Here is a 144179-nt window from a genome sequence, read left to right on the forward strand (position 1 = left end):
GCAAATATTCCAGTATGCCCCTTCTCCCAAGGAAATCAACCATTCCAATGCTTGGCAGCAGAGAATCACAAGTTAAAGGCCATCCTGTTTGGGTGGGTGTCAAACATGTAGTTTAACCCTTAATCCCATTGGCTATAAATAGTGTGAGTTAGAAACCACTGTGGATGTTTTCACAATCATCAGTTTACATCCCTCTTAACTGTATATTCTTGTATATAGATTTCTCTAACAAAGTTTTGATTGACTGATAATTCAGATTGCAATGCTACCAAAACAGAGCTCCTATAAAAGAAATGTTGCTTAATTGTAAATCCTTGTTTTAAATTTCTGAACTTTTCAAACTGTAACTGCTTTCTCATGTGTTTTTTTTTAAACTTTACCTGGGTACATTTTCATGGGAGTAACACCTTATTGCAAAGGTACTCCATGGCATGGGAGTAAAACTTCTCAGTCCAAGTCCTTTTAACAATGTAATCTGCTAGCAGGAACTATTTCTCAACAACACCCATAATCAAGTTGCTAAAGTCACTTGGATGTCCCAAAATAAACACAAGCGTAAACACCTTTAAGACTTGAGACCATCCAGTCTGTCCTACTTAAAATGCTTCCTTCCCTTTGCTAATAATCAATACTCTTTTCCGGAAAGCAGTCTTTTATGTAAAAAGCAGTCTTTTATGTAAAAAGTAGGCACAAATTGAGAATCTTAGGGAGAAATCTTATTAAAGTATTCTATTATATAGAAGAAGTATAAAAAACAAAGCATTAAAAAAGAGAAAAAATAAATGAGTATATTGGTGAATGTCTTGCTTCACTGCCTAAGACAGAGTTATCCAGCAAGCTCCCCAAGTCCTGGAGCAGCCCATCTGTCTTCTAAGGAGAGAGAGAGAGAGAGAGAGAGAGAGAGAGAGAGAGAGAGAGAGAGAGAGCAAGCGCTATCAGTCTTACCTATTTTCAAAACTATAATGTACCACCTGGGTACATATAGGGACAACCTTCTATGAGGCGGGGTGAGGCAATCCCTTCAGGCTTGGGTGTGAGGAGGGGCACCAAGGAAGATAAGCACTGTCCCTTCCCACAGAGGGAAGGCATCATATTGTGCTTCACATCAGTGAAATGACTTAGGCCACCCCTGGGTACATACAGTATCTCTATGCTTCCAGGCCCCTGGGCCAATTAGATACAGCATTTCATGAATGACATATTTTTGATAGGCAGCGATATGGCAAATAAAATTTATTAGCATTTAAATTGAGACTCTCAGGAGAGAACAGCAGCAGTTATCTTCCTAGGAGATGCTGGTGGTGGAATGGGTGTGACAAGCCATTCACTGTGCATGACAAAGGATTAAAGACAGTCAGTTCAACCATCAAACATCTTTAGTAGGAATGTCTTTGATTAAATGGCTTGCTGTGATGAAGCTTTGGCTTTTAAAAATGTAAGCCAGTCATGTCAAGTTGGCCACATCTTTCTTTCTTTCTTTCTTTCTTTCTTTCTTTCTTTCTTTCTTTCTTTCTTTCTTTCTTTCTTTCTATTGCACTCCTCTAAGGAAGAGGGAGATATTCTTGATCCCTTTAGCCTACAAGGCCTGCCATTTAAAAAGTCAAACAAAAGTTAAACACTTAGGATTGTTTATATACTACAGCATATGGAAACTGTTTTATATCACTCCACATAGTTCTATAACCAATCGTTCAACTTATGGATCACGGAGTTTTCTATGGAACTCCTTGCCCCATTTCCCCTTCCTCCCTTTGAGCATTGAGAGAAATTCCCAATTCCATCTGTAAATCACTGCACCCAAATAGCTCACCACAGCTGCCATGTGAAACAACATAAAAGCCACCTCTCCACATGGCAGTCCGAGCAGGTAACTGGCCTTCTACCTATCAGGAAAACATTCTCAGCCAGGCAAAGCTCCAAGGCCCTTTCCCTTATTTCCCACCAACTGACTTCAGCAGCCAAAGCTATTCTGCAAATCCAGAAGTGCTGGGGGGAAATGACACCCTGGACACATCCCTTTACTTTGGCAATGTCAAGATAATTTTTGAAGCACTGGAACTGTGGCAGAGTTAGTCATGGGTCATGGTGCACAGAATTTTGAGTTCCCTTGCCTGTGCTAGACTTCTTTGCTTAACATGCCCTCCCATTCATTACAGACTCCGCCTGATTAGACTCAGACAAAGGTATTAGTGATAGGTACCAGATTTTTATTTATTTTTTAAATGAAGTTTTGCCAGTGTCATCTGGATGCTTAGTGTATCATGACAGATGTCAGCAGGGCTGGGTGTATGGACAGACTGATGTAGTCATAGGACCTTTATGGAATTAGATTTGGCACACATGGTTGGTTATTTGCTTTCATAATAGTATCAAGCCAATAGTTGTAATATGTGGTGTACTACTGAACTTTGGTTCTTCTCTCTCTGTGATTCTTTTTTTTTAAAGCACTCAAAAGCAGTTACTACCATGAAAGCCACAGTCATTTCACATCTAGTACCATCCCCATACAGGATCCCTTGGTTATATTGTGTAGCTATTAGAAAGCTTTAGAACAAAGCTTTGATTGAACAGGAGCAGAACCTTTAAAAATATTATTTCTATAGCTGGTGTTTGTTGGTTTGTTTCCCCCCAGTTTCAAAGGTGCTCCAGGGTTCTCATCTCATTTCTCTTCATGATCAGTTGGGGGGTAAATTCGGCTGGGAGTTGAACCACTTCTTGGCTGCATGGTAGTCCCAAAGTGAATGCCCCATTTCCAAAATTCCAGCAACTCTCTGTGCACTTGCAATGATATTAAATTGGCTTGCCTGATTTTGCCACTGCTGGCACTCCTGGTGGCGGAAGCACTCCTCCTGCTGGCTGTTGACCAACAACCAAAAACTCCCCCACGACTCGAAAAACCAGTGGGCTGCTTCAGATGATGCCAGCCTGACCCCATGGGCTGAAGAGATCTGTGTCCTGAGCATGGTGCACATCCTTCCCACCTCCAAGCGTGCAGAGTCACCACTTGTTAATTGAATAAGAGATGATTCATTCTAACCACCCCTCTACATGTGGCCTCAAATATTTGAGCCTCAAATACTTATTTAAACTGGCATTTGGGCTATGTGTAGAGGAGAGATTCAGACAAACCACTCCCCCTGTGGTTAATGAATGGAGCTCCTGCGTGGTGGGGTGGGGAGTGCACTCTCAAGGTGCTCACATATCCTTATCTCATGGAGTTGGGCCAGTGAACAAAGTATCACCCATGCTGCCCCGGTGTCATTCCAAGGAGGATACTGAGGGAAAATGGCTGCAACCATTTCAAATCCCCATTTTGCCACCGTTAAGAGCCACAATAACTTCTGTCACTTGTGAATGGAGCAGTGAAGTGAGGGAGAACATTTTGCATCAGCCCTACTTGTAATTGTTGGACCAAAAACAGGGGAGGCTTTCTCTGGCCCTGCACTGCATCATACCAGAACATTTTCCAGTGTGGTTTTTCCAAGATATTGAAGGTAGGGTTGGGATCAAAAATGCTCCACATAACCTTTTATAATAAAGGGCATCTCGGCTGTTTGGCAAGTTTGGGCCTGGGCACTTTCCAGGTTACACCCTACAATGGGGTCATGGCAGATTGTGAAGTCTGTTTCCACACTTCCTGCATTGTGACAATGCAGTCACTATGCTGACTGCAGGGTGCCATTCACATTTCCGATGGTTTGTTTCAAATTTAATTGCTGCGATATAGAGCTAGGACGTCGTATATCCGGTGTAAGAAAGTTGCTGTTTTTTCGGGTTGTTAGTTTCCGTGAGACTGCTCCCTCTGCTGTTTACGTTTTGAATGTGACTTGCCTGAATGGAGGCATTTTGCTGCTGTTGAGCAGCTAGGCTGGAAAGTGTCCTGTTCTGTGAGTTGGGGTACAAGCAAGCAAGAGGGCCCATTAGTCGTTTGGCTGTGTTGAAGCCAGTGTAACACACTCAGATAGAGTACTTAAAGTAAGTGCTACATTATCAAGAAGTAGCAATAGCAATAGCACTTACATTTATATACCGCTCTATAGCCGGAGCTCTCTAAGCGGTTTACAATGATTTAGCATATTGCCCCCAACATTTCAGGGTACTCATTTTACCGACCTCGGAAGGATGGAAGGCTGAGTCAACCTTGAGCCCCTGGTCAGGATCGAACTTGTAACCTTCTGGTTACAGGGCGGCAGTTTTACCACTGTGCCACCAGGGGCTCCTTACATCATAGAGTACATACATTTTAAAATAAGTCCTACGTCATCTTCTGGACTGATCTTTGTTAGATGGAAAAACTTTGTCAGAAGTCCCCTTTCCATCCCCATCAGCTGATAAGAGTTTGAGGGCCTGGTCCAGCTGATGCAGGAAATGCACCTCATGGGATTGCTGCTCTTCTAAGTCTGTTTCTGCTGGCTCCAGATCTGATCAGATCTACATAGTTATTCTACACTGTATGTTCAGATTGATAGTGATTTTGTATATCACCCTCCACTCCTCCCTTGCACTACTTAGGTTCTGGTTTCCCTTGGAGGAGAGGGCTCTGGAGGCTTATGGTGGCTTTGTGATATTGAGTTATGCACAAATATACCTGCTGAACATTAGATGAAGCTGAAACAGCAGAGCACTTCTATAAACCAGCAACAGGATATAACAGTTCCCAGGGAGTAGACCCTGCACCCAAGTTGTTTCAGCTTTCCTGCAGAGCTGCTTCATCCCAGGTTCTCCAAAGTTATCTTTTTGTCTAACTCCTAGCCAGTCAGCTATATCCCTTTCACTTCACTACACACTGGTAGGGTTGCCAACATTTTATTGCCAAAATGAGGGACAAAAATTTGGGGTTGTAGGGTGGAGCCAGGGGTGAGGCCAGGATGTGTATGCAATGGTAACCAAGAGCCTCAGTATCAGTGATATATATTATTGAATCTCTCTCTCTCTCTCTCTCTCTCTCTCTCTCTGGCTCCTTGGAGGAAGATTGGAGTATAAATGCAAAAATATTCCATAATGCCAGCATTGTTATTATTTAGGACATAATTATATTATACCACTTTTCAACCAAAAAGTTCTCAAAATAGTTTACATAGCAAAATGAATAAAATGCCCCCCCCCCCCCGGGCAAGTATTTTACACTTCATGGTGGATGTTTATTTGTAAGCTGTTCTGGTTGCTGTTGCAGATACACATGGGGAGTGGGGAGTGGAGTAGATGGTCAAGTTCTTAAAACAAAATAGATCATGTTAAAAAGAAAGGTGGGAATCAAAACTGTGCATCACCCAGAAACCTACAAACAAATCCCTCTCTACCTTTTGCTCACCCTAACTATTCCCCAGAGCAAGGATAGCCAACCTGGGAGTTTCTAGCTGCTGTTGGACTATCATTCCCCTCATCCTGAGCCACAACAGCTGGGAAGGATGGGAGCAATAGTCCACCAGCAATGGCAAAAGAGCCCCAAGTTGGCCACTCCACAGTCAATGACTTGCAGGAGCTCTTTTCACCTCCAGAAGTAATTACACCCACAGGAAGCTCCAGCTGAGTTAGCAGCAGAGGAACTCTCAGTCTCCATGCTCCGGCTGCACTCTGGAGACAAAGCCGCAAGACTTCCCCACCTTGCCAGAAGCATCTCCTTTTGGGTGCAAAAGAACAGGGGGAAAGAAATAACTTTAAGAAATCTTTTTTCCCCTGCCTCCATTCCTTGTTTAGGTTGTTGCAGTGAGAAGAAGAATTCTGGCAAAATAAATTCAATACAGGAGCCAGAGAGAGAAAGAGCTCAGCCATTCAAAAGCTACACACAATAAATATGCGCATTTCTAATTCTTCTAAGGTACTACAAGAGTCTTAGCAAAGCAGGTTAAGTTCACTCTGCTATTGAAAAGACAGTGGGGGGGGGGGGCGGGGGGAGACCACATGGATAATGCATGCATGCTTCCTTTCTTCTCTGCCTGCCTTTTCCCTTTCCACACATGCCTCCCCTTTCCAATTCCTCCCACCCCTTTGCCAGCCTGGACAACCTCCCAACCTCCGCAACTTAAATTTTATTATTAGATTATTGCTGTTGTGTGTGTGTGTGCGCGCACGCATGCGCACAACTGAGGGGGAAAAGAGAGCGAGGAGCTACTAGCTGCTGTAGGAGTTTGCAGAGGACTGAGCAGCTCCTGTGCAAACACCGCCCACCCGCCTAACAGCTGATTGGCGGGTGGGCCCCCGCAGCAGCTCAGCTCAAAGCAGCAGCAGAAGCCTACAGGCTGAAAGCCAGCAAGGAAAGAGCTCTATAGAGCACTGGCTGGCTGCTAGCTTGCCTCTGCCCAGCCCCAGCCACCAAAATGCAGGAGAAATGCAGTCCCGAACAGGATGGTCATGAATCCCACAAGAGTACAATCTTATTAAGATAAAGAATTATCTTAGAGAGCACCTTCTTTGGTACAATCCCCACCGCACATTCAGGTCATCTGAGGAGGTCCGTCTTCAGTTGCCACCAACACATCTTTTCTGTGGCTGCTCCTGGGCTGTGTAATGCACCCCCAGCAGAAATCTGTAATCCGAGTTCATTATTGGCCTTCCAGAGAACCCTTAAGACCTATCTGTTTGGCCTGGCCGTCCAGGGCTTTTAAACTGTTTTTTAAACCGTAAAGGTCTGTCCTGGTTTTCCAGAGTTTTAAAAACTGTTGTATATGTTTTAATAATGGTTTTATGTGGGGTGTGTACACACACACACACACACACACACACACACACACACACACATACAGTTAATTGATTTTAGTGTTTTAATGTAAACCACCCTGAGCCATTTTTGGAAGGGCAGTATAGTATAGATAGATAGATAGATAGATAGATAGATAGATAGATAGATAGATAGATAGATAGATAGATGCCAAACAACAATGCCTCCAAACAGGCAGAATGAAAACTTAAGAGGACAGCCTTCTCCATGGTCTTTTACAAAATAAAGTGAGCTTATTCCTCTCCCCATAAGTTCAATATATGTGAGTATGGGAAAAGGCTCATCTCTATGTGCATGTAAAGTATGGAAAGTCTTGAACATAACAGAGTGTGTGTCGCACTTTACTTCAGGAATAGCTTCTAAACATAATCTTTGTGTCTATCTGTGGGCTAATGTCAGTAACAAAATTAAGTTCAAGTGGGCCTTTATTTGGAGATGGCACATTAAGCTTCCTTTGAGTCAGACCATTAGTCCTTATAGCCCACTATTGTCTCTTCTGAGTTGTATCTCTGGCAAAGATCTTTCTCAGTTCTGTAGTCTGTGATTATTTAGTTAGAGATGCCAGGGATTGAACCTATGACTCTGTGTGTGCAAAGTATGCACTATTCCTCTGAGCTCTGGACTCTCTTCTTATAGCAGGCAGAGATAAATCACCATCAAACCCAAACGTCTGAACAAAAGTTATTGATGCCTTTCACATTTTTCTGCCTAAAAGGCAGATTTGTGTGTTTGATCTGACCCATATATTACAGAGCTATGGAGGATATCTTGGGAAATGCATCACCCCTATTGAGTGTCATGGCCTTACAAAATGAAGACCCTGGTAAAAAAAGGACTTTGTGATCATAAATTATCAGATCTCAGGGTTAGCAATGGCACATGGAACAGGAGACCTCATCTAGTCTGAACAATGAAAGTGCCCATTGTCCCAATAACAAAGAATGGGCAAATTCCCTTGGCGATCTTTTTCCTGAACCTTAGTCACTGAAACATTTTTTTTACTTCCAATTACAAGAGAATTTTACCTTTTTGTATTTGCAGTGCTATGAAAAGCAACATAAACCTCAAGTTACTTGATTATATTGTGTTTGACCAACTGTGAAGGAAGCAGAAAAAGCTCACCCAGGATGAAAATTATTGATTATAATCCAAGCTAAACCATTACAAGCAATTTTCACCCATGAGCAGCGGGCGAGGGGGGGCGGAATCTTAAAACAGAAATATACATCTATTTTAAGGGCTCTAATAATTCAAATCACATGGTAGGGAGTGGTTCAGATAAGCAACCTTCCCTCCATGATTATTAAAATGGAAGGAGAAGCAGAATATGCATGTCCCTATTGCATGTGGATCAACACAACTCAGACACAGCAACCAAACCAGCCTCCTATTATGTGGCTGGTTGAACGGTACCGAGTTAAGCTCCTACGGAATAATGGAAGGTATATTAGCTGGAAAATGTCAAGCAGACCTCCATCTGGACCAAAACAGCAGAATCATACAACCTGGGCCAGTGCAAACAGCCGGGAGAGGCAAAGCAAAGCACCCCAGTTACTTGGTTCATAATGAAGCTGAGTTTCCATGTGGATCAAACTGTTGGAATTTTACTGTGTAACTGTCTCTCTTCTTCCCTAATTCATACTTACCTCTGTATGTATGTGCCTATGTTGGATCCTTGGGGCGGAGTCAGTCTTCCGTTCTGTTGATTGGTTGTTTTATCGGTCTAGTTGGTTTTGCTCTCCCCCTCTTACAGAAGTGACTGTTACTAGGGATGTTCATAAACATCGGTTCATGTGGTGAGTCACATCTAAACCAGTTTGCAGTTTGGCAAACCGGTTTGTTCCAGTTTGGCCCGACTTCAAAATGGTTCAGTGATTCAAGGGTGGTTTGGCGGGGGGCAGCAACCGGCACCTGTAAATGTGAGTAAAGCAGGCCTTAACTGCATGACTGCCACTCCATGCAGCTTCCTGTTGCAGGCAGTGCTCCCCCCAGCAGCCTGTATATGGCGGGGGGCACAGCAGAGGCACGCACATGGCCTCTGCGCATGTACAGAAAGCTGCATGGAGTGTAAGGCCTGCTTCACTCACATTTAAAGTTGCTGCTCACCCCTCTCCCCCCGCCCCCACACACACCCAGTGCCAGCCTCAGACCTCTGAACCGGTTTGTGGCTGGGCCAAGCCAGGACGAACTGAGGTTCATGCACATCCTTAACTGTTATCTTGTTAGCTAGGGTCAAGAAATAAATAATTAAGATGTTGTTTCTGCAACTACTCCTACTACAAATATTTATATACAACTAAAGTTAAGCCTCTTGTTTAATTCCTCATAAATCAAGGAATCACTCTGCAGCACAAGCAGGAGGTCTTTAGACAAAAGATAAACTCTGAGAAACTGATCAACTGCGCCCTACAATACAATCACGGCAAAAGCTCTAAGACAGTTAATTAGATTTTGTGTACTAGTGCCATTTTATCTGGACAATCCATCTAGATGGCAGCCTCCCCACCCACTGGATAAACTGAAGGTTACACCTTGCTAGCCTCAGTCCAGCTAAGTAAGAATCTTTCAGTGAAGCCAGGGCACCATTTACCTGTTTTACTTCTGTGGGTTTTTACTGGCTTCTGGAATGTTTTTAAAGGGAAATGGCAGCTAATAATAAGGAAAAGGAAAGCAGATTAACCGAGAATTAACAAATCAAGAGCTGTGCTTGTTGCTTGAGCTAGTATAATATGTGAGTCAATTCACTACGCCTTCGGCTGTTAATCTATTTCAGCCAGCAGATGGTGCAAAGCAAATAGCAGACGCCAAATAAACTACAGGTGCCATTTCTGCATAGCTAAATTATATAATTTGGGTGATTTTTTAAAAAAAAAAATCATTCAAATGAGTTTGTGTCACTGGATTTTGGAAATCAACAACATTGGAAGCCATGTAGCTTATGTACAGTTGAGGGCGGCTCTTTGAAATGAATTTGAACTGTGAAGCAGATGTTAAATGTTCTTTCTGTATACCTTATGTGAAGACAGATCTATGAACATATCAAATTACTCAAGATCTATGAACATGTCAAATTATTCACAAAGGTGCATGAGCTATTAAGAGACATAGCACACTAGGGCTGTTTTATAGCCGCTTCCCTCATACACACAAGGCAATCTTAAATAGATTTAACTAAAGGTTATTCAGCAACAACTCTACTTTGTCCTCCTCCTTTTCTCTCCCTTTTCCTCTTGACTCCTCCCCCACACTCTCTACAGGATCTCCCTTGGGACAAATATCGAAACAAACCAATAAACTGCAAAAGATTACAGAATAGAATACAAGTGCTAAATCTGAAAACATAGGAATTGAGATAATGTATTTACAAGACCCTCATCTTGCTAGAATCTATCCTAGACACTTTTGCTCCTGTGGCTAGTAGCAAATCCTTATTCAGTGTGCACAGCATGCTGACACCCAACATTTTGGATTTGGAAAAGGGCAAAAAGAGATCAATGTGCTTGCATTCAGTGGGCACAATTTTATACATAAGGAGCAGAAGCATTAGGAGACGTGGGAGAGAGAACTGCAGGGGGCTGTTCCTCCTGGCAACTGATTCCAAACTTAATGAAAAAAATGAGGATTGGGCTGCACTGATTAAAGAAGTCAAGTGAGAAAAATGAGGATTTTCCTGAGGAAAAAAGAGGCCAGAGCAGAGGGGAATTTAACTGGGAGGCTCTGGATAAGAATGAATGAGAGAAGGATCTGAAGCAGCCAAACAATGTTTTTGTGCAACCCCTCCACCACAGAAAAAACCTGCTTCCTCCAAAGAAAAAATATATTCTCTTTTTTTAATGCCTTTCTGCAGGAAAGGGAATAATCCCCAGCACAGAGTGTGTTTTGTAGTTATTTTAAATAATAAAATAAATACTACACATCCTCAAAAGATGTGTTTTTCCTCTAAGTCATTAATTATTTTTCATTTAATTCCATGTTTTTTTCTTAAAGTGATTAATTATTGTTTTGTTGCTCTTTTGAAAGCATGCAGTCTCCAGAAAGAAAACATGCAAGAATCATATATTCCAACATTATTAGCTTTTAAAAAAAATAATTGTGCAAATTTGGAGCACCAAAATTTGAAAATAAATTTTCTAGGGGACAATTCTGTAAATACCCCTGTTTTGAACATGGGAGACAAGAATGATACCCCTGAGTGGATATGGATAGAATAAGCTGGAAGACCTCTGGGCAGGTTTAGCTGTGGAGAGATTTCATGGGCTTGGAACAACACTCTCTCTTTCTGAAGGCATTATACACTGCTGCCAAGGACTAAGAAATAGAGGATTCTGGGTTCTTCTGGCCTGCTAATTGATTCATGTGGAAACCAGTAGGCAGAGCAAATGCTGCTGTTCCTTCAGTCCCTGTTATAATCAAAATACTAGGGATGTGCATGAATTGATGATTTTTTTTTGCGTTGATTTGTACCCAAATCAAAACACCCCCTGATTTGTTTTGGGTCCATATCTGAACCCCACCCCCTCCGAATCACCCCAGATTCAATTTGTACCCAAAAAAATTTGGAATCCAAATCAATTGGTATTTTAAAAAAGGGTCCTGCGGCCAAAAGAGTGGGAGGGGGGTATTGCCCAATGGGTGGAAGCTACCACCCACATTTCAAAGAAATTGGGCAAAGGGGTGGTTTTTAAGGAATTTATGAAGTTTACACATTTTAAGTTTTTCTCCCATAGGGAATCATGGGGATTTCAACAACCTTATAGCTCCACGTGGGGGGAAACAGGGTGGACCAGAGTGGGTTGTGGTGGGTGGTAGTGCCCAATGGGTGCAAGGAAGCTACCACCCATATTTCAAAGAAATTGGGTAAAGGGGTTGTTTATAAATGATTTTGGAAGTTTACGTGTCTTTAAGCTTTTCCCCATAGGGAATAATCAGGATTTCAGCAGCCTTAGTTATAACTCTCGGGGGGAGGCACAGAGCGAGTTGTGGTGGGTGGTAGTGTCCCAATGGGCGCAAGGAAGCTACCACCCAGATTTCAAAGAAACTGGGCAAAGGGATGATTTTAAAATGATTTTTGAAGTTGGCATGTCTTTGGGACAGATTCAGGGCAGAAAGGGAGTTTCAGGGGCAGAAGAGTGGGTCAGGTGGTAGTGCCATTCTCATTTGCTACCAGAGAATCTACTCTCAGAACACCTCAGAAATAACAAATCTCAGTGCCGCATGGGCTTGTGGGTTTGGGGATGGATGGCACCCTATGTGCCCTACACAGCAACTCACTCTGGGCCACCCTGGTGCTCTCCAAGTTGAGTTATGGAGCTGCTGAAATCCCCTTTATTCCCTATGGGGGGAAACTTAAAGATGTGCAAATTTCAGAAATTCTTTAAAAGTCAACCCATTCACCAATTTATTTGGAATCTGGATGGTAGAAGGCACCCATTGGGGCACTCCCACATGACCCACTCTTCTGCCCCCCCAAACCCCTTTCTGCCTTGAATCTACCCCCAAAGACATGCCAACTTCAAAAATCATTTAAAAATCACCCCTTTGCCCAATTTCTTTGAAATTTGGGTGGTAGCTTCCACCCATTGGGCACTACCACCCAACCCACTTTGGCCACAAAATGGAGGTCCAAATCTCCAAATTTTTCAGATCTGAATCAGGGGTGATTTGTTTTGTACCCAAATCTGGGCAATTGAGGACAGGGGTTATTTGTTTTATCTACAAATCACCCGAATCAGCCAGATTTGGGTACAAATCATTTTGTACCTGAATCGTTTCACACATCCCTACAAAATAAGACCTTAGTTAAATGCTGATGGCTACTCAGGGACATAGTAGTCCTAAGATGTGTGTACGAACCTGGAATTTTAGGAATTCCACCCGGTAGCTTTCATACAATCGCAGCTACTTCTTCTGTCCACAGGTTATTTCTTCCAGTAACAAGATGCAAAGTTTGTTCTCCAATGTATTCTAATTTAAAAGAATTTCCCCTAGAGCAATTTATCTGGACATCCTGTGCTGCTATTAATGTAATTAATTTTGAAAACATTTCAGCTGATGCCTGTAAATGAAATTACTGTCTCTCCAAATTATGCACCTATCTTCCTCAGAACAGATCCTGAATCCACATATCTGCTTGAACAAAAAAAAAGAAATAATACACAGATCATTAAAACTGGGCTACTTAATAGAGACATGATGGTTTGACTGCCTTTAAAAAAAGAGAATTGGGGAAATTTGAGATGTGAAGAACTCCTATAGCTCGCTTTCATGGAAGTCTTTATTCATGTAAGATAAGCAGAATATTGATGTGAAGCTCTGCCATGAAAAATTGAAGAGCTTTTGCCCTAGGAAAAACTGGAGTGCATTTTTTCCTCCTCTAAGAGTCCTACTATTTTCAGTCATTTTAAAAGATAAACTCTTGGAGGAATAAACAAATAGCGCATATATATATATATATAATTTATTTATTTATTTATTTATTTATATAGTGTGTGTGTGTGTAATTTATTTATAATAATATGTATAATAAAGGATAATACAGGTTTAACAGAATGAAGTAAAATAAAATTACAAATTAACTATCAAAAAGGAAGTTTAAGACAGGTGCAAATCAGAAATATATAATTTTGCTTTTGATTTTCACCAGTGTTCTCCTCAACTCCAGTGATATTTCCAGGCAGAGAGACCCCAGGCCATTTCAACACTTCAAAAAGCTTTCATTTGTATGTATTTGGGACACAGAGCTATAGCACAAATCCATATGTTCCTAAGTAAAAAGCAAATATCTCATTAGCATTAATGCAGGCTGAGGAAAGGTTTAATGAGTTGCAACACATCTGCCTGGCAGCTACCTGTACTCTCAATAGGATACTGTAGAACACAACCAGAAATAGTATACTGAGCAGTCTTTGTGGTGGATCTGGGTTTGTTTGGATGATACACTTGACTGGCTCCACCCACATTAAAGTAGAATTATCACATCCCAGATAAGCCGTACCCCACGTCATTACAAAGGTGGGATGGCACACAGCTTGAGGGTGCAGGACATGCATGCTGACCTCCTTGATCTTGTGGTGGGTGGGGTGAGTCAGATGTATTGTCCAAACTGACACCCTAATACCTTCACATCCTGTAATCACTCTCATTAGTGGTGGATTGGCAATGTGGGAATGGCTCAAGAAATGGTTTGGCCATAGGGCAGAGTTGGGATTAATTACCATTCTTGGAGGTTGCGGAAATGTGATTCTGTTTTATTGTCCTAGATCTCCCAGTGTCTCTTGAAGTGGTAGATAATCACATTCTGTTTGTATGACTTTAGGATTTGGCGGCAGCAAAAGGTACTTTGGTTCTGGCTCAGCTCCTTCCACTGGGTGGCTTCTGTCAGGACCCCCAACAGTGACCACTCAGACTGGTCCTCAGACTGGACCTCCAACGATGAGCTGTGGGCAGGGGAGCCTGCAGTCCGTGCCAGCTGCTGCAGAAACCACAGCTCCGCATCCCACTGAACCCCAGGAAGCAACTGACAATGCCAGTCCCAAGAGCTCCCAGATCCTCCAGGAGAGCTCCTTCCAGACCAAAGGGGCAGCACCTGCCTCAGTTCCTGCCAAGCATGGACCTGCTCTTCAGAGACCATAGAATCCAGCTCTTCAGAGACCATAGTAACCTATAGTCGGCCCTGGGCCCCCTAATACCTCTGAGATTCTTCCCTGAGTCCACCATCCTGCAGAAAAAACCACAAAAAGAGAACCTACAGGAATGATGAAGCAGCACCCATCTCACGTCCGGGCAATTATAGCAACAGGGTGACCTGTGAGTAAGAGTTAACAGGGTTACTCATGAGTAAGGCCTAGTTTGTTGCAACAGACATGAAAGGGTGTGGCCTTCCCAGCCTTTATAAACTGCTTCCTGAGACTCAGCCAATACAGGAAACAACTGCTTGCTCTATGCATCCCTCCTGGCCAAGCTGCTGCCTGAGTCCATCCCTGCAATGCAGATAGCTTGCCCTGCCTTCTCTGGAAACCCTGAAGCAGGGTTTCCTTTCAGTCTGTACCTTGCCTGAATCTTGTAACTCTGACCAGCATAGCACCACTACTCCAGCTCTGCCATGTTGTTCCTGCTGTGGGTCTCTGGCCGTAAATCACTGCCATCTGCCAACCCAGGTACCTTGCAGCTTCCAAGTCATACTTTTTCTTGGACTTGTAGGATCAGAACACTGTAACACTCATTGTACGGTGGTATTATAATACTTATGTGATCATAACACTATGTAGGATCACAACACACGATTATGATCTTGTAGGATCATAACACTGTAGGTTGATATCTCCGGGTGTAGCTACAAATTCAGAAGTGCAGGTAGTGTCTGTGACAGCCCTCATAACCACACTCACTCTGACCACCACACCTACCCCAACAGCCACACCTCCCACTTAGATCAATGCAAGTACTTGGGAGGTTCAGTTACAAGAAGTCAAGGATAGCTTCCTAATCCTACAGAGCTTGAACCTCGTGTAGTTATTCACCCAGAAGAACAGTCTGGATTTACAGCCACAAAGGGTGGAAGGTACTCCTTGTAACAGGAACAATGGTAATAAAATCCATTGTAGTCCAATATTCAGTGATGTCCTGAATGGATGGAATAGCAAGTGCAGCATCCTGTTTCCATGTAGAAAGCAAAGGGCTTTGGGTCCCTGCTGAGACCCTGGAAGGAAAACAATACCAGGACTGTGTCCCTGCTCATCATGACACTATTTGGTGCTATTCTATCTGTATTGGAGAGATGGCCAGCTTGTAGTTCTTGAGGGCCATTCAGTTTTCTAGACAATGGAGGAAAGAAGGATCTTTTGCAGCACAAACTGACCATTTAACAAAATGGCTAGGTTCCACCATAAATATGGCACTATGTGTTATTCAAGACCTCACAGCTAGAAAGGTCAGCATAACAAATAAATGTATACATTTACACATACCCAAGCATTAAATATGGAAATTTACACAACACTTTTTTTCCTATTCCCTATGTATTGTCCCACATCTTCCCACAATGTCAGTTGTCATTGGCAATTGACCACAGTTGTCCCACATCTTGATTGTCTCGTTGAAGGACCAGAACCTAAATAAAGTTGCTTTGGGAGGCATGATACCAGGGAGACCACCAGTTGACTATATGAAGCTACCAGAAGATTTGTATAGAATTTTGGAGAGTCATAACATCATCACCTTGGTGATACCAAACTCTATTTTTCAGCAACACTGGGAAATTCAGGAGCATCTGTCTCATTTTTAATCCATGTCTTGAAGTAGTTCTTATATGGACAGCAATGTATGAGCACAAACTAAGGATGAAGCCAGAAATGATGATGGTTAGAAATCACAAATTACCACATGTAAGCAATCAATAGATTTGTGGAGTGAGTCCACTACAGGGAGCTCCAATCTATATCATTGCATCTCAGATCATTTCTAGATATTCAGATATTAGGGAATGGACACACTGCCCTTTTTGCATTTGATTCACAAAAGAAGAACTCTCTGCAAGCATGCTTTTAATGTTAGCATTCAGGACTTCAATAATAACCTATGAATTTATCAGGACCCTTCCCCCCCCACCCCTAGGATGTTCCTGGAAAACATGTCAGGATGTTCCATGGCACTCAGTTCTCCTCTCTGTTACCTGAAAGGTTTCCTTTTCACAGAAGAGTCTATGTGCTGCAAAGGGACTGGCAGAAAAGTACACAGAGAGACTCTTTTGTAATAATGGGAAGTTTCATTTGTAATGCATGCATACAGCACAACCAGTCCTAGGGTGTGTGTTTTTTAATCAGCATGCCTGAAGCATAATGATGCCTTCTGTAATCTTGCATCACCAGTGAAGAGCCTGAAGTACCACTTCTGTGCCTCCCTGAATTCAAAGAATTGCTGAGATGAAATCTGCGGACAGCTAATGTGCTTTGAGAACAATGTGAAAATGGCACCGAGGGGACTGCTAAGCACAGTTTTGGAGGAGCTGCCACAGAGACAGCACATGGTATCTCTGCATGGTATACCGGGCTGGTGTGCCTAGAATTGCATTTTAATATCTCTGCTCTCAAAGGCACAACACTTAAATGTTGGCTTCTTGGACCAATGTTGATTGGGTTCACGTTTCCTCAGTTCATGATAACACTCAGCATTTATAGAATGCTTTTTGAGTAGTCAAAGCACTTCACATGCATTATCGCAGAAATTCTTAATAATCCTACAAGAGGATTATTAGTTTTGCTAATCAGTACAATTTTGCTATCCCTGTGGCAGTTAGGGGAGCTGAGGATAAGAGAACAGAGGGTTGCTAAGGCTACCTAGTATGTTTCTTGCTGAGGTAGGATTCAGTTTAGAAAGACCTTGACTCCCTGCACACCCTCCTCACCACTATGCGATACCAACTTTCATGCAATTGTATTCAGGATGGATTTAGCTGCCTTTTAGCATTTCTATATTCTGGTTCATATGCACATGTACAGTATTTGTTTTCTATTTACTTTTTAATGGTGTTTGTGGCAAATTCATTGAGCCAGGCCAATATTTTAGAATGTCCTGGGCTAATCCCCTGCTAACTGGGCAAAGAGGAACCTTTTACCGTGGTGATTCTCTTTATTTAGCAGGGGGAGAGTAACTGGCCCTATCCACCCCCAGCACAGTACTTCCAGTCTTATGTGTCTTATGTTTCTTTTTAGAATGTGAGCCCTTTGGGGACAGGGAGCCATCTTATTTGTTATTTCTCTTTGTAAACCGCCCTGAGCCATTTTGGGAAGGGCGGTATAGAAATCGAATTATTATTATTATTTATTTATTATTAATCACAGGCTACTCCATCCCAAGACTTACACTGGAATGAAAGCACAAGAGAAATTCTAACTGGAAGGATAGCTGGTTATTGTACTCAGACAACAGTTCCAGATGGGCACCACAGTTGGTGGTACTGAAAGCTTCTGAGAGGTCCAAGAAAACTAACAGGGATACACTCCCCCTGTCTTTCTCATGACAAAGATCATCGCACAGGGTGACAAAGGCAGTCTCCATACCAAAATCAAGCCTGAAACCTAACTGCAATGGAGCCAGATAATCAGTTTCATCCAAGAGTGTCTGGAGTTGGCCAGCAACCACATGTTCAGTCACCTTGCCCAAGAACAGTATATTGGCCACTGGTCTAAAATTATTAAGGTCCTCAGGATCTAGTCCTGGTTTCTTCAGAAGGGGCCAAATCATAATCTCTTTCAAAGGTACTGGTAGCCAGCCATCATTCAAAGATGCAGTATCACTCCCTAGATACAGGACCTCAGTCCAGATCTACTGACTGTAATTAGCCAGGATGGGCCAAGGTCCAGAGCCCAGATGGTTGCATGGACAGATCCTTGCACCTTCTCCACAGACCTCAGCAACTGAAACTCATCCAATAAAACTGTGCGGGCCAGTGCATTGTACAGTGCCATCATCTGGTTGCATCACCAGCATGGTTTGCAGAGCCAGAGCGATGTAGTGGTTAGAGTGCTAGACTAGGACCAGGGAGACCCAAGTTCAAATCCTCATTCAGCCATGATACTTGCTGGGTGACTCTGGGCCAGTCACTTCTCTCTTCAGCCTAACCTACTTCACAGGGCTGTTGTGAGGAGAAACTTAACTATGTACACCACTCTGGGCTCCTTGGAGGAAGAGCGGAATATTAAAAATGTAAGAATAAATAAATAAATAATAGTGGTTTGCATCAGCCAGGGCGTGAGTCCATGCCCCACCAGATCTGAGCGACTTTATCCTCAAATGCACAGCAAACTGACTGCAGCAGGCATTTGGCCAGCTTGCAAAAGGCCATGAACCATCTGAAAAAGCTCTGCAGGGTGGCACTGTGAGGACATGATGGTGGCACAGAAGAAATTGATTTTTGCCACCTTCACCACCATAGAATAGGCTTGATAATAACCTCTAACCTGCCTTCAGTCAGATTCGGCAGACGTTTTCTTCTATCTGTGTTCCAATCACCTTCCTATTTGCTTCATCACCCTCAGCCAGATTGTGTCAACTGCAGAGGTCATTTCATATTCTACAGGGAGACTAGAGCTTCAACAGGAGTGCCAGTTGTATCAGGACTCCCCAAGAGAATCTATCAGGATTCCAAGAGTCCTTAGGAATTCATCAGATTTCATCAGTCTCTGGGGTGGGCCATCTTAATAGCCCCCACCCTCACAGAGAGAAAGAGGAGCCAAAGGTCTAAACTTCAGTAGAACATGATCTGACCATGACAATGGGATAGAGGCTGAATCCCCCACTTTCATATCACCATCGTTCTGCCCAGTCGTGAAAACAAAATCAAGAGTATGTTCTGCAACATGTGTTGGACCAATAACATGTTAGGACAGCCCCATGGTTGCAATGGCAGCCATGAATTCCTGAGCCACCCCAGAAACTATGGTCTCGATGTGGAAATTGAAGTTACCCAGGATCAACATACTGGATGTCCTCAACACCAACTCTGAGACCAGCTCTGTCAGCTCAGGTAGGGAGACCGCTGGGCAGCAGGGTAAGCAGTACACCTACATAATCCCTAACCTGTCCTGAGAGCCCAGCAGCAGGTACAGACACTCGAGAGTAGTGCTAACCTGGACAGGCACTACACTGATGCCAGAGCCTTTGTGGCTTTTAAGAAGTTCATCATCTCTGTAGGAAGCTTCTCAAGAAACCAAGCAGGTGTAGCATCCAAAATCAGCCATCAGCTATCACAGGCCATTGGTGCTTATTTAAGTAAGTGTCTCCTAGTGATCAATATCCACTGAAAAAACTTCTTTAGTGGTTAGCAAAAGAAACGCCTTGACAAAAGGCCACATTCCTAGCAGAGGGCCATAGTAATCTTCATGAATCTGCAAACCAGACCTACACTGTGCAAAGTTGCTGTCAGAGTCAACTCTTGAGCACATAAACAAATCGGAGGCTGAAGTGAGCTACACAGTTATTACACCTAGAGATCTAATCATGTCATGAAGCTCCCAGACAATTATAAATGACATTTCTCAAGTATAAATTTTGAAGCATTTGGGAGAGAACATCTGGTAGACAATCAGTTCATTAGAACTTGCATGAACTGTAGAAGAGTTGACATCTCACCCATCCAGAAATCACATTCCTGGTGCTTATTAGTTTTATGTTTGTTGTCACACTGTCATGTGCTTAATAAAATTAGTATTCCCCGAGAAGATTCATAAAGTAGATATAGGTGATAAGGCCTCATCACAAAGGTGGTGAGCTGCAGAAATATCTACTCTAAATATACCTAATAGATCTGAGATAAATCAACAACTTCTTGGTAATTTGTTGAGGGACTCCTCCAGACTATTTACTTGTCCCAAAAGCCTGACTCATGCAGTCCCTGTGTATAATTCAAAGTATAAACATTTTTGTTTCTAAAAATTCAGCTTCTACTTCAGTTCATTTTTATGGAATTTAAGGTCCATGGTGCATCCTATGTCCTTATCTTAATAGCTTATATTCCATCTTTCAAAATTCTGCATTGCCTTTCTTGGGACCTATTTCTTTCTGTTCTTCTAAGGACACGCAGTTTACAGAGTCTCCAAAGAATAATTCAAACCAGCAATGGTCACAATAGCATATGTTGCCTTAATAGAACTGAAGCTTTGTCAGGCACTATTTTGAGACACAAAAATGAGCAATATACATTTGGAATGAGTTCAGGAAAAAAAGTTGTGAAGTCAATGGTGGCTTTTACCTAAGGGCAGAGTGGACAGCATCCACCTGAAAATATTTGTCATCCAGTTTACCTCCCCTGTCTATCTTCTGTAACCATTTCTCTGTCTGCCTCCATGTCTGTGCCTCTTCCCTGCCCGCAGCCTGGCCCCAGTGTGTACATAGGGTGGGTGACAGTGCCATAATTTTGTAAACACCAATAGGAACACAGAGAGGAGATTCTCACGATCACTAAAAGCGGGCTATGAGGGCCTAGCCCATTTTTAGTGGTTCGTGTGCTGCCACGGGAGCCATGCAGTTCCCGGCAGCAAACCCCACGAATTCCTCTTCCCCTTAGCCAAGGTTAGCAGAGCGAGCGCTCCACTAACCCAGTTTTTTTTAATTGTGAGTTGCCGCAATGTGGCTCTGTGCTGCAGCAACTCACAGGGACCCCCCCGGTGGGGAGGCTAAATACAGCCTCCCAGCTCGGGGGTCTCTCCCGCATGCCCTGTGCACCCACGCAGGGCATGCTGCAGCTTCTGGGGGCCATGCAGCCCCTGAACTCCCCAGCCCCCACTGGATCCGTAACGGAACCAGAAGGCCCGCAGCAAACTGATGGGTCATCTGCAAGGAGAGCAAGCTAAGCCCGCTCTCCTTGCAAACCCCATCTCAGCGGTTCCCATGGATCGTGGGAACCACCCCTCAGTTGTTCAAATCTGAATATTAATGAGGTAGGAGCCAATTACAAAGCTTACCTTTATTTTCATGTGGTTGGAGCTTAAAACACCCTCAGCAGCAATCAAAAGGCATCTTGCTGATTGACTCCTCAGGAAGCCAATCAGAGTGCCCAGAAGGTGGGAAAGTCTTAGACATGAGTCTCATGATCAATGAGACTCGCCAAAATGAGGTCTGTGGGGAGAGCGGGCTTAGCCCGCTCTCCCTGCAGACAATCAGGCAGGAAGCCCTGGGCGGCCAGATCAGCCGCCCACATGACTGCTGGCCCCATCATGGAGCCAGCAGGGGCTGCAGAGATTAGGGGCCACACAGCTCCCAGAAGTTCCAGGATGCCCCACATGAGTAGGGCCCTGGAGAGACCCCTAGGGCCTGGAGGCTGGTTCCAGCCTCCTGGCGGGGGTCTCCTCATATGTTACTGCAGTGTGAAGCTGCACTGTGGCAATACACGAGCAAATAGATGGGGTTAGCGGAGCGCTCGTGCCAGAAAGTGCCAGAAAGTGGGCTAGGATACCTTAGCCTGCTTTTTGGCAATCGTGAGAATCACCTCTTTTTCTTTTAGCTACTTGTATTCTTTTCAGTAATCTTTTGCAGTTTGTTTGGACATTTGTCCCCAGGAGGCTCCTTTAGACAGTGTGGGGGAGGAATCAACAAGGAAAGGGAGGGAAAGGAAGGAGAAAATGGAGTCGTTGCTGAGTAAAGCTTTAATTAAATCTACTTAAGATTTCCTTGTGTTTATGAAGGAAGCAGCTATAAAACACTACTCAGAAGAATCCAATCACCATTTTTGTTAGAGAGCAGGTAGGTTGGCTGTCTCTCTGTTGGTAAGTCTGATCTTTTGCTGGCTTCTATGGTTGTGTTAGTTTGGACGGGCAGAATGCAACCTCTGCTTTCTCTCCCTTGCTATCTGATCTGTATGCAAAGCATTATGGTCCATTCCCAAAACGGCATGCCATAAAACATTGGAAGGAACAATGAACTGTAAGACTGGACTAATTAGATTAGAAGCAAACTGGCATAAGAAATTCTTTTAGGGCGTATGCATGGATTTCTGAGTCCAAACTGCTTTTCAAATAATTGCATGCCCACTTGGCTTTCCAAGTGGGCATGGTGTAGAGAAGGAATGGATTCTTTTGGAAGAAAAATAATTTTAAAAATCCATTTGATATGCGGAGAGCTAACCAGGGTTTTCTCTGGATTGTGGCCAGTATCTGTAATATAAATTTCTACTGGCAGTTATGGTTCATTGGGCAAGGATTAAGGAAGTGATCTCTATTAAAACACATTTGTTGCTTCCTAGGATGGACATCCAGGCTAAGTGGTCAGCAGCCAAGGTAGCAGAGAGTGGTGCCCAGCTGTTCAGCAGGCATGGAGTAGGAAGAGGTTGTGTCCCCATGTGTATTTGCTTCCCATGGTGTCCTCTAAGTTACAGGAGACTTATTTGTTTGTTTGTTTGTTTGATCATATTTTTACACCGCCCAAAACTTACGTCTCTGGGCGGTTTACAACAAGATTAACAGTAAAACATTAATTAAAAACAAAAACAAAAAATTTAAAAGCAAGAAATTTAAAACACAATTTAAAATTTTAAAACAATATTCTAAAAACAACATTAAAACAATCAAAACAATATCAGTTAAAAGTCTGGGTGAAGAAATGCATCTTTAGAGACTTTGTAAAAGATGTCAGAGATGGGGAGGCTCTTATTTCACTAGGGAGCGCAATCCAAAGCCTCGGGGCAGCAATGGAGAAGGCCCGTCCCTGAGTAGCCATCAGACGAGCTGGTGGCAAATGCAGACGGACCTCTCCTGATGATCTCAATGGGCGGTGGGGTGCATGACAAAGAAGACGTTCTCTTAAAAACCCAGGGGCCAAGCTGTTTGGGGCTTTATAGGTTATGACCAACACCTTGTATTTTGCCCGGAAACATATTGGTAGCCAGTATAACTCCTTCAATACGGGAGTAATATGGTCATGGCGGTAGCAAGCATCATTGAAAAAACCTGTGATTTTTCTATTTAGATATGCATTTTTAAATAGGCAGGCAGAGCTGCCTTTGTAACTACAGAAAGCATTTGTTCTCCACTTTTGTAGCTGGTCTCTGCTTTAGCTGTGGCTTCTGTAGAAGTATTTGCTTTTATATGTATAGCCTGGGCTTCCTCCAAGAAGCCCAGAGTGGTGCACATGGTTTATCCTCCTAACAGCCCTATGAAGAAGGTTATGCAGAGAGATAAGTGACTGTCTCAGAGTCACCCAGTGAATTTCATGGATGAATAGGGATTTGAATTTGGATTTCCTCAGTCTAGTCCAGCACACCACACTAATCATTGTACCACTCTGGCTCAGAGTTCTTCCAGAGTTCTTTCTGGTTGTTTTTGTTATTAGTATTATTCATTTTTGAAATAAACCAGCAGACAGAGCTGACCTATTAATGTCAAAATTAATTATTTTCCACAGAAGCAGCCTTTTGTAACTGGTCTGTGCTTTACTTGTAGCTTGTACAATTCCTTTCCTATGTGTGTGTGCTTGTGTTTGATCCTGCTGTGTTAGATACAAATCTACACACTACTGTAGTCCTGTTAAGCACTATAAAGCAACTGATATTTTCCATATTCTCTGTGTTTCTGCTGAGGAGTAATTGAGATTTGTGTGCTTGTGTGTGTTTGTATTTTGATCCCACTCATTAGTTACAAATCTGCACTTTGCCAATTATTGCTAAGGCACCTGCTTAGTCTTGGCTCCACCTTCACAGCTGACCACTGTTTGCTCCACCTCTCACCACCTGTAGCTCCACCCATCACCTGCCCTGCCTAGTGCCCCTCCTCCCAGTCCCAAGAACCACCAGCCGCCACTGTGTGTAGTACACTAGTTTATCAAAACTTCTTCAAACATAATTCTTGGAGAAGTAGGAGGGAAGTTACTCAATGAGTTTGACTTGGAAACAGGGGCTTTCATTTTTTTTAATGGGTGGGTTAAACATTATTGCTTACCAAAATAAATTTCTGAGTTGTCAGGTTATTTGGCAATGCTCCCACCAGAAGCCCATTGTAATAAACTGACATTGCATGGAAAGGGAGTTTGATCATTTGTGGCATATTATGTGCTTTCTCCCCACTTCTCTGAGTGGCAAGAAGTTCCAAGCATGCTGCACCACTTGGATTCGGGATTGCTTTGATGAGGAGAGCTGGTCTTGGGGTAGCAAGCATTTCTAGTCCCCTTAGCTAAGCAGGGCCCACCCTGGTTGCATATGAATAGGAGACCAGAAGTGTGAGCACTGTACGATATTCCCCTCAGTGGATGAAGTCACTCTAGGAAGAGCAGAGAGTTCCAAGCTCCCTCCCTGTCATCTCCAAGATAGGGCTGAGAGAGATTCCTGCCTGCAACCTGGGAGAAGCTGCTGTCAGTCTGTGAAGACAATACTGAGCTAGATAGACCAATGGTCTCACTCAGTATATGGCAGCTTTCTATGTTCCTATGTTCCTATGACAGGTCATTGTAATATACATGCTGAGCACTAGGTGGAGTTGAAATAGCAGGGCACTTCTGCAACTCAGCAACAGGCTCCATTAGATTCCCAGAGAGAAAACCTTGTATCTCAAGCATTCCAACTCTCTGCCCAGTTTCTCCATTCTAACCTCCTCTCAGCTCCATCTCTTTCTTTCTCACAGAAGGTACTTGCAATTTGCATTTTTTTCCACTCATAACAGATGTACCCCAGACTGAAGTGTGGAGGATTAGCCACCTTACAAACTCTCACATCAGTCCCCTTCCATATCAAGTGGAATTTGATACTTGTCATCTTACAAGACTCTTGATGTCTCTTCCATCATGATTCTTCAGGCCATTAACGCCTCATTCAGGCACATCCTCTGCCTCAGTGGATTATTAGGCAGAAATCTGCCTAAGGGTGGTGGGGTGGGGGGGAGTTGATCAGCTAACATTCATAACCATTCATTCATTACCATTTGTTGTTTTCAGTACACCTCCAAGTGTAAGATTAGGCCATGTTCCTGTCAGCCAACCCTTACAGCTAGTGCAGTAGCTTGTCTAAGGATCAGACTAGACAAAGCGTTAAATATGTTACCAGAGATGCCAGGCAGCAGTAATTCCATACCTCCACATCCTGCTTGTAATGGCCAACCTTTCAGCACTGGGTGAGGAGGAGCACAGAGGTGAAAGTGTGGGTGGGGCATTATGTAGGATTGCCTCTACCCCAAATGCTACAGGCATACAAAGAAAGTCAGTGAGTGTGGGGGAAGATGAAGAAATACAGCTCGGAAGCAACCAGAGCAAGAGAAGAATGGGAAAAGGGAGAATCCCTCCTGACTGATGCTGAGTGTCATCAAGTAATTGCCCATATTGGGGGTGGGGTGGGGGAGATTTCTTTTTTCCTGTCACACCAATCTCAAATTGAACTCTGCTTCCACCTGGTGGAGGAAAGAGGTAGAAGAGTATATTGACTTTCTATAGAAGTATTACATAGAACTATTATCTAGGATCTAAATTGCCAATGATGAAAACGTGACATTGCCCCCCCCCCCCCCCCCGACAAACTTGGATTAAGCCTAAAGCATCAGCTTTCAGCTCCCTAACACACAACATTGGGATTTTTTTTAAAGAGAAACCAGCAGCAGTGAGGAGGCCCAACCCAAATAATCAGAACCACAGCACAAGGGGAGCAGGTTTAACCTGAAGGAAATTGCCCTTCACTCTTTCTAGTTGTTCTGAGCAAAGCTGCCATGGGATCAAATAACTGCTTTTGAAAGGCAATTTGTTGAGGGGACCAGGGTACAGGGGGAAATGGTTAAGCCCCTTTCCATGCACCCATAATCCTGATTCAGGTCATGGACGCAGCAGTTGCTATTTCAAAATATAAAAGCCAGTAAAATGCCATGTACATCAATTATGGTGATGCAGAGAATCAAATATGTATCACTGTATGGCCTCTTTTTTATTTCTACTTACATCAAATGCAGAGCAAAGTTATGATACATTCAATCAGATTCCATGTACACAGGCAGAATCTCATCGGCAGCAGTCCTTAAACTGTTCAAAAATAGCCACACTGATTTTAAAGAGTCTATTCCACTCTAAGTGGCATGAAGATAGCAGCTGTTATCACCAACAGGATGATCAACAAACTGAGAGCAGAGAGACAGGAAAGAGACAACAAAGCCACAAGGCAATGTTCACACCAGCTACTGTACTATAATTTTATCTGGCATTAAGAGTTCTCACTATCTGCTTTTAGCCACAATCTAAACTCAACCTAACTCCATTAAGCCTACAGAAATTTCCTGGTTATTTAATGAAACTGCCATTAACAACTTCCAAAGAGAGCAATAGCAAAAGAGAAACCAATACACCTTTGGAAAGAATTAACCACTTCTAAAGATGATTAAAGGAGTGTGTGTGAGCCTTCTTATTAAAACCACTGAGACTGAAGTTTCAATTAATGAACTACAATTCATGGTTATTAGCTTGACTAATAAAGTTTGTAAGTGAACAGAAAGCTTGTGATAATGAAGACAAAGTAGCAAACCGAGGGAACATGCTGCCAGTAGCAAAAAAGGAACACAACATAAGTGAAATTGGAAGTCAGAGGAAAATAGAACATCAATAAGTGTCTTGACAACAATTTGCATTTATTTCATCCTCTATGTCATGTTTTTCCTTTATAGTCTAATCGGGGAAGGAGAGAAGGCAACAGGCCTTAAGAACCAAATGCTACCAGGCTAATAAAATGATAGATGTGAAGTTAATTACATTAATGAAACAATCAGGTATAACAGAAACAACAGAAGGGGGGGAAACCGCTATCTGCTGTTGCACCTAACATAATTCACAGTCTGCTTATAGCTGGAGGTAATTAGAAACAAACTAAAAGCAGACAAAACGAGCTGTCATCTTCGCTATGCGTAAAGTTGCTTGGGGACACTTTCATGAGCTTTGAAGCCTTTTGCTCCTTAATAAATAAGTGAGAGAAGCAACCAGGCCTGAAAAGTGGTTTCAAGTAACCAGCACTGGGACCTGAAGTAAATACCAGATACCTATTCCAGGCTTTGCAACTTCCCCACCATACACTTTGGTTTGGCTCTTAGTTTGGCAGATTTCATCATGGTTTCATCTTCCTGGGCTGACTATGCCCAGGAGTAGCCCTTAATGGATGGATGGATGGATGGATAGATAGACAGATAAAATTATCTGAGGCATACTGGTGGCTAATCCCATACATGGCAGCTCTTGCGACAGTTCGTGAGCAGAAGCACCGTGGTGATTGAGCAGTAGAGATTCCATATGCAAATAGTGGGGAGGAGCCTGTGATGGTTAAGGACAGGAGAGAATGAGGGGGAGAGGAGGGGAAGAAAGACAGAGGGGAAGAGTGAGTGGAGGAGAGAGAAAGAGAGTAAAAGGAGGGAGGGAAAGCGAGAAGGAAGGAAGGGCGAGGGGTAGGCCCAAGCCTGTTAGTGGCCTGAGGGGAACGAGCAGCCATGGTGGCACCCTTGGGCAGCAAGAAAGGGCCCAGACAACCACTGCTGTTGTTGGGGCTACAGAGGCCATTTGGAAGGAGGCAGGCAGGAAAGGGATGGGCCCTGGCCTGTCAGCAGCCTGAGGGGAATGATTGGTCATGACTGTGGTGGCAGCGAGGAAGGGCCCTGTGGGGGAGGAGCAGGAGTGGGGCTTGGCTGAGGGTGGGGAGATCTCTGGGGATAGGGGGCTGCAACTTGGCCAATAGGCACCAGCAGTGCTGCAGCAGTGACCAAAAGGGGTGAGAGGAATGGAGTACTGGGATGGAGGAGTGACTGAGAGGAGTGGGGTGGTGGTGGAAGCAACTGGATGGAGGAGAAGGAGCAGGAGTGTGGCTCAGGTGATGGTGGAGAAATCTCTGAGGTGAGGGGAGCAATCAAGTGAACTAGCTTAACCAAGCTCTGCGCTGGTTAAGCTAGTTCTATTTAATATAGAGACAGAGGGGCCAGTTAAAAAGATTTTTCCAAAGTGCTACAGCAAGCAGCTTCTTTGCTTCCTACTTTCTGATACCAGTAGATCTGCTGAAATGAGTAGATCATCATTATGGCCATCAATTGCTTTTCTTTTTCAACCAAATTTTCTTCCTGTGGAAAACCCCTGACCAGAACTGTAGCTGATAGGAATTTTGGAGGAAGGTTTGAAGTGATGGAGAGCTTGAGGCTAAAAAGGAAATCATCAGCTTCTGTCTGAACTGAACAAGAGCCAGAGAAAAAGGGGAGTAATGGCAGGAGAGAGGGCACGCCCTCAACTCCTGCCTGTGGCTTCCAGCATCATCTGGTGGGCCACTGTGAGAAACAGGATGCTGGACTAGATGGGCCTTGGGCCTGATCCAGCAGGGCTCTTCTTATGTTCTAATGAGATTTTCCTCTCCTCAGAATGGGAAACAGCAAAGAAAATTAACAGTTATGGTTGGTCAATACTGAGAACACTTAGACTATCAAGTTTCAGTATTTACTAGAGAAACAGGCAGTTGTCATTACATTATTTCACCCTTCTGCCACAAAGATGGCTAATAAAATCCACCAAACACTTAAATTGTAATCTAATTTGGAATTCTTGGTTTGTTACATCACAGGGTACTTCTCATCTCAGTGATCTCTACAATTCTTCTTTAAGTAGCCATCCAGGGGTGTCGCTATATTTGAACCCTGGGCCTCTAGGTGGGGGGCGCTGGCTAGGCCACAGCATGCTGCTCTTCACTCTCCCCCTCATCCCACCCTGGGGCCATCTTCACTTTCCCCCCTCAGGGCCCACTCCAGCCTTGCTACACCTCTGTAGCCTTCTTTATATTCCATCAAACAATATGAAATATTAAAATACCTGATAACACGTCAAAGAATAATAAAACTACGTAACTGATATGGCCAAAAAGAAGCAGAAGCAGCAGCATCCAAAGAGCAGCAAAACCCTTAGCAGCAGCAGCCCATCAGTTACTTGCATTATCCTGTCAAGGCCTTCTGAAAGAGTGAACTTTTTACTGCTTGCTGGAAGGCAAGCTGCAATGGAGCCAGACAGGCCTCTCTTGAGATCTTAGGACAAATGGTGTAAAAGCTGAGCACTAGGCCTGAGGCTGGTGCAGAACTGCTTACTGAACATCTGCATCAAAGAGCTGAGATTGATGCTGGTGCTGTGCCTTTCCAGACCTCTCATTTGGGAATTCAAGATAGAAAATTTGAAGGTCAGTTTCTTGCCCAGTGAGATCAAATGCTATATATAGTGGCATATGGTGTAGTGTGGGCAAGAAGTGTTACTCCACATCATGCTTGCCCCTCTCCCTCCATCTGGCTGCCCCAGGGCATTGGAATATGCTCCCTGCTGAAATAAGAGCATCTCCTTCTCTGTTTGTTTTCAGGAAGGCACTCAAGACTCTCCTGTTCTCTCAAGCTTTTAATTAGAATCTTAATAATTTCAATAGTTTGTTTTATATTGTTTTTACTGTGTTTTATGTATTTTAACTTGTGATTTTTAATATTGACATTTGTACACCGCCAGAGATTTACATATCAGGCAGTATAAAAATGTAATTAATAATAATAATTCTGTGGACTCCACAGATTGTGAGACTTGGGCAATACATTGGCACTGAAGGGGCCGAAAGGTTGTGGGAATTATACCTAGGCGAGAGACAGATGGTAGTTTTCTACAGCATTTTCCACACAATTTCTAGAGAGTGGTATGACAGAGTAACTGTTGCTCAATGTATTTGTTCCCCCTCCCCCATCCTGCTGTCATCTTTCATTAAAGATATGTTTCAGGTTGTTGTGCTTCAAAAACCTGCAAAACGTGTCTGCCAGAGATAAAAGTGAGAGAAAACCAAGGAGGCTGTATATCTAGAGCAGTGATGGCCTCACACCATTTTCACCTGTCTGGAAAATGATTGTCTTTCTCCAGCCTGGGAGTGTCACAAGTACTTCTAGAATTTTGTAAGCAGATAAAATCTGAAATTAAACTGAGATATAGCCAAACATTCAAATATAGTATTGATATTTATCATGGATGATATGATTCTACTTATAGTTCAAAGCATTAACTGGAAATTGAAGCAACCCTTCAAATCGGGTCGAATTGAAGTGTAAGGTACAGTCAAAGCTGCAAATCTGATCATACACCACACCAAATTGCCAAGACAGCTTCAAATTGAATCTTTGTACCGTAGACAGACTTGGTTAGTTCAGGAGAGATCCTTGCAAGTGAAAGGAGCATCTGAGGCAGCCCTCAAAATTTTTTTCCCTATGATGCCAATAAATAAATAAATAAAGGTTTTTTAAGAGTCTAGACATGACCACATTTGCAATTCATCATTTCTTCATTTATTAGTAAGCTCAGTTAAAGGCAACTTAAAGGATACTTAAGAATTGTAGAGACTACTGAGAATGAGAACTAACTGTGATTTAACAAACCTCACATTCCAAATGAGATTACCATTTAATTGAGCAAAAGGCAGAAGTTATAGGTTTTCCTGATATTCATTATTGCTCTGATAAGGTTTAAAAACCCATCTCCATTGGTACATGTAGCCAGAATCATTATCTAACCCCTTTTTTTTCTAATGGTGCAGCAGGGAAATGACTTGACTAGCAAGCCAGAGGTTGCCAGTTCAAATCACCACTGGTATGTTTCCCAGACTATGGGAAACACCTATATCGGGCAGCAGCGATATAGGAAGATGCTGAAAGGCATCATCTCATACTGCATGGGAGGAGGCAATGGTAAATCCCTCCTGTATTCGACCAAAGAAAACCACAGGGCTCTGTGGTCGCCAGGAGTCACACCGACTCGACGGCACACTTTACCTTTACTTTACTTTTCTTATAGATATTGAAGAAACACCTCATCCCACTGACCAGTAAAGGAGAATTAGCATATTAAAAGGATGACCTTTCTCCTTTTGAGCGACTACTAGACATAATACTATTGCAGACTACTTTCACTTTCATTTTCATTCTCGTGAGGCATGAGTAAGTGTCATATGATTGCATTTCCCTGTATGTATCCAGTTTGTGTTGCATTTTGGCGAGTAGACTACATACGTATAACAAAGGAATTCAATAGCCGCTTTGCTCAGTTAGAAGGCTACTCAGTTACTATCTGGATAGGCAGTTAGGCGGACAGGAAATACATGAGAGTATTTATCAGCATAACAGATTGTGTGTCTGTGTTCCTACATTACATACTCCTTAGCAGCAGGGGCATATCTAGGGTAGGGCAGGCAGGGCACGTGCCCTGGGAACCACTTGAAGGGGGGCGCAAATTCTTAAAATTATTTTTTTTTTAAAAAAAAAGGCTGCTGAAAACAAAATGGCCACTGCACATGCTAAAATGGCCTCTGTGAGGCCCTAGGCCATACCAGGCCTCACAGAGGCCATTTGAGCATGCATGGTGGCCATTTTGTTTTCAGCAGCCTTTAAAAAACAACAACACCAATTATTTTTAAAAATGGACACAGCACATGCTCAAATGGTCTCTGTGAGGCCCTAGATGCCAGCGGTGGGAGGGGTAACCTTTGCAGATGCCCCCCTCCCACAGCCTATAGGAAGCGCCCCAAAGGGGCTACAGGTTAAAAAAAATTAATTTAATATAATATAAGTCACTGTACACATATTCAGTTTGGCACTATGTACAGAGAATCAGGGCTTGTGAATACTGAGCTGTGTACAGAGAATCAGGGCTTGTGAATACCGAGCTAGGATTGTATTCATTTGCTCTTACTTTGCTTCTTATGATAAGTGAGTTAAATGTGGTGTCTTAATAATATGACTATTAGTGGTGAGTTTGTCTTTGAATCAGTGTGAAATCCTTAGTATTAAGGCCCACTGGGAGTTTCTTGCTCTCTTTCTCTCATTTTAACTGTCTTTCTGAAAGACTAGAATATATTCCAAGCAGTGACACAGTTTATTCTGCATATCCTTTAATTATTTTCAGAGTATCTGGGAAAAGCCAAATTCTCCATTTATTTTTAAAACTTATGTAATAGTGATGCTACAATACATAGTAGAGAATTAGACAGGCACTTCTGTTTAATTTTCCAAGTACACCTCCACATAGTATTTGGATATTTCATGAACCCCAGCATACTGAAATATGTTGTTTTCCAGCATTTTTTGGTCTGGCTATGTCCATTGCTAAATAGTTTTTGAAATTTTAAAAGATTAACGAGCTTGACATATTTTTCAGCTGATATTATGGTAAAGTTATCTAAAATATGGGTGTCAGATGTTTGGACAGGGGGCGCAATTTCAGTTCTTGCCCTAGGCGCTATTTTCCCTAGATACGCCTCTGCTTAGTAGTCAATATACTTCATATTCCTGGATGCAAAAAGGCCTTTTGTGGTGAGTGGAGAGAAGCAAAAATGGCTTCCTCCTTCCCTCTGCCCACACAATAGCCAGTCCTTGCCTGCAGATAGTTTAGTGGCTCCTTGTGAGGATGGAGCTCTTGCACTGCTCTCATAAGTCTGCACGGAATGTCAGCACAGCCACTACCTGCAATATGAACTATCAAATGCTTGAATCTTGACTGTTCAACTTTTCTTTTTTAATAGAAATAATGGTCAGGCAGGCAAAGGTCCTAAAACAAAGAGCAAAAGAGAGCTAATCTTGTGGTAGCAAGCAAATGAATCTCATTTGCTAAGTACAGTCCACCCTGGTTTGCATTTGAATGGGAGACTACATGTGAGCACTGTAAGATATTCCCCTCAGGGGATGGAGCCGCTCTGGGAAGGGCACCTGGATGCTTGCATGCAGAAGGTTCCAAGTTCCCTCCCTGGCATCTCTGATAGGGCTCAAAAGGACTCCTGCCTGTAACCTTAGGAACATAGGAAACTGCCATATACTGAGTCAGACCATTGGTGTATCTAGCTCAGTATTGTCTTCACAGACTGACAGCGGCTTCTCCAAGGTTGCAGGCAGGAATCTCTCTCGGGCTTAGAATTAAATGCTGACAAAAGTGTATTTGTTAAAATGGATCCCAGACCCAAGCAACTTTCGCGCCTACCCATCTCTGATTGTAAAAGCGAAGGAGCCCCAGAGTCCAAACTGAAGTGGGTAGATACAGTAAACATTTTGGGGATTGAATATGGGATTAAGGAAAAAGTCTGGGGGGGAAATTGGACAGATTGTAATGCTTAAGTACTGCTTAAGTAATGCTTAAAATAATGCTTAAAATCACCATGTGGAAAAAATGGAGCCTTGCCATGTACCAGAAAGCGGTTTATATCCGGACTTACCTGATACCCCCGGTGCATAACCTGGCGGTAGTCTATCCTCCCCCGCTCGATCTCCTTCGGAGAGTTGAAAGCCAGATCTTCTGTCTAGTATGGCACACAGCGTCCTTCCCTTTGGCTCGTGCGGTAGCATTTAAGGAGGTTGAGCGGGGAGGCCTAGCCCTACCTGCCCTGCAACCCTATTTTGTAACTGAATTCATGTCCTACAATTTTGGAAACTGGATTTTCATAAATGTCCATAATATGTCCAACCTCCTGCAAAAAACCTGGGTCTCGCTTTTTGCTCTGCATTGGCACAAGCCAGCATGGGGCAGAGCATGGTGGGGGAAATGATCTTTAATGGTAATATCACACAAGTATTAAAAACAGAACACCTGGACTACTTGAGAGATTTGTTATTCACACTTTAAAAATGGAAGGTTGAACCGGATCTATTTAAAGGATTCTCCTCAATTAAGCAGCTAAGGAAAACAATTTATGGAGAGATTCTAGAAGTGGGTTTTTTAAAACCGGATTTAGAACGTAAATGCTACAAACACTGCACCTCACAGTACTTGTTGCAACCCGATCACCCTATCACTCTTTTCTTTAAGGAGAAAAAAGTCCCTTTCCATTTATGGGAAACAAGGTGGCGCTTATACCAAGTACTGCCACTTAATGTGGCTAAGCCATGGCTCCCAGAGGACGAGCAAGAGTGTCCTAAAATCACCTGCAAACAGAAAGCTAGTGAGCTAGGCAAAACATTCAGGGAAACCCACTAACATTTCTTAAAAGAGTGTGTGGTAGCCAAAAGAGTGTGGCAGGGAGTAAGCAAGCAGTTAGAGTGGCCTGATTTGGAAAAACAGACTTGAGAAGAACTAACCTCGGGTTTGAGCGATAGAACCTCTTTTCGAGGTCCCAGAAAGAAACCTTCAAGGAAACGGGATGGAACAGGTGCCCTCATACTAGGGAATTGGAACGTTCCCCTTCTTGTAATCAGGTTAGTAAACCTGTATGTCATTTATGCAATGCTCATACATAGGAATAGGGAGGGAAGACGCGACCAAGAGGTTCACACAGATGAGACAGTAAATCTCTTCTGGAAAAGTTTGTATGGTTATGTGCAAAAAGACAAGAGTATCTCTTCTAAACAGCAATGGGACAAATTATGGAAATGGACGTTGGACGTAACCCCCTCGATTACCTGATGTGCCTTGTAATCCCCCACCACCGAGTTTCAGTACTACCTGCATATACCTCATAACCTTGTGGGTTTCCAAATCCTTGTGTGTAAATCTTTGTAGATATATCATGTACAAACAACGACTTTGTATATAATTGTGCATTGGAAACGTACTGTATGCTTTGGTAGTTTGTTGGTTCAGTTAAAAAAATCTTGTCCTATTAAAAAGAAAAATCTTGTCCTATCTTGGAGAAGCCAGGAAGGGAACTTGAAACCTTCTGCTCTTCCCAGAGCGGCTTCATCCCCTGAGGGGAATATCTTGCAGTGCTCACACATCAAGTCTCCCATTCATATGCAACCAGGGCAGACCCTGCTTAGCTATGGAGACAAGTCATGCTTGCTACCACAAGACCAGCTCTCCAACCTTGAAGAAGCTTCTGCCAGTCTGTTTAGACAATACTGAGCTAGATGGACCAATGGTCTGACTCTGTATAAAGCAGCTCTCTATGTTCCTATGTAACCCCAACCCAATACAATAGAACAATTCCTTGCTATTGATGGAACTGACACACCAAGAGCCTTATCTGCTTTGTATCCCTACCAGATGCTCCTGCCTCACCCATTCAGCCCCATGACCTTCACCTAGAACATTTGTATACTTGCCCCTGTCTTTTAATTTCAATGGAACTACTTAAAGTAATTTTCCTCAGTATGTCAGCCAGATTGTGGTTAATCGCCTTTTCTTGGTACATAATCATATCTGAGTAACCGTGCGAGAATAGATTCTGGTAAATCAAAGTGGACCTCATTCATTTTTCACGGATCAGTAAGAACAAGTGTTTTCATTAAACTATAACTGGGAGAAACATTGAGTCTCTGTACAATTTGATGTGAAACCACTTTTAGAGTTCTCAAGATTAAATAAAAGGATTATGGTAATGGACCATGCATATGTGCATTAGAGAAATAAAACATTTTGAAATTTGGGAAAGCTTTGGGAAGCAAATGGAATTAACAATTTCTATCAAATATAATAAGAGACAGGTGTTCAACTATTAAAGTCATGATTACGGTAGCGATAGCAGCTGAGACAGGGAAATCACAGCTGTTCCTTAGCTTTTATTTTTGTGTTAACAAAAATTCTTGTTTTTGTTCTCTAAAATATATTACTTATAACCCATAAAGGATATTGGAAGAGAACAAGCTTGTGATACTTAGCAGGCCTACAGTACACTAAAAAGGCATAGAAAAAAATTCTTATCACATCAACACAGAATCTTTGGCAGCAGGAGAAAAAAATTGCATTAATTCATTTTCTGGATTTAAAAACAACTTTCAATAGTTCTTCTTTTAAATAACAGGCAGGATCCAGACTAAGTTAGTCATGACTAGGTATAATTGAAATGAAGGAAACAAGTTAGTCATGAATAACTCAAATGCTGTTAATTTCACTGAGACTTAGTCATGACTAGTAGTTTGTATTCTGCCTCCCTGCCCTCCTAATTTTATCTAACTAAAGTAAGGCCTACCTTTATCTTGTTTTGTAACCTGGTATCAACTGGTAGATATATTCTCTTCCTCAGTATGGTCAGTTGTGTACTGTCAGTTGTATACTGTTGTGTCCGGGGGAGGGTCACACCATGAGGGTTGCTTCATGGTCATGCTGGAGGCCAGCTGTGTACTTAATATGACATCCTGAATTTAAAGAAGTGATTAATGACTCATCCAGCTTGGTCCCTTTTCCCTCTGTGGCCGTCACCAGTGATCAGCACTCAGAGCATCTGCTGGCTCCTATGATAGTAGAGTTCTTTCTTTGTGCGGGACATTCGGGAAGGCTAGAGGAGTCTCTTGTATCAACTGTTGTTTTCCTGGGCACTCCATATGAAGTAAGAATCACACACATTATAGAGGCCCTGAGAGAACAGAAGAGTGGGGTGGGGGTGGGGATAGGCAGGGATCTGGAGTCTATGTAAAGTGAGCACATGTCAGACAAGTCAGAGGCTATCTCTGTTCATGTGCTACACCCAGTTACAGGCATCCTCTCAAGCATGAATTGTCCCTTTTACTAAGCATGGTCTGCCTTGATTTGCATTTGAATGGGAGACTACATGTGAGCACCATAAAATATTCCCCTCAGGGGATGGAGCCACTCTGGGAAGAGCATCTGCATGCTTGCATGCAGAAGGTTCCAAGTTCTGGCATCTCCAAGATAGGAGAAGATTTATTTATTTTTTAATAGGACAAGATTTTTTTTATTGAACCAACAAACTACCAAAGCATACAGTGCGTTGCCAAAGCACAATTATATACAAAGTGGTTGTTTGTACATGATATATCTACAAAGATTTACACACAAGGATTTGGAAACCCACAAGGTTATGAAGTATATGCAGGCAGTACTGTAACTCGGGGATGGGGGATTTCAAGGCACATCAGGTAATCGGGGGTGGGGGTGGGGTTTACGTCCAACGTCCATTTCCACAATTTGTCCCATTGCTGTTTAGAAGAGATACTCTTGTCTTTTTGCACATAACCATACAAACTTTTCCAGAAGAGATTTACTGTCTCATCTGCATGAACCTCTTGGTCGCGTCTTACCTCCCTATTCCTATGCACGAGCATTGCATAAATGACATACAGGTTTACTAACCTGATTACAAGAAGGGGAACGTTCCAGTTCCCTAGTATGAGGGCACCTGTTCCATCCCATTTCCTTGAAGGTTTCTTTCTGGGACCCCGAAAGGAGGTTCTATCGCTCAAACCCGAGGTTAGTTCTTCTCAAGTCTGTTTTTCCAAATCAGGCCATTCTAACAGCTTGCTTACTCCCTGCCACACTCTTTTGGCTACCACACACTCTTTTAAGAAATGTGAGTGGGTTTCCCTGGGCTGAGAGAGACTCCTGCCTGCAACCTTGGAGAAGCCACTGCCAGTCTGTGTAGACAACACTGAGCTAGATGGACCAATGGTCCTATGTTCCTATGTAGGGATCCCTGGCCCTCAGATATGGAGTCAGCCCTGCTTAAAGGAGTGTTTAATGCACTTGCTATAGACTATGAGCATCATGTCCATCCACGAAGGGAATAATCCCAGGGACTTTTTGACTCTCTTGCTTCCTAAACATACAGGCCTGCCTTCTCTAACTACTGTAGAACCTAGAGAAAAGGCACATGGGGCTGACCTGCACTGGAGACCTGGCTTGGCACCCAAGAATGACATGGCGCTGCAAACCATGCTGACTTGGTAAATGTGGAAGGCCATGCTGGTCCCCATCAGGGAACTGAGCTCTGATAACCTGTGTGGCAGGCAAGGATACTAGACTCTTGTCTACAGAGGTGAAGGACTATGAAATGGGACCCGAGACTGTCTTAGGGAAATTTATGACATAACATTTTTGGAAATAGGTAATATGGCACTTTCTGAAAAGAATGATGAGGTAGTTTGGGGAAGTGAGGATGCAGCTGATGTATCATAAGGTTTGAAAACTGATACAAAACTTTTGAAAATTGATGACACAGCATTGCTAGAAATGGATAATCCGCCACTTTTTAAAACTGATGGTGCAGTACATTTTGAAACTGAAGTGGCACTTTGAAAACAATGACATGGCATTGTGGAAACAGACATTATATTTTCAAAATTAGGAGAAGAACTGGTCTTGTTGTAGCAAGCATGAATTGTCTCATTTGCTAAGCATTTGGATGGGTTACTGCAGGGGCGTAGCTAGGGGAGAGGGGACCCGTGTTCATCCCTCTCTTGGGCGGCCCCTCAGAGTGGGAGACAATGAAGAAAACAGGGAGGGATGGAGCTGGAGGGACCTCAGGAGCTGGGGCCCGTGTTCTTTGAACCCTTTCATTCAATTATAGCTACGCCCCTGGGTGACTGTATGAGCACCACAAGATACTTCCCCTTAAGGAATGGGGCTATCCTGGGAAGAGCATCTGCATGCTTATATGCAGAAAGTTCCCTCCCTGGCATCACCAAGATAGGGCTGAGAGAGACTCCTGCCTGTAACCTTGGAGAAGCCTCTGTCAGACTGTGTAGACAATCCTAAGCTAGATGGACCAATAGTCTAACTCGGTAGAAGGCTTCCGATGTTCCTATGAAGTTGATGGTGCGGCACTTTCTATATTACACAGCAGTTTTGGAAATTGATTAGAAGGCATTTTTAAAATTAATGATGTAGCAGTTTTGAAATTGATGACACAATACTTTTTGAAATGTATGCATTGAGACATTTGGAAATTGATGGCACAGCACTTGTAGAAATTTATGCCATTGTACGTTTGACAGTAGATAACACTGCACTTTTTGAAAATGATGACACAGCACCAATTGGTGACATAACACTTTTTGAAACTGATGGCATGGCATTTTTTGAAATTGATGATAAAGCACTTTCACAAAAGGATGAGGTTACTTTTGGGAATTGATGACATAGCACTTTTGGTAACTAGTTATGCAGAACTTACTGAAATTGATGATACAGCACTTTTGGAAATGGAGGGTGTGGATAAGAGGTGCACTGGACCTCTGGACCTCTACCTTGGGATAGAAGGGAAAAGGCATGCAGTGGATACACAGAAGGGAAGGGATTCACAGCTCCCCATCAGGGCATCATTTCCCCATTGCCAACATGGCAGGTGCGAACCCTAACTTAGAGACCAAGGAGGAGTAGGGCAAGATGGCAAACTGACTCTGGGCTGCCATCCTTTGAGCCTTGGGGAGAAAGGGAAAAGACCCATTGGCTGACCCAGGATGGCTGACTCAGAACCTGAGATGACTGTAAGCTGCCAATTCCACCACCTTGCAAGAGAAAGGGATGGTGGCATATGATGACTCCCTGGTGAGGAATCAGACTCTTGTTACTTGTATGACAGGAGGGGATTTTAACCTCTAGATTAAAAAAAATGGAGGCCATAAATGATTTGGCCCCCAAGGCAGATCCTGAGCTGCCAACTTTTCAGAGATGTTTTCATTGTTCACAAATGATATGTGCAATGATGGGTAAGAAAAAATATAATGTGCCAAAGAAAAATTTGGGAAGAAGTCTTGAGGTGTCTGAAGTCATGAGAAAAGAAAATAATAGCTAGGTGAATGAATGAACAATCCAACCCCTGCAATCTCAACCTTCCTCATGCTGAGACATTGTGATGACCATCCCCAGTTTCTGCTGCTTGTCCTGCTCCTCCATGAACTCCTGCTGTTGGCATGTGCTAAACTGACCCTTCCTTGGAGTGATTATCAGTCTTCACATTCTGAAGGGAAATTATACTCTTTACTGAAAACACAGATTTCGTCCTGAGTTCACTTCAAGTTCACACAGCCACAATTCAGGGCATAGTTTGTGCACACTTACAAGTTTTGTGTGCAGCTTCAAATAAAAGCCAAAGTTACTATTTTGTGTGAACACATCAAGGACTTTTTTTTAAATTAAGAAGCCCAGGAAAAATTAAAAATTAATTAAAAAGCCTTATACTGGGTCTGACCATTGGTTCATCCAATTCAGTACTGTGTATACAATGATGGGTAGGTGTAATTAAGGGTTTTAAACAGGGGCCTTTCCCAGCTTTATCTAGTAATACTAGAGATTGCATCTGGGACCTTCTACATGCAAGGGGTGTGTGTGTGTGTGCATGTGCAATTGAGATCATGCCATCAAGATCGCTTCTGGCAACCACAGAGCCATGTGGTTGTCTTTGGTTGTCTATAGCAGGGTTTCTCAACGTGTGGGTCCCCACAGATGTAATTGGACTTCAACTCCCATAATTCCCAACCAAAGACCACTGGGGCTGGGGATTATGGGAGTTGAAGTCCAATAACATCTGGGGACCCACACGTTGAGAAACCCTGGTCTATAGAAGGGGTTTACCATTGCCTTCTCCCATGCAGTATGAGATTATGCCTTTCAGCATCTTCCTATATCGCTGTTGCCTGATATAGGAGTTCCCCATATTCTGGGAAACACACCAATGGAGATTCAGACCAACAGCCTCTTGCTCTCCAGAAAGGTTGCTTCCCTGCTGCACCATTAGGTGGCTTTTGTGCACACTATAGCATGGAAATATGACCCCCTCCCCCATATTTTGCAACTGAACTACAAGGTGTGGATACTGTGAATTGCAACACTTCTAAATGTCCCTTCCAGTTTTGGCAAATTGGTGCTTTCAAAATGGCTGTGCTGGAACAATTCTGAAGGACATTCATTCCCTGTTCCGTGTGTCTGGATCTACAGATTCCTTCCCATAGATATTCCAGTAGCAACTGCCATAATTGAAACTGCCCACTATTGCATGTTTGTCTCATCAAATGTCATGTGGGGAGCTCAGTTCGATCTTAACTGTCACACTTGGGTTGTATCCAATATTTAATTCCTGCAGAAATGAGCACCTACCACCAAAAGGATGTATCAATAGCTAAATGGAAGAGAGGGCTAGAACAATCATCCTTTGTGGAGGCACGGCCTCTGTCAGCAGATTTCACATGCAGCACTGCAACATGACAAAATGCCATTTTTTAAAAAATGAAATGTAAGCTGTTTTTCAGACAGGCAAAACAGCCAATAAACCGCTGCATTAAAAAGAGCGAAAACTAAGAATAGAAATGTCAATGAAGTGACAGCAAGTAGTATTCCAATTAAAATAGTCATGATTAAAGCCCATTGACATTAACAGAATTTAAGTTAGTCATGGCTAATGTCTTCAATAATGCTTATAACTAACTTAATCTGGATGTTACCTACCATGCATAGGTCTTTGTGTTCCATTCAGCTTGTATTTATTGAAAGAGGATTTGTTTAGAAGTAAAGGATTGAATATCTTGATTGATATTCCCTACTGTATCAATCTGTGGATTGTTACCTGCTCCTTGTGTCTGGATCCACAAAGAAAAATCGGCATTGGTAGACAAGGGGATCATTCAATATCAGCCCAGTTTGCAGTTTGTTTCATGTTCATTTATATCTGTACTGCTTAATTTAGCAGAATGGGTGTCTTTTGTTTGCATTCACTTTAGGGCTGAGTTCTGAACTGATTTTTATTCTCAACAACTTTGCCTTTTTATATTCAAAGAATAAATTGAGAAGACCAATACTGCACAAGTCCTGCCTAACCGTTCTTAGGCACAGCAAATGTGATTAGTGGCAATGGCCTAATGCACAATAAAATGGTACACTCTGTTGGAGCTGTACCACTTTGGACGGTAAGCAGGTCAGACCCAAGCTGCCACCCCCCGCCCCCCTGGTGCTTGAAGCACCATGACAAGAGGCTGCCCTTCACCACGATCCCTTTCCCATGTGAGAAATTTTCTTCCCCATGCCAGTTTTCCCATTGCCAATTTTCTTCTCTACTCTTTTGGTCCATTTCACCCACCCATCTCTTTCCTCAGCTCCACTGATCCAGGCCAGCTCCAGGCCAGTTTTACCTCACCATCCCACCAGTCTTCTTTTCCACCCATTTTCCATGCTAATTTTCTGCATCCATCTCCACCACCCCTGATCTCATTACCCCACCCCACTCCTCTTACCTGGTGCCTGGTGGTGGTGACTACCACCACTACTGATCATCCTGATTCGATAGCCACTTGTCTCACTCATTCCTGCCTTTGAAAAGGCAGAGGGCAGGACAATGGGTGAAAGTAAATGTATGGAAGACCCTGTCTTTGCTTCTACTTGCTTCTGTCCCCTGCCTTCCAGGGAAAAAGTTGAGCCACTGTTGGAGGAGAAAGAGAATAGTGGCATTGGCACAATCGCTGCTGCTGGCAAGTAGGGGTGGCTGGCCACTCACTCACTAATGGAGCACTTGGTCAGGCAGGCAGAGTCAGCAGGCTGGTAGATGTACTAAATTGCTACCTCCATCATTCTGCTGTCTTAGCTAACCACCTCACCATGCCTCATTAATGGGGCTGCCATGACTATGACTATGTGTCAGGAATCCAAGGCAGCAGATCCCTTTACCTCAGCACTTCCACAAGATTTATCAGTGTCAGGAAGAGCAAGGAACAGGAAGTGGGTGTAGAATGCTTCTTCTTCTTCCAATACCAATAAAATGAGTAGGGGTAGTGAATGCAGTCCAGGGGTAGTGGACAAACAGGGAGGAGATGGACAGAAGCAACTCTGTTGGCATGCTACTACCAACTAGTAGTTATGTCCGGTAATACAGTGAATGTATTGCTTCTAGTAATGCTGCTTACAGCTATTGCCAATGATGATAACTTAAGGCAAATGTCTATCATCCCCAGCACAGTATCCCTCTAGTGGCTGTTGCTGGTGTCTAGGTACATAAGAACAGTCTTGCTGGTTCAGACTCAAGGATCATCTAGTCCAGCATCCTGTTTCACACAATGGCCCACCAGGTGCCACTGGAAGCCACAGGTAGGAGTTGATGACATTCCCTCTCTCCTGCTGTTACTCCCTTGCAACTGGTACTCAGAAGCATCCTGCCTTTGAGGCTGGAGGTGGCCTATAGCCCTCCAACTAGTAGCCATTGATAGACCTCTCCTCCATGAAGTTATCCAAACCCCTCTTAAAGCCATACAGGTTGTTGGCTGTCACCACATCTTTTGGCAGAGAATTCCACAAGTTGATTATGCATTGTGTGAAAACATACTTCCATTTTTTGGTCCTAGATTTCATGCCAATCAATTTTATGGGATGACCCCTGGTTCTAGAGTTATGTGAGAGGCAGAAGAATTTCTCTTTCTCCACTTTCTCCACACCATGCATGATTTTATAGACCTCTATCATGTCTCCCCACAGTCGGTTTTTTTCTAAAGTAAAAATCTCCAGGTGTTGTAGTCCTGCCTCATACGGAACGTGTTCTAGACCCAACATTGGTGATCTCAGCCATTGAGAGTCTAGCCAACATAACCGCCTAGAGTCTTTGGGAGGAGGCGGTATATAAGAAAATGTTAATTAATAAATACATAAATAAAGGTGCATCCTTACCTGTACAAGCCCATTCAGGGTTCAAGTTCTTGTTCATACTGGAGTGTGAAGTATATATATTTCTTTTTGCACCATTACATTTGTTATTGTTATTTCAAGTATCTTTAGGAAATGGCTCTTTCACTGAGGTTGGTTCTTTGCTTTTCTGAGTCTTTCTGTTTATGCAGAACTAATTAGTTTACCAGCCAGTCAGTCTTGGCATTTATTTTCCCAGAAATCATTTAAAAGGAATACAATGCAAAGTTTATCCTAAATATGGAGTTGATATGGAAACTATATCAATAACACATTGTGGGTCAATAAAATATAGCACAGTGTAAGGACCTTGTGATTCTGCAGTTTTAACTGTCAAACTAAAGCACTTACTTATGAGTAAGTGATGTTGAATTCCCAAGCCATACATTAACACTCTGTATAGAATGGAGCCTGTTGAGTCTTTCTTCTTCAGCTTTTGTATAAAGTCGCAAAAGTTAAGTCCTTTACTCTCTTGCTCATGCTGTGAATGTGACTAAAAGAATCTCCTCTTGTCAGCCAGGACTTGACCTTCAAGAATCTTTGAGGACAGAGCATTTTACCAGGAAAGAAGACTTGCATTTTTTTTTAAGTTTCTCTTCTCATTCCAATCTCAGTTCAGTGAGTGAAGTCCAGCGGATGCGAGTGCTCAAGTAATATGTTAAAGGTTACACCTTCACAGGAGGGGATTTTCCTCCAAGGAAGTTGTTTCTTTACTGCTATTTTTCTGCAACAGTTATTTGCCCAGAGGGTTTAGCAGACACTGAAGAAAGAAGGCAGAAACTCAAAGTCGAGCATTAAAACAAAGAATGCTGTAAAGGGGTGGGGGTGGGGGTCTGAAAAGAGAGATATTAAATTAATTGTACCAAAGCTTCCTTATCTAGGCTTCTCACATTTAGATCTCTCTCTTTATATTTTAGTACAATTCCATTTATTCAAATGACCTGTGAGCAGGCGCGTAACAATGATAGGGCAAGGGGAGACAGTTGTCTGGGGGCCCCACTGCCTGGAGGGGCACCCCAGAGGCACCTCATGTGACTCCTCATTGCCCCCTGCCCAGCCCCATAGCCTCTCAGCCACTTGCCCTCTTCGCTGTCTCTCCTGCTTGTTCTGCTGGCCGCAATCGAAGCAGCAGGCAAGCTGCAAAGAGCTCCTTTTCTCCCGCCTCTCAGCTGATCGGCGGGTGGGCGGGGCTTCCACGGAGGCCTCCGTGTAGGCCGCAGTGAAGCCTGAACTCGAGTAGGGCCCAAGCAAGCCAGGAAGGAGGAGGCAGCCAGAGTGTTCTCTGCAGCAGAAGACCCCTTGCTGCCCTGCTTAACCCAGACCAGCATTTGCCAGGTAGAGTGTGAACTCCTTTTTGTGGTTACCTTTCCCGCCCCCCCCCCCCCATATATAGGGATCTGCTTGCCATAGGGCTTGGATAGGGGGGGGGGAGGGACCGAGAAGTCTCTGAATATTTATTTTGAAACAGCTTGGAAAATTTGCTGACTTAAAAAAAACTATCTAAAAAGTCCTATAAGTGGCTTGTTTCATAGCAGAAAATTGCAAAAACTTCTGGAACAGTATTTTATTAATTTTATTCATTCATTCATTCATTTATTTATAAATGCACTTATGTTCAAGTTGTTTTGCAACCCAGAAGGTCTGAGTGAGAACTGTGAAGCATGTGTGGTGCTTTTATTTTATTTTTCTTGTGTGTGAACTGCTCCCCAATAACTTGCAGGGACTTCAGGGTAAATCTGGCCAACATGTGAATGCAGCACCTCCATTCCAGAGGAGATGTGTCTTAAAGGGCTTTAAAAGCCTCGTGTGAAAAACCTCCTGCAATCAAACTTGACTGAATTTGTTCAGAATTCTGAGAAAACAAACATAGGCTCACCCTGCATGGTTGAAAGTCTCCTTTGCTAATCTGCAGCGAGGGGCCCATTTTAATCATTCATCTTTCTAGTGTGTTCTAGGCATTAAAAGTAATACAAATGTATAGTACTCAATGTATATCACTATATATTGTGACGTGTGTGTGTGTATTCAGTGAAATGTATTTGCAGGCAGCATACTTATTTTGGAATATCAGACTTAAATCCTTGGGGGCCTGGGGTGTGCGGAGGCCCTGGACTTTGGTGGGGGGGCCCATTTTAAAATCTTGTCTCTGGGCCCACTCCAACCTTGCTACGCCCCTGCCTGTGAGACTATCCAAAACATTTGGATACAAAGATTTGTTTGATAAATGACCGAGCTGATTATATGGGATAACTGACATTCACTTTATCAGTGAATTCTAATAAAATAAATTCAGGTCTCAAAGAATCAAAGTGTGTGTGTGTGTGTGTGTGTGTGTGTGTGTAAGCTCAGAATTACACATGTCTCCATTCTGTGGTGTAATCTGTTCTCAGAAAGTCACTTACTTGGCATTGCAACAGTCTTCACATGTGCAGACCTCCATTTTCCAGTGAGCACATTACACCCATTCATTTATAAGGGAGAAAGATGCATGCAGAGTTGCCAGGAGCGTCGGGCTACCCTTCACAGAGAAACCCAGTTACTGAAAAGCAAACCTATTTCTAATGAACTAAGGCTCTAAGCAGGTTGTGTGGGAATGCGAAGGGTGGCTTCTTGTATTTGCCCGTGCTTGATGATAAGGCTCAGTTACGCAGGACCAACCCATGCTTATGCATTGCTATGGCCATTCAGAAGCATTTATTCATTCATGTATAAAACATGTTTTTATACATGGATGAGTAATCAGAGCCCTCGCCCATCCCTGCTAACTGGACAGAGAGGCACTTTTCAATGTGGAGGCCCTCTTATATTTATTAGAGGGAGAGCAACTGGCCCTATTCAACCCCAGCACAGCATCCTTCCAGTTGTTGTTGCTGGAGTCTCCCTTGTGTGCCATTTTAGACTGTGAGCTCTTTGAGGACAGGGAACCATCTTCTTATAATTAAGTAATTATTTAAAAATAACTTGTTGTTGTTGTTGAAAAGCAGTATAGTAATAGTGTGAGAAGAAGAGGGAAATTCTTCACAAGAGACATTAGGTCATTTATCATAGAGAAGTCAGCAAGATATGACGATATGATATGACAAAAATTATATAACACTTTTCAACAAAAAGTTCCCAAAGCGTTTTACATAAATATAAATATTTTTTTAAAATGAGTCCTTGTCCCCAAAGGGCTCACAATCGAAAAAAGAAACATAAGAAAGGGAAGTGGGTGACAAAATGGCAAATGCTGTTCAATGTTGGCAAGTGTAAAGTGATGTACACTGGGATGAAAAACACCAACTTCATGTATATGCTGATGGGATCTGAGCTGTCAGTGACTGACCAGGAGAGGGATCTTGGGGGCATGGTGGACAGCTTGTTGAAAGTGTCGACTCAGTGTGCGGCAGCTGTGGAAAAGGCCAATTCCATGCTAGGGATCATTAGGAAGGGGATTGAAAATAAAACTGCTAATATTATAATGCCCTTATACAAAACGATGGTGCGGCCACACCTGGAGTACTGCATACAGTTCTGGTCACCACATCTATAAAAGGACATTGTAGAACTGGAAAAGGTGAAGAAGAAGGCAACCAAGATGATCAGGGGCCTAGAGCACCTTGCTTATGAGGCAAGGCTACGACACCTGGGGCTTTTTAGTTTAGAAAAAAGATGACTGCGGGGAGACATGATGGAGGTCTATAAAATCAAAGTAGATAGAGAGAAATTCTCCTCCCTCTCCCATAACACTAGAACCAGGGGTCATCCCATGAAATTGATTGCCATGAAATCTAGGACCAACAAACGGAAGTACTGTTTTACACAATGCGTGATCCACTTGTGGAACTCTCTGCCACAGGATGTGGTGACAGCTAACAACCTGTATGGCTTTAAGAGGGGTTTGGATAACTTCATGGAGGAGAGGTCTATCAACGGCTACTAGTCTGACAGCTACAGGCCACCTCCAGCCTCAAAGGCAGGATGCTTCTGAGTACCAGTTGCAGGGGAGTAACAGCAGGAGAGATGGCATGCCCTCAACTCCTACCTGTGGCTTCCAGTGGCATCTGGTGGGCCGTTGTGCAAAACAGGATGCTGGACTAGATGGGCCTTGGCCTGATGCAGCAGGGCTGTTCTTATGTTCTCCCATGTATGTTAGAAGATTGCTCTCGTTATCTACAATATGGGGAGGGAGTGTATTAGAAACACTGGTCTGCATGATACGCAGCATTATGCTGTAACACTGCACCCCAAGGCAGCCTCAGAGGGCTAAGGCAGACCCACTGCTGGTAAGAATGCAAACAGTGCTTCCACAACACTTTCCCCATTCACACAAAGCGGGGGACTGCAGAAGCATTGCTTGTGCAACTTTCCATTCTTACAAGCATTGGGGTTGCCTTAGGAGTCCGCAGTAGCCCCGTTTCAGCATTATGGTTCCCTAACTCTGTGCATCATGATGATGACTGTTTTAATGGAGGCAAAACCTGCTCCTCCACCACTGACATTGGGTGACGGAGACACCCCAGATGTCCCAAGGGAGCGGGGTGTAGTGTGTACTTGTACAAAGATAAGCATTGACTCTCCATTGGTCTTTGCAGTGCACGATCTTTTCTGCCATACATACGCTCTGCCCATCATAATTCTGGACATTTTATTTATTTATCATATTTATATACCGCCTGATATATGTATCTCCAGGCGATGTACATAGTCCAAAATACAATAAAAAACTGAATAAAAACAGAAAACTGTTTTTATTCTGGCCAGTAAAAACAGAATAAAAATAAATGAAACTATTTCACAGAGTAAAACAAATAAACAGTTCAGAATTAGTTTTAATTAAAAGCCTGAGAAAACAAGTGTGTCTTAAGCGACTTTTAAAATGCAATCAGAGAGGGAGATGCTCTTATTTTGACAGAGAGTGCATCCCAAAGCCCTGGGGCAGCCACAGAGAAGTCCTGGTCCCAAATTGCCACCAGATAAGCCAGCAGCAACCATAACTGGACCTCCCCAGATTATCTTAATAAGTGGCAGGGGTCATGACACACTGGCAAGGAACCAGTGTGGTGTAGTGGTTAGAGTGCTGGACTAGGACTGGGGAGACCCAAGTTCAAATCCCTATTCAGCCATGATACTTGCTGGGTGACTCTGGGCCAGTCACTTCTCTCTCAGTCTAACCTACTTCACAGGGTTGTTGTGAGGAGAAACTTAAATATGTAGTACACTGCTCTGGGCTCCTTGGAGGAAGAGCAGGATATAAATGTTTTTAAACATATATAAATAAATAAATAAATAAAAGACAAAAGATGTGGAGCACACCTAAGCTATGTACTTGTTCCTTTGGGTGGAATGTAGTAGTATTTTGCTAGTAATAGAATAAAAACTAGATCATATGTGGTGCTGCACACAATGTACAGAGTTTAGGATTGGGTTCAGGGCTACTAGCATCAACTCAATGGAACCCTTGTCCTCTTGCTTACTGAGAGATGGTGCAGCCCACTGCTGTGTTGCTGTTGGTTCAGAGCAGAATACCAGCTCTTATGAAACACAGGAGCACCACTCAGGAGCTTTGTCAAAGGAGGAACCATGACAGTCCTTGTGCCATGTCTTAAGGTCTGCAGATACACAAATGTCAGTGCAACTTTGCACCAGCTAGGAGCTGTCATGAGAAATTTGTCCTTGCTTTTAGTGGAAACTAAAAAAAACAAAAACAAAAACACTGTCCACTTGCTATTCACTACTAGGTCAAACAACACAGGATACCTAAATAGCTGTGACAGCAGAGGGCTGAGCCCCCTTGTTTGTGCTGCATCTGCTATAAAAGTATAGTCTAGGGCAGGCCTACACAACTCAAATGACCTGGTGGGCCGAAACCAACCGTGACTTGGTTCATGGGGGCCGAGGTCAATTCTTAGGGTACTGATTATTAGAGTAACACTTAATATCAATCAATCAACCAACCAAATTAAAGTGAAATGAATTAAAAATGAATTAAATCAATATTTAACTTCTGATGTTCTGGCAGGCCAAGATTGATTAAATTAATATGAAATAAGTTGAATTAAAATTCATTCTAATAATATAAATATTATACAATCTGTACAAAATACATAATAAAATGCATTGTTCTTCCTTTCCACCTCTGCCAAATCATCACACATAACATGGAACACTTTTTAGGGGGAAAAACCATGAGCAGCTCTTCTCATAATTTTGGAAAAGAAGGGAGAAGGGGAAAGAAGGATGGAAAGGATGTAGCAGGAGGCTTGGCTTGAAGAGAGAGAGAGAGAGAGAGAGAGAGAGAGAGAGAGAGAGAGAGGGAATGGAGCAGTCTTGGCGAGAGAGAGAGAGAATGGAGCAGTCATGTGTGTGTGTGTGTGAGAGAGAGAGAGAGAGAGAGAGAGAGAGAGAATGGAGCATTCTTGGTGAGAGTCCGTTCCCCGTTGTTCCGGAGCTCCTAATTCTCCTCCCACCACTAACAGCTTTCCCTACCCATCCCTCAGCAACGCTTTCTCTCCCAGCCGGGCTCCCTCCGTCCCTGCCATTTTTGCCGCCCCCACCACTGGACTCCCTCGTGGGACCACTGTCCGCCGCCGCTGCCACCCCCCCCCCAAATTCCAGTCACCACGCAGCTGAGGAGATGCCCCCGGGGCTATTTCCCCTTCCTCCCCCTGCTGCTTAACACACACCCCAATTCCAGCCGCCGTGCGGCCGAGGAGATGGCTGCGGGGGTGCGGGTGTCCTTCCCTACCCTCCCCCATGGCAGAGGCACACGGTGACAGAATTCAGAGCGATGCTCGGGCCTGCCATTTGGCCCAGCGTCGCTTTCCAACTGCGAGGCACACCTGCGCAGTTAAGAGACTTAACTGCGCAGGCTCACCTTGCACTTGGGAAGCAATGCTGGGCCAAATGGCAGGCCCGAGTGTCGCTCTGATTTATGCCGCTGTGCGCCGCTGCTGCTGTGGGGCAGGATAAGGAACAACACCTGCACTCCTACAGCCATCTCCTCGGCCGCGCAGCAGCTGGAATTGTGGGGGGGGGGGGTAAGCAGCAGGGGGAGGAAGGGGAAGTAGCCCCAGGGGCCAGGAAAAAAAGGCCTCGCGGGCCGCATGCGGCCCCTGGGCCGTTTGTTGTGCAGGCCTGGTCCAGGGCCATAAGATTTAGCAAAAACATTCATTTTCCTCTGTTCATTATTATTAGGACCTGACTATTATTGGAACCTGACTATGAGCAGGTTCCAATGACCACTTGTAAGCACTTACCAAGTAGGAAGGAAAGGTCTGGTTTCCGAGATTCTGCACACAAAATTTTACCAAGATTCTCCATCAGATCTTAGGAATGGAAGTAAGTGAAATATCAGGTAGAGAATCTTGGTAAATGGATTTGAGCAAGTTCAGACAACATGCCTCTCATGCTCACTGGATCCTCTTTTTCCTTTTTGCTAAGTACTTATAGATGGTTGTCTGAACCTGCCCTATGCAAAAACTTCCAAAGGGCTTCATTAAAGTTGTTTGATAATAAAAACTTGGCTAATTATGCATCAGGACTTCCTTCCTCTGAATCTTACCTCTGCCTTGTACTCATTGCTAGCTTTAACCATGCCCCTCTGTTTCAACTCCATCTGCAGTATGAGGATAATAATACTTACTTTGCCAAGTAGTTCTAAAGTTTTCATCAAATTAATTTATAAGAAATGCTTTGAGCACTTGAAAACACAATGTAAATGTTAAGTATGATTGTTATCAATAAATTGTTCTTCAGCTGTGCTCGACAAGGTTTCCCCATGCAATACCTTTGTTAACGGTATTGTGCTTTTATGCCGTCTGATCCTATGCATATTGATTTAGAATAAAATAGGAATGTGCAAAATGTTTTGAGCTCAAAACATTTTAAGTTCGAAATGGCTGTTTTGAGTGTTTCAAGCTCGAAACAAATCACCCTTAAAATAAAGGGCCTGCTTCGGACTTGAAACAATACAGCCCCATTTCAGCTAAAAACATTAAAAGTGTTCTGAGCGCCATGCTGAAGGCCTGTCCCCCCCCCCCCTTTCTGGTTGGTTTTCTTGCACTGGCTTCCAATTGGCTGGTGATCCTTTTCTGGAGCACCGAACTGGTTTTAAGGTGCTGTGTTTGAGCCGGTGGGCTAGGCTGCTGTTTTTACAAAACATTTTGAATATTTTGCATTTTGTTTCAAGCTCGAAACAAAATGCAAAATCCTTTTCATGCACATCCCTAGAAAGAAGTCCAACTGTCAAGTAAGTATGTGCAAAATTTCAGACTGTGTCCTACTGGCTAGGGATGTGCGAACAGATTTGATGTTGAACAGGTTCAACAGTCCAATATTGAGCCCCTCCCCGCCTGGTTCGTTATCGGACTGAACCCCCACAGCCAGTGTTCCCTCTAAGGCACTGTCGTAAATCTGTTAGCTCGGCTAACCCAACAGGATTACAACCTCTTCAGCTCTCCCCCTTTGAGTTAAACAGAAAGTAGCAGTGAAGCTGCATGAAGAAAAATGAAAGACTCACAAAGAAAAATAATAGTAAATGAATAAATTCTCCTGAACTAAACTAGGTACCCCCCGCTATGATAACTGAGTAATATCTGAAAAGAAAACAACAGAGCAAGGAATGAAGAGAACAAGGGACAACAGAGCAAGGAAGAACAGAACAAGGGCAAACTGGAACTCGAAAGGTTGAGGAATTCTAAATAGGAACATGCTCTGCAGTAAGCAAAAGTTGCTGACAGCAATCTGTGCAACTAATAGACTGCTTAATATAGGACTCAAGATAACCGGCAGCCAATTAGGCTTTCCTGAGTCAGCACTTCTACTTCCTCTCTTGTGATATCCTGCGCCTGCGTGTCTCCCACTGAGCCTTCCTCTTGAGATGTCTTCTCAAGACAGGCAAAATCCCTGCCTCCTCCTGATCAGCCCCCTCACCCCTCATGTCTGGCAGCTGTCCTGATTCCTCAGCTCCAGAGTCTGTTCTCCCTGCCAAATCCTGCTGCTGTGCCTCTGAGCCTGCACTCCCAACCGAGTCCTCCCGTTTCTCCTCTGACTCTTCTGAGTCAGAGGTCTGAGCCATGACAGGCACTCACAAGTTTTTAGATGTCCGCTCAGTTAGTTTATGTTCTGCTCAGGTTGAATCAGGAAAGCCCCATTCTGAATGGACATGCACACACACTGCCTTGATACTGCCGCCCAGAACAAAACTCATTCTGCACAAGATGAAAAAAATTAGAGAGAACACTGCCCCCAGCCATGGGGGGGGTCCATTTAAAAAAAATGGTACTCACCACCTCTGGGGGACTCCTCCGAGGCTGCAGGAGGGGGGTGTCTCAGAGGTTCCCCCTCCCCCCACTGGCCTCTATTAAATTGAAAATCGCTGAGTTTGGGTGGTCTTCAGCCCATTCTGGGCCTACCCTGTGTGGTAGTGGCCACTTTGGCAGTCACTGTGCATGTCCAATGGGCCTCTGTGTGGCCAGCCACAGTGGGCTGCATGCTGCTTTTCTTGTCCCTCATGACATGCTGGTGGGAGCAGGAGAGCGAAGGGACATCTGCCACCTAGGGCAGGCCCAGAATGGGCTGAAGACCACTTGGACTGGGTGATTTGTAACATAATGGAGGCCAGCGGGAGAAGGGGAACCTGCAGAGACACCTCCCCACACACAGCCTCAGAGAAGACCGAGTATCAAAAAAATTGTTATTTTTAAACAGATCGCAAACTCCTGTGACCCTAACTGAATTGCGGGGGGTTCAAGGGGGTGCATAACTGAACTGGCCCAGTCTAGTTTGGGTCCAGTTCGGACTCAAACTGAACCAGGCCAGTCGCTTTTCTGCATACCCCTACTACTGACCAGCTTAGTCAGGTTGCAGCATTAAACCACCCTCTCTCCTGTGGTTCCTATGTTATCCTCATATTTATCATCCTTCATGTTTTGTTCCAAACAAAGTAATATTGTATCTAAAACTAGATTTGTAAAGAAATCCCAGACCAGCTTAATTAATGTGATTTAACAAACTTTTTGCAGCTGGTATAGTGGCGATGAAATACGCATGATGGCAAACCTGCAACAATACTCCTTTAAAGACCTTCTTTTTATATATGCAGTAAAGAAGGTCTTTAAAGGGTGTTTTGTTTTGTTTTTTTGCAGTGAGCATGCACAATCCTTCTGACTTTTTTCATGTGTGTGTGTGTACCTCCCAAAAGCTCTTCTGGTTTTCTTGTAAACATTATGCATACCATTGCACACATTTTTTCCAAGTGTTTGTGAATAGCATCTTAATTCAAGGCCTAGCTCGGAGATTGTCTAACCAGAAAATTCAGGCATTAAAGAAAAGCTCAATATTTCTGCTCAAAAGGCATATTTTTGAAATAGATGGATTTTCAGAACTTTGTGCATTGAATTGAGACAAAGACAAGAGTAAAGATGATAAAAAAATGAGACAAAACAACTGAAAACATTTCCAAAAATGCCATTTGTTGTATGCTTCTTTCTTTCTGAATGTATAAATCCATACTCACTTGAAAAATAGACAAGAAAGCAAATTACCTTCTTGAATCCAGAAATCCACAGATACACAAAAGCATTTTGCAAAACATTTAAATTGAGAAAAATGGTGGTTCTTGCTTTCCTCCAATTGATTTTCAGCCTGCAAGTAAAATCTTCATTTAATTTCTTCTACTGTAGGAATAATATAGTGTTGTTCTGTCTTTTGTGAACAGATACTATTTATTTCATAATAATTTGGAATCCAGTTAGAAATATTACTGCATTAGCTAGCTACACTGAAACTATATGGATTCCAATTCTTTTGCTAGCAACCAGAATACCAGATCCCATGATCCCCCATTAGTATGGGCCCAACTTGTTTCACTGGCATAAGCTGGTCTTACTACTAGCAGCAATTCAACACAGCTAAATAAATAACAGATGTGGAAAGTACAACACTACTCCCATCACATTGTTTACAACTATACAATTCCTCTATCGATTCCTCTTATCTTGAAGGGATTTTTTAAAGAAACAAAACAAAACTGGATATCGCCTGGATAACTGATTTTTTTTTTTGCTGTAGAGACTTACAATATGATCACACTCCCTGATTATCATGTAAAGCTCCTTCTAAATCTCATAATGGGGGCCCAGGGATCTTTATAGAGAGAGTAATGTATGAACAACTCTTACATCTCTTCACCTACACACAGGTGATTGTTGATGCTGAAGTTTTTCATAGCAGTTATGTGCTTGAAAGTAGAAACAGTCACATGTGTCTGCATAGGTAATAAAGTGTTGCATGATGGGTTTTTCTTTATGAATTTGAATTCAAAGGGGCTGATTCTAAACTATCTGCATTTGCTTTTGTGCTTTCAGAAGCTCCAGCTACACATGATGACCCCCCCCCTCCGCATTTGACTCTTCAAACTAATCACTTCTCTCCACTTGCAATAGTAAAAAAATAAAAAAATAAAAAGCAGAAAAGCATAGCAGGCTTGTCTGCTTTGAATTTGTAAGGCTGCTTTCATCGCAATGATATCTGCATAATTTTGGACCAAGAATATGCTACTTACAAAGTCACAATGCTGCTTGTTGACTTAGTTTGCATCTTCGTTGTTTGCATAAATTATCCTTCTTAATTTACAAAGAGTCAAAGATAAAAAGCCAGAGCCTCTACCATTTGTTTTACATAATACCATGTACACTCATAATTGTGTAGCTTTTTAAATAGAATGTGAACATGTCTAAATACAACAGAAATTAGATAACACAGTTGCTTGGATTTAGTGTGATAATAACTGTTGCCGTGCCCATTATCTACACAACTGTTTTTAGATTAAAGACTCCCTGAAGATATATAATATGATAAGTTGCAATCACTCCTCACAAATGCAAACTCTGGAGATGTGTTGGTAGTGTCTAAACAACTGGTTTAAAGTCTATGTATGCTCAATGCAATTCCAGTCTGTGTAAGCAGAAATCAAATGCCATTCATGCCTTAGTCTGACAGTGCCCAAGACCCATCACCAATACAGGTGGGCCTCATTATTCAAAGGGGTTCCGTTCTCACCTATAGGCATGGATACAGAAACTATGAATTACAAAACCTTGAGTCAATGGAAACGGTGGGGGTTAATTTCCTAACCAAAAGGGGGGGGGAAGCAAGGGGGGAGAAATAAGAGAAGAAAGGGACCATACCTTATTCTCCAGCTCTCCAGCAATGCCCCCACAAATGCTGAAAATTGTTGAATATTCGCCAACCTTTTTTAAGCCACAGAATTGCTCTCTGCGGAAAATGGTGGCCAGAATATTACCAGAAGTCATTTACAGGACATTTCCAGCCACTCAAAACTGCAGATAGCAAATTTCACCTATTTTTCTACCCACGGGTAATGAAACTGGGTGTCTAAGACCCAACTGCAGATATGCAAACCCGTTAACATGGAGTCTGTGGATAATGAGGGCCACCTGTATAGTATTCTTCATCTGTGGAATTGCTTCTTCAGCTTTTATTGGCATAACTCACCTACACAACTCAATAAAACAAACTGTTAAAACAATAATTTAAAACATTCAAAGATTACTAAAAGCCAGGCTCAGAAAATGTGTCTTAAGGGCTCTTTTAAAGGCTGGTAAACATGTTAAACCATGAATGTCTATAGGGAGCGTATTCCACAGCCCAGGAGCAACTACAGAGAAGGTCAGCTCCTGAGTTGCCACCAAATGAGCTGGTGGCCTCCAGAGATGGACCCCTCCTGATGACCTTAATGTGCGGTGAGGATCAAGCAGAAGAAGGTGCTCTCCCAGGAATTGTCTTTGTGCTGTAGCAAGTGGCTCCTGACTGATCTAATTCTACTGTCACGCTGGGAGTGGCAGCATGAGTCACCTCTCCCAACCTTTTCTTCCCCTCTGCTGAAATCAATATGAGTCGAAGGGCCTACATGTTTTGACAAGAGCACAATTGGTGATTTTTAAAATACTGAGCAGCAGCCACAGGGGACCCGATCCAAATTAGAACCCAGGCACAGAAGCAAAGGGCAAAAGGGCTCCTCTCGCCATGCCACAGCTCCGATCTGGATCGGGAGCTCCTGCTTAACATTAAAAACATCACACAAGTACCAACAGCACAAGAGTCATAATGTGTAGTTTGATCCTCACTTTGCTTCAAACCAGGTAGGAGAGGAGGAATAGGGGAGTGAAGAGCAGCAACTGTATTCTCCGACAGCAGTTCAGAGAATCATCTCCATGTAGAAATCTGACAGTTCCACAAACTAGACATTTTATATGGACAGAAGTACTTTAAGACTATCTTGTCAACACAGGGGCAAGCATTTTTTATGCATTTAATGTGATATTAAATTTTACAGTTTACGGCTGTTTTCTTCCTTATGGTGGTGAGTCCCCACCCCAGTGCATTTTTATTGCAAGCTTTAAATTAGACTTTCTCAGGAAAGGTCTCCCTTTAAACTTTTAGGTCACATTTGTTCAGATCTTTTCATACTGAATCAGTCAGTTCTAAAGCTGGCAAAATCCTTGGCAGGCTTGTAAATCTTTCAAAAGATGTTATCCAATTACCCTTCATGGTCCACAGGCTTCTACAGCATGACTATTCCTTTCTGTGTGAGGAATTAAGTGTTCATGAAAGGTTAGGAACCAATGGAGTTGAAAAGTGAGGCTCTGCATTCCCTCCACCCCTTAGAATGTCACATTGCCTGGCTGTATGTTCAGATATATTATGAGGTCTTCTAAAATGGTTTTGATCTGATCAACAGCAGTAACCCCTTTCTGATACACAAGACCTCATAGGTTTCTGATCTGTTTCTGGTTTACTTAATTTAATGCAGTTTAATATATAGAAATACATACTAGCTCTGTTTCCTGCCATTCTGTTTTGTTGACTGAGATTATATCACAGATTAATAGCCCCACTTATTCAGTTTCAGCTCAAGTGTTTATTTCATGGTCATATAAGGTAGGCTGCATTGTACTGAGGAAAAATATACATTTACTATCCTTTGTAAATATAATCTGGCATTGTGCTTTAACATTCAGACAAATCTCATTTGTACACTGATATTTTACAGGTAATAAGAGCTGCAGTTTACACTAACTCTGCTGAGAAATTTTATGAAGAAATTTGTAAGAAAAAACACCACACATTTATTTGGCCATAACAGTGACAGGGTTTTTTTAAAGCTGATGTTAGAGCAATCCAGCTGCAGGCATAGACCTGAACCAGTGACCTGTAGGTAACCTTTGACATATGATGGCCTTCCTTGTTTAAATATTCATTCAGCTTCCAATGGACCCTAAAAAATGGGATTTACCTCATAATTGCTGTGGGAAAGGAGTTAGTTTATCCTTGTTGTAAAAAGCACATTGCCATAACCATTTGCACATGGGTAAAATGAGAGCAAAATGTTAGAAAAAGCAGGATTCATCACGGATCAGTGCTTCAGAAAATCAGAGTGCTCTGACATTGAGATATTCTAAAAGAGAAAAGAAAAATGTGCTGAAGTTCCTCAGAGACTAACCAGCTTACTGTAGCATGAGCTTTTGTGGGCAACAGAACAGATTACTTTATTTATACATTACAAATTTTTGTACCACTTTTCTTAAAATGTTAACTCGAAAAGATTTACAATAGACATTAACACATGTCAACAGAAAATATATCATAATACTTTAATTAAAACAAGCTTACAAATCATTCTCAGGGTTTAAAAGAACAACGATCATTATTAAGTGCAGGAAATAGAGAAAAGCTTCCTTCCCCCACCCATCAACTTTTTATATGCCTTCTGAACCATAAACATCTTGGGATGTCACAGGCTTCCCTGGACAGGGTGTTATATAGAACCTGGCCTATAGTAGAAAAGGCACTACCGTCTGGCAATGATGTGAATAGTACTGGCCAACATTCTAAGTAATGAAGCAAAAGGACAAGCAAGTAGGAGGCTGCAGGGAGAAGTCTCCCACCCCACTCCCAACAGGTCACTCTTCCACAAGGCCATTGAGGACTTGCCCCCACTTGGGCTCATCATCACCCTGCCTTCCCACCAAGCAGATAAGGAGAGTCAGGTGAGCAGCATTACACAACTTCTCCCCCCCCCCGCAACTCCTCAAACTCTGTGTCACTTGCAAATATGTCCCTGAGGGTTGCATGATTCTCAGGGACATATTTTTGGATGGCACAGAGGGTTTCTGGGGGAAGGGGAGCTAATCAAAATTCTTCTCCCTCCTCGTAGGTGCCGAGCCTCTGTTAGTCAATTGTGTTTGCAGCACCAGTGCATGTCACAGTGTACCAGCATTTTGTTATTTAGCATGTCAGCCAAAGAAAATGCCAAACAGCCAAATAATATTTTATTTTTCCTCTTGGAAAGGGGTGGGTTGTCAACCCTCAATTGGTCTGGTCTCTCCAAGAATTGGCATGATTCTCCAGAGGACTACTGAAACAACTCTGGAGATTTTCAAGATCTGATATTGTGAAAAACATTGGAAACAAGATTGGGGGGGGGGGATCTCCAGGAGTATTTTTTAAAAAATTATTTAACATATTTTTATACCACCCCAAACTTACATCTCTACTCATGACTCTGAGTAGCTTCAGCCAGAGACAAGGGGACCCAAACTTGAAAATCATGAAACTCTTTTCTCCCAGTGTGGGGTCCTGATACTGATTCAAATAAGGGGCCCCAAGGTTGCTACTAATGAAAGGAAAACTAAGCCAGTCAACACGAATGATGCATGGAATGACATGTTGTTAATGTTGTTGATAGAACTGCTCCATGGGTGACTGGTGAACACCTCTAACTGTGTTTGGGCTTGTGTGGGGAAATTAGCAAACTAGAATAGAGCAGTCCAACGTCAGAATAAATTTGTATTAAGTTTATTTAATTTATTTTTTACATATTTTTATACCGCCCAAAACATACATCTCTCAGCAGTTTTCAATAAGATAAAAACAACATTAAAACATTAGTTAAAAACAAAAACAAGAAATTTAAAACACAATAATTTAATTTTTAAAAAACAATATTCTAAATCAATATTAAAAACAATCAAAACAGTATCAGTTAAAAGCCTGGGTGATGTCATAAATCTGTTGGCTTGGCTGAACCAACAGGATTTACAATCCCTTGAGCTCCATTTCTGTGAGTCAAACAGAAAGTCTGTAGATAAGAATAACAGCCTAGCTGCATGAACAAAAGCGAAAAATGACCCACAAAGAAAAGTAGCATAAACACAATAAAGCCTCTTGAACTAAACTAGGTACCCCCCCTCTACGATAACTGAGCAATAACGGAAAACAATGGAACAAGGAATGAACAGAACAAGGACAGGCTGAAACACAAAATGTTGAATAATTCTTAAGTACGGACACTGTGTGCGATAGGCAACGTTGCTGACAGTGTTGATTTAGAAACTGCGTCAGCTTGATATAGTGCTTGAGATAACCGGCAGCCAATCAGGCTTTCCTGACTCAGCATTTCTGTTGCCTCTCCTGTGAGATCTTGCACCTGCGTGTCTCCCACTGAGCCTTTCTATTGAGATGTCTTCTTAACATAGGTGAAATTACAGCTTCCTCCTGATCAGTCTCCTCAGCCCTCATCTCTGCTAGCTGTTCAGATTCTTCTGTCTGCTGCCATCCCAGCTCAGCTCCAGAGTCTGTTCTCATAGCCAAATCCTGCTGCTGTGCCTCTGAGCCTGTACTCCCACCCAAGTCCTCCCGCTCCACCTCTGACTCTTCTGACTCTGAGGTCTGGGCCATGATCGGTGAACAGATGCATCTTTAAAGACTTTTAAAAATTTGTCAGAGATGGGGAGGCTTTTATTTCACTAGGGAGCGCATTCCAAAGCCTCGGGGAAGCAACGGAGAAGGCCCGTCACTGAGTAGCCACCAGACGAGCCAGTGGCAAATGCAGACAGACCTTTCCTGATGATCTCAATGGGCAGTGGGGTTCATAATGAAGATGTTCTCTTAAATACCCAGGGCCCAAGCTATTTAGGGCTTTATAGGTTATAACTAACACCTTGTATTTTGCCTGGGAAAATATTGGCAGCCAGTGTAACTCCTTCAATATAGGAGTAATATGGTCTCTCCGAGATGACTCAGAGACCAGCCTGGCTGCCGCATTCTGAATCAACTGTAGTTTCTGGGCTACGTACAAGGGCAGCCCCACATAGAATGCATTACAGTAATCCAGTCTGGAGGTTACCAGCAGATGTACCTCTGTTTGGAGGAACATCTATCTCAAGAAACGGACGCAGCTGGCATATCAGCCGAAGCTAATAGAAGGCACCTCTGGCCACTGCCTCAACCTGGGACACCAGGGAGAGACTTGGATCAAGAAGCACCCCCAGACTGCATACCTGTTCCTTCTGGGGAAGTGTGACCCTATCCAGAACAGGCAGTTCAAAATCGTCTCCCGAGTTTCGACCCCACACAATGACTACCTCCATCTTATCTGGATTCAGTCTCAGTTTGTTATCCCTCAGCCTGCCCATTACCGACTCCAGACAGGCATTTAGGGAGGTTATGCCCTCTCCTGATGATGCTGACATGGAGAAATAGATTTGTGTGTCATCAGCATACTCATAACACCCTGCACCAAATCTCTTGATGATTTCTCCTAGCGGTTTCATGTAGATGTTAAGCAACATCAGAGACAATATGGAGCCCTGAGGGACACCATACAAAAATTCAGATTTTGAAGAACAACAGTCTCCAAGAGACACCATCTGGAATCTGCCCAAGAGGTAGGAGCAGAACCACTGCAAAACAGTGCCTCTCACTCCCAACTCCCTCAGACGCTCCAGAAGGATACTATGGTCGATAGTATCAAAAGTCACCGAGAGGTCCAAAAGGACCAACAGAGTCACACTTCCTCTGTCAATTCCCAGTTGGAGATCATCCATCAGGCCGACCAAGGCAGTCTCCACCCCATAGCCAGCCCAGAAGCCAGTTTGAAATGGGTCTAAATAATCCATTTCCTCCAAGACTATCTGGAGGCCACCACCCTCTCAATTACCTTGCCCAACCACGGAAGGTTGGAGATAGGCCTGTAGTTACTCAGCTCTGAGAGATCCAAAGCAGGCTTCTTCAGAAGCTGTCTAATAATTCCCTCCTTAAGACTAGGAGGCATCCTACCTTCCCTCAGACACACATTTATAATCTCTACCAGGCCTTCTACAAGAAACACCCTGCCAGATAGTATACGCCATGTTGGGCAAGGGTCAAGAGAACAGGTGGTAGGCTCCACTATTCCAATCAGCTTGTCCACATCCTCAGGAGTCACAAACTGGAACTGATCCAACCTAACCACACAAGAGGAGTCGTTGGACACCTCCACATCAGACACTGAAGTAACTGTGGTGACGGAGTCTAAGTTGGCTCGAATAAGAGAGATTTCCCTCCCACAAAGTATTCATTAAACACATCACAGCAGGTAATCGATGCTTCCAGATTCTGATTCAAGGGAGGAGGGGCACATACTAGCCCTTTCACAACCCTGGACAACTCCACTGGACATGAACTTGCGGATGCAATACGGGCAGAAAATAATCTCTTCTTTCCCGCATGTATCGCCTGAGCACAGGTCTTCGGATGAGCTCTATGTCACAATCTGTTGGATTCAAGCCGAGTCTTTCTTCACTTGCGCGCCAATCATCTACCTCACCGCTTCAGCCCCCGTAGTTCTTCTTTATACTAAGGGGCTGGTTTTGAAGTGGGTTGGAGAGGATGCTTAAGAGCAATCATGTCTACTGCCCCAGTGAGTTTGCTGTTCCAATTCTCCACCAAGGCATCAACAGGATCACCAGCAGAACCAACACTAAATCCCTCCAAGCCTTTTTGAAATCCTATTGGATCCAATAACCTTCTCAGGCGGACCATCCTAATAGGTCCCTCACCCCTGCAAAGGTGGGACGTGATTGTGAGTCCAACCTTAACCAGATGGTGGTCCGTCCATGACAATGGGGAAATCACAGAATTCCGCACCCATAGAACACTGCCCTGATCAGAGTGAAAGAACAAATCAAGCACGTGACCAGCAATATGTGTCAGCCCGAGACAACTTGCAATAGGCCCATAGTCGTCATGGCTGCTATGAACTCCTGAGCTGCCCTGGACAAATTGTCCCAAAGTTAACTCTGAAGTCCCCAAGCACCACAAGCCTGGGGGACTCCAACACCAAGTCTGAGACCCAGGGGCGTAACAAGGTTGGAGTGGGCCCAGAGACAAGATTTTTAAAAGGGGCCCCCTTCCCCACCGTCACCACCTACCTCTCCTTCCACTGGCCCGAGAGACACTTAACAGAGGCAAGCAACGGTGCTTGCAAAGGAAGGTGGGATGGCTTCTTTTGGGGAGCTTCTCTCTCTCTCTCCTCCCCCCAAGCAGGAAGGTTGCTGCTGCAAAAAAGAATGCTTTTTTTCAAACATTCCAAAATGAAAAAGCAACGTTGATTCTTTCCAGAGGCTATCTGATCTCCAGACCACGGTCCATAATCAGAAAGCCTATTTTGCAAGAAAACCTGACCTCCCTCACAGTGGCCAGGTTCTAAAAGAAAAGCAACCAACATCAAGGCTCTTAGACTTGTACAACCCCAGATGGGATTTTGTAGAGGGGACGGCATGCACCGATCCCTCTCAACTTCTGAAAACATTTATCTCCTCCTTAGTAGTGTAACCGTTGGCAACATTGTTACCTTCCTTTATTTCAATCGAGCAGGGCCACTACCAGGGGCTATAAAATTTCTCGTGGGAGTCACCCACCCCTCATCAAGACAAAAGGATAGCTTTTAAATGCTGCCGCTTTCCAGAAACCATGGCTGGCCAGGGACGGGAGAAGCGGCCATGCGGGCGGGCAGGGAGGATAGCAGGGGAGTTGGGACCATGTGGGCGGGTGGGGAAAGCACGGGCCAGGAGGAGGAAAGCCAGCCCGGTCAGAAACCGTGGCTGGCCAGGGAGAAGCGGCCATGTGGGCAGGCGGGGAGGAAAGCAGGGGAGTCAAGAATCTCGGGACCATGTGGGCGGGCGGGGAAAGCACGGGCATCCAGCCAGGAGGAGAAAAGCCAGTCCAGCCAGAAACCGTGGCTGCAGGGAGAAGCAGCCAGGCAGGGAGCGGGGAGGAAAGCAGGGGCCAATGGATGGGAAAGGAGGAGGAGCCCGGCCTCACGAGGCAAAGGATGGAGACAGAGACAACAAGGAAATACCAGTGCCAGAACAAGGGGAAAAAAACATTTTGAAATTGGGAAAAAAATAAAAGAAGCTTGGGTAGGCGCTGGGTAGGTGAGAGCCTCTGAGGGGGCCCCCCAAGGCAGGGGCCCCCGAGACAACGGCCTCCCCATGCCTAATGATAGTTATGCCCCTGCCGAGACCAAGTCCATCAGCTCAGTTAGGGACTCCATTGAGCAGTGGGGAGATCAGTACACCAACAGAAGTCCCAGTCTATCCCTGGTCCCTAGACTTAAGTACACACATTCAATATGGTCCGACACTATAACAGGGATCCTGGTAAGGGAAAGGTTATTCTTATCAAATAACCTACTTCCTATCGAAAGTTCTGGCCCGGGGGAAAATAACTGACAGAGAGAAAGTTTGGTATTCACAAATATAATTGGTTTATTGAAGGGTTTAGGGATACAGCGGAAAAAGAGTTGATTAAGGCAATAGTCTTACTAAAATACATCACCGATTAACCGGCTAACTTGCAAAGAGGCAATTTAGCTTGGTGTCCAAATTAGATGACTCCAGGCTGGCTTGAGAAAGGAGGCTTTAGAGAAAGAGGTGTTTTTTTTATTTAGAAAAAGAACAGGGGTAGGGAGAAGGCCAGAGGGGTGCAGTGGTTCTTATACTACCTTATGGCTCAGGCGCGGCCAAAGGTCCTTTCCCTCAGGAATGGACTGGGAGCCAGGAGGCAGCAGTGAAGAACCGAATGCTGTTCAGGGGTTAGGCAGCAGGGATAAATCCCAAAGGGGTCTGGTTTTGTGTAACCAGCAGTTTCTCATAGCAGTGAGGTGAGGTGTGTTGTGAAGATTGGGCCAGTGAAGGAGGCCAACATGGAAGCTGAGAGTGGGAATAGCACAAAGAGAAAGACATGGCCTGGTGTTACAGTGGGTGTCAGGTCAATTGCCCAAACAGCAGGTGGCTCCAAGGAGTAGAGACCAAAAGAAGCATACTGTTTCATGAAACTAGGGCCAGTTATCGCCACAACAACAAGCATTTATATACCGCTTTTTGACAGAAGTTCCCAAAGTGGTTTACATAGAGATAACAATAAATTAATAAGATGGATCCCTGTCCCCAAAGGGCTTACAGTCTAAAAAGAAACATAAGGCAGTCACCAGCAGCAGCCACTGGAACGATGCTGTGCTGGGGCTGGATAAGGCCAGTTGCTCTCCCCCTGCTAAATATAAGAGAATCACCATTTTAAAAGGTGCCTCTTTGCTCAGTTAGCAGGGGCATGCCCTGGGGCAAAATGCTGACTGCTCCTCCTACCTGAGGTGGGGGATTCCGATGGATCTCAAAAGAATCTTCAAAATTACCCTAGGTTGTGCTAGGGTAAGCACAGTGGAGTGAAAAGGTGGAATGAAAAGCACAGTAGAGTGAACAACCTGTATGTAAATAGACTGAATGGCAGGTTGAAAAGACCCAGTAAACTCATCAGGTTTTCTTAACGAGTGCATCTCCTGAGTTTCTGTGACCACCATTCTCCTTTGTTGGGTAGGGGGGCAGCACTTGCAGTGCCTTATCTGCTTTCCTGCTAAGATGATTAGTTTAGCTTTTTTGATGAAACCAAGGAGGGGGGTGTAACAGGGTCAGGCCGAGAGACTTTGAAGTTAACTCGGAGGCTAACTCGTGTCTGCTTAGACACTCCCAACAGAGGGAAAGGTGCGAGGCTAATTCCCTTTCAATTTGCATGCTAGCTGGTTAAACTGGGGGTGATTGTTCCACTGCCTGCTACCAACAAATGGTGAACCCACAATTCCATGAGGCTCTGAGCATGTTAAGAGTGGGAACTACAAGCCTGAAGTCCCAGACATGAGCAGAGAGGCTTCTGGGAGCCTACAGAAAGGCAGTGCTGGCAACAATTTGTAGTTTGGCCTAACTAACTTGTATTTTAATCACTCAGCAATGAGCCTATTCCTATGTTACTTCAGCACTGCGGGTCCTTCCAAGACTGTTCCAATAAGGTATGAAACTGGACAAAGCTGCTGACATGCCTACCTTCAACACCAGCATCTTGGGAACAACATTTCCATGAGAAGCAGCTAAATGGCCAAATTGTAGTTGTTACTGTTACCATTATGTGTGATTAGGCTGTAGTCTTAATGTGTGATCTGAAAGGTGGGGACACATTCTTCCTCCACCCCCTCTAAATGGCAACTCTGAATCTATCACAACAATTACATGTTTCACACACATACTATTTTTTAACCATACTCAACCAATGAAAACTAGGGCTAATCTGGTATAATAAATGCCATTCTATGAAAACAAAGAGTCTTGTGTGACTTTAAAGACTAGCACATTTATTGCTGTGTACGCTTTTGTGGACTACAGTCACAATAGCTGTAATTAACACCAGAAAGTTATGAAAATGATTGGCCTTTACTCAGACCAGAGAAAATAAATTAAACATTGTTCAGTTGTCTCACTCTCCAGTCTTCCTTTGGAGTTCTCCTGTTAACCAACAGTGTCTTTCAGGTCTTCAGTAGAGCTGCAACAGAAGAATTTCCAAGGAAGACTAGAGTGTGAAGACTAGAGCATGAGAAAGCCAAATTTGAATTTATAAACTATGTTTGATTCTATAGTTTCTGGTTGAATAACGACCAATCACTTTTATCAGATTACAGAGTTAATTAACTTAGCATTGCTAGAAGGATTTTATAATAATCAATTACTACTATTGTGAATGATCACCAGGCTTATCTTATATACTTTAACGTTTGTCATAAGACTAGGTCTCACATTTCCTAACCATTTGTAGTCCACAAAAGGTTGTCCTCTAATAAATGTGTTAGTACTAAGATGCTGCAAGAATGTTTGCTGTTTTTCCGTACTAATAAACCCAGCTTGCCCTCTGGAAGCAGTTATCATGTGTGAAGACATTAAATTATATATAACAGTGACCTTGCAAATAGTGATCCTATGTTAGGGCATTTACAAACTGACAAAGTTATGATTCAGAGAAAGCTGAATGAAAGTAGTCAGTAGATATGTGCAGGGAAAATAAAGAATGGGGTCAAAATAAAGAATGAGATCATCCACCAAAGGCAAACTGGGGTGCATAGTCTTCAAATAATCACTAAAATCCATCAGTGTTGGTAGCAGGAGCAGAATGGAATATTTTTCAAAGATTATTCCAAGCAGGTTTCTTAGAATAGTTAGTTTTTTCCCCCTGGGCAATTCCTTGGAAGAGTGGGACAGCTGTTTCCATCCCCAATACCATTTTGTTTGTGTCATCCAAAAATATGATACAAAGTTCCTAAGCTTCTTCTGATGCAGTAGCCAGAATTTCTACCTAGTTATCACTCTTGATTACTTACACACACACAATCACACATACACACCCTCATCGACCTCCTCCTCTATTTTTCTTCACTTGATTCAGTGAGTGATTAGGCAGGCAAGAAATAAGTCCATCTTATTTATTTGTTGTTTCTCTGTGTAAACTGCCCTGAGCCATTTTTGGAAAGGCGGTATAGAAATCAAATCAAATCAAATCAAATCAAATCAAATCAATCAATCAATCAATCAATATACACCTTCACCTCCTCCTTTATTGAACACAAGGTTTTTCACTTTTTGCTCAGCACATGTGCTCAGCAGCAGGCTGGTTAGTGTGGTATAAATGGTTTTAAGATGTGTACTGTGCCTTCAAGTGGTTTAGAAGTGTGAGCCGGCTGAAGAGAGTCAGTAGATCAAAAGGGCAGGAAGCAGCAGAAGGGGGCTTGTTCAGCTCTGACTCTGTGTGTTATATCTTGTTTCTTTTCCATCCTTCTCCTCATATACTGTTCTAAACTAAGCTCTGGTCTTGATCTTACTATCCCAGCCACAGTCAATTTAGTCTGCATCTCTCTCCCATGCGACAATTCTGCAGCGATTTTTGTGTCATTGCATGATGTGTGGCTGTATATATCTGCAGAAATTCAACAGTAAAGGTCTTCCACATTTCCCCCTCTAGCCTCGCTGTTTGTAAACTATCAAAGTTCTGTCGAACCTCTAGATCTCCCTGTTTGCTTGAGGATCCCAGCCACTGGGTGGTTACACTGGCGTCCTATGTATAATATTACATTCTGCTATAAATGTTTCAAATTCCAAAGAGATAAATTGAGTCCCATTATCAGAAACTATCTCTTTAGGATTTCCTTCCCTGCTGAAAACTATAGAAATAAATCTTATAATTATACCAGATGTTGCTTTTGTTTGAATTCTCTGGATCAGTTTTAGCTGAGCACTGCAGAAGCAAAATTCACCACTGGATGATAGCGCCTTATAGTAATAAACAAAAATGGCCATTCCATGAGGTCAGATAAGGCAATTGCCTCAAGTAGCAGATTATTGTGATGCCAGTGAGTGTGGGCGGGCAAGATCCCTCATCATCCCTGCCACCTTACTTCTTTCTGTCCCCTCGCCATCAAGCTGCGGAGTAAAGAGTCACTGCAAGGGGGTCCTCCTCCTCCTTCTTTTTGTGCTTTGTAGTGACAGACAGCACCCACTACTTGACTCCTCTTCCATCTCCCCTGCTCCCTTATGTGTACTGGGCTAGTTAGGAGAAGTGGAGAAGGAAATGTTGAAAGGGGAATACAAAATGGGAGATATATTTTGCAAACACATTTAGAAAGTATCATCTCCCAAAGAAATCAATGGAAGCTCATAGCTAGATTCAGGGGCAGAAATAATCTTCTGTCTTGAACTCCAAAAAAGAGGGCGGGGAGAGACAACCTCTTCCTAACACTTGCAATGAGGTGAAGACAATTAATCTTAACAGGAATATTCTTAAAGAATACAAGTGTGTGTAATTGTAGCATGTGAAATTGAAAACACTTTCTGCTAACCTACACTATGAGTTTAGAATCAGCATATATTTTCCCAGTTCATTCAGAGACTCTTAAGTAATTCTTTTCACGCACTCTCTGGGTGTCCTCACATTCTACCTGATAAGAGCTATTAACTGTTCAAAAAGAGCTGATTCATTTATCACTAGCATGGATTCCTCACAAATTCACACAACGATACAGTTTGAGACAAAGAAAAATGAAATAAACCCCCCAAACAGATAATTTGCTTTAGATATAAAAAGGATTAACGAACAGTTTACAAGCTGCACAACTAGAATACTCACAACTTATGGCCACCCAAAGGTAGTCTAAAAGTGAGTGGCTCATCTGTGCCAACATCATAGCAAGCCTTGACAAAAGTATGTCACGGCTTCTCTTTTCTTCATGGACTTTAATGCTATAGAAGGGAGGGCCGCCTGCAGCTAAGAAGGTAGTTGGTAAAAGTGACCCAGGGTTGGGATTTAGATTAGAATCAGAATTATGAAGTTAATTTACCATTTTGCTAGCCTACATACAATATGTTTTCAAATGACACTTCATCGGTACAAGTTGGACAGTTTTTGACAGAAAACCACAAGCAAATGATGCTGTTCAAAGGATGTAACATGTTTATTTCATGAGCTTCTGTATACATTTTTCAGAAACAGGGACTAGGGAAAACAGAGAATCTGTACAATTGGCTCAGTGGTTCTCTGTCAGAAGAGAAGGACAAAGTTAGTGGCATTTGAGGCCTGGTAATGGAAAGCCTAACTGTTGTGATTCTGGTGCCCTGGGATCTGGTCACTGAGACCAAACATAGCTGGGATTCTGGAGCCCTGGACTGAACACCATTATTATGCATGCCAGGGTTGGCTAACTTGAGGCCTCCCAGCTGCTGTTAGACTATAACTCCCATACTCCCTGGCTATTGGCCATTGTGGCTAGAGAAGTAGGGTGTTGTAGTCCAACAACAGCTAAAAAACCTCAGGCTGGCATCCCTGATGTATGCCTTTTGAACACTGGCCATATGAAGACTTTGCAATGTATATAATATCCATTAGGAACTTTCACCACTGCATAAAATGATATTATTTGGCACTGGTTTGTTGTTTTTCAGGTGGTGAAAACAATGCACAGAACTTCTTTTACATACTGCACATACTACCGAGATGAGTTCCGGTGAGAGATGCGTTTAGTTAACTAACAATGGATGGATACATTAATCCAAATCTTAATTAGTTCAGTCATTTTTTGGCAGATATCCCCATGCATTGTGGTCTGGACCATATACTGTGATTATTTTATTTTATTTCAAATTGTTTTTAATTTGTGTCATTAAGTAAAGAGTAACTGAATGTCAAATCTAAAATACTAAGGAAAAGCATTACAGAAAAGAAATCATTTGATTACCTGAGGATTTTTATTACATTTTCTTTTATTCCATATATTATATAGCTCACTTCCAGATTATACCAAAAATATTGCTGTCCTCTACAGGGATTAGGAGCATCATCTAGCAAAAGATAAGCACCTTTGGGTTTTACTGCTTTAAGTGGGAAAATTAAGCACATGCTTAAATCACTTCCATTGAAACTAAAGGGACTTAATAGTACTTAAGTGTGGCAGGAACTTTCCCTAGAAAATCTGTTTTAAAAGTATCAATGGAACATATATCAAAGGTATGTGGAGAACACTGACAAGCTAGGAAGGGCAGGAGGAGACAGGAACAAATTTATTAACTTATTTAAATAAATAATTTCTAAAATAGTTATGTGGCATATCCTATCAATTATTCAATGAAAACATTACAGTAGTCCCTCTTTTGTTTTTACAGTGCCTACATTATTGCATTAAGAAAATTTGTGTTGTGTCTTAATGTGCCTTTGCTTCATGGCTCACAACACTGTCAAGGTATGCATTATCAGCAATTTTTATAGTGCTCTTCAGCATTTGTCTTGTTGTTTAAAATCAGTAATCCAAAAACCTTCAGTTTAAAAGAATGGAAATTGCAAGCTGAGTTGCCCATCTTAATTTCCGTGCCATATATGTTAAATAAATAAGATATAAGCTACAAAGACTTTGTACAGACTGGTATATGATGATGGCTTTAGAAATGAGGCCCCATGCACCTATACTTTGCCTTGATCAGAGATGTATCAGGCAGAGATTCATCAGGGCATCTCTAGGAAGTGATTAGGGAAGCTACACATGTTAAATGTCTGCCTGGATGCATCCCTCCCCAGCCCAATGTCCAACTGAAAGACCAAGGCAAAGTGTGGGTGCATGGAGCCTCCTTTCTAAAGCCGTCATCATATACCAGACTGCACAAAGTCTTTACAGTTTATATGGTGTGGAAGTTGAGATGGGCACCTTGACTTGAAATTTCCATTCTTTTTAGAGCACAAGTGAAAATGTAAAGTGTCTTAATTCTCACCTTAAACTGAAGGTGCATTACTGAATTTCCAGGCGTTTTAAAAAGGGAAATCTAATTCGTCACTATGGGGAAGAAAGAGCTTACCCATGCTGGTTTAAATTGAATCTCCCCATTCTTAAGCAGTATGCCTCTGATGTAAAAACCTCTGTGATCAAAGGCATTCTGCCACCACCTTATATGCCACTGCAAGGTCCTGGTCATCTCACTTCTGCCTCGCATTCCCCAGTAAGTCCAATAGCCACCACATTGCTGCAATATGTGCCTTCACAAGTCCATTTGTCACCCTGCCCCCATTGCCTCATATAGCTCATAGGTTCCCGTTACCTTGCCACCACCTTGTGCTTCCTCATAAGCATTCACCCTAGCTTGAGTTTTCTTCCACAACCCCTTGCCACCTCCTTGCCTCACAAGTTCATACACCACTCCCCCACAGCTGTGGAAATAGTATTGGGAGGAAGTACATTTCCCAGATGTCTTCATGTGTTTCTCTGTTGTCCCTGTGTGAATCTGCAGCCCTATGGGTTCTGCTTCCTGCAGAAAAAGGCCCTCCCCACTACAAGAGCAAAGATAAAGAACAGGGAATCACAGATAACAAGTCAATGAATACAAAATAAAACCCATGAACAACCTTGGACAGGTCGAAATGTGAAAAATGCAGTATACACATGTAAAGGGTAAAAAAAATACTCCAAGTATAATCTGATCCACAAACCGCAAAAGGCATCAACAATACAGAGATAATGTAAATACAGACGATGTGGGCTAATGAAAAGCTCCAGAAACGAAAAGATATTGTTCTTGACCGAAGCTGATGTAATGCTCGTAGTGCCAAATTGCTTGAAGTAAATCCTCATAGGTGAAAGGAAATAGTCCTGAATGAGAAACTTGACAGACTTCCTAGGTAAAGGTCAGTTTCGAGATAGGCTTCATCAGAAGTACCAATAATCTTCTTTCCGGAAGAGCCTTGCCTCTTAGAGCAGCACAGTAACAAGTGCCTGCTAAAGCATGCTAATCTCCTAGAGTATAAGGGTCAATTTTTTAAACTGTTGCATCTTAGCCATGTTCTGCACCAGATCTGAATGGGGTGGTGTCCCCTACTCGATGCCTGCAAACTTTGAGGCAGATTGGGCAGACTATTTAAATCTTATCACCAAGAGAATATTCAGGGCTTATAATGTTAGAATGCTGAAACAAAAGCTGCATCTTAATTATATTAACAGAACTGGAAAGATTCAATTCCCTCTGCAATTGGATGATACAATTTTCCTTCTATTGAAAACCTGCTGATTTTGATCAGTATTTTTTGGAGGGTATTTTAGTACCTTAAGCCTTGTTTGACAGAAGTTATTACTCATGTCTCTCCAGATTAATAGAATGAGAGACCTCAATAACTGGGCTGGGCACATAATTGATCTTCATACTCACAGAATACCACTCCCACCACAAAGTCATAGATTAACAATTTTATAGCATAGATCCCTTTTTCTTTTTTGACAAACATAGTTATTATAATGTCAGATTCTTTGAGAACACACTATGTGCTAGGTTTCCATTCACATTTTTAAAAGGACCTTTCCATTATTCTCTCCTCCCACAATACCACTTTTTAGGGATTGTTTAAATGCCAGTATAATAAAAGTTTATGATAAAGTATATAATAGTAATAGTAGTAATGGTAGCAGTAGGCTCAGATCTTGCTAATTTTGTCTCACATTGGATAACTGAAAGGATTTGAGAATCTGAACAACTGCTTTTGCATTCGGGGGTGGGGGGAATTGAATAGTAGGACACTGAAAAATCATTATTTCATAAAATCCAATATAGAGGATTGTATTTAATGTCCTGCAACATACCACCCTAAGTGAAACTCATGGAAACAGTGCCACCTAGCATTTGGAATTAGCAGCAACAACTTTCAGAAAAATGTACACCATGGTAGTTTCATTATGACTGAGCAAGAAGATGAGTTAAAATTATGAAAGCTATCCACGTTGCAATGACTTTTATTAATGCCATTATTTGGACAAACTGTCTTGAATGGAATATTGCCTTAATCATCAACTACATTTTGAGAAGTACAGAGCTCTAAAAATTTAGAATTTTATTACTTTTAGTAAGCTTGCTTTTCACACAGTTTCACATGTGATCCAAACAAACATTTCGAAGCAGTTTTTTATTCTCTAGTGCAAGAAAAAATGTCACAAAGATTAACTATAAAATAAGTCATAAAAACACAAATTTCACTCATAAACGGTTTGTTTTCAGAGCAAAGGGGTGATGGGCGAAATAGGATACACAAGCAGAGAATAGTAAATGCATGATATAATATTAAATGGTTTGAGAAGCATGCATAACAAATTGATAACCAGCAATTCTGGAGGCTAACTATACATAACACATGAGCACTTTTAAGAGAAGCCCAGCTTCATAAATAGCAGTAACACAGATGAAATGGGCAAGAAGCATTACACTGGGCATGGTTTGTCTGAATAAGTAGGACATAGCCAGACTAGCAAGGACTTGACTTGGTTAAAGGTTACTCTTTCTGTCAGTGCTGTTAGAACTGGTTTATGGGATCAAGATGCTCATCATGTTTTATGGAGGGTCACTTCATATGTGCTGGATGTGAGGAAACCCAAATGAGTTGCTTCATGTACAATAATATATAGGGGCTCCAATCTTTTCTCTCTCTCTTTTTTTTTAAAGACCCCAGAAATATCCACTGGAGGACAGTTGCTCTCCCCTGATACTACCACATCAATGGTGCTTTTTGTCCAGTTAGCATAGATTATCATCTGGATCATCCAAGTCTTTCCTTTTTATTTCATTCCTTTATGGGCAGTACACCAGAAGTTTGATAAAAGGAAATCAGCTTTACTGGTGCTTCACTGGAAACACAGCACCCTGCCATCATTATTCCTGAACAGGTGTGGGCTATTATTGGTTCAGATTCTGGAAAATGTATTTAGAATTAACTGTGTGTTTGCAAGGAAGAGCAATTGAATAGATATATATCTGTTTGTTTGTTTGTTTGTTTGATTGATTGATTTCTATACCACCCCTCCAACAATAGCTCAGGGCAGTTTACACAGATAAAGAAAGAAAGAAAGATCCCTGTCCCCAAAGGGCCCACAGTCTAAAAAGAAACATAAGATAGACACCAGCAACAGTCACTGGAGGTACTGTGCTGGGGGTGAATAGGGCCAGTTACTCTCCCCCTGCTAAATAAAAGAGAATCACCACGTTAAAAGGTGCCTCTTTGCCAAGTTGACTTTCCAAAATGTACAGTCCATAGAGATAGTGATGAACACACTTTCAGACAGATTAGACTTTTAAATTTGGGCTATGTATAAGTGAATGGGTGTGGACCTCAGAATTAGCTATACATTTCTCATTGCTGACAGTCCAAGAACAGCTGTGGTGTTCCTGTATTTTCTTATCTCCAAAGAGTGCTCTCTGACTCTCTCACTGGTGCCTATGTTGCTATTCTTGGAAACTATTACACAAGATCAAACAATGATTTAATCTTAATAAACCTGAGCTTTTGGACCATCTTGCTTTTGTAGATTTCAATTACAGAACCAATTTATTTGTGGTGTCTTTCTTGCTTACCCTTTAAGCAAAGAAATTCTGCAGTTAACTTTCTAATTAGCAAAGTTCTGAATTGTTTTCATCCATCACATGGATATGAGAGAATTCTTCCTCTCTCTCTCTCTCTCTCTCTCTCTCACACACACACACACACACACACACACACACACACGCTACATTGGTCTTTGAAAGGGCTGGGTCTCATCAATAACAATCTTTGCCAAACAAATTAATCAGATTATTCCATGTGCATGGTTTGTAATTTTCTATCTTGTATCTAATAATGGGTCTGGAATCTCAAACTTGCATCATAAAAATTAATGACATATGTCCAAAAGCAAAATAAATTGAGAAAAAGGCTACTCGTAAGTTAAACAAGCACCACATATTCAAATACATACCAGTAAATAACATTTTTTCATTCTCATAAAAACATCCAAGTGTACATAGAAACTTCACTGACATGCCTGATAAATAATTACCTGTGTACAAATGAACATACTTGCATGTTCATTTTATTGACACACCTAATAAACATGTAAATAATTACATGTATACAATGACCATAAACCGGAATCTTGTGTCCTTGACATTTGTATTGGAGTACTTGTGAAAGTCCATAGAGTGTATAACAGATTCCTGTAAGTTTCTCTTTGAAAGTTAACTGAAAAATAAAACATTGATGTCTTGATTAATGCTGCCACCTACTGCTCAAAGAAGGAATTCAGAAACGTATCAAATCACAATCCCAGTCATGAAAATGTTTTTAACTCCCCAGAATCTTCATGAACTCACTTTTAAATTTATACACACACACACAGAGAGAAATTTATATTCAGAGGTCTTTGCTGAGACATTTGTCTATTTATAAAAGTATTAATCATTTTTCTCCAAAAGCATTCAAAGGAGGTTCAAAGAAATTAAATTACAATATACAGACCTTTAAAAGTACAGATAGTAACAATGATAGAAATTGGACAGATGTATGCAACACCACTCAGAGCAAAGGCAGCATTGTGCGTAGTGCAGATTTATTTTCCCAGGGTTGTTGTACTCCAGGTTCTTCTGCAACAATTTTAAAGAGCTCCATGGCTCAGTTCTCATGCTGCTTAACGGATACCCCTAGAAATGCCCAATATTTCTATATGAAGCTCACTGAGTGACTCTGGGCCAGTCACTTATCTCTCAGTCTAACCTACCTCACAGGGTTGTTGAGAGGATACATACGTATTCTCGGGACTCCTTAGAGGAAGAACAGGATACACATGTAAAAAAAATAAAATATCTGTTCTAGAACTCAATTCCTGGCTAGTTTGGACTGTGCACTGTTTCTGGTTTTATTTTATTTTTATTTATCATTTTATTTAACATATTTTATACCACCCAAAACTTATGTCTCTGAGCAGCTTACAACCAAAAACAGAAAAGTTAAAACATTAGTTAAAACAAATAAATGACAACAGAGAAATTAAAACAATGGTTAAAATAAATTACAGCAAAAAAGTTAAAACATTACATCAATTAAAAACCTTAAAACAAGGTTAAAATGGTATTTAATTAAAAGCCTGGGTCAACAGATGTGTCTTTAAAGATTTTTTTTTAAAATTGTCAGAGATGGGGAGGCTCTCATTTCAGCAGGGAGCACTTTCCAAAGCTTTGGGGCAGCAGCTGAGAAGGCCTATCCCCGAGTAGCCACCAGACGAGCCGGTGGCAACTGCAGATGGACCTCTCCTGATGATCTCAATGGGCGGTGGGGTTCATGACGTAGAATATGTTCTCTTAAATACCCAGGGCCCAAGCCATTTAGGGCTTTGTAGGTTATAACCAGCACCTTGTATTTTGCCCAGAAACTTACAGTATTGGCAGCCAGTGTAGCTCTTTCAATACAGGAGTAATGTGGTCTCTCTGAGATGACCTAGAGACCAATCAGGCTGCCACATTCTGTACCAATTGTCATTTCTGGATTACACACAAGGGCAGCCCCACATAGAGCGCATTGCAGTAATCCAGTCTGGAGGTTACCAGCATATGTACCACTGTTTTGAGGTCGTCTGTCTCAAGAAACGGATGCAGCTGGCGTATCAGCCGAAGCTGATAGAAGGCACCTCTGGCCACTGCCTCAACCTGGGACACCAGGAGAGGCTCAGATCCAGAAGCACCCCCAGACTGCACTCCGTTTGGGGAAGTGTGACCCCATCCAGAACAGGCAGATCAAACACATCTCTCGAGTTTCGACCCCGCACAATAAGTACCTCTGTAATATCTAGATTCAGTCTTAGTTTGTTATCCCTCATCTAGCCCATCACTGCTTCCAGGAAGGCATTTAGAGATGTTATGCTTTCTTTCATAAGGTTGACATGGATTTGGGTGTCATCAGCATACTCATAGCACCCTGCACCAAATCTCCTGATGATCTCTCCCAGCAGTTTCATGTAGATGTTAAACAACAATACAGAAAGACAATACAGAACCCCAAGGGACACCATACAAAAGTTCTGATTTTGAAGAACAACAGTCTCCAAGGGACACCATCTGGAACCTGCCTGAGAGGTAGGAGTGGAACCACTGCAAAACAGTGGCCCCAACTCCCAACCCCCTCTGACGCTCCAGAAGGATACTATGGTTGATAATATTGAAAACCGCTGAGAGGTCCAAAAGGACCAACCGAGTCACACTTCCTCTGTCAACTTCTAATTTGAGATCATACATCAAGCTGACCAAGGTAGTCTGCACCCCATAGCCTACCTGAAAGCCAGTCTGAAATGAGTCTAGATAATCAGTTTCCTCAAAGACTGTCTGGAGCTGGGAGTCCACCACCCTCTCAATTACCTTGCCCAGCCACAGAAGTTGGAGACAGGCCTGTAGTTACTCAACTCCGAGGGATCCAAGGTAAGCTTCTTCAGAAGTGGTCTAATAATTGCCTCCTTAAGACAAGGAGGCATCCCTGCCCTCTCTCAGAAAAGCATTTATGATCTCTACCAGGACTTATAAAACAACTCCCCTGCCAGATAATATAAGCCATGTTGAGCAAGGGTCAAAAGAACAGGTGGTAGGCTGCACTGCTCCAAGCAGCTTGTCCACATCCTCAGGAGTCACAAACTGGAACTGATCCAACCTAACCACACAAGAGGAGTCGCTGGACACCTCCACATCAGATACTGAAGTAATTGTGGAGACTGAGTCTAAGTCGGCCCGAATACGAGAGATTTTCCTCACAAAGAATTCATTAAACACATCACAGCAGGTAATCAATGGTCCCAGATTCTGATTCAAAGGAGGAGGGGCACATACTAGCCCTCTCACAACCCTGAACAACTTTGCCAGACATGAACTTGTGGATGCAATATGAGCAGAAAGGAATCTCTTATTTGCCGCACATATTGCCTGAGCATAGATCTTCAAATGTACTCTAGGTTGCAACCCGTCGGATTCGAATTGAGTCTTTCTCCACTTGCGCTCCAGCTATCTACCTTGCTGCTTCAGCCCCTGTTCACTTGGACTGTCAGCCAGCACCCCTCCCCACAGTACAAAAACACAACTAGGCTTGTTAAGATCTCACTCATTGATAGATCTCTGGTTGGAGCTAGATTTTACATCACCTGCAAGGCTGATCCTGAAAACAAAAGCCCTGCATTTACTCCTCCTCACCTTTCCTCAAGATAAGGCATTACACATAACACAATGCCATTGCATTGCAAGTTTATTTGCCTACTACAAGCGGCAGCCAGTGAAGCGGAGAACATAACATATATTATGGGGGAGAGATGAGGTGAAGCAACATCTATATGCTGTAATGTCTAATTTTGGCTCCATTCACCAAATGGTGAATTCTTAGAAGCCATTTTGACAGAGTGATGGGTCAAAACTCAAAATATGCACACAATATTTAAGCTTGTGTGAGAAAGCCAACATGCCCATCTTGACAGCTTTGAGAATTAAAAGCACAGTTAATACACATGAGCAGGTATAACATGAATTTATCAATGCACACACTTTGAAATTACATATGTCCTTAACAGATTTTGGCTAATGATTTGGTAACTTGAAACATCAGATAAGGCCAGTAGGTTTATTGTAAAGAGCTGCCACCAAGTCCACACTGAACTGCAGTGAGAAATAGTAACTACTGTAAGGGCTATTGGGTAAATTTCTAACATGTATATAGTATTTTTCTTTCATGCTCTGGAGTTTAGAGTCCCTGCTTTGTCTTCTGTGAATGGGGAGGACACATTTTCTTGGGTCCATTTACAGTTATGGCCATTCAACAATGACTCAAAGAGAGTGAATTGCTGTAGTCATTGTTCTGTGAATACTCTATATACCAAAGTGTTTCTGCTACAATACATTTAATCTAATAACACACCCTGCCTTGGTAGATAGAGGGTATCTGATCTGAAAATAAGAGATTATTTGAATTTCAACATTCCTACTCCATTACTTCACACACAGTGCTCTGGACTACACTATATAGCTATAAAATGTGACACATGCATCAAAGCAGTGTAATAATATTTGACATCTAAAATTTTGAAAGAAAAAAAGGAGGGAGAGAACACATTTCCAAAGTCAGACACTGTATAATTCTCTCAAGAAGAGAGAACTGAAATTCTGGCAAGATAACTAACAGTTTGCATCAGTATCACATGTATCAGTGTAATGTACTGTTTCTATAAGGCAGGGAGGTGATGGCACATTTAATTTCAGAAATTATATGGTCATTTCTGTCTGAACTTGTGCCTACTGAAAACTGAGCAATTATATGGAAGACACAGGCTGTGATCACTTAATAGCCATACGAAAGTAGCCCAGCTGAAGTATATGGGACTAATCTGGAGCAAACATCACAGAAAATACAGCTTAAAATGAAGAATTAATTAATTAAATGAAGAATGACCATGACTTTAATTGGTGCTATTTTGTTAATGTCCATTAAATGATTAAGTGTAAATTTGAGAATGTGAGTTCTTTATGCTACAATCCTGCACATAGTTGCTCGTACAAAACCAATGGCAGATTGCAGCTCTCATTTGGTATCTGTGCTTTTTCATGATTTTAGAATGAAGTAGTCAGAATAGGGATTTAAGATGTGCCCAGAAAAGTGTTGCCACTGTCAATGGTTTCAACCATGACCATTGGCCCTAAAGTCCATCTGAAGGCCACTTTGCCAATACTTTTTTACTTGTGTACAGATACCCAAAACACAAACCATGAACACACATTTGAATCACTGCTTTTCCACGGAATACACTGTAAGGTCATGCACACAGCCTATTACCTGGGTGATGAGGAGGGCAGGCAGGGAGGGAGGCTCCTACTTGCCTCCTCACAAAGGATCAATGTGAAAATGAAACTTTGCCAATTGCGTGCCCACACAAAGAGGTGCACCTAGGTAATTTTGGAGCCTGGACCTCAAGGCCTTTTGACCCCGGCTGCAGGTTAAGCATCATTAAAAAAAAAAAAAAGTAGGTTCTTGAGGGCACAAAACACATCACCCAGGACAGTAAAGAGGATTTGGGGGCCACCAGGGGGTGTGGAGGCCCTGGACTTCAGCCCCAAAGTCCAGGGGTAAGAGCACCTCAACCCATATGCATGCCGGGGTGGTGAGCCCTTTGGGGATAGAGATCCATCTTATTTTATTTGTTATTTCTCTGTGTAAACCACCCTGAGCCATTTTTGGAAGGGCAGTATAAAAATCAAATATAAATAATAAAAATAAAGTAGTTCAACTCCAACCCTTCCTTGGCGCAAGCTCTATTACTTAAAGGGCCCATGCCCTATTTTCTAAATGCTGGTTTTAGTGGCTTTGGGGACCTCTACCTGGAATGGCTAGACCTCTAGAGACTGCTCCAAGTCAGAAGATGAAGGCAGAGCCATAACCTCAGGTTGTGATGAGCATGTTGGTTCTGGTTTCCCTGGTTCTCCTGGTGTGGAGAGTTCTGGTGGCACAGCATTGCCCAGGTCTGGGTTGTAGGGTCTTCTCACCCTATCTCATCCCCTGCAACTGTCTGCCCATCCTCCAACTGGGGTGGCCCTGGATCCAGGATCATGACACACATTAAACAAAAGCCACTTGCACAATGCGATGCATCTGAATCCTCTGCACATGTGCAGGGAAGGTCAATATTATAAGAGGGGACTACCTGGAAGTCACTGAAAATTCCAGACAGTCCTCCATGCAGTTCTCAAGTAATCAGCTGCCAAATCCTTGTTTTTCCAAAATTTGCAGGTAACTCTACTGGTCCCCTGAGGGAAGGCTTCCTTTTTCTGCACGAAGACATTTTCCATACATCTGTATCCCATGGATATATTCATTCATTTGATTTATAAACCGCCCTTCCAAAAATGGCTCAGGGCAGTTTACATAAAAAATTAAAAACAATTAAAATCAATTAACCATTAAAATCAAAACGATAAAACAGCATAAAACTAATTAACAGTTAAAACATTAAAACAGTTTTAAAAAACCTGGAGAACCAGGCCGAACATTTAACACAGATAAAACAGTTTGCAACAATTAAAAAACCCTGGAAGGCCAGGCCAAACAGATATTATTATTATTATTATTATTATTATTATTATTAATACCTTGGCGTGGTTGTGGGGCTTGTGTGCTCTGAGGAAGGTGAGAGCTATGCCAGAGGTCCAACCATACTGGACAGGTCTCACCAGAGGAGGCAAACAAAGAGTGCCTCTCCCATCAACAATATGGTGAGACGTAACTTTAATAAATCTATACCGGATCGGTCGTCGCCTGGGTCAACAAGGACCGTGCCAGGTGGTATAGTCCCTGGACATCTGGTGGCGTGGGCTACAGGACTCAGGATCTTCAGTTGAGCAACCAGGGCTGAAGACAGCAAAGTTACTAGAAGAAACATCGCTTAACCGAAAAACATATACGAAAAATGCCAACAAGGAAATAATGATCTGCTATTACAAGTCTAGTCCAACTAGAAGAGGTTATTTAAAAAGAATGTACCGAATTTGGAAAGAGAAGCATCCAGATACAGAAATAACAGAACAAAGCCTAGCAGACCAGAGAAGATACATACTAAGAAATAAAGTATTCACAGGAGTTGAGCTGGAAGAACTGCAAAGAGCAACAAAGGCTCAAGATATGGAAGAAGAATTACCACCAATTGAAGAAGTTGCTCAGGCGCAGGTGGAGGAGGTGTTGGAAATCGAGGATGCCACTGTTACTGAACTGTTTCAAAATCAAAACCAGGCAACTGCCCCTTTGCCTTCACCTCAAAAACCCAAATGCCATTTAACAGAAAAGCAACAAGAACTAAAGCAAAAAATAACTGAGCACATGAACCAAACAACCACCAGGGTTCGACTTCCAGCTCTAAAAACAGTTGCCAAAAAACAACTTGCTCAGGCATTAAAAGATGTCAATGCTGCACTTGCAGAGATAACAACCAATAATTTGCAAGAAACAAACCAACTAATGTACAGTGCAGCAACAATAACAACACAAGAGCTCAGATATAAGATCAGTAGACCTGTAAAAAAAGAAAGCAGTACATCACCTAAATGGAAGATTCGATTAGAAAATAAAATCTCCAGGCTTAGATCAGATGCTAGTAAATTGAAAGATATGAAAGACAAGAAGCTGAAGAATGTATCTGATCCAAACAGTATCTGATCCAAAAATACCACCTAGATTCAAGGAAAATTAGACGTGTCCTGGAAATAATAAAGCAGCAAATAACAGCAGTGTCAAAGAAGATTAGCAGGTATGAAGCCAGAATTACACAACACAGGCAGAATCTCCAATTCCAGTCGAATCAGAGACGTTTCTACCAAACCATAGAAGGAGAAACTGCAAGAACTGTAGAAACACTAAATAAAGAAGAAACAGTGCAATTCTGGGGGGAAATATGGGACAATCCAATAGATTATAATAAAAAAGCAGGCTGGATGAAAGAGGTCAAAAAATGTAACCAACAAATGCAAGATCTAATAATAACACCAGAATTAATAAGTGAAAGAGCAAAGAAAATTAAAAACTGGACTGCACCAGGGGACGATGAACTGCATGGCTTTTGGCTTAAACACCTAACAAGCCTTCATAAACAACTATCAAAACAGTTCAATCACATTTTGAAAGGAGGTGATATTGAACAATGGCTAACAACTGGGAAAACTCATCTCATCATGAAAGACCCAGCAAAAGGTGCAGTTCCAAGTAATTATAGACCGATAACCTGCCTTCCAACCATGTTCAAATTATTAACTGGAATAATAGCAGATGAAGTCATACAACACTTATTAACTAACAAACAGCTTCCAGTTGAACAGAAAGGAAATTGCCCAAACACCAGAGGCACAAAAGACCAGCTGCTGATTGACAAAATGATTTTAGAAAATTGCAAGAGAAGAAAACCCTATCTAAGTGTTGCATGGACTGACTACAAGAAAGCCTTCGATTCATTGCCTCACACATGGATACTAAAATGTTTAGAAACAGCTGGTGTCAGCAAAAACATTCAGATATTTATAAAAAAAGCAATGAGCATGTGGAGTACACAGTTAACAATCAATGGCGAGACACTTGGACAGGTTAGCATTAGAAGAGGCATTTTCCAAGGGGACTCACTATCCCCTCTGTTGTTTGTAATCGCCATGACCCCACTTTCACAAATACTCAACAAAACAGGCCTCGGATACCAAATATCTAAAACATCAAGTCAAATCAACCATCTGCTGTACGTGGACGATCTGAAGTTGTATGGAAAGTCCCAGTCAGAAATCGAATCACTGCTAAGCACTGTCCATATATTCAGTAGCGATATAGCAGTGGAGTTTGGACTAGACAAGTGTGCTGCATTAATAATGAACAGAGGGAAAATAAGGGGGGGAGGAGAATAGAACTGCCCAATGGAAGCAAGATCAAGAACCTGGAAGAGAAAGAATATTACAAATACTTGGGCATTCTCCAGGCTGATAACATCGCACACACTGAAGTTAAAAGAAAAATTGGAAGTGAATACATCAGGAGAGTTAGAAAAATCCTCAAGTCCAAACTCAATGGCGGGAACACCATACAAGACATAAACAGCTGGGCTATACCTGTTATCAGATACACTGCAGGAATAATAGACTGGACCCAGGCTGAGCTAGAGACACTGGATCGTAAGACCAGGAAAATCATGACCATCAATCATGCTCTGCACCCCCGCAGTGATGTAGATAGGCTCTACCTCCCTCGCAGCTCAGGTGGAAGAGGAATGCTGCAAGTCCGTCAAACAGTAGAGGAGGAGAAAAGAGGCCTTGAAGAATATATAAGGGACAGTGAAGAAGATGCACTTCAAATAGTCAATAACGCGAAACTATTCAACACCAATGAAAGAAAGCAGGCCTACAAGAAAGAACAAGTCAAGAACCGAGCAGAAAAATGGAAAAATAAGCCCCTGCATGGTCAATATTTGCACAATATAAGTGGAAAATCAGACATCACCAAGACCTGGCAATGGCTTAAGAATGGCTACTTGAAGAAAGAAACAGAGGGTTTAATACTGGCTGCACAAGAACAGGCACTAAGAACAAATGCAATAAGAGCAAAAGTAGAAAAGTCAACCACAAACAGCAAGTGCCGCCTTTGTAATGAAGCAGATGAAACCGTGGACCACCTAATCAGCTGTTGTAAAAAGATCGCACAGACTGACTACAAAGGCATGACAAGGTAGCAGGGATGATACACTGGAACATCTGCAAAAAATACAAGCTACCTGTAGCCAAAAATTGGTGGGACCATAAAATTGAAAAAGTTGAAGAAAATGAAGATGTAAAAATATTATGGGACTTCCGACTACAAACAGACAAACATCTGCCACACAATACACCAGATATCACTGTAGTCGAGAAGAAAGAAAAACAAGTGAAAATAATCGACATAGCAATACCAGGGGATAGCAGAATAGAAGAAAAAGAAATAGAAAAAATCACCAAATACAAAGATCTACAAATTGAAATTGAAAGGCTGTGGCAGAAAAAGACCAAAATAATCCCAGTGGTCATTGGCGCCCTGGGTGCAGTTCCAAAAGACCTTGAAGAGCACCTCAACACCATAGGGGCCACAGAAATCACCATCAGCCAATTACAAAAAGCAACTTTACTGGGAGCAGCCTATATTCTGCGACGATATCTATAACTGACAATAAAATTCAGCCATCCCAGGTCCTTGGGAAGGACTCGATGTCTGGATAAAACAAACCAGTCAATAACACCTGTCTGACTGTGTAAACAAGAAATAATAATAATTCGATTTCTATACCGCCCTTCCAAAAATGGCTCAGGATGGTTTACACAGAGATATAATAAATAAATAAGATGGATCCCTGTCCCCAAAGGCCTCACAATCTAAAAAGAAACATAGGACACACACCAGCAACAGTCACTGGAGGTACTGTGCTGGGGGTATATAGGGCCAGTTACTCTCCCCCTGTTAAATAAAGAGAATTACCACGTTCAAAGGTGCCTCTTTGCCAAGTTAGCAGGGGTACAGGAGTGAGGAGAGGTAGGCTGAACACTGCCTTCCCCATTCCCAGCCAACTGCCCGCCTGCACAGTTGTGTGAATAGCCTCAGTTTTTGATTGTGTGAATGATTTCATAATCATTGCAGGAGAATCATACAAAGCACTTGTGGAGACATGCTTTGCCGTTTTGTATGGATTAGTCCTAAGACATTTAGAACTATATCCTAGCTTATTTCCTTCCAGAATAACTTCCAGAACCTAATACACCATTTCTTTCTGTTCTTTCAGGAAAACATCAACAATAGCCTTAATGTACTTCCAACACTTGTTACGACTGTAACAAGTACATTCAATTATGCTTATTTTCCTGTTCACCCAAAGAAGAGCTATTCTCTCGTTTTTCCCAGGTTGTTGCCCCACGCCAAAAGCACTGTAGTTGAAAAAGACTTGAAAGAACATAATCTGGGCACAAAACAAAGAAGGATTTCTAAAATTACTCTCCAAAATGAGGTATAGGGATGCTAATTTAGTATATGCTTAGTACATGTTCTTCCACTGAGTGCCTATAAGAATAACCATTAACTGATAAACAGAGTTTAAACAGGGTGTATTGTAAGCTGTGCAAACCCCTAAATTCCCTTTATTGCCAATGGGAGCTACTACCATGCTTTCTTGCATTCCCCTTCTAATTTCAGGGGAAAGTACATTATTGAAACACTTATCTCAGTGGTGGCTTGCAGAAAACACAACAATTCTGGCAGAGTTGTGCTAATTGTTTTGAAATGAAGCTTAGAGCTCTATTTTCTGTATGCCTTCAGGATTCCTTGTTTTCCCTCATTCTTTCACGAAATGAATTGTTTTAATTAGAGCAGAAAATGTAAATAAAGAAATACATTAGTTAGCATACAAAGATGAATAACTAATTATATAATGGGACTTGAAAGTGGCTTGAGCTGTTGGAAATCCTGGTAGGTTTTCCCACTCTGTGTGCAAAATACTCAAGTGGAAATGCATGGCAGGGAGTTTGGGATTGTGTCCCCAGGATGCACTCCAGGACTCCATGCATTCAAAGTGTCATTGACCTGTGAAACAAGATTAACTTATTAAAGGCTATTTGGTAGGTTGGCCTACACAATGTGTGTCTCACCCACTCAGGACCATTCTCCAGTCATGTATTGGGGCACACCAGAGGATTCATAAACCTGTTTTTGCTGCCTGGGACGGCAAAAATGGGGAAGAGGATCTCCCTTACATCACTGCTGGAATTGCAGTGTGTCCATGGAGCCCAAATTTCCTCTCCAAGGATCCTTTCAGCAGTAAGAGTGAGTGACTTCTTTGCTGCTGAAAGACTGTGAGGGAAGAAAGAATACATACCCTGGGGCATACTTCTTTGGAACCCAAATCCCCTCCAAAGCATGCAGGGAGGGCAGTTCCTCCTTTACAACTTAAAGGATTGGCATGGTGGAGGAAATCTTGCCCTTCCTGTGTGCATTTGCCATGTGACTAGTACAGTAATGTTGACTTTGAAGTCAGCAATTTATAGTTATCAGTGCAGTCTTGCACTGGGACAAGGACATATCAGACCTTCTGAAGGAAGGCACTATGCTGAACAAGTTGCCACTTTGTCTTTTGCACCATAGGAATGTTCCTTTTCCATCTTTTTTTGCACTGCACTTGTTGGGATTTGCTATGGACATTGTCCCAGTTCTTTGTATGGGGCATTCTTCTCTATGTGTACTGGTTTGAGGGTGGAGCCGCAGTTTGTTTGTCTGCTCCTCACTTGCTGCCTTGAATTCAAACTGAAAGGTTCTCACTTGCATAAGAGATTATTAGTTTGTTGTTGTTTTTCCCTTAGTCTATATTTTAGTTACAGCCACCTAATGGTGCAGTGGGGAAATGACTTGACTACCAAGCCAGAGGTTGCCAGTTCAAATCCCCGCTGGTATGTTTCCGAAACTATGGGAAACACCTGTATCGGGCAGCAGCGATATAGGAAGATGCTGAAAGGCTTCATCTTAATCTGAGCAGGAGATGACAGTGGTAAACCCCTCCTGCATTCTACCAAAAACAACCACAGGGCTCTGTGGTCACCAAGAGGTGACACCAACTTGATGGCATACTTTACCTTTACCTTTATATTTTAGTTAGTAATAAATATCACACTCTTGTTTCTCAGTTAAAGTTGGCTTCTTGATCAATTACATACAGAGGATAAGTAATTTCTCTGCAACATTGGGTTATGGGCCCAGTTGTGAAGCAACAAGTTGTGAGATAACAAAGAGTTTGTAGTCAAGAAAGTCTACTGTGGGGAGGCATCCCACTGTTGAAAATGACACAAACTACAGAAAATGATCTTTCAGCGTGAAGTTGTTGCTGAATACCCTTGGACTGTCTTATGTTCTGGATAAACAAAGACCAACAGAGAATGAAGAGAAACAGCAAGAATGGGATTCTGCAAACAAGCAAGCTATGGGGTACATATCTATGTCTGTAAATGATATATAGAAGACAAAAATAAAGATGTGGATAAGATTGAAGGAGGTCTTTCAACAAAGAATAGACAAGTTTCTCTTAAAAGAACAATGGGCAAGAAATCTACAAGTTAAACCATACAAATCTAAACTCAAATGCACAGAATGTATTAAAGCAAAAGCAACAAGAGGCACATATTTATCAACCACAGAACGTCAATCCAGTGAGGTTTTGGATTTGATTCAGAGTGATATTTGTGGGCCCATTCCAGTAAAGACACCAGGAAAGAAATTCTATTTCCTGACTTACGTAGATGATTTCCCCCCACTATCCTTACACTTACTTAAAGATAAAAATGAGGTTTACACAAAACTTAATGAATATGTGGCTAGAATAAGCAAGAAGTTTGGAAGAAAACCTAAGACTTTGCAAACTTATAATGGTGGGGAATGTATTGGGAAGGATACTGAGCAATATTTTAAAGAACAAGGAATTAAACATGAGAGAACAATACTTTATACTCCAGTGCTAAATGGAGTGGCCGAAAGAAAGAACAGAACTTTGACTGAAATGTCTAGAAGTATGCTTCTTGACTCAGGTCTGGAAAACAAATACTGGGGAGAAGCGGTAATGACTTCAACTTATTTGCAGAATAGACTTCCATCCAAAAATAAATGACTAACACCCTTTGAACTGTGGGATGGGACAAAACCTAACTTAAAGCATAATAGAGTATTTTGATGCAAAGGATATGCATATATTCCAAAAGAACTAAGAAAAAAATAGATTGCAGAAGTGAGGAAGGAATATTCATAGGTTATTCACTGAATCAAGCCAATTAATGAAACGGGGGGAAATGACTTGACTAGCAAGCCAGAGGTTGCCAGTTCGAATTCCCACTGGTATGTTTCCACCTATATTGGGCAGCAGCGATATAGGAAGATGCTGAAAAGTATCATCTCATACTGCACAAGAGATGGCAATGGTAAATCCCTCCTGTATTCTACGAAAGACAACCACAGGGCTCTGTGGTTACCAGGTGTCAAAACCGACTCGATGGCACACTTTACACTTTATTCACTGAACAGCAAAAACTGCAGAATACTTGATCCTATCATGGTGATGAATATTTTGATGAGAGGCAAAAAAATCAAATGCCAATGTGATGTCTGTGTGACCCAGATTTTCCAGTAAGTGAAGAGACTAAACAGCAACCACAGCAGCAAAATAAATAAGTAATCATAGACTTTTATATAATAGAAAGCTACAATTAGGGGATACTGAAAAACAACCAGAGAGATCCAATCAAGAAGGGGAGACTGAGATGGAACAAGAAGTGAGACACTCAAGCAGAATCAATAAAGGGATTCCACCTAAAAGATTGTCACTGGCAGCCAGAGAAAAGAAAATGCCAGAACATACAGATTGGCACAACCTGAAGGCATGCCTGATTCAGAGACAATTAAGTGGCTGCAGGTATTAGGGATGTGTGAACTTGCTCGACTTCGAGCCGACCCAGTTTGAAGGATTACCCTCGAACAGAACTGGGGCCCCTGGTCCAAGGCCCAGTCTGAATTCAAGTCAAGCCACCTCCCAGCTCGAAGATCTCACTTGTGAGCTGGCTCAAGGGGCTTGAGAATGGGTATACTTGTAAAGGGTAATCCAGCAAGGATTCTTCTTTACAAGTAAAGGGCTTTGCCAAGAATAATTGCAGGTGGAGGGGAGGGGAAATGTAGATTATAGTAAGTACCTTTTTAAAAAAAACCAAGCTGATGGCAGTGGTGGGGATGGGATGGTGAGCGATGAGGAAAAATGCAGTATGTTCCTTTAAAATCAAGCCACTGCCAGCGATGGGATGGCAGCAGCAGCCAGAGGGGTGAAGAAAAGTGCAATGTATTATTCCTTAAAATCCAGTGGATGGTGTGACAGGAATGGCAGGGAATTGGATGGTGTGGCAGAGGCTCCAACACCACTGCCATCCTCCTAAATCTTAGGCCCAGTCATGCTGCGGCCCATTTAGGGCCTCTACGTAGGCACAGATGTCAGTGTAATGGCAGGTGCACCTGTGCAGAGGCCCTAAATGGGCTGCAACATGAGTGGGTCTGAGATATGGGAGGCCCATGGGGGTTGGAGCCCCTCCCACTTCCACCACACCATCCAATTCCCTGCCATCTGCTGGATTTAAAGGAATATACAGTACTTTTTATTGTGCGGCCCACCCCCCCAGCCACCACTACTGCCATCATTGGATTGATTTTAAAGGAAAATACTGCATTTTTCCTCACCCCCTGCCATCCTATCCCCACCACCGTCACAGCCATTGGCTTGTTTTTTTTAAAGGTATTTACTACATGCTACATTTTTTGTTTCTCCCCACCCACCACCCACAATTACTTTTAGCAAAGTCCTTTATTTGTAAAGGGGAATCCTTTACTTTATTTGTAAAGGGGGATCCAATTTACAAGTATACCCCTTGAACTGGCTTGCAAGCCAGATTGGGGCCTCCGATGGTCAGACCAGACCAGGCCCCGAGCCTGAACCACCCAGTTCTGTTTGAATTCAACTCAAATTTGAACCAAACCAGGAAATCCAGTTCATGCACATCCCTAGCCAGCGGCAAACGAAGCGATTGCATCTCTGTGATGAGCGACACCCTACTCGTCAACCGGGAACATTGCTACTGAGGAGGGTCTGTACCCCTAACTAGAGAGGTTAACAACCTTATGTAGACCACTATTACAGAGAAATATGTATTTATTTCAACTTCTATTTATCTAGTCTTTGCTGCCACCACCAAGCTCTTTCTGCTTGGGTTTTTATCCTGACAACCCCTTGTAGAGTATCTGAGGGCTGTGTGGGGAGAAGGTATAAGGCACTGGACACAGGATGATTTTTTAAAATAAAACACAAACAAGTTTATTTATGTACAAGCAGCTTAAAAGTTTCGCTCTGCCAAAGCAGGGCTCCACACTTAGAATGGTTTCTATAACAATGATAACAAGACTACAGTGTGTATATGGTATGATGTAAGCTTTGTGACACACAGATTTCACCCACTGCAGACGTTTTACTCAGTGTACATGGACAGATGGATTAAAAATATGACTAATGTAGCCATAGTTGGATTGCCTATCACCTATAGGACATATCCTGTCCTTCCCACTCCCTCCCTGGAACCCCACCAGTCCCAGAAAAGACCCTGAGCCAGGTCTCACGATCAGTGAGACCCGGTTAGTGAAGCTAAGTGGGGAGAGCGGGCTAAGCCCACTCTCCCCGTAGATGATCAGGGCAGGAGCCCTGGGTGGCCGGATCAGCTGCCCACATGGTTGCTGGCTCTGTGACGGAGCCAGCGGGGGCTGGGGAGTTTGGTGGCCGTGCGGCCCCCGGAAGCTCTAGTATGCCCATACTGGAGAGACTCCTGGAGCTGGGAGGCGGCTTTTCACCTCCCCTCCAGGGATCTACTCATGAGTAGCCACAGCACGGAGCCGCACTACAGCTACTCACAATCGGGAAGCCTGGGTTAGCAGACCGCTTGCAGACCCATTAGCGGACCCGCTTAGACTCAACCGGGCTTGGCTGCGAGCCTGGTGAATCTCACGATTGACGGAAAGCGGGCTAAGCACCCTTGGCCCACTTTCCACTGATCATCAGAATAGCTCCCCTGTCTCTAACCCTGTCCATCCCTATTACCACTTTGAGCTTACATAAAGTCTGTTTAACAGCCAGTCTCTGCTTCATTCTAAAGACCCACCATTAGGAATTCCACCTGGAGAGTGGTTCCTTGGGCTTTAAAAGGTGTTTGACAGGACTGGAGCGGCTGCCGACCATCACTATCTCTTTATAAGAGCAAGACATGGACTCTTGTAGAACTACCTGAGGGTTCGGAAAACCATAGGATGCAAATAGGTTTTTACAACCAAACGTGATGCAGATGGGGATATCCGGCTATATAAAGCAATATTGGTTGCCAAAGGTTATGCACAAAAATATGTAGAAGATTATGAAGAAACATTTGCACCTGTGGTCAAATATACATCCATTAGACTGCTACTTACTATTGCTGTATGAAACATTTCAAATAAAAACAATTAAAACCAGATTAAAACTCATTAAAATTAAAGCTAAAACTCGATATCAGTAAAAGCCAGGCTAAAAGGATGGGTCTAAGGCTCTTCTGAAAGCCTTCAAGGAAGATAATCCTCTTATATGCATGGGGAACATGTTCCACAACCTAGGGGCCACATCTAAGAAGGCTTAATCCCAGGTCACCACCAGATGAACTGGTGGCACCCAAAGATGGACCCCTCCTGATGATCTCAATGAGCAGTGGGGATCTTGTAGAGAAAGGCGCTGTCTCCAGTAACCTGGGCCTAAACTATTCAGGGCTTTAAAGGTAATAACCAGCACTTTGTACTTTGCCTGGAAACATATCAACAGCCCTTGCAACTGTTTAAGAACAGGCATAATGTAGTCTCTCTGGTATACCCCAGAGACCAAAGTGGTTGCCTTATTTTGGACTAACTGAAGGTTCTGAACTATGTACAAAGGCAGCCCTACATAGAGGGCATTGCAGTAGTCAGACTTGGAGATTACCAGTTAGTTTAGAATAAAGCTTTAGATGCTTTAGAATATGGCTTGAGAATAAGGCTATGAAGTTGAAAACCTAAATGTAGTCTATTAGAAACAGTACATTCCTCTGAATATACAGTGAAAGCCAGAGTGGTGTCATGGTTAGAGCATTGGACAGGGAGCAGAAAGACCTGGAAACCCACTCCACCCTCCCAGCTTAGCTATAAAATTCATTGGCTGATTTTGGACCAGTCACTATATCTCTGCCTCCTGCAGCAACCAGTTTACTTTACATGAATGAGGCAATGGGAAAATATATCATCACTTGTTAAAGTGATGCTATCAGCAGGTGGCATGCAAGCTGTAGTTAAGCCAATCAAGGGGTGGCATATTTGTTGGCTAGCATCCAAAGATCTCCTTTAGGCATGATTCTAAGGGACTGGGCATGAACAGTAGGTTTTTTGCCTCCCCACCTCTTGGAATAGAAAGTGCCCAGGCCATAAAACAAATTGCTTTTGAAGTTCCTCTTAGTCTCAAAAGTGGTTTGCGATGTGGAATACAGGTTTGAGAAAGCGCCTCTGAATTCTGAGGTGCCCAGGACTAGTCAAATGACTTTTTGGATCCAGGTGTCATGGTCTGTTTATCCTGTGACTTTTAATTTTCATTATCTAAGTTGTGCATGCATAACTTGTGTAAGTTTAATTACCCTCTCTGACCCTTTTGGAATAGTCAGAGGAAAGGGTTTTTCAAAGGTGTAAAAGCACACTATAACATTTTTGAGTGGGAAGGCAATAGTTCGTCATCAAATAAAAAGAGAATAATAGTTGCAGATATGTTCCAACACAGCAAAGCTTGTCTACATCTTGCTCTGGACTCTAGTGAAAGAGTCCAGTGCAAGAAGTGTAAAAGAAATCCATCATGGATGAAACAAATTTCAGGATAGGAGAATGTAATATTTAGTACTGCTCTGACTTGTGATCTCATTTGGGAATAGCACTTTAAGCCCATACAAAGAGTGTGTGTGTGTGTGTGTGTGTGTGTGTGTGTGTGTGTGTGTGTGTGTGTATCTTTGACCAAGAAAAACTGAATATAGTTGTGCTGATAGTGAATGTTTTATTGCAATAGTATGTTACCTATAAGCCTAGAAAGGTGACAGACTCCTGGTTTGTTTTTAAGTTATTTCAGCCTACCAACACTAGTAATGGTTCATCATATGAAACAAAATTGAATGCTTGTCATGGCACTAAATGCTATTGTATGCAAATTCCCATTCTAAGCATTCATTCGTGGATACATGTAGAAACATTATTTTTTTCAAGTGACCCAGAAAACTATCTTTGTAGATGTAATGTACTATTATTTTTAAACCTATTGTTTTCCCCTAAGTAGATGCCACTAATGTGATATCTCACTGGTCTGTAACCATCTGTCTGTCTTGTGATAACGGCTGTGAGTATTCGGATGTGGTGGTCCTTGTGGTCTTGCTATGGGTCCAATTGGCATGCATCCAATTACCACATCCTCTTTGTGCTTTCAGATTATAAAACTAGTTGGGTTTGAGCTGGGTTTCCTCCTTTCATCTGTCTTCTGCAGAACTGTATTTCATGGCGTCCATTTCCCTTGATTATGAAATCGAAGCAACAGCCATCTAAAACGTGTCTTTAGAAACTCAAGCATGAGCCAAGAGAAAAAGCTTGACCACATGCATCACCTTATCTGAAACCATCCTACTGCAACTGGGAGGGATCAGATCATGGCCATAGCTGTACCTGCATGCAGAAGATCCTAAATTCAATCCCTGAAATCTCACACAGGGCTTCAAAATATCTGTGCCTGAAACTTTAGAGAGAGAGACTGCAAATTAGAGTAGACAGTACTCAGTTAAACAATGATCCATATATGGCTTATTATTTTTATTTATTTTATTTATATACCGCCCTTCCAAAAATGGTTCAGGGCAGTTTACATCCAAACAAAAACAATTAAAATCAATTAACAATTAAAATCAAAACTAAACTAAACAATTAAAATCATTAAAACATTAAAATCATTAACATTAAAATCATTTAAAACCAAATTTAAAAATTAAGAACATAAGAACAGCCCTGCTGGATCAGGCAGAAGGCCCATCTAGTCCAGCATCCTGTTTCACACAGTGGCCCACCAGTGGCACTGGAAGCCTACAGGCAGGAACTGAGGGCATGCCCTCTCTCTTGCTGTTACCCCTTCAACTGGTACTCAGAGGCATCCTGCACTGGAGGATGGAGGTGGCCTATAGCTCTCCGACTAGTAGCTGTTGATAGACCTCTCCTCCATGAAGTTATCCAACCCCCTCTTAAAGCCATCCAGGTTGTTGCCTGTCACCACATCTTGTGACAGAGAATTCCACAAGTTGATTATGCGTTGTGTGAAAAAAATACTTCAGTTTGCTGGTCCTTGATTTCCCGGCAATCAATTTCATGAGATGACCCCTGGTTCTAGTGTAATGTAAGAAGAAGAAGAATTTCTCTTTATCCACTTTCTCCACTCCATGCATGATTTTGTAGACCTCTATCATGTCTCCCCGCAGTCATCTTTTTTCTAAACTCAATAGCCCCAGGTGTTGTAGCCTTGCCTGATAAGAAAGGTGCTCTAGACCCTGATCATCTTGGTTGCCCTCTTTTGCACCTTTAGTTCTACAATATCCTTTTTAAGATGTGGTGACCAGAATTGTACACAGCGCTCCAGGTGTGGCCGCACCATATTAGCTGTTTTATTTTCAATCCCCTTTCTAATGATCCCTAGCATGGAATTGGCCTTTTTCACAGCTGTCGCACATTGAGTTGACACTTGCAATGAGCTGTCCACCACGACCCCCAGGACCCTCTCTTGGTCAGTCACTGACAGCTCAGATCCCATCAACGTATACTTGAAGTTGGGGTTTTTCGTCCCAACGTGCATCACTTTACACTTGCTAACATTGAACGGCATTTGCCATTTTGTTGCCCACTCCCTTAGTTTGGAGGGATCCTTTTGGAGCTGCTCACAATCTGTTTTAGATCTCACTACCAGAAAGAGTTTGGCATCATCTGAAAATCTGGCCACCTCGCTGCTTACCCCTATTTCTAGATCATTTATGAATAAATTAAAAAGCACCGGTCCCAGTACAGATCCCTGGGGGACCCCACTTCTTACTTATTTCCATTGTGAAAACTCTCCATTTATCCCTACCTTCTGTTTTCTGTTCTTCAACCAGTTAGCAATCCACATATGTACTTGTCCCCTTACCCCATGACTGTTAGGTTTTCTCAGGCGTCTTTGATGAGGAACTTTGTCAAAAGCTTTTTGGAAGTCCAGGCATACTATTTCAACTGGATCACCTTGATCCACACACTTGTTGACACTCTCAAAGAACTCCAAAAGGTTGGTGAGGCAAGATTTACCTTTGCAGAAGCCATGCTGGTTCTCTCCCAGCAGGGCCTGTTCTTCTATGTGCTTTACAATTTTATCCTTGAGGATGCTCTCCATCAGTTTGCCTGGAATGGAAGTTAAGCTAACCAGCCTTCAATTTCCTGGATCGCCTCAGGTTCCCTTTTTGAAAATCGGTATTACAATTGCTACTTTCCACTCCTCCAGTACAGAGCCTGATTGCAGGGATAAGTTATATATTTTAGCAAGGAGGTTGGCAATTTCACATTTGAGTTCTTTGAAGATTCTTGGATGGATGCCCTCAGGGTCTGGCGATTTGCTACTTTTCAGTTTTTCCAGACAGTTTAGAACATCATCTCTTGTCACTACTATCTGACTCAGTTCTTTAGGCTCCATCCCTGAAAAGCCTGGTTCAAGAACATGTATGTGCTCAGTATCCTCTGCCATGAAGACAGACGCAAAGAACTCATTTAGCTTCTCTGCAACCTCCATATCCTCCTTAATAATCCCTTTCACTCCCTCATTGTCTAATGGTCCAACTGCCTCCCTGGCAGGTTTTCTGCATCTGATGTATTTAAAGAAGTTTTTGTTATTCCTCTTGATGCTTTTAGCTAAATGTTCCTCAAACTCTCTTTTCACCTCCCTTATTGTCACCTTGCATTTCTTTTGCCAGAGTTTGTGTTCCTTTCTGTTATCCTCATTTGGGCAGGCCTTCCAACTTCAGAAGGAAGTATTCTTCCCTTTTATGGCTTCCTTGGCATTACTTGTTGACATTATCCATGCCTGCATCCTCCTGGACTTAGTGGTACCTTTCCTCCTTTTGGGTATACAATCTAACTGGGCTTCTAGTATTGTGGTTTTGAGTAAATTCCATGCATTCTAGAACAAAGTGACTCTCCTGATTTTCCCTTTCAGCTTTCTTTTCACAATATTCCTCATTTTGGAGACGTTTCCTATTCTGAAATTCAAAGTGTCTGTTTTAGACTTCTTTGGTGATTCTCTCCCCACATGTATGCTGAATTTGATCGCACTATAGTCACTGTTCCCTAAAGGGTCGATGACACATACATCCCGCACCAGGTCCTGGGTGTCACTCAGAATTAAGTCCAAGGTCGCCTTGTCTTGCGTTGGTTCCAAGACCAACTGTTCTAGGGGCACAGTCATGCAACCTACCTAGAAATCTGACCTCTTTGTCATTACCTGACTGTGAATTTACCCAGTCTATGTGTGGGTAATTGAAGTTACCCCTGCCTCTCTTTGACTCCTTGCTGATTTCCTCCTGCAACTCCCAGTAACTGTCAGCATTTTGATCCAGAGGGCAATAGCATGTCCCCAGTAGCACATTTCCTTTCAGGCCTTGTATTGTAACCCACAGGGTTTCTGTGGAGGACTCCAGTCCACCTAGGTTTTCTACTTTGTTAGATTCTATCCCTTCTTTAACATATAGTGCTACTCCACCTCCAAGACTGCCCTCCCTGTCCTTTCTATAGAGTTTATATCCAGGGATAACAGTGCCCACTGGTTCTCACTGTTCCACCATGTTTCTGTTATGCCCACTATATCTATTTCTGCGTGCAACCAAGCACTCCAGCTCACCCATCTTGGCTCGGAGGCTTCTGGCATTGGCATATAAGCACCTATATGCTGAATCTCTTCTCTGGTGTCTGCTATCTTTCTTTTGACTCTTTGACCAGCTGGCACAGCCTTCTGTCTGCTCTTTATGTGGTTCTGCTCTGTACCCTTCTGTTTTATTTGAATCCTCTGCACCTTTGCACTTTAAGGGATGGCATCTGCCAAACTGGATACTGTCCAGCTGCTGTCGGCTATTCCCCAGGCGTCATTTTAAAAGATGCTCTGCAACCTAAGTGCCAGCAGTCTGGTTCCATCTTGGTTCAAGTGCAGCCCATCTCTTTTGCACAAGCCTTGCTTGCCCCAAAATGTAACCCACTGCCTAACAAATCTAAACCCCTCCTCCCAGCACTAACATTTCATCCACGCATTGAAACCCTTCAGCTCTGCCTGTCTCACTGTACCTGCGCGTGGAACAGGTAGCATTTCTGAGAATGCTACCTTGGGGGTCCTGGACTTCAATACACTACCTATCAACCTAAATTTGGTTTCCAGGACCTCCCAACTACATTTTCCCACATTGTTGGTGCCAACGTGCACCACGACAGCTGTCTGCTCCCCAGCACTGCCTAACAGCATATCTAGATGCTGCATGATGTACGCAACCTTTGCATCAGGCAGGCAAGTCACTGTGCCATCAACACGTGGGTCACAAACCCATCTCTCTATACCTCTAATGATCGAATAACTCAGGAGCCCCCCTGGAGGAGTATCTCCTGTGCAAGAAGATATGTGCTCATAATCCACGAAAGGGTTCCCTTCTAAAGGAGCATTTCCCTCTTCCTAAGACTGATGTCCTCATTCCCCAAGACCTTGATTTTCCTTGAAAGCATCAGAGCTATCAGCCCAGGAGTGGGATGCCTCTACCACATCCCTGAAGGTCTCGTCTGCATGCCTCTCTGTCTCTCTGAGCTTCTCCAGATCCGCCACCTTGGTCTCAAGGGAACAAACTTGTTCCTTGAAAGCCAGGAGCTCCTTGCACCTAGCACACACCCTTGACTTCTGCCCATGGAGCCAATAGTCATACATGTGACACTCTGTGCAATACACTGGGAAGTGCCCCCTCTCCTGCTGGCTTTCTAGCTTCATACTGGTTTTTTTGGCTGTTTACAGTATTTAGATATAGTTTATTAGAAGGATAGGTCTCAGCTGTAATGGTCAGCTATTTAACTGTTCAAACAGCCTTTCTCAGGATTATGAAGGAGGGATTTGTACTTACCTTCTCTTCTCCATCGGGCTCCTTGTGATAACAGGTGCTTGTTCCAGGCTCCCCAACACTCTTCCCACTAAATTCCTGCAAAACTCCAACATCCTGTTTGCTATCCCTGTTCGCTATGCTCTGCTCGCTATGCTCTCGGGCCTTCACCTCTTATGTAGAGAATAGTTTTCCAACTGAGACACAGCATGTGAGTCAAAAGAATGTCAAAGGAATGTGAGGTCTCCTCTAGCCCTAGATGACTGCACCCCCTCCAGGCTGTGACAGACTAAAACACTGGAGTTTGCTAGCCCTGGCAAATGCTAGCCCTGGCAAATCAGAGAGAGAGAGAGAGAGAGAGAGAGAGAGAGAGAGAGAGAGAGAGAGAGAGACTAAGACTTATCTCTGGTACAGGTTTAAGATGCATGCTAGCCTTGCCCCATACATTCTGTGAATGAAACTTCCCAGGTGCTCCACAATACCTTTCAGAAATGAAGTCTCCAGCAGCCGTTGATCTCTTAGTGAAGCTGCACCAGTTGGACCAGTTTTTTAAAAGTTATATAAGTTGCACTATCCATCCCAGTGAGTAGCTATAGCTGTGAAAGATTATTCAGTGCTTTAAGACATCTACACAACTAAGAAGCATGATGGGACAAACTAAACTACAGCACCTTGCAGTGCTTTCAGTTCCAAAAGGTGTGCCGGGATGTGTGTCTGTCTGACAATGCCATCATTGTTGCTGAATGCCTGGCCTCGTCTTGGGCATGGCAGATTTGCCTCACACCTCTTCAGATGGAGGGCAGGGAAAAGGCCAGCCTCCATTGGCTGGAAGGCAGCAGGGAGGTAGAGCCAAGCAGCACACATTATGCTGGCTCCCCTCTGGCTGCCATTCACCCTAGTAGCAGTGCCATGGGAGGAGGATCGGGGAGCAGAGCTCTGGGCAACAATTCAGTGAATGACGAAATTGGTGTTACCAGCAGCAGTGACAAAGAGCAGCAGCAGGACCTCCTGGAGAGGGCAGTGTGAGCAGGGTCACGGGGTGGCAGTTGGCCCAATGACCATGCCAGGTGGCTGGGAACCATGCTCTCCAGACCTCCATGATCTCTGGGACCAATCATTTTGCTAGTGGCAGCTTTGCCACACAAGCAGCAGGGCTCAGAGCCCCACCCCTCTCCCCCTTTGGCACATCATAGGCCTATGGAAGAGGCAGTTGGCTTGAGCACCTCATGGGCCCCCAATTCAGTGGAAGCATAGGCCCAACATCTCTCTGGCAGTGTTACATTGCTGCGCCAGCAACAGGATTTGGAATTCCTTCCCTGCCCCCTGTATGCACCAGAGGCCTCCGGCAGTGGCAGTTAGCCTGAGTTCCTCAAAGGTCAGGAACACATGGGATTGTCGTCTCCTGCCCCCTACCATGCATTTGCCCCAGTAAAGTCTGTTTGGGCTCTGCACAGCTCCTGCCACATGACTGGTCATAAGCCCTGGGGAGATATGTGGGCTCAAAGGCTCAGGGCTGTTAGTATATTGATGTGGTGCTCCAGGTCCAGCCAGGGCACAGCCCGGCACTGGTCATATATTTAGACATTATTTACCAGGACATCATGGACTTTTCCTGGCAATGCATAGCTTAATTATATCCACAATTTTTGCATGAGGGCTGTCATGGACCCCTCCGTCATGGGATGGGCAGCAGCCTGGGTGAAGCAGGCTTCATATCATGACTCCAACCAGACTGATCCAAGGTGATCAGGTGAACAGTGGCCATTTGATCTCCAAAACTCCTGGAGGGTCTTTGACATCCTCCTTGCAGTAGGCTCAGCCCCCAACTCCTGTGTTGGGAGTACAACAGTGGTGGGTGTTGCACTCGCTCCCCCTGCCACTTCTGTCACGAGTGTGGAATGTGTAGGGGCAAACACCCCTGTGCCTCATGCCTCAAGTTACACCCCAGAGAACTAGCTTCAAAGACTAGCAAAGAGGCAGGAGGGGTGCTGGAGGGGTGGTCAAGTCAGCTGCAAAGGGGACCCAGCCTAATCAAGCTTAAGGTGCTCCAGGAACTGCTAAAGCTATCTCCCCAGTGGAAGGAGGCAGCTTATTTACTCGGGTTTTGCAAAAGCCTTTCATATTCCCAGTGAGCTCTGAGTGAGCTGTGAGTGTTCATGTGAATGTCAGGAACCTGAGGTCTGTGAGAGATATGGAGGAGGTGGTACAGAAGAAGATTCAAAGGGAGGTTGTCCAGGGAAGGCTGCTCGACCCCTTTTGTTTCTCCCCCTACCAAATTTGTGGATTTCTCCATTTCTCCACTGGGAGTCATCCCTAAGAAGTTCTCCGGTCAGTTCTGCCTGATCCATCAGTCCTCTCATTCTCAAACGGGTCCTCTGTGAATTACAGCATACTAGCCGAGCTGTGCTCAGTGAGATTTACTGTATTCAACCACACAGTTAAGATGATGTGCAATTGCAGTTGTTCAGTGCTGATAGCCAAGTGCAACATTGAGTCTGCCTTCAGGCCTTAAGCCTTCTGCCAGTGCACCCAACAGATTTTTGCCAGTCTGAAGGGCACTACTGTGTAGATAGAGCGCTACCAATGGGATGTTCCATATCATGAGTGGCCCTTGAAACCTTCCAACTCCATGCTAGAATGGGCCCTAAGGGAGCAAGCAGGGCTTAACACCATGGCACATTCTTTCGACAACCTCCTATTTGCCGGCTTTGCTGGCACCAGCCAATGTGCTCATGTCTTGAACCAGTTATCTTCTAGCAGAAGAGCTGGCTGTACCTTTGGCCAGGAACAAAATTGAGGGCCTGGCTACATCACTAATATTTAGGGGCATTGAACTCGACATGGTTGCTTCCTGTTGCAGGCTGCCGGGTGAAAAACCTGCCACATTCAGGACATGACCCCCGGCACCCAGTGACACCTGAAATAGTGGTCCAGGTGGGGTAGATCTTGCCAGAACTGTGTGCATCACCCTATGAGATGGTGCTTTTCAGGCAATTGCTCTGTTGGCCTTTGGGGGGCCTTTCAAGTCTCCAAGCTATTGCCTAACAGGCAGGCCTGCAAAACTCTGGGAGTCCTGTGTAAGGGTGACCTATTCTTTACCTCAGAGGTATTTCCATTGTGCTGCAGTGATCCAAAAACCACAAGAAAGGGTGAGGCTCTATCACCCAGTTATGCAGGTCAGTCCATGCATAGCTATCTCCAGTTCACACCCTGCTCAGTTATAGCTACACCCCTGCCTGGCACCAAGCCTACTCTGGGAAGTTGGAAGGCTACTCTGGGAAGAGCAGACACAGCTGAGAAGCTGAGCAAGCCCTTCTAAACATCTAGCCTTTTCCCCTTCAAACAAACTAACAGGAAGAGGGGAGTTCTGCAGGGGCTGTTTCTCTTTAAGGGGTAGGTCTTAGTCTCTCTATCCCTCTGTGTGTTACTTGTTAGGGTTACTTGTTAGGGTTAAGATATCACAGGGCTAGGAGTTCTTAGGGTTACCTAAAGGCACTCTTTACTTAGTAGTGGGGGTGGAGTCAGCTAGGGCTGGGAGGGGCCCCACATTCCTTCCTTTGACTCACATCCTGTGTGACAGTTGGAAGCCTACTCTACATATGATGTGAAGGCCCGAGAGCATAGCAAACATAACATAGCGAACAGGGATAGCAAAGTTGGAGTTTTGCAGGAGTTTAGCAGGAAGTGTGCGGGGGAGCCTGGAACATGCCCCTGCGATCACAAGGATCACAAGGAGCCTGGTGGAGAAGAGAACGTAAGTACATATCCTTCCCTTTCTAATAAACGGACAATAAGCTCCCTAAATACTGTAAAGAGCCAATTAAAACAGTATGAAGATAGAAGGTCAGCAGGGGAAGGGGCACTTCCCAGTGTATTGCACAGAGTGCCACATGTACGACTATTTGCCCCATGGGCAGAAGTCATGGGTGTGTGCTCGGTGCAAGGAGCTCCTGGCTCTCGGGGAACAAATCCGTTCCCTTGAGACCAAGGTGTCGGATCTGGAGAAGCTCAGAGAGACAGAGAGGCATGTGAACGAGACCTTCAGGGATGTGATAGAGGCATCCCACTCCAGGGCTGGTAGCTCCTCTGCTGTCAGGGAGAATGAAGGTCTTGGGCGAGGAGGACATCGGTCTGAGGAAGAGGGAAATGTTGGGGGTCACACCATCGGTTCAAGTTCGGTCACACCATCCAATGTGACCGAACTTGAAGAGTTCTGTATGGAGGAGTGGGCAAATATTGCTCCGTCTAGATGTGCAAGGTTGATAGAGAAGTATCCCAACAGACTCAAGGCTGTTATTAAAGCAAAAGGTGGTTCAACAAAATATTGACATTGGGGGGGTGATCCTTTTTCAATCTCAGTAATTCTTGTTTTTTATTTCTGACACTTTTTCTGGACTGTAATTGTGATGTTTTTCAGTTGGATGTTATAGGTTGCATTGGATAAGTACAGCTGGTGAAGGGAATTTTCTTTGTGTTTTCATTTCAGGATGTAAGGGAACCAGAATTTAAGGTCTATCAAAGGGGGTGATTCTTTCCTATACCCACTGTACTTTTAGAGTGATTGCATCCAGCTAGCAATAGACACTTTTGTTATGCATAGGAACTCTTGAACTTCAGGGGAGGAGAAACCTCCTGAGTAAGTCAATACTTACCTCAAGACAGGTTTTTGGAGACAAATACCCTAGTCAAGCCACAATGGCTAAGCTAAGAGACTTCAGAACTTGGAACCTCTGGATGCTGGAAGATGCCACTGTAACTCTACATGGACTCTACAGAGTCCCACAAGCAAGCCGTGGTTGCTGCTGCCCATCTCACTCTTTCTCCCCACTTCTACCCCACACTTTACCCCAGAAAGAGGCATGTTTGCCCAGCCAACGCACACTGAAATGCACCTAAGAAGGATTGGTAATAACTAACTATTCACTTCCCTCTAAGCTCTCCCTTCCCATCTCTTTCTGGCTCTCTTCCCTGCTCTTAAGGCACTTTTACGTTGCAAGCCTCTAAGCAGGCTCTGATTTGGAACTCTAGCCAAATTGCTACAAGCCTTTACTAAGACTCTCATTTAGAACTTTAGCTAAATTGTTTATATTGTCTTGCCTAACCAAACTCTCTTTTTGCCTTCTGTAATTCCATTTTTACCTTTAATAAAGCTTTGGAATTGCAATTACGCCTTCTCATTTTTCCAAATACAGTTTCCAAACTTTCTTCAATTGATACTGAAGCCGAACTGCTCCCCAAGCCAAGCTAATTTCCCCACATTAAGCCAAAAGCATAGTCATGGTGTCTAGCCAGCACCTTGGAGCAGTTCTAGTAACAGATCTGTTGGAGAATGTACATGGGCAGATACACAGATATTCTTAATTGAAATTGGTGGAAGCTCCCAAAAATTGGCAAGACACATTTTGGTGTTTCTTGGGGAAATCACACTTTTTGTGCCTAAGCCTCTCTTCCAGTTTTCCTTTTCTAAGCAGCCTGAAACTAACATCTAAGATTTTCCATCTTTGGATGTCCTCTGTTCATCATTTTATTACATATTTAGAGCATTAAGTTGTTTAAGGAAATTGTGTGCCTAGCTTTGTTGTTGCTAAGAGATTTAGAGATTTGCTGGTTTTGTATTGCTTGTGTTTGTTCCTGCTGCTGTTAGAGCATTACCCTTTCAGGCTTTCTTAGAGAAGCACTGCGCCTGACACACGCTGTGTCACAGAAGCCCCTCTCAGCCCCACAACTGTCTCCTCTCATGGTTTGGGAGTAGCCCCCTCCCATTTGGGATCTTGCATCTCCCGGTGTGGAAAGTCCCCTTGCCCATCGCACAGCCCCAGGAAGACACTCCCCGCTGCTGCATTAAGAGACAGAATGAGTGTGCATTAGCAGCCCCAACCCTTATCCAGCCCCTATCCACTGATGGCTTCTCGAGGCCTTAACGCCCGGGTACGCTGTAGAACCAAGTAGCTCCAGGACTCACGCCTTGCTTGAGTGCAGTTTCTGTGGTGCTCCCCTACAATGTCTATTCCCAGCTGGCTCAAGTTCATCCTTTTCACCTGCAGGTGTTCTGATGCCTTGCCTAGTCTCGGGATGCGAGCAGTACGGAGCTTGCTGGTATGCAGCCTCGGCAGACCAGGAACAGGGAGTGGTTCCCCTATCCTGAAAATGGAGGTTGACTGGCTACAGATGGACGAACGTCTGGGCTGCGATTCCTGGTTACAAAAATTAACCTCAGGTTTGTCTGCCCGCAGTTTGCTGTTACATGTGAATGCAGCCATTGATATAACAGCTCAGCAACAGGACCAAGGAAGTAACGGGAGGGAAGAATGTGTTGGCCACATTCACAACTGAATAAACCACATCTCTTCAGTCATCTGAACCTGCCCACTGTGTTTGGGGACACTGACCATTCAAGAGATCCCTCAAATGCTCTTTGCGCCTATAAACAAGAGCAAGAAAAGGAGTCTCTCAGTGCATAGTTATGGTTTATTGTGACATTTGTAGCTACTAGACCAATCTTCTCCCTCTAACCTTTCTGCTATTTGCATATTTGAAAATTCTGAGCTAAGGGTGACAACTAGGAGAATCCTGCAGATTTCAGAACACTATGTAATCTACTTGGCTAATACCTGGACAGACAAATGAATAAGCATCATTCTATTCTGGGAGAGCAAAATAACATTTTCTAGGCTTGTGGCCAACAAAAAGAACCTTATAGATTATTCAAAGACCCACATACTATTGCTCCATATTTAAATTCAACAATAATTTTTTAAAATCAGTTTAAGATGAGAGTTAGTGCTTTGAATTTTCCCTCATGCTCTAAAAACAATGGGAAAAAATTATTTTCCTATGTAAACCACTTTGAGAACTTTTATTGAAAAGCAATATATAGATATTTGTAGTCACAGTCATAAAGAGCAAGGACATTGCATCTTAAGGTGTCCATCTTACCTTTTCCCCCTATAAACTGTAAGGGTTTTTAATCCGCCTATTTATGCTGTCTTGAGAAACTGAGCTCCATGCACCCTCACTTTGCCTTGAACTTTCAGCTGGACATTGGACTGGGAAGGATGCATCCAGGCAGAAATGCAACAGGTGCAGCTTACCCAATCATTTGCTAAGCCATGCTTCTGACACTGTATGCATTTCTACAAGGCACAGTGCTTCACCAAAATGCCACTAGGTAAAGAAAATGCAATCGTGAAGAAAATGGTTATTCTTCTAAATTGAGCATGTTAAATGAGATCTCATCTATACAATTAGAGAAAACAGCTAAGGCACCCTCATTCACTTCAGTTCAGATTCCACCAGCTGATTATCACAGCTTCTACAAAACATTAAGGACTTTCCCAAATAATATCCTGTACTCTATGTGTACAGAAGTTTTCACAACACAACACAACACCCCTGATTTTTTGCTCTGGTACTGATAGGGTATTCTGAGGTTCAGTTAGTTTCAAAATCAAAGATGTCATAACAGATGAAACATAAAACTTTTCCATAGACTGTCAAAGTCCAGGTATTTAGACTACTAAAAAGATTATCAATATTTCTTGGCAATATAATGCCATCTAGAGGCAGAGATCTGTGTTGTCTTGCAGTATATCAACATATATTCTTTTGCAGCATAATTTAAAATTAACTGGATGAACAAGTGCCTTGCTAAAGCAGATTAAAGCTCTATCAAGTCCAGCCTCCTGTTTCCAACATGGCCCAGCTAAATGCCTCTGGGAAACTCACTTGGCGATACCCACTTCTGAACATGGCCCTTCTTTAAGGTACCTGACAATACTTTAGATTATACTGACAATACAGTATAAATCATCATTATTTATTAAAGAGCAGCATCCAGACTAAGTTAGTCATAACTAAGTTCCACTGAAATTATTGGGATTTAAGTTAGCCATGACTAACCTTTCTCATTGATTTCAATGGTGCTTTGTCATGACTAACTAGTCTGGATGCTTCTCTTTGCTTTCTGAATAGACGGACTCATTGGGTACTGATTATTTGGATGTTCTGTGGTACACCTGGGTACATTTTATGTAGGTAGGTAGGTAGGTAGGTAGGTAGGTAGGTAGGTAGGTATTCCATTTATTTACCTGAAGTAAATACATTTCTGAAGTGGCTCAAGGTGGTTTAGATTAAAATAAAACACACAGAATAAAACAATTTCAATAAAGAAACAGATCAGATTAAATCTCATGATAATTAAGGTTAAAACTAGAAATCATTAAAAAGTCAGGCTGAAAAGTAGAACAGAAATGTATCACACACTCATATTCCTCCTTTTTCTTAAAGCAGGTGATGGACAGGGCAGATGCAGTTTAGAGAGCTAGGTTGGCGGGGTGCCTCTCACTTCTTTGCCTGGAAGGTTTATCTGTGACATTAGGAAGAAGAGGAGTCACTTAACTGCGGCAATAATGCCACCTCTTTGCTTCTCTCCATTCCTTCCCATAAACACACCACACAGCACCATCTTTTCCTAGGCCATATGCACTGGCAGTTCCCACTCCTGAGCAGTTAACACATTCCTGAGCATTCCATGCCATGCCATAAGCTTAGCCAATGGTAGTGATGACGAGGCAGCTGATCTCTAAAGTGGAAGACTCTGGAGAGAAAACAGATCGAGAATTCAACAGCAGCGCCATTGGGACTAAGCCCACCACTGAGAACAGTCCGTTTGTGACCTGGTGGTCTCATTTCTGGGTGGCAGGGTTTCAGTCAGGGCTTGACCCACCAGTGGAGCCTCCTCTTTTGGTGAGCTGCTTCAGCATGGAGCTGAGGGCAAGAGCACCAGGCTCTTTCCTCCTAGTGTGTATGAGACTATTAGTAAGAGCAAGGGGCTGCTGCCACATGGTGGGCAGTGGTTCTGAAGTAAGGGGTTTGGGGGCAGTGGCATCATTTCCCCCTCTTATCCAAGGTACCAGTTTGGCTTGGGGAGTTGTTTTATTTATTTATTTATTTATTCATTCATTCATTCAATTTCTACACCGCCCTTCCAAAAATGGCTCAGGGCGGTTTACACAAAGAAACAATAAATAAATAAGATGGATCCCTGTCCCCAAAGGGCTCACAATCTAAAAAGAAACTTAGGATAGACACCAACAACAGTCACTGGAGCTACTGTGCTAGGGATGGATAGGGCCAGTTACTCTCCCCCTGCTAAATAGAGAGAATCACCACGTTAAAAGGTGCCTCTTTACCAAGTTAGTGGGGCAGACCTTTATTTTTCGTTTACCTGTCAAAAATATAGTATTGGGGGAGGTGCTTTCTCTTTCCCCCCCCCCCCTTTTCTCTTTTCTTCCTCTTTCTTTTATTTGGGTGCATGTCCCTCCTGTTTTTGAGGATGGCTTGTAGTTTTCTGGTTGCTGGTGATGTAGTATCAACAGTGTTTTGGAAAAGTGGGGCGGGTGATTTTCTATCATGTATCTGTACCAGTAAATAAGGCAGGGAGTTATGAGAACCACCACTAGAAATGTGTTGGGCAGAGGGAGATATTGTGGTGGGATTTGGGACCTATTTTTTTTCCTGTGGAGAGGGAAGATGGTGATCTGGTTGTGGAGTAGTGGTGTGCACAAACCGGTCCGGAGGCCATGTTAGAAGCCTCCGAACTGGTTCAGAACCTGGCCAGTCCGGCACTGGGGGGGGGGGTCTAGCTTTAAGGGGGGGGTAGTACTTACCCCTCCCGCCACTCTTCCCCCTCCGGCGCTGCAGTTAAAGATGTAGTTTTGGGGGCGGCACTGTTCCTCCCTGCCGCCCCTGCCCCCGTCGTTGCCTGGAAGTTCTGAAAAATACCAGCACGCATGTGTCCGTTGCAGCGTGCGTGCCCATCGCTGCCGTGCGAACGCTGCACACGTCACACGCAGCATATGACGTGTGCGGCGCGCACACGGCAGCAATGGGCGCACACGCACTGCAACGAGCACATGCGTGCTGGCATTTTTCAGAACTTCCAGGCAACGACAGGGGCAGGGGCGGCAGGGAGGAATGCTGCCACCCCAAAAACTACACCTTTAACTGCAGCGCCAGAGGGGGAAGAGCGGTGAGAGGGGTAAGTACTACCCCCGCCCTTAAAGCTAGACCCCCCGTTATGAGCACCCCAAAATACTAATATGTATATAGAATATAGGCCTGTGTCTGATTTCATTTATATTAAGAGTTCAATTCAGTGTCTGAACTGGAGGTGAATCTCATGACTGCCTGGTCAATGATTTGTAGAGACTGGATTACTGCAACAGACTCTACATGACACTGCCCTTGAAGGACCTTGGGAAACTTCAGCTGATCCAGAATGCAGTTTTGAGAATGCAGGATGTGTGGACCATATTACACCTGTCCTCCAGAAGGTGCATGATTTAAGGTGCTAGCGCTGAGGACCAAGGTACTTGTTCAACTGTCTCCTCCCATTTTGAGTCTGCTGAATCTTTAAGAACTTACAGAGGGGGCCTTCTGTGTATCAGGGCAGTCATGTGGAATAGGGCTTTGTGGTGGCTTCCTCTTTGGGCAATTGGTGAGCCTATCAGAGTAGTATAAGTCCGTGAAATTGTAGTCGTCGGGCCAAGAGTAGAAGCTGGAAGCAGTCCATAGGATAAGGAAAGGTCAAGATCACATGTGCAAAGGTCAGTACTGAGAGGCAGTCCAACACGAGTGGGCAAGAAACATGGTCAAACAAGCAATAGGTCAGTATCCAGGGACAGTATACAGGAGAAGGTCATGGTGAAGTCAGACATGCCAGGATTGCTCCTAATCTCAGTGCTTCTCCCCCAGGTAGCCTAGGTTTTTAACCCAGGGTAAAAGTGAGGTGGGAGGGCATGTATGCGCCTCCTGCCTTACACCCAGGTTGTCTGGGTGAGCGTACAGCTGGCAGCAACCACCAGGCTACCAACAGCCATCATAGCCATAAAGCTGAGGGGAAGAAGTGGTCCGGCAATGGGGAGATATCCCAGTGTGCCACACTGCTTGCGTGGTGCATTGTGGGATACCTGGGGGCCTGGCTTCCTTTCCCCCACTCCCGATTGCTGCCAGACTCACTGCAGGGCTGATCATGTGGGCAGGTGGCACGGCGGAGACCAGGAGCAACACAGATCATGTGGGGAAAGGCAGGAAACTACCTGCCTTCCCCCAGCTCTTCCCAGCCCCAGCCCTGTTGGTCGTGAGAATGACCTATCTGTAGTGAATTCCGCACACATAGGTGCCACAACACTCCACCTAGGGTGGGTAGGATACAGAGGTCTGGCAGGCTGTTTAGTGGAGACAGCCAGAGAGAAAGGTTTTCACTTGGTGTCAGCGGTAAAGATTCTCTAATCACAGGGCTTGCATGATAGCAGGCCGTGACACATATGAACAAAGCTCCATAACATATTATTAGTTTAATATTTGGGCAAACAAATGCCAACCCACATTTTTTTTATTTATTTATTTATTTATTTATTTATTTATTTATTTATTTATTTCGATTTCTATACCGCCCTTCCAAAAATGGCTCAGGGCGGTTTACACAGAGAAATAATAAATAACTATATGAACAAATTAGGAAGCAAGGTGTGAAGTACAAAGTTTCAGTGGGTGGGCAGAGGTGCTTGGTGGCAATGCTGTGCCCAGAGTAAGGGAGTGCTGAGGGCAAAGCAGAGAGGGCCAGCATGTCTGGACCCAGGCTGGATGGGGCCATTTTAGAGCAACAGGGGTGGAGTCGGGAAGGGGAGGATCTGGGATACCTGAGGCTGTCTTGCAGGAGCTCATTTTTTTGTGAGGTGAAATATTGCCCCCTCCAAGATGGGCAGCAATTGTCAAGACCTATTTAAAGCCCTAGCTAATGATGAGAAGAGACCAGAGGGAGTAGAGGCACCAGAGGGTTTTGCAGCCCAAGAAACAGCTGAGCCAAGACTGACAAGGAATCAGGAGATGGGGATTAAGGTGCAGACAACCTCCCCGCTCTTGAAGTTGCCTTCCATGCCTTGACAACTATGAGGGGAAAGACAGGGACACCAAACAGCACAGCTGCCTGGGAGCATTCACAGTGAGGTCTCACAGGAGCCTGAGATCCTGTGAGAAGGGATAGACTCTCATGAGAGTTGTGTCAGGCCGATGATAAAGAAGGGATGAAGAATAAGGAGGGCTAGAGTGCTCCAAGATGCCTGAAGGAAGGAAGCCAGGAGAAGGATGAGAGTTTAAGGTGAAGCCAACTTCACCTTACAGACTCTCACAGACCCTCCAGCCCTGACCAAGGCCTTGGTGTAGAAATAACAAAAAGGGGACAAGGGAAAAATATAGAATAAAGACTTATGAGATGCAGTTTAAGATGAACTAACCTCCCCACACAGACCATCTGGCCCTGATTGAGGCTTTCTCATAGAGGAAAGAAAAAGGGGACAAGGGGGAAAGGCAGAATAAGGACTGTGACATCCAGAGCCTGTAACACATGGCTGGTGAGTGTACAAGTAGTCATACACCTGAATCAAGGAAAGGTAAAGCCATAACTTCTGAAGTGCAATTAGACATAGAGGTCATGCACACAACCTTGCTGGGGAGGTTGGATGGACGGCGGGGAACGCAGGAGCTCGCCTGCCTTTCTTGGCAGACCAGGAGCTGCCGTCCTCCCCTCCAAAACATCACACACCCACATGAGCAGTGGGGCAGTGGAGGGGAATGTTGGGAGCAGGAGGACTTCCCCCTCCTACATCGTAGGGTGCCCCAGGGCACAAGCGCAACAGCTTCTCTACTTAGCTCCTTCCCCCAGCTCACTGCCAGAAATGGTGGTGGGCCAGGTCCTGGGGGGAGCTGTTTAACTCGGCAACAATCGCCCAGACAATCATGAGCCACAGATTCGCGTAACCTCGGCTAAACACTGGGTTTGACAGTAGGGCATGGTGCGGGTGCAGCATCGCCTAACCCAGGCTGGGCTGCCCTAGCATGGGTTAGGCTGTGAGTGTGAATGCCCTTATAATAAAGCATTCAGAGAAAAGAGGGACACCATAACATATTGGGTATGTGCTTGGTTTACATTGTTCTACCATCGGAACAAGACAAAACCCGAATTTTCAAACTTGCAAGCAATCATAATAGAGGGAGAAAGTGAGAGCACAGTGGTATCCTTTATAACAGGGGAAAATTGTTGATTTTGTGGTTTGAAGACCAACATCAGCGTAAAGTGCCTGTTAGCCTCATGTTGATACAAAAAAAGATTCTTAGATGCCATTCACACAATCAAAAACTGTGTTCCACCTGGGTTTGGAAGCTGTGTCTGCTCCCAATTTTTGGTTGTGTAGAAGCTAGGAGGAAAACCTGGGTAAAACAGAGTGAGGCAATTCTCACGATCACCCACAAGTGGGCTAAGGGAGCCTAGCCCGCTTTGGGGTGGTCATGTGCTGCAACGGGAGCCATGCGGCTCTTGGCAGCTAGCCCTCAAAAATACTCCTCTCCTAAGATGAGGTTAACGGAGCAAGCGCTTCGTTAGCCGCATCTTTTTGCTCATGTGTTGCCATGGTGTGCAGCGACACATGAGTAGACCCTCAACCGGGAGGCTGCAAGAATCCTCCCAGGTTCGGGGATCTCTCCAGGATGCCCTGCACACTAGCCCAGGGCATCCTGGAACTTCCATGGGGCTATGCGGCCCCCGATTCCTTAAGCCCCCGCTGGCTCCGTGACGGAGCCAGAAGTCGTGTGGGTGGCCGATCCAATTGTCTGTGATCCCAGGGCTGCCTTCCGGATCACAGACAATCCTTCTGGATCACAGACAATCACAGATGCCTTCCGGATCACAGAGTGGCTAAGCCCACTCTCCCTGCAAACCCCCTTCCAGTGAGTCTCACTGATCACAAGACTCGCCTCATTGTTTGATTGTGTGAATGACCTCAGTTTTTCATTGGGTAGCTTTTCCTTCTGGGTAGCTTTCCTCCTACCTTGCTTCCACACAAATTGTGTGAATAATCTCTTAGTCTTTTAAAGCCTTGAAGAAGAAAAATAGGTAAAAGTGCTAGAGATGTTGAACCACTTGAGGCATGTTGTGGGTGTTTAAATGGATAACAGCTAAGGCAAAGTTACCTAACATTAAGGTGAGTGAGGAAGCTACCAGTGCTGATGAAAAAACAACCACTTATTTTATTGAGGCATTTGTTGCTATAAGAAAAGAAGCTACAGTGCTCCTCAAATGCTGAATGTTGATGAGACTGGACTTTTCTGGGAAAAGATGCCTAAGAGTACCTACATCTCCAAGGAAGGAAAATCATGCCTGTCTTTAAAACTGCAAAAGATCACTGAACCCTTTTGTTTGGAGGAAATTATTATGGCAATTTTAAGCTTAAGCCACTCCTTGTTCACCATTCTGAGAACCCTAAAGCATTGAAGGGCATAACAAAAGCGTCTCTGCCTGTTGGGCGGAAGTTTAATTTCAAGACTTGGACAACTCTATTTTTGAAGACATGTTGTGCCTGAAGTTATACTGTATTGTTCCCAAAATGATATTCCCTCGAAAACTGTACTTCTATTAGACGACACACCAGGACACCCAGTTGTCCTAGATGATTTTCATCCTGACATCAAAGTTGTATTTCTACTCTTAACACAACCTCGTTATTCCAGCCAATGGACTAAGAAGTTATAGAGGTCGTTCACATGACTGGGTGGGTGGGGCGGCCAGCGGGACAGGGGCGGAGGCTGGTTAAGCTTACCTCCCCCACTACCACCACCAGACAAGTGATGCTTTGTTTCTGGGAGCACAGACCATGCTCCCAGATGAGCAACGCTGCATGCCTGCAGTGCACGGCTCCAGAGGCCGGGATGCCCCATAGAGAACAGGTGCTTTTTGCCCAATTGCCCATCAATTGGGGCTAAGCATAGGCCCAGCGGACACACAATCCCAGAGCCCAGGTTAAGGGCTTGCTCAAGCCCTTAACACTGGCTAAGAGCTTACAACATTTACGCTTCAATTAAGAACATTGGAGAGTCTTGGCATGAAGCCATGCCAACAAATATGAATGGGGTTTGGAAAGAAACTTTCCTCAGTTTGTTAATGGTTTGAAGGGAGTTAAAGAGATTCTGAAGACTGTCATTTAAAATATAATTGACATGGGAAAGCTGCACTACCTTGAACTGGGGGTTGAAGATGTTGAGGAATTGTTGGATTCACAGGCAGATGGCCTCTCTAATGAGGACCTTGGCAAGAGGTACAAAAGGTTGCAGAAGAGGAGACTGCAGAGGTGTTGGCTGAGATTCAAAAGACTCACAACTAAAGAACTGTGTGAGACTTTTAGGAAGATTGAGGGAGTCAAAGCATTGCATAGGGATGGAGACAGTTGACATTTTGCAATTTTTGGATGTACTGGTGAGCACGATTTGATTGGTTCATTTTGATGGCCCTGGCTTTCCAGAGATCACATGAATATAAGAAGGGGCAATTTTACAGCATATCAATTAAGGTTCTGTTGCATCACGTTAATGTATTTGCCACTACGGAAAGAAGTCAACTCCCGTCATGGAGGTGGGAGACATTTTGGCCATGGATGAGCGAATCTACACCACCGATGATGTGAAATGATATTTGATGGACATTTTCTACTACTATTATGTGCTTGTAAGTTTTTCGGTTATTTCTACCTCAGTATCTGTTATTTTCTAGTATTTGGCTGTACTTGCTGTATCTTTCTATTATTGTATTTTGTGTTGTAATTGCTTAAGTATGTTCAATAAAGATTAGTATTAAGCCCAAAGCACTGTTCGAGGAGCTTCCCTAGAAACATTTTTTTAAAGAAAAGTGTCCCAAAGGAACCAGTGCCACCAACCACTGAAGTCCTTAAAAGTGCCAGAAGTCCCCTTCAGAATCTCCACAAAAGGCTTACTCTACTTCTTTATCTTCCTCTAATTAAATCTGCCTTTCCTCAAGCAGCAGCATTCAAGGTAAATAATAAATATATATTTCTCATTTAATGTTATTGTTTGTTTTGTTTAATTACTAGTATTGCAATAGTAATGTTTTCTACTATTTTTCATTGCAAATGTACAGAGTTTCAGCTACATTTTGGGTTAAGAGGATTATCTTCCTTGGAAGCCTTCAGGAGAGCCTTAAAGACCCATCTTTTTATCTTTTCTTTTAATAATATCTAGTTTCAGTTTTAATGACTTTTAAAGGTAAAGTATGCCATCCATTTTGACTCCTGGCACCCACAGTACCCTGTGGTTTTCTTTGGTAGAATACAGGAGGGGTTTACCATTATCTCCTCCCACGCAATATGAGATTATGCCTTTCAGCATCTTCCTATATCACTGCTGCCCAATAAAGTATCAATGGGGATTCGAACTGGCATCCTTCTGCTTTTTAGTGAAGCATTTCCCCGCTGTGCTACTTAAAATGACTTTTACTCTGGTTTAAATGTTTTTATTTTATTTTAACTGTTTTATTATATATTTTTATTTTAATGTAAACCATCCTTAGCTACTTTAGGAAGGGCGCTATATAAACTGAATGAATGAATGAATGAATGAATGAGCTAGCTGGCTAGCTAGCTAGCCTTTTTGGGCTAGCTTAGAAACCTAGCCACCATTTGCTGTATAACATTTTTTCTACAGGGAAATGCTTCAAGTTCCAAACAACCAAGTTCCAAACAAACGTTTGGAACACATCCCATTTGTAAGTTTGACACAGCAGCCTCTGTCAGAACACCCCACTTGAGTCTGTTTCCCTGCTGAAGGGAAGATCCTAGTTTCAACTGTGTAACAATGGAAAGAAACCAGAGATGGCTTCTGAAAGGGGTGTAAGCTGACACACACACAACCACAACCACCCCTCACTTCTTATCTCATAGAGAGTTCAAAGCTTTCTGGTATGCAGACACAGGAGAACATGGGAAGGTGTGACTCAGTCTAATTAAAACATTCCAGGAAAGCTATTCCATCCTATGTATGTATACAATAAAGGAGGAATTATTTCCTTTAGGTGTTTCTAAATTCCAAGCAATGGCTCCATCTCAAGCCAGGATCTCTCACCATCCATAAAACTAAATAACTTAGGAAAGCTCCTGGACATGGGACTCCAAATAAGATCTTGCTGCCATCTCTAATAGCAGTCATCTGATCAATTTAATCAAGAAATTCGAGGGAAAGCAGAAACTCAGGAACTGAGAGGTGGACACACACACCTACCCCAAATTTGAATAATGAACTCCAAAACAAAGGAGGTTTCACCGCAGAAAGGGGCTGACCCAATCAGTGTTCCCAGAAGAAAAGGAAGCGGCAAAATCACCTATTGTTACACCCATCTCCAGCCTGTCCATCTCATTAGATCCGCTTGTGAAAGACAAATGATTCTTTACCATTTGTTTGCCTAACAAGCCCCAATTAGGGTAGAATAACCAGGTCACTGGACTTAGAATTCTGAAAACAGCCATCCAGAGAAAAGATAGCCCTTGAGTTTTTCTTTCTTTCTAAGTAACTCTGGATGGCTATCTCCCAGGTTTTATTCAGTGGTAAGTCCTGCCTTTCACCACCTTTTTTCTATCCAGAGGTGCACCTAGGTAATTTTGAAGCCTGGACCTAAATGCCTTTGGAACCCCACTTCACCCTCCCCCCCACTGCAAGTCAAGCATCATCCCCCCGCAACACACACACCGTGACACAGGCAGTATTTTTAACCCATGGGTTCTTTAGGTCATTCATTACATTCTTTATTCTTACAAGAATGTAAGAATGTAACAGAGGTATATTTCTGCAAATAGAGAAACAGGAAGCCAGGGGCGTAGCAAGGTTGGAGTGGGCCCAGAGACAAGATTTTAAAATGGGCCCCACCTCACTGAAGCTCAGCTCATGAAGTATAGAAATCTTAATTTGAGGCTGAATAGTGGTAACAAAAAGCATAGTAAAATGTATTAATTTTTTTGTTGCCACTATTCAGCCTCATTTAAGATTTCTTTACTTCATGAGCTGAGCTTCAGTGAGGGGTGTGTGTGTGTGTATATAACGTATGTGCCACAATAGAACATCATCCTAAATTATTTTTTTAAAGGTTTTGTAGATTGTGGACGATGCAAGTCATTTAATGGTACTAGAGAAAGACATGCTGTTCTGGTAGCTCTAGGTCTTAACACCCACATCAGTTTTGGAGGATGAATACAACTAAAAGAAGCCCGGGCGGGTTCGTGGCTGGGGGAGTCAGTCATGTGACTTGCCTCTGGGGGGCCCCCCAAGGCAGTGGGCCCCCAGACAACTGTCTCCCCTTGCCCTATTATAGTTACACCCCTGCAGGAAGCTGCCATATACTGAGTCAGACCATAGGTCCATCTCGCTCAGTATTGTCTTCACCGACTGGCAGTAGCATCTCCAAGGTTGCAGGCAGGAGTCTCTCTCAGCCCTACGTGTGGTAGCCAAAAGAGTGTGGCAGGGAGTAAGCAAGCTGTTAGAGTGGCCTGATTTGGAAAAAGAGATGTGAGAAGAACCAACCTCGGGTTTGAGCGACAGAACCTCTTTTCGAGGTCCCAGAAAGAAACCTTCAAGAAAACGGGATGGAACAGGTGCCCTCATACTAGGGAATTGGGACGTTCCCCTTCTCGTAATCAGGTTAGTAAACCTGTATGTCATTTCCTGTATGCAATGCTCCTGCATAGGAATAGGGAGGGAAGACGCGACCAAGAGGTTCATGCAGACGAGACAGTAAATCTCTTCTGGAAAAGTTTGTATGGTTATGTGCAAAAAGACAAGAGTATCTCTTCTAAACAGCAATGGGACAAATTATGGAAATGGATGTTGGACGTAACACCCCCCCCCCGATTACCTGGTGTGCCTTGAAATCCCCCACCCCCGAGTTACAGTACTGCCTGCATATACTTCATAACCTTGTGGGTTTCCAAATCCTTGTGTGTAAATCTTTGTAGATATATGATGTACAAACAACCACTTTGTATATAATTGTGCTTTGGCAACATACTGTATGCTTTGGTAGTTTGTTGGTGCAATAAAAAAAAATCTTGTCCTATCTTGGAAATGCCAGGGAGGGAACTTGGAACCTAGGTGCTCTTCCCATTACTGCAATCCCATGCTGCACCAGAGCTGAATCCAGGCACAAACCTGTTGTTGTTTCAGTATAATAAAGATGATACAAGCTTTATTGGACTCCTCCCCATCTTAGTCTCTTTCACCAAAAGAGGATTTCACTATAAGAGTCGGAGCTAAAAAGCCCCTTTTTGCTAGTTTGCCCAATGGCGCCTTGCTGCTACAAGACCCTCTCCCAACTTACCACTGCAGCCTGCAGGTGAGAAATACAGATGGGGCAGCCTGACTAAACTATGCCTTCTCTAGTGGAGATGAGGCCAGTCAGCTGTACGATGGGTGCTGCTACTTATTTAATAAGTAGCATCCATTTCTGCAAGGCAACTCTGCTCCAGTCTCTCCATAGCTTGCTTTCTTCCCCTCTCTCCTGATCTTAACTCCTGTTAAAATCCCTCTCTTGCTTTCTAACATCTGACTCCCCACGCAAAGAAAAACACTGCTTTGGACCCTTTTTCAAGCCCTTACTCCTCCTTCTCTTGCTCATAATTCAAACCATTTCCCCATAGCTCAGACAACCTATCCTGTCTAAGCAGGGATGTAACAAGGCTGGAGTGGGCCCAGAGACAAAATTTTAAAATGGGTCCCTCGCTGATACACACACACACACACTTCACAATATATAGTCATGTGACTTTCCTCTGGGGGGGCCCTCGAGGCGTGGGGGCCCCCAGGCAGCCGCCTCCCCTTGCCTAATAGTAGTTACGCCCCTGTGTCTAGGCAGAACCTTCACCAGCGTTTCAAATGCCCTCCTTTGCTTATTCCCTCCTGTCAGCCCAGACTTGATCACTGATTTGCAGATAATACCATTGCTCTGAGCTTTCCCTGCCCACTCTTCTCCAAACTGTCCCAAGCCATTCACACTGTCCACTCTAGGATTTTTCTCACTCCATGCCTCCCTAATAAAGTCAACTGTCATTACATACCACTCTAGGCAGCTTTCCAGATTATACTCTGCAACGGGGTCACCGTGGATCTCGGAAGTGTGTTTCTGAGATCCACCGCAGTCCCTGTGCTGACAGCAGGGTGTCGTTCACATTTTCGATGCCTTGTTTCGAATTTAATCGCTGCGATATGGTGCTATGACGTTGTGTATCCGGCATTAAAATGTTGCTGGTTTTTTGGGGTTGTTATTTTCTGCGATACTGCTCCCCCTGCTGTTTACGTTTCAAATGTGATTTGCCTGAATGGAAGCATTTTGCTGCTGCTGAGCAGCTAACCTGGAAAGTGCCCATTAGTGCTGTCCCTGAAAACATTATGGTCTAAAATGCATTATACCTGCCTGCAGTAACCTACTCTGCTTTTCTATATTGTCAATTGAATTCAAGGCATTATTGCTATTCCCCTTTTGCTTTCTGTTAACAAGTATGAATATTCACTGATAAACTGTTATTTTTTAGAAACCTGTCTCGCCTCCCTTTGTGGTATGCATCCTTTCTGACAAATAAGTTAGCCCTTGGTCTAAAGTTCCCATAGAGACGTGTCCAATAAACACACATGTCATAACAATACTGCAGCTGGTGAGGTTAATCTTGGATTGTTAAACATGACAGCACATTAAAGACATCCTTTTTGCTTTTAAAGCAAAGAACAGACTATTGCCAAGTAAATGAATATAACAGTCGGAGAAGAGCCTTCAGCAATGTGTAATCATGGGTGGTATAATATTCAGGCAGTGATCCTTGGGCTGGAAATAGTGGTATTTCAACAATGTCCCTATTTTCATTTGAGAAATAGTGAAAGGTATACCATTATGAACTTTATGAGATTTTCTCCCACTTATAATATTGCTCTTTTAAACTAATTACTTCCAATAGCCACTAGAGGGCAGCATAAATATGAATGCATTGTAAGTACGTGTAAGACAAGTTATACGAAGCTGTGGTTTCTTCAAAAAAACCGAATATTATACGCTCTGCATTTAATGTCTGCAGATTGTTTATTCCAGCTGTGTTGCTAAAATCTGACCAGGTTGTTTATTTAGTCCAAATCTTTAAAGTTGTAATTGAAAATACACCGTCTCAGACTGTTTCAGACATAACATTTCCCCCGTTATGGAGATCATTTCTGTATAGGGGGGAAAAATGTATTCCATGTTGTTTAAAATGCAACACATGTATTCTTTTTGTTGCGAGAATAGTGAATGAGCATCTCATACAAGCAATGGCTGCCCAGTCACTCTATCTGCGGTAAAAATAACACTTGTGCATCGCTATTCAGACGATGCTTCTTTCTTTCTTTCTTTCTTTCTTCACTTTCTACAGATATAGAGATTATCTCTCTCTGTGTGTGGTGTGTGTGTGCGCGCGTAATATGTGCACATGCACGCGCGCACACACATGGATGGTAGTTACAACACTGGAACCAATTCATGTAGTTCCCATTGCAAATCTATTTCATGTCATATGTGCTAACAACGGCTAAGAACTGGTTGGATAACATTATAATCAACTAAACTTACTAAATTGAAGTCTCTGTTCCCTGTAGGCTGGAAATAAAGATATGATTATACTGCAGTCTAGAAGTTGTCCAAGTCCTATTAGAATGAATGAACCGCATACAATGGACATCAAAAATCCATGGCAGTTAAGAAAGGAAGTCATTGTAAAAGAAAAGAAGAAGTAGGAGGACTTTGAAAGAATTAAAACAAACAAAAACACTAATCTGGAAATAAAGTTATGAAGTATCAAAGACAAGCAAAATATGATCCAACTGTGCCTGTATACCAGTATGCCTTGTATATTTTGTGGTCCCTGGGAAAAATCACTGCTGGTCTTATTTTACTTTTTGAAAGGTGTTGGAGATGCCTTACAATACAAAAATGTTATTCGTATGCACACATAGGCAGCAATGTTCTTCCTCCCTCCCCGCACAATGGCCCTTTTGCTGCTTATTCATTTGTTTGTTTTTAATGTATTGCTTTTAGTGTTTTATCTGTTGTTTTAATGGTATTTTATTATCACATTTACTTGGAAGTAAACTCCATTGAATTTACTGAGATGTACTTCTGAGTAAACTATTACAGTGATTAATGGCAATTCATTTCAGTTTTCATCCACAATATCCTGATGGACACACCCAATTCTAAGAAAAATAAGCTAATTATTTCACAAAAATGGGGGAGCAGTGTTGGAATGTGGTGGGGTTGTGTTTGTTTGTTTTTAAGTATCACCTTGGGGGATACTTTTTCCTTCTTGATTTCCAACTATGCCAAATTCTTGGTTCCTTCTTATATAAATTAAATACAAAAATGCATTTACAAGGTTATCATCCAGAATAAAATCCACTTTATAAAAACAATTCATGATGTGTGTGTGTGTGTTTTTATCTTTTTATGAATGTTAATTGTGTTCTATTTTATGTTTTAATTTTGTAAAGAGATTTTTATACTAGGTGGTAAATAAATTCAATAAATAAATAAATAAATAAATCCACTAAAACCTCTAAATTTCAGGTATAGTGTTCACAAATTACACCTGAAATCAGAGGGCACAAGTTCCAATCAAAAACTGTATATTTGTTAGTGCTAATTTTCACTGATGCCATGGTTGATTTAAATATTGTCACATTGCTGATTCTGGGGAAAATCATTAACTCAGTAAGTTAGTCAAGTTGCAGGAGAACAATTTGAATATTATCAAGGCTGAACTAAATATCGTTAATGATACTGATTTGGGGGAGAACCTTTAACAAGTCAAACAAATCATAGGATCCTGTTTTTTGTCTGTGCATGCCAAAGGCTGAGAAGGAGAAAATCAATTCAGATGTCCATGTTTGTCATGTGTTTTGTTTCTTTGATAAGAATGCAAAGTCTAAATTGATAAATAAATAGGGTTCCGTCAGAGAGATTTTGATAACTGATAAATCTGCAGAATTCTAGTTAAGGCTGTCTGCAATCCGCATGGCCTGATGCTGATCATGTGCTCCACCAGGCAGAGGGGCTTCTTCCTGGTGGGGTGGGAATGTTGAGGGAGGCAGGAAAGCTAATGGTGCCGGGCACGCTAGCTTATAGCCGAGTCTCCTTGGGTTGCCTCAAAAGCACATTAGCAATTCCTGAAAACAAGCTAAACTTATAGCTTTATAAAGGCAAATAAAGGGACACTAGATAGCTGTGCTCTGCTTGCAAGGGATAAAATAAGTATTAAAAATGATTTCTTAACGTGTTTTTTAACATGGGGGGGGGCGGAAATCAAGTGGCCACCATGACAGTCCTTCATTGACATTTGGGACCTGCTGCCCAACTTGAAAGGCAGCCTTGATGGTGTCATGTGAAGGGGTTGCTGCAGAACAACTTAAAACTGCTTTGGAAGGAACCTGGTGCAACTGCCTGGAAGCAGTGTGACGGCGCAGCAACGCCATCACACTGCACAACTGGGGCGGCCTTTCAGGTTGTGCAGCCCTCCAGCAGTTCCGTAAAGTCAACATAGCGCTCCCGTCATGCCAGCCACCGATTTAAAGAAAAGACATGTGTCGCTTCAGGCATTCCACCTCACATTTAAACACAGAAAAGAATATTTGTTTCCAAATATTTCAAATATTTCCAAGCAGCAAGACAAGATACATCACAATAACAAACAGAATTGTTTTAGGGGGAGACATACAGTACTTCAGCTGAGCTATTCAAATTTGATTTTCAAATTTTATCATAGATGCAAGTCTCCGTCTTAAAACCTCTCCCTTAAAATTGTATTAATTGGCAACTGATGTAACAGTCAGTTGTTGTTGTTGTTTATTTGATACCGCCCTTCCAAAAATGGCTCGGGGTGGTTTACACAGAGAAATAATACATAAATAAGATGGATCCCTGTCCCCAAAGGGCTCACAATCTAAAACGAAACACAAGATAGACACCAGCAACAGTCACTGGAGGTACTGTGCTGGGGATGGATACAGCCAGTTACTCTCCCCCTGCTAAATAAAGAGAATAACCACATTAAAAGGTGCCTCTTTGCCAAGTTACTAGTTGAAGCAACAGTAATAATAATATTTTTTTATTTCAAATTTTTATTAACTTTTAACAATAACAGTCATAATAAACACAATTACAAATTGACTTCCCGCGCACCTCTTTTCGTGATAACAACTATAAATTTTACCCTTATTATAATATTAATAAAAAACACAAATTTAAACCTTCCACCACCATTAATCTACCCAGCCTGCATTTCAGATTTCAAATCCAGCTGTAAGATCCATAGTAGGAATTCTTTAAGTACAACAAAAATAATTTCCAATCTTCTTTAAAACATTCTAAGTTTTAGTCTCTTATCAGTGTTATAAATTTTGCCATCTGCACATATTCCAACATTTTTATCAACCAATCTTCTTTTAAAGGCAGTTCACTACTTTTCCATTTCTATACATATATACATCAATGCCATTTTTTTTGGTTATCAAATATCATCTATACATTATTTTATAATAATTTTCTTTTAGAGCATAAGATACAGTGAATTTTAAATCAGTTTTCCATAATTTTTCCCAGGTTGCCATTTCTGTATTGCACCCCACATCTTGAGCCCACTTTTTCATAAACATTTTAACCACTTCCTCTCTTGTCTCCTCCAAAAGTAACACTTTATACATCTAGAAACTAATTGTCAGAACTTAAAATCTAATCATCAAATCCAACTTAAAAATCTAAATAGTTATAAAATTCAGCTTTCTTTTCATTAGGGGCATAAGTTCCAATTATCACCATTTTAATTCAAAATATTTGCATTTCCAGTACTAATAACATGTCTTCCTCATCTTTGAAAATCAATTTAGATTCAAATTATTATTCGACATAAAATACTACCCCCCCTTTTTTTTCTTGTCTAGGTAAACAAATCCCTATCCAAAAGCCTAATTAACTAAAAAAGCAGTAACATTAATAATAATATTTGGTATGGAATTAACAGTGGTTTTAAAACGATAGATTCAGTAATTTACTGAGTAGTGCACAGGATCTGACAACTAGAGATATGCACAGAACTGGTTCCGTACACTCCCAGGAGGTGGGGAGTAGCTTTAAGGCTTGGGGAGAGTGTCCTTACCTCCCCCTCCACGTTTCCTCCTACAGTACTGCTTCCAAAACCACTGCTGCAGGATAGCTGTATACCCTCTTGCCGCTCTGGTCAGCATAATACCGGAAGTGGCCAGTGTGCGTGTGCGTGATGTGCACATGTGTGCTGGCGGTAAGAGAGAATACAGCCACCCCGCATCAGCAGTTATGGAAGCAGTGCCAGGGGGGAAATGCGGGGGGGAAGTAAGGACACCGTCCCCAAGCCTTAAAGCTACCCGCCACACCTTCAAACCAGCTTGAGCACCGATCTTTCAAACCGGTTCGGTGGTCTGTGAATAGACCGAACCAGTTTGTGCACATCCCTACTGGCAACTACATAAGTGAGTACTGAGCTCATTCTGTTCAATTTGCATATGGTTCCTCAAATCTGCCTATAGGGATGTGTATGGCGATGGCCGGTTTGACGGTGGGGGGTTGCCTTTAAGAAGCAGGGAGAGTGCTCTTACCCCCCCCTTTTCCCCACCAGCGTTGTACTTAAAAATGGTCCCACGGGGCAGCAGCGTACTTCCTTGCTGCCCCCCGGTGCATGTCGGACCGGAAGTGCCTAGTGCACTATATGCGCGTGACGTAACGTGACGTGATGTGCATACATGCAAGTGTGATGTGTGCACACGCACTGGGCACTTCCGGTCCAATGTGCACTGGGGCGGCAAGGTGGTACGCTGCCACCCTGTGGGACTGGTTTTAAGCACAGTGCCGGCAGGGGAAGCACAGTGGGGGGTAAGAGCATGCTCCCTGCTCCTTAAAGATCAACCCCCACCACCGAACCGCCGGACCTTTGACCCAGTTGGGAGGCCCGGAAAAAGGCCTCTGAACCGGTTTGTGCACATCCCTATCTGCCTATGCTTTTCTCAAGACCCTTTGCACATATATTTTCATTCCATGCCAATGCATTCAGTGACAGTGGAGTTTGGGATCAGCAGCAATGAAAAAGCTAGGGCTTGCAACAGCTCCTTTGGCTACAGGGCCTTTTCCATCTCTTTAAAGGGTTTCTCATTACTAAACCAATATGATATAACCACCTTCTCCACAAACAAAATGCCATTCTCTTTAAATACCAGAAGAAGCTTTTGTGGATGGGATTGGGGATAAACCCAGCCCTCCCACTGGCAGGCTAGTCAGTCTTGGAGCAAACAGCCCATTTGTTAGTAACAGCTTTGATTTACATCTTTTGGGTCCAGCTTAAATACACACACACACACACACACACACACACACTGTGTGTAAATAGCAAGATGGAAATCTGAGTCTCACGTTACATGACAGGGCTGGAAACCTGTATGTACAGTGTGTTAGCATCAATAGATGTACATAATGAATTTCAGTGAACTTATTCATTCACATGCTTTCCTGTGTTCTGATATTTTAAAACACAGTACAATTTTCCACTGCAGTGCAAAGTAGCAGGAAGATACCCCAGAATGCTTCATTCCGGAACTTGAGTGTATTATTTTATGGATATCCAAAGCTTCCGCACATCGATAAGTACATGTGCCATGTACTTGGAGGTCAGAGTTGGGGTACTGGTCAACATCTTTTTAACATTAGGAAAAGCGATTGAACTATAAAGTAGTCATAACTGCAGATCCAGGGCCCTGCACCCCAACTGGGGAATGCAGCAGACACGTCAGGAGAGGAGACAAGGTAGGGAGACCCTTTGAACCAGATCCCAGGTGGCTCCATGCCAGCAGGACCCCACACACCAGAAGAACTGGGGAAACCTGAGCCAGCAGCTCCACCACAACCCAAGGACACAACCCTGCCTTCATCTTCTGACTCAGCAGTCCCCTGGGAACCTACCAATCCTAACAGAAGCCCACTCCCCAGCAATACCACAGCAAACTCTTAAGAATCAGACAAAGTCTCCTCAAGAAAAAGAGCCCTGCCTAGAGAAGGGACAGGAGGCAATACACTGCCTGAGCAGCAGCCACAAACACCATCAGACTGTCCCAAGAAGCTCAGCTGCTGGAGCAACACCCCCTTTCTGCTGCTTTACCCAGCTTTGGTGTTCCTGCTTGGAACTAGCTAAGCTAGTTCTGACACCGCTGCCCGAGGAATGGTCTGATATTTGTGTCATTCCTGGATTCTTGACTCCGCGGCCGAGACCCTGTCCCCAGCTCATCCCAAAACATTGCACCCTGTCCTGAGATGATACAGTAAAATCAAAGTAACTCTGCATTTCATTTACTACTCTTCATCATGTGTACATGCAGGATAGCAGATTTATTTTTGAGAAAAGAAAGACATCCCTGAATGCATTCTGACATGCAGTGGAGAAGCCCAACAGAGCACTATCTGTGTCAGGTATAATGTAAGCCCTTGCTTATAATCATTAGATGTTGACACTAAACTTTGGTTTCCTATTTCAGGAATAAGTTGCAGTGGTTTTGTTGCTTCTAAATGAAACCATCTGGATAATATTTACATTTTTAAAATTAACTCTTTTTAATTTATCATACGCAATTGGTTTTAATTTTAATTTCTCAGATAAGTCCAGAGTAAAATATTTGGAGATAAGAACTGTAGCGAACAAATTGCATATAAAGTTGGAGCTTTTCTAATGTACATCAGCTTTGCCAAACATGAATTAACTAGACTCAAAGAGAATGATCATTATCAGGCTGGATTGTATTAAAGAAAATCCAAGTCTCCAGGATAGTCAAGCCAGCTTATCTTAAATATTATTTCTCCAAAACAGAACAGTGGTTTTTTTAAGTGTGTGCTGAACGGAGATTCTGTACAATTAGCATCAAGGATAGATAGATAGACAGACAGATAGATAGATAGATAATCTGGCCGACACATTCCACAACATAACATGGATGGTACAAACCCACCTGCACCACTACAGGACTCTCAATCACCAGGGGACACAGCTGTGCAGGAGGGCAGTGCCAGTAGTGCTAACTCCTGTGCAATTGCACATCACATGCTGCTTCATTATTGCCAATGGAAGTCGCACACAACATGTGATCACACAAGAGTTGGCAGTATCAGTACTGCCCTCTTGTGTGTAGCAGCATTGCCAGGTGATTGAGAGCCCCAGAGTAGTACAGGCAGTGTACCATGCACATTACACTGAGGGACATGTCAGCTATTGTTGGCTATTTGTCAGTTAAACTCATCTCAACTGACATTTCAATTCATATCCAAATTGTTGCTTTTCAGTTCTTTCTTTCTTTCTTTCTTTCTTTCTTTCTTTCTTTCTTTCTTTCTTTCTTCTAGCCTCCTTTCTTTTGGCATCTCTCCAAATTTGACTTTGTTGGTTAGTTTTAACATCAGATTATGTGCCTCTTCAGGAACGTAGACTGCAGTTCTAAAAACACGCAAGAAGTAAGCCTTACTAAACATACATGAACTTACTTCTTGGTAAACAGATATACGATTGTGCTTTTAGAGAGTTTACAAGTGGACTTCAAAACAGTTAGGAATCCACCCTATCTTTTACTGATTTTTAATTAACTACCATTACCTTTCTAAATGCCCCTTCCTAATTAGAATGTACATAGCTCACAAGACTGTTGAATTAAGTGTTACAAATAGAACTAACGAATATATGACCATTGGGAATGAAGAAATTGGGCAATTCAGCAACACTTTTTAGTAACAGTTCTCAAGTAATGAATTTTTGACCACAGCTAAGGATTTGACCAATTTTTTTTGGTCATTAAGTTTACAGGTAAGTACCTACTGAAAAACATATTCTTTGGAAGCTATTTCCTTCCAACAGTTCTAATTGCAATATTTGCAGGGTGAACAAGTCGGTTGAATAAGCAGGTGGCATTTAGTATCTAATGTGTGTCATTTGTCACTGTCTGGACACACTGAAGTTGCCCATATCACATAGGAATCATTCTATCATCCATCACCTCTTCTGAGACAAATGGTAGCATTGTCCTCCTGTCCATATGTGAGATTCAATCCCATCCTGCACCTTGCTTCCATTTCCTGCAATACATCACCAGAACGGAACCAAATAGCTCAGAAAGGCAGAATTATTGATTGTCTGGAAAGGGGAAGCTGGAATATCAAACTCCACAGTTCAAGACCACTAAGTAATATGTGCAATTATGATGGACACCAGTTATATGTGACTGAAATAAAAACATATCCGGAGTAGTACTGGGATGCATGAATTGGTTTGCGGGAAAATTCAGATCTACTGTCCAGTGCTCAGATCCTTGTTCCCTTCCCACCCAACAAATCTGCTTTTTAAGGCTGTAGTTTTACACCCCCTTACACATGATTAATGACCAACAACTTCAATAGAAACTTGGTTTGTGGTATTACAGGAAGTTGGATTGCCTCCTGTATGGATATATTATCTATATGAACAAATAATCTATATGAAAATCAAGCAACTAACTTCATGGATTTGGTTTCAAAGCCTAACTGATCACAATTTAGGGGTCATAGAACTATTTTTACTATGATCTGATTGACTGATTGATTAAGTGCCATGAAGACGCTGTTGACACTTAATGACCACTTCGATTCTCTCCAGGATGATCTACCCGATTATTAATTATGGTACCCTTTAAAAACATGGAAGATATGTTTGCTTGAGCCATCAGAGTTTGTTTTGGAAATGCTTGTCCTGTAAGAATCCCTTGTGTAGTTGATCAACCTTGCATGCTTCTTATGTTACATTTTATATGCTGATATAAATAAATATGAAATAGCAATAGCAATAGCACTTACATTTATATACCGCTTTATAGCCGGAGCTCTCTAAGCGGTTTACAATGATTTAGCATATTGCCCCCAACATTCTGGGTACTCATTCTGGGTACTTATGAAATACTTCCATAATACATCAGATCTGAAGGGTGTACACATGTAGAAACAGCCACTGGGAGCACAATGCTCTTCTCATTCTTTGAAGTTATTTTAGAAGGAAAAATTGATATTTCTATATTGTATGTGTGCACCTTTCAAAACTGGCACAACACTTCAAAACTTGTATTTTGTACTTGAGTGTATGTACTCAAAACCTAAAGCAAGAAGTGGACCTCAGGAGTCAGGACTATTTGCATACAGAAGATTCTGCCTCCATGAAAGGAATTGAACTAGACAGCACTTGAGGGCTTGCATCACTCGAAACACCAAGATGCCACTGGCCACACGGATGCCAGCCCCACCTCCCTTGCCCATGCCACCTTTCCCCTTTTCCTGACTGCCTTACTGTCTTGGCATGGCAAGGTTTTAGACTACAAGTCAGCAGTGGAGGCAGCAGCCAGGGGCGAGGATGGAGCTTTTGGCATGGAGCTTGCTAGCCGGCTCACTTTCTCTCTCTCTCTCTTCCCCACACACTTTTATCGAAGCGCTTGTGCACTTTGTCGACTCCACTTCAGGAGCAGACAAAGCACACAAGCCTGTTGGTGAAGGCTTGGGGAAGTGGGAAGAGAGGGGGAAAGTGAACCAGCTAGTGATGCAGCAAAAGCCACACTCTGTGCTATAAGTTCTGTCCTTGCCTCCCTCACCACCACTGCCAAGGACTCCTAGTTGAAAACCCTGGCAGATAGCTGGTGGTGCATCTGAGGGCCAAGACATAAGGTGAGGAGGACAGAAAGGGAGGCAAATGGGGTAGCCGAGAGCCAGGGAGCAGTGATGGTGGCAGCAGGCAGTTAAGCTGATATCTGTGTGGGTAGGAGGTGGGGTGAGATGCCTACACTTGCCACCCCATGGCACAGGTGCTGCCTGAGCTCATTGCTTCATCTTGCCTCATGGACAGGCTGCCCTTGGGACTAGATCAGGAATTCTCAACGTTGGGTCCCCAGATGTTATTGGACTTCAGCTCCCATAACCCCAGCCTCAGTGGCCTTTGGTTGGGAATTATGGGAGTTGAAGTCCAATTACATCTGGGGACCCAACGCTGAGGATCCCTGGGCTAGATGATGACTAGACCACTGCAGTCCATGGGACTTAATTGTATAGTTCAGCACTTTAACTGAATTTTGCACCTGAAACACTACAGACTCTTTTTAGTCTATAATGCATTTCTTGCCAATTTTGATCATGTTAAAAAGTAGAATTCATTTTAAATCTGTGCTTACATTCTAGCCTGCATCAGTTTTACATTCAAAATGCAGATGCAGGCAATGCAAACACTGATTTGCATCACATTCAAAATATCATTTTACATAAGCCAGTTTTCATGTTTTAAGTTAATTACAGAGTAATCCTATGAGCTACTGAGCCAGAAGAAAAAAAGAAGGCACAGCTGGCTTCCTTGTTCTGGCACTAAGACTTGATGCCACACTCTGCACTGGTGCAGGAGCAGCCATTGGCACACGTGTATCATTGCTTTCCCCTGGCTCCAAGTAAATCCTATCAACTATACAATGCAGCTTGGTCAACATTATTCATTAAACTGAAATAGTCAATTAAAAATGCCAAATCTTTCGCTTCTTCCATCCTGATAATAATTCTGATTCCTTAGGAATAAATGTAAAATGGTTCAGAATTGACAGCTCAGTCCTAAGAGGTTATTTTAGCTGTAGCAACAAAAGCTGCAATTGGCATCCCTGCAGCTACAGCAATTCCGTATGCATGGCATTGACCTCCTCTCTGTAAATGAGATTCAATCCCATCCTGCACCAGAGCCAGAGACCAAAATTTAAAGTGAATTAGTGGAATTACATTTAATAGGACTAAGATTGAAATTGTATGTTCACATTGAGATCATTCACACAATCAAAAACTGTTTTCTACCAAGGTTTGGGAGCTGTAGGGATGTGCAAAATGATTCGGGTATGTAGACAGAACAAATCACACTTGTGCTCAATTGCCCAGATTTAGGTACAAAACAAATCACCCCAGATTCGGACCTGAAAAATTCTGAGATTTGGACGTCCATGTTGTGGCCAAAGTGGGTTCAGACGTAGTGCCCAATGGGTGGAAGCTACCACCCAAATTTCAAAGAAATTGGGCAAAGGGGTGATTTTTAAAGAATTTTTGAAGTTGGTACATCTTTAAGCTTTTCCCCAGAAGGAATAATGGGCATTTTAGCAGCCTTATAACTCCACGTGGGGCACACCAGGGTGGCCCAGAGTGGGTTGTGGTGGGTGGTAGTGCCCAATGGGTGCAAGGAAGCGACCATCCAGATTTCAAATACATTGGGCAAAGGAATGTTTTTAATTTTTTTTAAAAAAAAAAAGTTGGCATGTCTTCGTGGCAGATTCGGGGCAGAAAAGGGGAATCCACTCTCATTTCCTACCAGAGAATCAACTCTGAGAACACCTCAGACATTGAAAACAACAAAACCCAGTGCCCCATGGGCTTGTGGGTAACCCACTCTGGGTCACCCTGGTGCCCCCCCACCCGTGGGCGTTATAATAACTAAGGCTGCTGAAATCCCCATTATTCCCTATGGGAAAAAGCTTAAAGACACATGAACTTAAAAAAATTCTTTAAATCACCCCTTTGCCCAATTTCTTTGAAATCTGGGTGGTAGCTTCCGTTGGGCACTACCACCCACCACAACCTACTCTGGGCCACCCTGGTGCCCCCCACATGGATCTATAAGGCTGCTGAAATCCCCATTATTCCCTATGGGGAAAAGCTTAAAGACTTCCTTTAAAAATCACCCCTTTGCCGAATTGCTTTGAAATTTGGGTGGTAGCTTCCACTCATTGGGCACTACCACCCTCCCCATGCTTTTGCCCCTAGGAAACCCCCCCCCCCGCTTTTTGGCCTTAAATCTATTTATATTAGGATACAGAAAATTCGGGTACAAATTGAATCTGGGGAGATTCAGCGGGATGATTCGATTTGGGTACAAATTGAATCAAAAAAATCAGTTAGTGCATATCCCTAGGGAGCTTTGTGTGCTCCCAATTTTTAGTTGGGTGGAAGCTAGTTAAGAGGAAAACCTGGGTAGCTTTTCCTCCTACCTTGCTTCTACACAACCACTTCTACCCAGGTTTTCCTACCTTGCTTCGACACAACCAAAAATTGGGCGTGCACACAGCTCCCAAACCCAGGTATAACACAGTTTTTTGATTGTGTGAATGACCTCAAAAGCTCCAAGTTCTGCATATTTGTAACAGTTAAGATGAGCACAGGAGATTTTCAGTCTTAAAGTTGCTCCAAATTGCAGGCTTTTGGGCTTCTAAAAAAAAAAAAGCCCAAATTTGTCTTCCCCACTCCCCCACCTTTTCTTAATTTTCAACCTGATGAAGGATTCTGGAGAATGTGAAAGCTGATAACTTTGAGATATTTTTGTTGGTCTTAATAAAGGTATGGCCCTACTTGGCTTTTGTATTTTTATCTAATGGACCAACAAGGCTATGATTTATATAGGCTATATTAGTACCCCCATATAATAGAAATGTGTTGAATGGCTAGTTTTGTCTACAGTTGTTACAGAGATTGTAGGTAGTAGAACTAAAGTAATGGGATTTAATCAGATTTACAGCATGATCCTGATCATATTGTTGTTTATAAAGAGCCTATAGTTTTCTAGGTTCTGTACAAAGATTACGAAATGCAGGCTTATCTAATAGACACTGTTGCAGAGGTGTCATTCTCAAATGTGCTAATGATATAACTGCCATGCAAGATCCTATGAGACCCAGTAAGCATCAAATCAATTCTGTTCACTGCACTGGGTGGCTGATAAAGTCTTGAAACACCCCTTGGAGGTATGGCCGGGTGCACCCCTTTCCTCTGTATTTGTGGTGAAATCTGGGATTGCCCCAATGAACTACACCTTTTTGGCTAGGATCAGTTTGGAATGTTTTCTGTTCAGGGAGATGCCCAAACAGTGAAGATCTATAAGAGTGTTCAAATGTTTGAGAAATTGTACCATGGTTTGGAGCTGAACCAATTATCTAGATAAAGATATACTGTTATATTTCTGCATCTCAAGAATGCCACAATCACAGCTATGCATTTGGTGAACACTTGTGGGACTCCAGAAAGTCTGAACAGCAGTATCTTATGCTGGTGAACATCTTTTCCCACAGTGAAATGAAGACATTTCCTCTTCTGTGGTCTTATCTTAATGTGAAAATACACATTCTTTACATCTATAGCCACAAACCACTCTTCCTTTACCAGCAGAGGGAGGATACCTTATATAGATATCATTCTGAATTTCCTGGTTAGATTATAATTGTTGAGCCATCTGAGATTAATATCAGCCTGATGTCTCCATCTCTCTTTGGTATCTGGATATGATGTGGATAAAAAAGCTTTGATGTTGACTTCATGCATAAGAGTAGGAATGAGGTGGGTATATTTTATGCCAGTAAAAATGGGTATTACTGGAATTCTGTGGCACACCCAAATCATAATAGAAATCAAAGGCTATGCCTTGCCAGTTTGGGGAAAATTGTGCAAGAGAATAGAAATGGAATGGATAAAAAGAGTCATAGTGACTATGTGATCTGAAGGATGTCCTGACAGGTGCAGTGGGAAGGATTGTTCTGAGATATCAAGCAATGCTGGTTTGCCATTTTCACTGATTTCAGTCTAATGGAAGACTGCTGCTGTCTCTGAACAAAGGGCTTCCTTTGCTGAGGTTTAAAGCCCTTCTTGCATCTCTCTTCTCAGGTTGCTGCTTCTAGAAGTGACTGAAGCATTAGGATGGGTGTGAAGAACAATATTGAGCAGGTTATACTGTCCCTGTTGGGTAAGTAACCCAAAGGAGGGGTGTGTGAGCTGGCTCGGTTTGAGCTGGGCTTGACTTCGAGCTGGCTCGGCTAGCTTGATGGGTTTGGGGTCAAACCAAACCTGGCCCGATTCAGACAAGATTCCCCATGGTAAAGTGGGTGGGAGAGGAGTAAATAACTACTTGCCAGTGCCAGTGGCTGAGGCAGAGGCCACGGGGGGTGGGGGTGGCTCCCTCCCATTCCTGCCGGACTTCCCCAGAATAGACAGGGCTGCCTGTGGCCTGGTTTGGGGCTCTGCACACACGTGGAGTAGGGAGTGCTATCCGTCCTGCAACGAGCAGGGCTTGACATTGAGCTGGCCCAGTTTGGGTGGTCCAAGTTCGAACCGAACCACCCCAAGTTCTAAGAACTGGCTTGTGGGCCAGCCAGGGCCGGATTAACATAGTAGCAAATGTAGCATTTGCTATGGGCCCCACGTTTTCTAGGGCCCTGCACGCCTGGCTTGAATGTCTGCCCCTTCTTTTGCTCTCTATTTGGTGCTCTCTGCTGACTCTCCTCAGTGCCTGCTGCTGCCCATTCTCTCGAGGGCGTTTAAGCAAGGTCTTCCTGGCACCATGGTGTTGATTGGGTTATCTATTATGTTAAGCAGCACGGGAGGGAGTAGTAAGAACAACAATAGGAACAGATAGCTTGCAAAGGGGTCTCAAAGATAACTTAATTGCCAGGGAGTTGGTCCTTATTTGTTTAAACTGTAAAAGTTTTTAAAAACATACACAGAGAGAGTAAAAGAAATAAAAGCAGTTTAGATTAAAAAACAACCAACTATTAATGTCGGGCAGAAGAAAGGAAGCTAAAGAAGATGCTAGTTGAATGTTGCCAGCGTTTTCCGACTGACTGGGAGAGGGTAAAGATAAACAATGAGAATGTGTACCTTTAAGAGGAAAAAGAAAGCTGGAACTAACTCAGATGCACAGCAAGAGGAGTCTCAAAGTTTAGTGGATCATTTGAGGGGAGCTTGGAGGGAGATTATATTATGGTCTTGTTGGGTGAGGTCACTTATATCCTCCTTTAGTATCTAGTGCTGTTGGGAGGGAATTTGTGATCATTGCTTTTCAAGGAACTGCCAAATTTAAGGTGAGCTCCTTTCCTCTCCTCTAGAACTGAAATAACTACTGCTGCGTTGCCAACTTCATTAGCTTTACTTTGGGATGCCCGTTGAAATTGTCCAAAGATAAACGGAGGCTGCAAACCTAAACACACTTACTAGAGAGTAAGGTTCATTGAGTTCAGTGGGACTTACTTCTGAGTAAACATGCTTAGGGTTGCACTGAATGATTTGTGCATTTCCTCCTTTTAATATTAAGCATGTTAGTGTAATTTAGATTGAAAGAGGCTGTGCCTCCTGCCAAAAGATTGTCTTTTGGATACTTCTGTTTTCATGGAAGTTGCTAATGCACCTCATCATAATCACATTCATTTGCAATGCATCAACTATTTTAAATATACATCTGCTTTCCTTTCAGGCTTGCACAAGAGGTTAAACATATATTCTTAATATTGTCAAACGGCCCTTTTAATGTGATGGCTGCTGGGATCCAATATGTTCTGCACACACTGGAATCAAACATCCACTGTTGTGTGCCAAAATTGCTAATAAGTTCAGATTTCTCAAAGTACAGAATTCCTGAGAACCTTTTAATTTAAACATTCAGAGTTTTGTTTCCCACCCCCTTTCTCTTTGTGAAAATAACTCCAAAGGAGAACCCACGGTCAGGAGTCACAAAAGTGGGGGGCAGGGGCGGGGGGTGTTTTGCAAAGTTTGTTGACTGGCTGGCTCGGCTGAGTGGAAGCATGGGGCGGTTGGTGGGGGTGCACTAGGCAAATGAAATAATTGAATTACTTTACTATGCAAGTAATTAATTTATGTTTCAATATTTATGTGCATTTTTTAAATTTGGGGCCCCTTCATAACATATGCTACAGGCCCCACACTAGCTTAATCCGACCCTGGGGCCAGCTCAGGAGATATACTTGTAAAGTGGAATCCAGCTAGGCTTTACAAGTAAAGGGGATCCCCTTGCCTAAGTGGGGGGCAGGGGAATCCTTTATTTTTCATTTCCCACCAGTGGAGACAGTGGCTGTGGCAGCGACATTGGAGTCTGAAGCTGGCCTCTCAAATCCCTCACCGGATTTCCCTTTACTAGTAGAGCTCCGAGCCAGTTGAATTGGCTCAATTAAAACTCAAACTGGGTCCAGTTTGGCCAGGCACAAAACGGAGCCAGGCCAGGTCAGCTCAAAGCTGGTCTGGATTTGAGCCGAACCAGCAAAACTGGTTTTGTAAACATCCCTAACTCAAAGGTAAGTTTGGATTTATTTAGCATCTCTAGAATATCATCTGTCTGAGAGCAAAATAAGCCATCTCCCTCAAATGAGAGGCCCTTAGTTCTCTCCCAGCTATACTGCACGAGGGAGTTAGATCTCAAAGGCAGTGCACATTCTAGATTGTTTTTTAATTTGCAGTTCACAAGATGTTTAGTGGTTCTGAACTGTTGTCTGGTGACTTAAGAGTTCTGAGAATTGCCTCTTACACTCCTTTGTTGCAGATAGCAGATGGCCTTTTATATATTCCCATAAAGCATGGTGGTATCTATATAAACATGCCATACATTTAGCTATCTGGACAAAGCAGTATAAGGAGATGTCAAAGAATGTTTCTTCTTCTTTGATTTCTTATATGTCTCATCCTGGTCAGGCTATAGGTAAAAGATAATAGAAGTTATGCTACACATCTTGAAGAGTAAGATTAATCTTGAACAGCTTCATGTGCTCTACATTTTAAAATTATTATTATTTATTTTAAAACATTGATATCCTGTCTTTCTTTCTATAGGCAGCTCATTTCAAAGTCAGATCTGAAAAACTGGGGAGAAATTGAGTGGGATCTCAAAGAACCGGGACTGAGAAAGGGAGGAGGAAGGAACTCGGATCAATAGCTGAAGGCAGGAATGGGGATGAAGATGAGCTTCTCATGCTTGCTTTCCACTTCTTCCCCACTAGCCAAATCCTTCTTCAAGTTGCTTCTGGAGTGCCAGGAGATGATGCTGGAGCTGACATACTCATTCCCACATGCTGGGCTCTGGTTTCCAGCCTGCTCTTGGATCTCTTTCAAATGTTGCCTTAGCCCTCGTATTGAACGGTGGATAACGCTGAGAATTCCCTGGGGACTTATTATTCCTTTAAGCAAATGGAGAACAATCAGGTCTGTGTCAAATGTGGGATAACCATTGCACAGATTACTGCTTTGCATGGTAGTGGTCATTTTTGCAATGATATTCAGCTTTAATAACATGGCGGTACTGCAATCAGTTTTATTAATTGTGTGTGTTCTTGAAAAATGAGCTGACAGTGCGATAATTGTTGCCACGTTTGTCCCTAAGAAAATCAGAAAAGTTCCAAAGAATACTTTTTAAGAAAGCACTGATGTAGAAATAAACAAGCTTTCAGGTTACACAGAAATTTCAGGCATTCTGTTGAATGGAGAAATATGGGTTCAAATTGTGCCATTGAGTTGGTGTCAACACCTCAACATCTAGCAATCACATTCCATGTGATTTTCTTGGGAGTATGCAGCAGGGATTCTCAACGTTGGGTCCCCATATATTACTGGACTTCAACTCTCATAATCCCCAACCAAAGGCAACTGAGGCTGGGGATTATGGGAGTTGAAGTCCAATAACATCTGGGGACCCAACGTTGTGAATCCCTGCTATATACAGGAGTGGTTTACCAGTGCCTCCTCCCATGTAGTATGAGATGATACATTTCAGCACCTCCCTACATCACTGCTGCCTAATATAGGTGACTACAAATGTATTTACTAGGCAGTCTGGGAAGCACACTGGTGGGGATTTGAACTAACAGCCTCTTGTTCCCTGGGCAAGCTGCTTCCCCACTGCGCCACCACAGCTGATATGGGTTCAAATAGGCACTCAGGAACAAAGCTCATTGGATGCCTGCACAAGTAAGCCTACCTAGTTCATAAGCTTGTTTGAGGATAAAGTGGGATAGCCCTATGCACACCAGTCCAAGTTCCTTAAAAGAAGGCAGTATAAAAATATGATGAAATCATAGCTGCCAAGAGAACTGTTATCTTGCATTAACCTCTATTTCCTGCATTCTGTAATTCCATTGGAAAAAATTCCACAGGAATGTCTCAGATTAAGAGATTCCACAGGAATTTTTTCCTATGCAAAAGTAAATGAAATGAAATGAAGTATTTAAATGTCTGGCATACCTAAGAAAATTTATTTGGACACATGTCCTAATGGCCCTGAAAGAAGTAAGTGTGCTTTGAGTCTCAGCCAAAGTTTATAGTAATTAATTTCTATTTTTCAAGCTAGCATGGATAGCCTCTTTTTATAATAAGCATATTCTGAAATGCAATTTTCCATCTGAATTAAAATACCAACATAGAATTACACAGAAAAAGCCCAAACTACATGCGGCTAGGTCTGGTTTACCCCTCACAAACAATGGATGCAGTAGGTAAACCTGTGTTTTGACCAAAACATTTCAGAGTGTGTGTGTGTGTGTGTGTGTGTGTGTGTGTGTGAGTGGTTTACATGATTTGATCCTCCATACAAAATGACTCCTTGCCTACAGAAAACTAGGTGTCAGAGAAGGGTTTGAGACTATCCTTCTCCCTGACAGGCTAATTTTATATGTGTGTGGATTATTTATTCATTTATTGTTAGACTTCTATTCCACTTTTTATTAAAATAATCCCAAAGCGGTTTACAGTGTAATTAAAACAATGCACAATTAAAATATTAAAAGTACAGCTGTTAAATATAAAAATAATATATCTCTATTTAAAAGTTTAAAAACATATATAAAGCAGTAACACAAAAAAATACAAAGCAGCAGCAGTAAAAACTGCACAGTGTGCCATTGAGTCAGTGACAACTCCTGGCGACTAGGGATGTGCAAATAGTACCCGAATCTAGCTGATTTGGGTGATTTGGAGACAAAACAAATCACCCCTGTGGTCCATTGGTTAGATTTGGGTACAAATCGAATTGCACCTGATTTGTTTAGGATCGATTCGAGATTCTGATCCCTCCTATTAATTCCCCCAAATTTCCAGCTTTCATTTTTTTAAAAAAGCTAAACTCCAGCCCTTATAGAAGTGGAGCTATGGAGCAAAATGTGTGGTCACTATTTTCCAAGTGTTGGGATTCTTTAGTGTATAATAACTTTCCCTCAATGAATCCCTATGAGGATTCATTGCACACCTTCATTTCTTCTATTCATTTTGACTGTCTATTAGACAGTGCCAACTGTCAATTGCCATGTGCCAACTACACCTCACTCCCACCTGCAAGGCAGTGGGGTACTACTCAGTTTATGTTCTGGGATTTTTTTTCAAGTGTTAAAGCTCTTTGGTGTCTAATAACCTTTCCTTATAATGAATCCCTATCAGGATTCATTACACACCAAAGAGTCTAAACACCTCAAAAATTCCAAAAATATAAACTGAGTACCCAGTGGCTTGTGGGTTGCAGGGTAGTTGGAACATGGGATGCCACTAATTCCCCACCACAACCTGCAAAGCTGTGGGGTCAAAGTGAACAGAAGAAATGAAGGTGTGTAATGAAGACACCAAAGAATCTAAACACTTCAGAAATACCTAAAAAATAAACTGAGTACCCCAGTGTGTGGAGGAGAGGGGGTGTAGTTGACACATGACAATTGACAGTTGGCACTGTCCAATGATAGTCAAAATGAACAAAAGAAAGAAGGCGTATAATGAATCCTCATAGGAATTCATTATGAGGAAAAGTTATTAGACACAAAGAATCTAAACATTTCAATATTCCTAAAAATTAAAATGAGTACCACACTGCCTTGCAGGTGGGGTTATGTGTATTTGGCACATGGCAGTTGAGAGTTGGCACTGTCCAGTGACAGTCAAAATGAACATAAGAAATGAAGGTGTGCAATGAATTCTCATAGGGATTCAAAAAATCCAAACACGGGAAAAATAATGACTTCACATTTTGCTCCATAACTCCACTTCTACAAGCTTAGCTTTTTCTTTTTTTTTAAATGAAAGCTGGGGATCCGTGTTAGGGTTAGGATATGGCAACTTCAAATCCTCATTGTTTCGCTTTGTTGGTCCCAAGGGAAGGTAAGATGCCTCCTCGTCTTAAGAAGGCAATCATTAGACCGCTTCTGAAGAAGCCTGCCTTGAATCCTTCAGAGCTGAGTAACTACAGGCCTGTCTCCAACCTTCTGTGGCTGGGCAAGGTAACTGAGAGGGTGGTGGCCTCCCAGATCCAGATAGTCTTGGAGGAAACTGATTATCTAGACCCATTTCAAACTGGCTTCTGGGCTGGCTATGGGGTGGAGACTGCCTTGGTCGGCCTGATGGATGATCTCCACCTGGGAATTGACAGAGGAAGTGTGACTCTGTTGGTCCTTTTGGACCTCTCGGTGGCTTTCAATACTATCGTCCATAGTATCCTTCTGGAGCATCTGAGGGGATTGAGGGTGCGAGGCACTGCTTTGCAGTGCTTCCGCTCCTACCTCTCGGGCAGGTTCCAGATGGTGTCTCTTGGAGACTGTTGTTCTTCAAAATCTGAACTTTTGTATGGTGTCCCTCAGGGCTCCGTATTGTCTCCAATGTTGTTTAACATCTACATGAAACCGCTGGGAGAGATCATCAGGAGATTTGCTGCAGGGTGTTATGAGTATGCTGATGACACACAAATCTATTTCTCCATGTCAGCATCATCAGGAGAGGGCATAACCTCCCTAAATGCCTGCCTGGAGTCGGTAATGGGCAGGATGAGGGATAACAAACTGAGACTGAATTCAGATAAGACAGAGGTAGTCATTGTGCGGTTCGAAACTCGAGAGACTATTTTGATCTGCCTGTTCTGGATGGGGTCACACTTCCCCAGAAGGAACAGGTATGCAGTCTGGGGGTGCTTCTTGATCCAAGTCTCTCCCTGGTGTCCCAAGTTGAGGCAGTGGCCAGCGGTGCCTTTTATCAGCTTCAGCTGATACACCAGATGCATCCGTTTCTTGAGATAGATGACATCAAAACAGTGGTACATCTGGATTACTGTAATGCGCTCTATGTGGGGCTGCCCTTGTATGTAGTCCAGAAACTACAGTTGGCTCAGAATGCGGCAGCCCGGCTGGTCTCTGGGTCATCACAGAGAGACCATATTACTCCTGAATTGAAGGAGTTACACCGGCTGCCAATATGTTTCCGGGCAAAACACAAGGTGTTAGTTATAACCTATAAAGCCCTAAACATCTTGGGCACTGGGTATTTAAGAGAACATCCTCTTCGTTATGAACCCCACCGTCCATGGAAATCATCAGGAGAGGTCCGTCTGCATTTGCCACCGGCTCATTTGGTGGCTAGTCAGGGACAAGTCTTCTCCATTGCTGCCCCGAGGCTTTGGAATGCGCTCCCTAGTGAAATAAGAGCTTCCCCATCTCTGACAATTTTTTAAAAAGTCTTTAAAGACGCACCTGTTCTCCCAGGCTTTTAACTGATACTGTTTTGATTGTTTTTAATGTTATTTTAGAATATTGTTTAAAAAATTGAAAATTGTAATATTTTAAATTTCTTGTTTTTGTTTTTAACTAATGTTTTAATGTTGTTTTTATTTTGTTGTAAACCGCCCAGAGACGTAGGTTTTGGGCAGTATAAAAATATTTTAAATAAAAATAAATAAATAAATAAAATTTTCTGGCAATCAATTTCATGGGATGACCCCTGGTTCTAGTGTTATGTGAGAGGAAGAAGAATTTCTTTCTATCCTCTTTCTCCACACCATGCATGATTTTATAGAGCTCTATCATGTCTCCCCACAGCAGTCTTTTTTCTAAACTAAAAAGCCCCAGTTGTTGTAGACTTGCCCCATAAGGAAGGTGATCTAGGCCCCTGATCATCGTGGTTGCCCTCTTCTGTACCTTTTCCAATTCTACAATATCCTTCTTTAGGTACGGTGACCAGAACTGAATGCAGTACTCCAGGTGTGGCCACACCATAGTTTTGTATAAGGGCATTATAATATTAGCAGTTTTATTTTCAATCCCCTTCCTAATGATCTCTAGCATGGAATTGACCTTTTTCACAGCTGCCACACATTGAGTCGACACTCTCAACGAGCTGTCCACCACAACCCCATGATCCCTCTCCTGGTCAGTCACCAACAGCTCAGATCCTATCAACGTATATATGAAGTTGAAGTTTTTTACCCCAATATGCATCACTTGCCAACATTGAACCACATTCGCCATTTTGTTGCCCACCCCTCCAGTTTGGAGAGATCCTTTTGGAGCTCCTCACAATCCATTTTGGATTTCACTATCCTAAATAATTTGGTGTCATCTGCAAATCTGGCCACCTTGCTGCTTACCCCAACTTCTAGATAATTTATGAATAAATTAAAAGGCACTGGTCCAACTACAGATCCCTGGGAGACCCCACTTCTTCCCTCCATTATGAAAACTGTCCATTTATACCTGCCCTGTTTCCTGTCCTTCAACAAGTTAGCAATCCAATCAAAACCAGCACCTTGAATTGGACCCGGATACAAATTGGTAGCCAGTGCAACTCTTTCAAAATGGGTGTAATATGATCCCAGCAGGCAGCTCCAGAGAAAATCCTAGCTGCCACATTTTATATTAGCTGCAGTTTTTGAATATTCTTCAAGGGGAGCCCCCCATAGAGCATTTCAGTAATCCAGTCATGTCGTGACTAAGGTGTGGGTAATAATAATTTTTATTTATTATTATTATTATTATTATTAGGGTTCTAGTCACATGGATCTCCACCTGCATTCTAAAGTGGCATGCAGAGTAGTTTGCCACGTTATGTGCTGTTGTGAGAACTAGGTCAAAGTTAGGGATAGGCCACTAGAGGTTAGGGGTGTGCATGGAACCAGCTGGTCTGGTTCGGTTCGAGTCCAGACCAGACTCAAACCGGGCTAGTTTGGTCCGGCACCCCCTCAAAACCCATCTGGTTCGGTTCGGGGGGATTTGTGAACACTTCTTTAAAAATAAATTATTATTATTTATTTATCCCTTTGGAGGAGTTGTTGGAGGCAGCAGGGGGTCCGCGGTGGTTCCTCCTTCCCCGGCTGGCCTCACTCTATGCCACTGGCCGTTCAGCTGGCTCTTCAGCCTGTTTGGGCCTTCCTCCTCCACCAAGATGGCCATTTTGGAGGCCACCGCACCTGCGCAATTGGCCTCTGTGTGCCAGTGGGAAAGGCCCAAACACCAGCCAAATGTCCGGTGGCAGCATAAAGCGAGGTTGCCGAGGTAGGGGGAACCTCCACGGATGCCCCCAGCACCTCCAACAACTCCCCCAAAGGGGCTAAGTAAAAAAAAGGTTTTTTCTTTTAAAAAAAAAAAAAAACCATGAACGCCCTAACAGTCGGGGGGTGTTCGTTCTGGGGTCGGATTGAACAGGGGATGGTTTGGTTTGACCCCAAATGGTCAAACCAAACAGATTCATTGTTGAACACATTCAATGTTGAACCTGTTTGCACATCCCTGCTAGAGGTCTGGAAGCCCCCGCCCTTCAACATTGCCCCTGATCTCAAGCACACTAGGCTACCCACCCCAACCTAGCCACTTTCACCTGGGCAAAGGACTCTTTGACCTCCCCATCCTACAGCAGTACCAACAGCAAGGTAACAGCTTTGGCAATGCCCTCTTCATAATATGCAGGTAGCTGCTCACTCCCTTTTATAAGCTAGGTCAAAGGGGGGAAGTAGATAGGAACTGAGGCACATAAAAGGGGAGGGCTGTCAAAACCTCTTTTGCTTACACTGCAAGAAAGGTGATGAAAGAGATGATTGCTCGTACCTGTACCTGTTGGGCTTCTTCTCTTAAGAACCTTAGAAGTATTTCAAGACCCTCCTCTTTGGTTTTTTAATGTTTTTATCTGCAGTTTGTATCTGTTGGGTTTTTAAACTTGATTTTAATTTGGTTCTAGTTGGGGTTCTTTTGCTAGTTTTTACCAACTTTATGATGCTCTGTTGCCTTCCTATTTTTATTTTTCATGTCATTTTATTAAGATTTTATTACTTTTGTGAGCCAGTCTGAGCTGCATTGCACTGAAGGAGTGACATGGATAGAAATATTTCAAATACATAAATATCGTGGCTTGTGCAGGCATGAGTCAGTAGGCAAAGTCAATGTTGCTGGTCCTTCAGCCTGTGTTCTGTTAAAAATATTGTCTCTTTTAAAAAGCAGTTGTTGACCACAGGTCTAAGTAGAAAAGACATCTAAGTAGAATATGGACATATGAATTCCAAATCACCATTTACTCAATTCTGTATATGTAATCAGAAACCTTTACAACTCAGTTATACCTTATAACTCAGTTACAAACATTTCCTCTAAGGGAAGCATCACTGATTTCAATAAGACATACTTCCAATTGAGGCTAATATCCTGACACCTTCCTTGGGAGCAAGCCACACAGAGACTTAATTCTGAATAAACATGACAAGGACCAGACTGCACGTATCATTAGGATCAAAGCTTTACAGATGTCTCTTGTAATGTTTCAATGGGACTTACTCTCAAACAGAAAGTAAGAGGTTAGGGCAGAGGACCGCAACCTAACATTAAAAGAAAAAGAAAAGAACATGGAGACTTCATTTTGAAATCATGCAAACACTGATGTTCATTCAATCTCATTTTCTAATTTCCTTCTAAAGATCCATTTCTATGGGTTCCAGACCCTCAAATTGGTTTCATAATCACCTTCTTTTTAAACTTTCAGAAAGAAAAGTTACTTACTAATAAATGTTGTACTTGTAGTTAACCACAAACACTTTACCCATACACATCCCACCCTCAAATCTGGTTTAATGTTTATATGCAAAAGCAATTGTTCTCTTGCAGTTTAAAATTATTCCACAACTTTCTTTAAGTTTTTAGGTAAAGATTAAGAAAAGTAAAATATTTAAGTACTCCAATCTATTGATGTTACTTAAAACATGCATTGATTTGCATGTATTTACTTCCACTGAAATTAAAAGTACAACTTTAAATTGCTAATATTACTTTTAGAAACCATACTCCTGAGGAATTTCATGTCAAGATACTGCAGATATAGAACTGGAATTGTC

At 42.9% G+C, this 144179-nt stretch overlaps 2 long non-coding RNA genes across 6 annotated transcripts; one reads left to right on the forward strand and one right to left on the reverse strand.

The window, feature by feature from the left end:
- Positions 1-13268: 13268 nt before the first annotated feature.
- LOC128352140 (uncharacterized) lies at positions 13269-42267 on the reverse strand. Of its 2 annotated transcripts, none has more exons than XR_008320230.1 (3): positions 42085-42267; positions 15935-16050; positions 13269-14522 (listed from the first exon to the last, which is right to left on the reverse strand). It is a non-coding gene; the product is annotated as an uncharacterized LOC128352140 (long non-coding RNA). The 2 variants fall into 2 exon arrangements; XR_008320231.1 differs by lacking the exon at positions 42085-42267 and adding an exon at positions 25269-25404.
- Positions 27911-106067, forward strand: LOC128352139 (uncharacterized). Of its 4 annotated transcripts, XR_008320226.1 has the most exons (7): positions 27911-28045; positions 30998-31140; positions 69652-69713; positions 70369-70445; positions 73675-73895; positions 104355-104527; positions 105922-106067. It is a non-coding gene; the product is annotated as an uncharacterized LOC128352139 (long non-coding RNA). The 4 variants fall into 4 exon arrangements; XR_008320228.1 differs by lacking the exon at positions 70369-70445; XR_008320229.1 differs by lacking the exons at positions 69652-69713; positions 70369-70445; positions 73675-73895.
- The last annotated feature ends 38112 nt before the right edge of the window (positions 106068-144179 follow it).

This window comes from Hemicordylus capensis, chromosome 3 (assembly GCF_027244095.1).
Source record: "Hemicordylus capensis ecotype Gifberg chromosome 3, rHemCap1.1.pri, whole genome shotgun sequence".
Taxonomy (NCBI): domain Eukaryota; kingdom Metazoa; phylum Chordata; class Lepidosauria; order Squamata; family Cordylidae; genus Hemicordylus; species Hemicordylus capensis.